The sequence below is a fragment of the Protomyctophum parallelum genome (assembly GCF_964188405.1).
Source record: "Protomyctophum parallelum genome assembly, chromosome: 14".
Classification (NCBI taxonomy): domain Eukaryota; kingdom Metazoa; phylum Chordata; class Actinopteri; order Myctophiformes; family Myctophidae; genus Protomyctophum; species Protomyctophum parallelum.
In genome coordinates this window covers 42,738,252-42,861,439 of record NC_139709.1, presented here as the reverse complement: position 1 = coordinate 42,861,439, position 123,188 = coordinate 42,738,252, and the positions used below count along the sequence as shown (strand labels likewise).

The 123,188-nt window shown below is 41.3% G+C and overlaps 2 protein-coding genes across 3 annotated transcripts; one reads left to right on the top strand and one right to left on the bottom strand.

Annotated features, from left to right (window-relative positions):
* Positions 1-1,775: 1,775 nt before the first annotated feature.
* On the top strand, positions 1,776-32,061 carry pigk (phosphatidylinositol glycan anchor biosynthesis, class K). Its single transcript, XM_083783079.1, has 11 exons — positions 1,776-1,903; positions 2,138-2,191; positions 4,157-4,248; positions 4,668-4,803; positions 6,168-6,279; positions 6,961-7,057; positions 7,946-8,063; positions 10,243-10,353; positions 14,606-14,778; positions 18,344-18,419; positions 31,833-32,061. The coding sequence occupies exons 1-11, from the start codon at positions 1,838-1,840 to the stop codon at positions 31,947-31,949; spliced, it is 1,152 nt and encodes a 383-aa protein (XP_083639205.1). The 5' UTR covers positions 1,776-1,837; the 3' UTR covers positions 31,950-32,061.
* A 5,671-nt stretch (positions 32,062-37,732) lies between these two features.
* st6galnac5a (ST6 (alpha-N-acetyl-neuraminyl-2,3-beta-galactosyl-1,3)-N-acetylgalactosaminide alpha-2,6-sialyltransferase 5a) lies at positions 37,733-86,338 on the bottom strand. 2 transcript variants are annotated; one of them, XM_083781104.1, is made up of 5 exons: positions 86,198-86,338; positions 83,350-83,559; positions 62,290-62,702; positions 43,836-43,943; positions 37,733-38,950 (listed from the first exon to the last, which is right to left on the bottom strand). In XM_083781104.1, the coding sequence occupies exons 1-5, from the start codon at positions 86,210-86,212 to the stop codon at positions 38,695-38,697; spliced, it is 1,002 nt and encodes a 333-aa protein (XP_083637230.1). In that variant the 5' UTR covers positions 86,213-86,338; the 3' UTR covers positions 37,733-38,694. The 2 variants fall into 2 exon arrangements, with proteins under 2 accessions (XP_083637230.1, XP_083637231.1); XM_083781105.1 differs by lacking the exons at positions 83,350-83,559; positions 86,198-86,338 and adding an exon at positions 64,593-65,150.
* Between the last annotated feature and the right edge of the window lie 36,850 nt (positions 86,339-123,188).

Sequence of the window (123,188 nt, the reverse complement as noted above, 5' to 3'; positions counted from 1 at the left end):
ACAACAGACCCGAAAAATTAAGGCTCTGCCCTATAGCCTATATGGGCCCTCATTCCCATACACTCAAGACACTGCCCCCGCTGCAACCCTTAGATCTCCATATACTGTATAGAGCTGACCTGTTCTGACATTCCATATGTTGATCTGACCTCATCAAATCCTGTACACAATCTACAATCTCTATGTAGGCTACTAAGACTTTTTTTAAACCAAGAATTCCAGAAATTTGACAGTACAAATTTGACAGATCAACTTTTAATCTTTTCCAACTTCACTAGTAGTTTGAGTAATATTTGAACAGGAATATCTATTGTTAAATGCACGGCTCAATGTTTGCAACAAAGGAGAGAGTCCAATGTTTATTAACCAAAGTCAAAGAATGACTGAAAATGTATACGTGTCAGTAATAGTGTATGCAATGTATGCATTGTGAAGTGATGGATGCAAAAACAAAGCAAAACAAACAAATCAAATGCCATGCATGTGGCTGCATGCATGGTGGCTGGGGACTCAACATGATGGGCCCCAAAATGGACACTTCTAGGCTGGGAAACAGAGGCATTAGCAATTAGAGTCTATCTATTCTAGACAATCAGAACTATAGAGAGACAGTGTAGAGTGTATTGTACAGTGCATAGACTGTAGGGCCACTTGTATTGCATAGGGTACCAGGATGTTAGACACAGGTTGGTCATATGTGATTAAGTGGTGGTGATTACATGCAACGTGACTGGGATTTGATTCATTGAAGTGAACCAGTAAAGACTACTAGTACAAGGCAGCCAGCTGCTCCGGTGTGTTTAATACTTAAATGTGAATATACAACACTACATTTGGCGACGAGGAAAATATCCTGCTCGTTGTGGACTTTTGAACAAGAAAGTGGATTAGTCTACAAGAGTTTTGCGAAAAGCAAGAAAGTTAAACTCGTGAGAAACAATGTCTCTGATACAACACTACAGACAGTAGCCTATACACACACTGTACACAGTATACACAAAGTACTTACTTGTGTCCACCATTGCACATAACCTTACAAATTAATGGCAGGTATAGTGGTGTTAGATAAGGCTAGCCTATGATGAGAAGTTGTCAAATGCATGTCACTTGATAGGCCTGTAACTTTGTTTTTTCTTTCATATTTTTTCCACATTATTTCTGCCAACATAAGAATCCTGCTGCTGAATCAGACAATTAACCTATAGGCCTACTGTACCTTCTCTGTTTCCATGGTGGACATTTCTGGTCTCTCATACCTATCCTGCCTTTGTACTACCACACAAAGAACAGAGTGAAATGCAATATGTTTTTGCTGCCTACTCAGCCTCAAGGCAAAATACACACCTTAATTAAAAGTTACAAATGTAGGCCTATTCCTATATACATTATCAGGATTTGTGTATGTGAAGAAGATATAGTAGCCTCCTCTTGTGATTTTCAAAATATAGCAACATTGAGAGCTGCTATAGTTATACTAATGAATAGGCCTACATTGTTGACAATTTCTTAATTGTGAAAAGTTTTACTTAAATTTGGGATGACAATTTTAGCATACCGCTACTTATATTAGTAGTAGTAGAGTAGTAGTAGTATAGATATCATTTGTAAATAAATAAGGAGAAATATATAATTTACTTAATTTACTTTAGGCATAATTCATTTTTTACTAGGCCTAACCCACTATGTGCATTTTATATAGAGCACTGTAATTTTAAATTCGGGAGGTGTTATTTTATTTTGAAACGTACGGACCAGGAACTCGAAGTGTGTGTGTCCGGCACTGGGCGGGGCCAGCTAATATTTTACTTCCTCGATCAGTGCAAGGAGGTTCTGCACAATGAAATTACTTAGTTTATTGTGCTTATTTTCTGTCTACTTGGTAGTATGGAGCAATAACATAGAGGTGAGTACATGTCATCATAATACGCACCTCCGTTTGTGACTTTGTGCTGAAACTGTATAAAGTCATGTTGCATTTTACACTAGCAACATTGTTATCATGTAGCGAGCTTGGCTAACCTGTGTTGCCTCACTTGCCTGTGCATCTTACATGAGTTTGTTAATGGAGAGTCGTTTTGTAAATATAAACGTACACTGCTGCGTCATTCATTTCTTTCCCTCTTCCTCTGATACGAAGACTAAAGCAGGACAGTTCTTCAGCAGTGGCCATACTAACAACTGGGCAGTGCTGGTGAGTATTCAAAGCGAATATACAGTACATCTTATCTTCAGTATATCTTGTCTAAAACTACATGGAGTTTTTCAAACTGATTATTGTGACTGTCATCCTGGTCACAATCAGCAATCACTGTCACATTGATTGTGACAATGAAAAAGGAAGGGATGTTCGTCGATGTTCGTACACTAATTGTAGCGCACAGGAAAATTCTTGTTACAACGTTTCGACCAGGGTCTTCGTCAGGTATGAGTACACAACATCAAGAGGCGTATTATAATTATACAACAGCATATGGGCAGGTCAACAAGGAACAAGCTCTGTTGCAATGATGAAAATCAAGCTAGACACGCCCACCGCATCTAAAAGGATGAGGCTGCAATCAGCATGTAGGCATTGTAGGGCATGTCAAGCTAAGGACTATATATAAATATATTGAATAGTGGCTCTAAGGCCAACTCTTTAGAACCCAAAAGGTAAAAAAGTATAAAGGTGCAGACATAGTTAAAAGTAAGCTGCAAACCAATAAAAACATTGCAAAGGATAAAAAATAGTGCCTACAGGATGAGACCAAAATATAATAGCTAAATATATAGTAGGGTACTGTAATTACAGTACAAAATAATGAGGACATAGGGATGAGGCATAGGGACAAAACATTGATTGTGACAACCAGGTTGTCACAATCAATGTTTTGTCCCTATGCCTCATCCCTATGTCCTCATTATTTTGTATAGGGATTATGGACCCCTTTTGCGTCAGGTGCGGATTTGAGTCAAGACAGAAGGTCTTGAAATATAGGCACATAGCATTGGCAGTATTTCAATGGGGCGTCAAGCTTACCTAAATTACAGTTGTTGATGTGAAGTTTGCACCACACAGCGGCAGTGGCTCAGGGGTTGGGGCTCAGGGTTAGAGTGACCGGATGGGAACCGCAAGGTTGCCAGTTCAAACCTGGGCTCCCTCAGAGTTGGGTCACATTGCCACCTAATACTTCGGTAGACTGGATGCGTATGGGACGGAGAAATTGGGATTCTTGCATATTTAATTTGCTGCGGTTTGCCTTCACACTGTCATCCGCAGCAATTGGAAACGCAGCAGGGGGGACCTTTATCAATGTGTTACATTCATAAACTAGCCTACACAGTGAAATATATGGTGATAAAATGATACTCATAACGTGCATGTGTCGTGCCGTCTGGGACTGGACCCCCCCTCTCTCTCGCTCTCTCACTATACGCATGCAGCCACGCACTGTTGTTTTGGGCATGGAGGCACAGCGCTGAGCGCACTGATATAACAGACAGCAGCGCTAAATGTTTATCGAGATGAAAGTCCCTACTCCCCAGTCCCCACACAGTGACAGCAAGTGACAGCGTAATCAAGTGCGAAATCCCCGTTTTTGCTCGGAGTAGAATGAGGTTCTTTGATACGCATTAGGATTCGAATGAGCCTTCACACCTGCCAAACGAAGTGCACTTTCTGAAAATGCGCAGCAGGATTAGTTTTAATCGCAGCAAAGCTCTCTGGTGTGACCTTAGTGTCGAAGTGTCCTTGAGCAAGACTCTGAACCCATAATTGCTCCTGTGCAGTATGAATGTGTGTGTGAATGGGTGAATGTGTGTAAAGCGTCTTGGATAAAGGCGCTATATAAATGCACCATTTACAGCTGTATTATCTAGGAAAATAAATATTGAATTGGGACTACTGGCAGATACGCTTAAATTTGATCGGTCTGCTACAATCCTCTATTACTAGTAAACTTGCGTGAGGGAATGAAGCAGAGAACCATTTGGACTGTTGAATTGTAGGTGTCTGACAAGAACATTTGCACTTAGTCAGTGTAAAAACTAGCCAGCAATTGTGGAACATCCATCCATCCTTCCATCCACCCACATATAACAGAAAAGATCAATATTAAACATGTGTTGCCTTTTATGTTAATAATGCATTTTCGTTGGTTTTCTCTGTATTCCATAGGTATGCACATCCAGATTTTGGTTCAACTATCGCCATGTGGCCAATACGCTGTCTGTGTACAGAAGTGTCAAGAGGCTGGGCATTCCTGACAGGTTAGTCACATAAAACTGTGACTAACCTTGCAGCAATTTTTTTTATTCACATTTGTAGATAAGTTTGAGGCTGATAGTGATGTCTTGAGTTGACCTTTGAGGTACTGATGTCCTCTGACTCCTCATAAAGAGGATCCTCATTATTGTGTAAATGTATCAGGTAGAAGAGTCCAGATTATAACAATTATTTTAAATATTTGCCGCGATTATGATGAATGAAAAAACATTGAGAAAATAGCAGATCTACAATGTCGCAACATGTCACATTGCAATGTATTGTGAGCTTGAATATCAGCTATTTTCATTATTATTTGTTTTACTCAACTATACAAGTCTGTACATAACTCATATTTGAACGCCTTTCCTTAACATTCATTAAGTTTCAATCAATAACACCCCAATCCATTTTGTGTTCACAGTCACATAGTTCTGATGTTGGCAGATGACATGGCCTGTAACCATAGAAACCCCAAGCCTGCCACAGTGTTTAGCCACAAGAACATGGAGCTGAACGTGTATGGTGATGACGTGGAGGTGGATTACCGTGGATACGAGGTTAGCCCATGTTGTCGTGGAACACAGACAATCACACGCACAATGACATCCCACTGAGAGGCAGCAGGGCGTGTGTGGGTAATCGAGGTTGGGTGTGTGGTGTGTCTGCGGGTGGGGTGTGGGGGTATAGCGGCACCGATTGTTCAGTATTTACCAATCCTGTTTATCAGGAAATTACTTCATATTATTCATACATCTTGAGATAGAGGAGCAACCCTGTCCTTTATTTCGAATGGAGAAAAAAAACCTGTCTTTTTGTTCTTTATCACAGTTTGTTTTACAGTATTTTGGTTACAATAAGAATACAGAATTTAGTAATGCATGATAAATCTTTAGATGATGCAGACAAAACATTTGGAAATATTATGAAGTTATAGGGCCAGATTCGGCAAGCAATTCTCGCTCATATTTTGAGCGTGCCGACATTTCCGACCATTTCTACGTTACGTGTGGAATTCATCTTCTTTTTTTGGCTGTGACTTTAAGCGTATTCTGTGACCATTTTCAAGTCAAGTGACAAGCTGATTTATCAGGATCGCGATCAAAGCGTAAATGCATTTAACACGCTTTAGTCTTCATGCTGAATCAATTAATAGTCAGTCACAAACTTCAAATAAAATATGTTGGCTAATGGCTATGTGCCCAACTTTGGTCAACACATAAAAAAATTATGCATTTTGCATATAGCGTCGGAATCAATATTGCACAGCTTGCGCTTGTGTGCCTATGCATATTCTATGGTACACATGAGAGACAGACCGACAGGCACTAGGGCTAATTATATACAACAATAGAAGTCCACATTATTGAATGGCATCGGCGTGTTTGTAAGTTGGCCAGTCAAAGCTTTAAGCCAGCTCACCAGTACTCTCCTCCAAACGTAAGATCATGCCTTAATGTCGCTGCCGGCTGCCTCGCTGGGCACAGAATGATGTGCCACATTTCTTCGTGGTATTAATTATAATAGGCTACTATATTGAACTCGTCATGAACGACATGCCTCAGCACCAAACTTCCATCATGCCAAGTGGCAACTAACGCCAAATGTCCTGCGAATCATTTTAACCCATTTAGGATCTACAAGCTCACAACGCGTCGCAAGCTTGTATATTTTCAGCAAGTGTAAAATCAGCCATAAAATGAGCCATCAAGGCTTTAGTCGACTAAATCAACTGTAGATTTAGTCGTCTAAAATCGCATGACATTTGGTCGACTAACATTCCAGGTGACTAAAATAAAATATGACTAAATGAAGTTTCATTTCACCGACTATGACTAAAACTAAAATAGAATTTTGTTGCCAAAAACAACACTGGGTTCAAGTTGTTAAAATTTTGCCACTTTGAATTGTATCTGTGTTTCAGGTGACAGTGGAGAACTTCCTGCGAGTTCTGACTGGCAGGATGCCACCAAGCACCCCACGCTCCAAACGCCTTCTCTCTGATGACCGCAGCAACATCCTTATATATCTTACTGGTACCTCACCTCCTCTTGTCTATACTTTAAAAAAAGCCCTAGTTTGTTGTTCCACCAACGACTGGATGTAAAATGGCTGCAAACGAACACCATAGTATATAGAGGGCTCCATAAAATAGCAGTCTAGTCCTGTAGCTATTTTAGACCAGGACACTCGTCTAATAAAGTCCAGAAGGTTGACATAAAATGTGCAGTCAAGCGTCATTTCAGATTAGTTGTTCTTGGGGATTGTTCAGTTTTACTGTAGCGTGTGAGGGCGACTTCGACTTACTGGTAGATGGATATACGTATATTCAAAGATTTGCACAAATGTTCAAGATTTTTAAAAAATAGCAGATCTACAAGCTTGTGCTATGAGCTTGTAGATCTGCTATTTTTCAACAGCTAAAGTTTAAAATAATGGTTAAAGTGGTTAAACGCTATGGAAAAACTAACATTCATACTTAGACTACAAGAGAAAAGTGGGATCTCTTCTTCCAGCCTATCGATAATGTATGAGCAATTCAATTAATGTATCCTGTTTTTTTCTTTTCTTTTGTTTCGTACACCAAATCTCTGCCGAAGTAGCTGATCAACAAACTGACAATGAATCAACATTGTGACCTGTTGTGAGCTTGTGCTTGGTTCATGTAATCACATGATTTATGGTTTGATGTGTTTTATTCACGATTGTGTTGACAGGACATGGTGGGAACGGTTTCCTGAAATTCCAGGATTCTGAGGAGATCAGCAACGTAGAGCTGGCTGATGCCTTTGAGCAGATGTGGCAGAAAAGACGGTATGATAATTTTGTTTTAACAACTACAAATCTGGCACGCGCTATCATCACTTGATATAAGACTAGACCAGAAAGGGAACTTACAGCACCAAATTAGGCGAACACATGCACACACAAACAACACCTTTTACTGAGAGAGACAGACAGAAACTCTCCCTGATTGTCAATGGATTATTATGTTTCATGCGGTGACTCGGAACATTGCTGAGCTGAAGACCTTGATGCTGAATATGAGGTTGTGTAGAGCAGTGATGCACTGTATATAGGTTTTTAATTTAATGGGTCCTGGGACCCAGGGGTGGTCTTTTAGATGGGTCCCAGGGACATGAGTCCCACTTCAACGGCGCTAGGAGTCATATTTTGTATAGGCTACACACACACACACACACACACACACACACACACACACACACACACACACACACACACACACATTGCAGTATTTAACTCCTATTTAATTATTTTTCTTATAATGTGTAGAAAAAGTATCTGAAAGAAATAAACACAATTGCCAAGATTGCCAAGAAGTAAATTAAATGGCACCAAAATGAATAAAATAAAACAGTAAGTAAATGAAATACTTTGTGGTACACTCAGTGAGTAAAATAAAGTCTATGGTGCATTTATGCACAGCTCAATTGAAGTCTCTCATAATTATCTCTATGTCATGTGCATGTATTTTGAGAACCAGTGTTTTAGTGTATAGTGGGGCATAATTAGTGTAGAGTGGGGCATAATGTTGTCTTTTGACCACCATGGCAACGGTAGTTTGAAGGGACTGGAGTGATTTCAAAGGTTAGAACTAAGGTTACTCTATAATCAGAGGGATGTGTATTATGGCAGCTGTGAGAAATGAGAATTGTGTGTGGTGTGTGGTGTGTGTGACAGGTACAATGAACTACTCTTCATCATTGACACCTGCCAAGGAGCATCCATGTACGAGAGGTTCTATTCTCCTAATCTCATGGCACTGGCCAGCAGCCAAGTCGGAGAGGACTCGCTGTCTGTGAGTCACCTGACGTTTTCCTGCACTATAAATACATAAAGGGTTGTTCGCTTATAAGCACAAAACACAGAAGCTCGACATCAAATTACTACTGCTGCATACTGCAAGTACGCACGGCTAATTAACGGAGAGTTAACTTAAGCTTTGAGTTTACAAAGTTACTGTAATTGAACACTCCGGATGGTAATGTGCACTGCAGGCACCAAAGGTCAGAAGGATGCAGTTGTGTTTGTCAGAGAGATACATTTCTGACAGCCTCCTAAATGATCTACTGTATACTGTTGTGCAGGATGCTAGACATGAAATGAAGTGACAAAAAACACATTTTCTTTTTATATAGTTTTAATTTCAAATAAAATTCCACCTGTAAATACTGAATTAATTAGTTATTTGTTGCGCTAGACTGGCATAAATCATGAAAATCGTTATAATAATAATAATTTAATATAAACAATGCGACATTTGCAGTGTCCAGGAAGTGACCTTCAGGTATAGAATCGAGAAATAAACAAGTCTTGTTTTAGATATTCAGTAAGGTTTCTGTTTTAAATTGCCATCGAGTTTGACACTATTGGCTGAACGTGGTACAGGCAGTGTGTCTTACAGCTAATGTTTGACATTTAAATAAATGGATTGAAGGTAAAACTGTGAGCCCATAGGCTTAAAAAAATGGGAAAACAATAAATAGTTATTCAATTGTTCCTGGCCAACCAAAATGTGTATAATCAATCATCATTAGGTATTGACTTGGGGATGGAGTTCAATCTGAAGTAAATTCAAACTCTTTCAAAGCTACAATAAATCATAATAAACACTTTTTTTCATAGAATTACCTTTGTATTCAGGGCTGCTCTGTCTGGATTTATTCAAGCGGTACAATTACTTATGTTTACCTTTTTTTCTCTTTCAGTATTTCACAATGACTACCCACAGTAGTAGCCTGTTACTAAAGGCTCTAATAGAAAGTTAGGCTACTTGTTCACATCAAAGGTGAATTTGAAGTGCTGAACCTTTATAGTACTATAGTAGCTAATTTGCTGTCCTATAGAAGAGGATACTACATTTTAAAGGAGCTTCTCCTAATCATATATGTGACTTTCTAGAGCCCTAACATCACCAGCTAGTACGTGCAAATAAAGTAAATGCAAATAGTAAAACTTGTGAAGCTTTGTTTCTCAATAGTGAATTTTCACTTCTACACTGAGTGTAGAAGTGAAATCACTACATAGTACATAACATACTGTACACACTGTAATACAAGTTTGAAGTCGGCAAAGCCTTGATGACATTCTGGCTCTCATTCATCAATCTTACATAGAAACCAGTGCAGAACTGACCACAGAAATCATCTCGGGGTCACCTGAGATTTATGATGATAATAATGGATACAGTCCTTTGGTAAATATTTTGACATAGGCGTCTAAACATATGTATTCCCCTAAAAATATATATAATCTGTCAGATTCTCTGACTATTATGCTGCCTGCCCTGCACCGCAAGTCTACACTGACAGACATTTGCATACATGAGCTGAGACTTGACGTGAGCTTTGATTGTCTGCTACATTCTCATCAAATTGATGGCAGATTGATAAAGGCCAAGCATTGCATTAGAATGCGCGTACACCCACCCACATTTTGGTTGCACGCAAGTTCGATAAATGAGGGTGCCATTGTTTTCTGGTGGTTTTCTGGTTTGTGATGCTTGTCGATAGAACAGAGCTCTGAATTTGAAAGACGCATGAACCGGTTTGACACGCCCACTCGATGCCTACGGTTTGTCTACAGCCGCTGAAAGCAATGTGTGTGTTGACACGAGTGTCGGTATCTGTCAAAGCCTTTATACTGTGTCCACTAATTGGTGAGAAAGTCGTCTTCAGCCTGAGGACGTGATTTCACTGCAAATTGTTTTTTGTCAAACAGTGATGACTCGGGGAAGAATGTGTCTCCTGTATTCATTTGGCATTTGGCAAAGCAGCAATTTAGCCTAATGTCCTTCCAAAGGAAGCAGAATTTCAGCCCCAGAGTTACTAATTAGTGTTTTAATTAGTAACTAGTAGTACAATTAGTGTGATGAAGTATCAACTTGATTTGAAAACCTTTTTAATGTGACAAGATCCTGTATTAAAAGATGACCGAACTGCACCAATGATAAAGTAATTGTTTTTGTTCATCTCCAGCACCAGCCAGATCTGGCTATAGGTGTTCACCTGATGGACCGCTACACCTTTTATCTGCTGGAGTTCCTGGAAGACATCCATCCTGCCAGCACTGCCAACATGAATGACCTGGTGAGGGGCTTAGTGTGCATGTGTGTGTGTGTGTGTGTGTGTGTGTGTGTGTGTTTTAGGGTTTACTGCAGTGGTGTATCCAGAGTTTCTCAAATTCCTTTCATGTCGAGGACCCTCAAAATGGAATACACCATACTTTGTTAGATGTAGTCTCACTCTGAGATGATTGTTGTTTTGATTATGGATCTCTTTTTGCCCTATTGGGCTATTCTTCCAAGAGTCCATAGCATACAAACCCCGAGCATACAAATCCTGCCCTTTGCCATTCTATTTGAGCCCTCTAGATCAGAGGTTCCCAACCACTGGTACTAGTACCACTGGTGGTACTTGAGCCCCCCTCTGGTGGTACACAGAAAAGTCGCCCAATTGGTTCAAATAGGCTGAAATGAAATGAGCACGACGGCACACCTAGCCGTTAATCGAAGATTTGAGAGAGGATTAATCACATTAGAAATATCATCAGTTGTGCTGATTAGTGATTAGACAGAGTTTTGTCAGATCAGCAGCATTATTGGCTTAGGAATGGAACAAAAAGGGCAGGTCTACGCTCCTGTATTTTAACATCCGTTATTTATTATGGTGGTACATGGAGAACCAAATAGTTTCCGAGGTGGTACTTCAGTATGAAAAGGTCGGGAACCAATGCTCTAGATTGCCTGTGCCAGCTTTAAAATTTAACTATAGTGACTGTGAACAGAAAGAGGACCTGTTGGTCCACTTTTAGGAAGACTGGGTTAGGTTTATTTAAAAAGGACTATACTGTATGTTGAAAATACATTTTCAAAATTTGTTGCCATATATTATAAAATGTAGTCACGCTTGTACATGTGCACCCACGTGCATGCATAGGAGGGGATGTGCTGCGTGGGGATACAAGGGGGGCCTTGGGGTAAATGAATTGACAGTATGCTGAGCTATGCTCTTTACTTCATACTAGACTACACCAGTGTCTGGTTTACTGCAAGTAGTGATTCATCCTCATCTAACCCATGAGAAGCAGTGGTGTGAGTTTCTTGGACAAAGTTTCCTATGTGGATCCAGACTGATTTATGCTTTGGCAACAAAGTGCCCTTGTTGAGCTTGACTGTAATAATGCAGGACCTGTTTGGGTGACTTAATGGATGTAAACAATGGGGAAGTGACTTGGGGAAAAGGACTTTGTGACTCTTGCTACTCAAATAATGAGGCAGACTATGTTTCTCTTTTTAACGTCCGTCTCTCCCTTGCTCTCGGTCTCTTTCATTATCAAAATTTCTATAAACAGGCTTTGGCAGTAAAAGAACGGGCTCGGATGAAAGCGTCAGGGGCTGCCAGCCAGTCCTCAAGCTGTGCAGTAGCTAATCTAAGGTGTGTGTGTGTGTAAAAACAATGCTCTGGTGACCTGGCCTGCTGCCCGGCTGTTGCCGATAAACTGCCACCTCAGGCCACCCCCCCCCCTCCCACACACACACACACACACACACACACACACACACACATATTTGGGGAGACTTCAAACCTAGACTTGGTTGCCTTTGTGCCTTGATTCGATCAATACACTCCGACTAATGCATATTATTCTTTTTCAATTTACCTGTTTGTTCTTGGCTTTTTTCGTTCTTTTTTGCAGCATTAAGGATCAATACCACCAACTTCCCTGTTGGTGCCAAAATGTTGTTTAGTTTTTTGTTAAATCCCCATCCCATCCCATTTAGACTTGTGCTCTGATGTTGTCGATATAATCCACTGTCCCACTGTTTTCAAGTGGTTGACGATCATTGCCAGTGGGGTGCATTTCTATGACGTGCAACCAGTGAGTGTGCCAACCTGCTTATTGGGAGCATTTATGGTTTGATTGACTTGCTCAAAGAGTAAAGACACATCAATATAAAGCCAGGAGGAGACATGGATCAAACCGGGGAACTCGGGAACCTATATTAATGCACCATTTCATATTTTATTTTACCAAATATTTACCAAGTTTTACGCATTGGCATATGCTGCAAGAGCAAGCAACTGACGAAGCTTAGTGAGCTATTGATCCTGTAGTCCCAAGTCTGCATATAGTTGAGGCATAGTTATCGGTGGGTATGTACTGATAAATTATACTTTGTCAACTTTGTAATGAATCAATCACAGTTACAGTTACAGTATGTGTTGCTCTAATCTCTCAAGCCTAAACTATACTATCATCATCATCGACCGAACGATGTCTGTCAGTCAGTCTGTACACTTCCTTAGCACAGAGCAAGACAGCTGCTCGCTTAGAGCGCCTCCTCACAACGCTACGACGCACGGACAGCCTCAAGGAACCTAGCGCCGCACAGCCCAATCCTCCAGCCTCAATGTGCCCTGCATTACACACACCAACCGTTATGACAGTCATCTTCTTAATTAAATTAATTTGTGTCAAAAACAACTCCTCTCCCCACAAATCACGTATCACTAGTGTCACCAGTGAAATGCATGTTGGGAGGGACACAGATTAATAATGGAACACAGTTTTCCGCGCAACATTCCCCTTGCATTCTCCAACGCACCTCCCCCTTTTCACACAGCCCCCTGGCAGGCATCAGACCTATGCATCAGACCCACACGGGGAAATCAACTTTAATGCATACTACAGCTATTCGACACCTTCGGAATGTTCGCACGTCAGTCACCACAACTTACCAGACGTGGCCAACGCGGGGGTTGCGTGGCAGACAGGCACCTGAAAGCCAGCACTGACAGTTGGACGGGGGCATGTTAACGTGAACACATGCGCTGTTTTGAGACCACACTGTCCGCCCCCTCCTCAACCACCTCCTTCGCCGTGCCATACAAATGGATATAATGAACAGCATGATCACAACGGAATGATTATCTTTCGGGGTGGCCAAATGGAGACACTTTCTTAACCGCCTACCGTTAGCATGCAAATACAACAGGGTTTAAGTCTGCCCGGCGGGGAATTAGCAACAGTTACATTACACTGTTACATCACACATCAATGGTGTACTTATGATTGTACTACAGCATTTACTTGTGAAAGAAAAGTTTAATTTATATAGGTCTACATTTATTAGTGAATACATTTTTCCCATTGACTTGACTAGGAAAATCTAAAACTCCATTTCAGGTACTTTTCTCTCGGAATTTGTATACAGTCCACTAGGACAAATTTACATGACCCATGGAAGAGGGATGAGGCAGACAGCCTTGAACTTCCGTTGTACTACAGACTTTATTGGCTCTCGAGTGTTGCTCTGCCTCTGATATACTAGCTTTGATGCTGAAGATGAGTTGTGCAGACGTGATCTTTGCCACACGACTGGAGAGGAAGAGGCTTCTCCGATCACAACTGAAAATGATCTGTCTGTTAGATAAGAGCGGGAAAAAAATTGGGCTGCGCTCTCAACGGCAACATTAAGTAGCATATAAGGGGTCAAACAAGGGTTATTTCATGATTCTGAATCCATTGCAAGCATTTGATTTGCACGAAAATGTCCATAGCTGTCATCACAAATGTGATGAGGTCATCACAAATGTGATTGAGGTCATGACATTTGGAAATGGCTATGGACGTTTTTAGCCCAAGGAGTGCCACATCATCGAGTCATGACAGCTTATTAGCCACTACATGTTTTGTGGTCTTTAAAGAGCCATGCACAGTTGTGATGGATGTTTCCTAAGTGCATTGCAGTACCACGGGGTGCATGCTTTTATTCTACCATTGGTCCCAATGGGAACAGGACTACAAGTACAGTTGAGCCATACCAGACCACTTAAACCAGTGGTTCGCAACCTGTGGGCCATGAGGATATTGTAACTAATATAATTGGCAAAACAATCAAATTGTATATATCATTATTATATTAATGTAAAATAATGCAATGGTATTTCGTCTTTAAAACCCTTGAAAATGTGTTTTCATGTGATACCGATAAATGTGAACTTTGTCAACTATGTTGTTTGATCATTAAAATAAACATCCTCTGAAAAGGCATGGCTGGCGTGTTAAGTAGTCAGATGGGTGGGCTTGGATCCAGAAAAAACACAAAATAGACATAAGCTAGCATATCTGATGTGTGCTGTTCTAACCACTACAGCTACATGTATACAAAGCCACCAGAGCTACTGAGATGTTAGTTTCTACTTTCTAGCATATCTTATGCTTTGGTGTCCATCATGTAACGTACAGTATGGCTCAAACCATTCAACTGAAAAAAAAAATCATTGACGTATCATTCATGTGTGCTGAATATCTGATGTTAATCGATTCTTCTTCTAGTTCAAGGTATGCCCTAAGAGCCAGTGTGTGTCCACTCCGGGTCACCGCACTGACCTGTTCCTGAGAGACCCGGGGAGTGTCCTCATCACCGACTTCTTCGGTAGTGTCCGCAAAGTGGAGCTCACCACGGGAACCATCAACTTGACCATTACTGAAGAGCCTGTAAAGGAGCGGTAAGCCCATGTCTATTCTTAGCATGAATGTGTCCCTTGTCCCGCAGTTACCTGCATAACTTAAAAGTGATATTGTTGAAATCACAATGTTGCAATAATGATTCTACAGCCGAATAATGTGCTGCAGCACATTGAGATGAGTTGATTGCAAAATAAAAAAGCTCCATACATTATATAGACCCTTTTTGCGGTGGTTCTGGTCACCAGACCTACACGACACCGGACACTGCACCCCCTCTTGTGGGGTGAAACGCGTGTGTCGAATTTGAAGTCGTTGAGGCGAACGGTTCTCGCCTCAGACGTAAATACACACACACACAGACTTGGTGCATTTATAGTTAGATTACAGAACCATACTTGACTGACTAGAGCCTTATTATTGTCAAACCCAATCTTTGGCAAGGCCGTTTTCTGAATCGGGACCAAAAGAAGTTTGTCCTCTTTCAAGCTTGATGGGGTAAAAAACAAACAAACACGAAACACAGATTGAGCTCATTTTGCCTTAGTCTTCTTTTGGCAGTGCCACATGGGACAAATTTGTTGATTTTGTTTAGTTACAGACACAATACGCCGGCTTTGATAGGAACTACCATCATTATTTATATTGATTCCTGTCTTTATGAGCTGCTCTAACTGTGGGTGATGGAAGACTTTATATGATTGATCCCTGCATGTCATGCAGACACTGTATTATTTAAAAAAGAACAACTAACACATTAGTTTTTTTTTGTGTACCTGTAAATATGACAGTTCTCGCTTCATGTGAATGTCAATGCACTGCATTATTCCCCTACATACACAGTACATACAAACTAGGTGTGATGATTGGCCTGACCACTAGATGGGGGTAGAGAGCTGTCAGTCCCCACCAAAGCGATCATTGTTGATTTTCTGCATAACCTCATTGTGTTTGGGTAAACATCGTCTGCTTACTCATATTGGCCATTCCCCAAATACTATAATCCCTTAATAAGGACACTCATTTAGAGCGTCAGTAAACCCATAGCTAATGTACCAAAATGTAATCAATCAATCACACATGGGCTCATTAGGCCTCACGTTTGCAAAAAAATGCTACCCTCTACAAACCGATACGAAGGAAATGAAAACGTAGGTTCCCACTTTTTATTCATTTCATCAAGCAGGCCTGTTAATTGAGCCACTGTGTGGTTATAGCAAAATAAAAAAATTCTAATGCCAATTCACAATTAGAGCTAATTGGCACACATTGAGTTCAGTTATCGGCTGTCCAGTTAGCTGCTTTTGCCTTGGGCTAGTTAGTCATTACTGCATCAACCTTTCCCACATTACTTTGCTATTGATTGGCAACAAATACGGCTGGTTGAACTAGCCTCCAGCTAGCACACACAAAAAATGTGATCAGTGTAATTGAACAGAACAGACATTTGCCCTAATTCTAGAGACGTTGTCACCTAATATGATGTAAGAAAGTGGCAATATCCCTTTCATTTGATCTTTTTTTAATGGGGCATGGTTTGCTGATGCACTGAATTGGCTCATATCTTACACATTTTATTAAGGACAAAAGACTGCTTCAAAGCTCCAGTGAAACCTTGGTGCTACCATTGCGCATGTTATGATGTGACATGTTTTCATCTATGAGACTTGGGGATTGTGGCTGTTTTGAAGAAATCACCCTAGTGTCCCTAATTATTCTGCAGACTGCCAACAGGCGATCATTCAGCAAAAACAGCGGATCTTCAGGCTCACAATGCATCTCAGTGTGACGCATTGTGAGCTTGTAGATCGGTTATTTCCAGTGAATATATTTTGTGTTGAGGGAATCAATAAAGTATATATATATACCTGTAGGGTTTTAATTCACTTTTGCAAGCTCTCAGCCAGCCATTCAGACAAGTGGAGGTGGATATTTAGTGACACTGTGTGTGTACACGTCACTTGTCCTGTGTGTCTCTCTCTTTCTTTCTCAATGTTCCCTGGTCTCTCTCTGTCTTCCTTGCATCTCCAATGCCTTCCTCACTCATTACTAAACAGCTGTTTTCCTGGAGGAGTCACAGGGCCTTCCATTAAGTGGATTACCCTGGACGCACAAGCTACTTAAATGGACCTCCCTGGTCTCCTTCATGACCTGTAGACCTTATGCTGCAATGAGTTGGTTCCCTTCGAGCCATTGCTTACTGTTTGCCCAAAATACATAATCCTACAGGGCATGCCGCAGCACCCGAAATAATTGGAATAGAGGTGAAGCTATCAAATTAGAAGTGAATTTCATACCTCATTGCATCAAAGAGTAAACGTAATTAAATAATGCAACACATGTGGCCATACTGCGGTACTGGAGAGAGATTGCATGAAGAAAGGAGAAAAAAAAATTCTTGGGTCGATGTGGAATTAAACGGACCATTAGCTGAACAGGTGTTCAGATGAATTCTTAGTTTGACCTTGAGATGGCTGGAGTCACGGGCACCACTAGTATTGGTTCTAGAAGTGGTGTAGATTTATTTTGAACCAAGTAAGTCGATTGACAAATGCTCACAGCAAATCCTGAGAGAGGGAGAGATTGTGTGCAGAGGCAATGCATCTCTTGTTCACACTCGCCTGCCACTCAATAGGCCTATCTAACAGTATCTTAGAGTATGTCGAAAGGTTCTGCGGGATACTGTCTTCCTGACTGTCAGGTCTGTTTTCCTGTCTTCTTCCCCCCTATCAGGCAAAGAAACTTGGTGTTCTAGTGCGTGCACACAAACAGCGGACAGAGAGATGGAAGAAAAGACAGGGACTTGCCAACATATAAACTTGCAGGGGGTAGTAAAGAAAAAGAAGGGTCTGACAGAGGGAAGATGAGAGAGAAAGAGAATGCTTCACTCAGTAAGGGGTAGATGGAGGTGGGTTGCAGTGGTGAACTGTCGGAACTGACAGCTAATCAGTGAAGGTTCTCTTCAGCCAAAGAGCCAAATACTCCTCCTCCCTGACTCCGAGGCTGAGATGTTTGCTGTTCAGCAGCAACAACGCAACGCAGAGAATGAATTCCCCACTTCTGGTCAGATGAAGGAAAAGCCAGGCCATTTCAATTTGTACCAATATAGTATAAAATTATCTATACAAAAATGGCCTGTCGCAAAGATGCAAAATGATGTTATACTATATATCCAATTGACATTTTTATACCACTAAAATGGTATAAAAGATCGGTTTCTCAGATCGAGTCATTTGGAGTGAATATTGTCCGATCACTGATCGGTGGCCGATTGATCAGAGGATCTCTAGCTGCAATCTATAATTTATTGTTAATAATTAATCATATTAAAGTTAACTCTGGTGTAGATTCCTCTCCCTGACAGCTTCTTTCTTCACCACGGCATAATGGTGTCCCTCATAAAAAAGTGTAGCCAAGGCAAAATTCACTTATTTGCCTTTTCCACCAAAATGAGTGACATATGCAGGTTTATTAATCTTGCAAAAATAGGCAATTGACCCCCACCCGCTTTTTATTTTCAATAATTCAGAGGATTCAGCCTACAGTAACTATGTATTAAAAATGTCTTACTAGTATAGATTTAATAGGCATTTTCTTTCTCAACAGGCCTATGCATGGAGATTTGCAGAAGGAAAGGCAGTCTTACATTGACCAGCTCCCGGTGTCTGAGATCATTCATCAGGTATGTATCACACACATACATTCACAAAGGGATCAGTCCAGGACATTACCCATTCACCACGTAGCTCAGAACACATCCATCACCTTAGGCGCGTACACACACACGCACACACACACACACACACACACACACACACACACACACACACACACACACAAACAGGTCAGTGGAGGACATTGCTTATTCATAGAACAGTTCTGTTCAAATTAGTCTCTAATTAGTATATCATCATGACATGTCCACTGAGACATATTTTCCCTGATAATTGCTTCTGTGTGTATGTGTGTGCGCGTACATAAGATGCATCATACACCACCTCCAATTCTGTCATCAGAGACGTGTCCGTGTCGGCCTTAACCCATTCTGACCGGGCACCCATTTTGGTGTCGGCATCATGTTATGCTTTAGCTATTTAAAAATAGCAGATCTACAAGCTCATATCGCGCCACCGAGTGGCGCGATACGAGCTTGTAGGTCTGCTATTTTTGAAAAATCAAAGACACTTTTAGAATCTGATCTCGGGTCGGAATGGGTTAATAATGAAACTGTCGGGATGTAATAGACATTTTTAGAATCTGATCTCGGGTCAGAATGGGTTAATTTCAAGACGGAGCAGAAAGTTGCGCGTGGCATCCACGAACAGATGTGTTTGTGCTGTTTCTATAGCAACAGTCGAGAGTGAAATGCAAGCACGTACCGGCCGCTGTGCGGAAAGGCCACCATGAAATCCAACAGAATGGAGTGGCTATGCGGAGGAATTGTGTTTCCCGCAGCCTCTGAACGCAATGGATGCTTTGTGTCAGAATGACCTTCAGTAAAAGAATGTCCATCACCTTTTCACTTCTGAAACTCATGTTTTTTTCAACCCATAAAAGTTACATTTGTGCTATAGAAGCATAAAGACTTTCCACAACACTTTCATTTTATATCAGGGTCAGTGGAAATATTGGTCTATTAATGTTTGGGCTTGTGTGACTGACTGTGGCACTAAAGCTGTCAATGTTCCTATTGTGTGTAGCTGTGAGTAGTCAGTGTGTATTTCAATGTGTGTGTATAGTTCAATGTGTAGCAAGAGACATTGCTATAGGACATTCACTGTATCTCAGCTGGCATTACAGTCCCACTGGGCCGACCCATGCTAAAATGAAAGTAAAGATTCCATGTAATGTAAGTAAGGCACTGTCGATAAAAGCTTCCACCAAATTGTTGTTTTATTACATGTTTTTTTTTGGACCAAACTCCTTTGCACTGTTGTGAAGCTGGCTTCATGTAAATCTGCAATTTATCTTCCATGAAAAGCTAAGCCTTGGTCTCTCTGGAGACCTGAAGTGTAACCTTGAATATGGCAAAGACAATATTTTTAAATTAACCAATCAAAATAGGATGGAATGAAATGCCTTGGTGCCTCATGCCATCTCCCAGGGGAACCCGTGTCAAACTAGGAACAAGGGATGTGAGTCATCACCATGAGCCTTTATAGTAAACAAGATTTTTCTGGTGTTGGGTTATGTTCTCTCCGCTGTCAGAGTTGTTATTGATCAAGCTGTTGAGAATTTCCCCTTGTTGTGACCTTACACTGGGAACGATTTGCATAATGTTGCAAATTGCATTTCCAGTTTAGTTAGTTAGAGCTGATTACAGCTACAGATGTGCCCGAGTGAAGAAAAAAGTAAATCTTGTCATTGGAACTGTGCTTTACTCACGCGACAGGAGCACTGAGAACTAACTGGCTACTAGGCTTAGTAGGCTAGCAGGTTAGGCTAGTCACTGATAGATTTGTGTTCGTACTGGCTAAATATGGCATTAGAAATTACTAATTGCTAGTTGCTGTGTTTTAGTTTTTAGGGTAACTGTTGCATAATCGCTATATCTCACACTAGCTCCTCCGGCCCCTGCACTTCTCCCGGTAATCTTCCCGGCTTGAGGTGCCTTGTCCCCATCCAGAATTTAGGCTCAGCCCCTAGAGCCTCTGCAAGCTCACAACGATCTATGAGCTCACAATCCATCACGTTATATTATGACTCACCAGAATAGGGTTGCTAGGGTTCAAGTGGTTAAAACTTCAATCCGTATATTTTATGTCCACTGTCTCGCTCTCCTGACGGAGCAACAATATCTGTTCTGAATCTGAACTACAATATACAGGTAGATGCTGGCACATAAAGAATCCAATCCAGTCTGCTTCAAATAGCTACTAACCTGACACTGCGAGTTGAGCCAGAAGGCAAAGCTCTCTGTCTACCAAGCAATCTTCATTCCTACTCTCACCTATGGTCATGAAATGTGAGTCATGATCGAAAGAATAAGGTCGCGAATATAAGCAGCCGAAATGAGGTTTATTTGACGACTGGCATCTCCCTTAGAGATGGGGTGAGAAGTTCAGTCACACGAGAGAAACTCTGAGTAGAGTCGCTGCTTCTTTGCCTGGAAAAGAGCCAGCTTAGGTGGTTTGGACATCTGGTTAGGATGCCTCTCGGGCAGTTTTTGTCAAATAGATTTCTCTTTATGGTAGCTTTGCTGTAGTTCAATTTCTTCCAGTGTGAATTAATTTGTAGCTTGCAAAACTACTATGCTTCCCAACCCATTCACTGCCCTTAATTTGCTATTGATGCTGTACAAGCATCCAAAATATTGCAAGCCTACAAGAACAAGTATATTGTTGTGCCCTAGGCTGGTCAAATGCTGCTGTTTTCTGGCTCCAGCCAGTTAGACCCAGAGAGCAGTGGTTGAACATAGCCCTGATCCCTGCTGAGAAATGTGACAGGAACATGGCCAAGTCTCTGCATCCAGAAGCACTCTGGGAAATCAACAGAAGCCCTGCCTCCAGGTCCAATACAGGCTCATTTCAGATTCACTGAACACTGTGTGCTAGATTGCCGTGCGTACCGTGGCCATAATCTTTAATGCACAGGAGTGTTCGTTCGCACTTGAGGACAGACTCATGTACCGGGTATATGCACCCACACACATTTTATGCAGAGTCCTAAGCCTGATGCTTGACACGATGTCTCGATTAGTTCCCGCCTCCCTCTCACCTCTTCCTTTACTCTTCCTTTCTCTTTTCTCTGTTTTTCTTTCCCCTTTCTTTCTCCCAATGTAGTCGTTATGCCAATTCCCAATTTCCAAAATAACGGTAGTGGGTCGCACACACCAAGACTTCAGTTCAAATAGTTTATTTCATATACGGACAAACGTTTCGGCTATCCTGCCTTCAGTTTGTCCGTATTTGTCCGTATTTGTGTGCGACCCACTACCGTTATTTTGATATGTTTTGAACGGGTAGCGCACCTATAGTCAGAGCGCGGTGGTCATATGAAGAGTAATTCCCAATTTCCCCCACACAGTCCCTATCACTGCTAACACCTTCAACTGGCACCCAAACCTTTCAAATCGGCCTGAGTTGGCGTCATGTTATGCCTTACCTTTTGAACCGTAGGTCACACAATCAAAATATTTGTTTGTATTTCTTGAATCATGAAGCAACTCTACACAGGACTCCAGCCATTTAGGCTAGAATACATTTTCAGCTATTTTGTGTTTTCTTCAAAACACACTTTTTGCTACTACTCCAACAACTTTTGTCCAAAACTCGCACAACATACAGTATACAGTATTATCTCTGGAGACATGTGATCCAGATGTATCAGACAGATGTCGCAGGTTCCATTCCAATTGGCTATGACTACCTTCCAAACTCTACAGGCCCTGGGTGGGCAACCTGTCCTCACAGGGACGCATGCTCAGAGGAGCGCACTGATTTTTCTAGTTGAATATTCACTGTGTACTACCGTTTGCTGTGTGCAACATGTAGGCACTACTGCCCTTGCAGTTCTCTCTGCATGGTCTTGCCTCCGTTCATACATTAAGTTAAGGTCTGGTGTTATTAATGCGGACGGAGCATTTATCCTGCCGGGGGCAAAATATCCCTTCCGCCTCTCCCTGCATTCTCCTTCCTGCTCCAAAAATAGAGCATAAATGGCCTTTTACTCTACTCTGCGGTGGTTGGCAGGAACCTTTCCCCTGTGCCACGCAGACTTCTCTCTCTCTCTCTCTCTCGCTCGCGCTCTCTCGCTCGCGCTCTCTCTCGCGCTCTCTCTCGCGCTCTCTCTCTCTCACTGTCCCTGTCTCTTTCTGTCTCGGATACATTCTAAACCTACGGGCAGTTCAGATACAGTACATGCACATACGGTACATGTGTGTCATCAACCTGGAGGACCACTGGCAGAGATTTTGATTATCGCCTCATGGTCCTGCTGGGTTGAACATGGGTTGGGTGTGTAACCTTTTGTCGCCCTCTGCGGTCCATCTTCATGGCAGGAGAGCAGAATGGTCAGTGTCCACCAGGCCTGTTGTCACATGCTGTGCTTGTTGTCATATTAGTGCAGCACTCAATACGAGTGCAACTCCAAGACGTCTTTGTGTTGCTGTAGCACGGCTCCTTTTCTCTCAGCAGCCATTGATCAAATGGGTTGATTTAGAGAGGTAGATGCTATCAAAACCCATAAGTTCTGACTTGTATACTCACTGTTCCCTCCCATGTTTTCTCTCTTTCTCGTTCCCTCTCTTTGGATATCAGACTAGTCAACTACAGTATACGTACAGAGACTTGGTGCATTTATAGTTACTAGAGCGGTGCCCGTTGGAGCCTCTACAGTGGTGCCCCGTTGGGCACTGTCCTACTTGGAACGATGCAAGTTGGAAATTAATGCCCCACCCAGATATTATGTCTGTCAGTGTGTCCCATTTATGCCCATATATGGAGTTATTTGGCAGGCATGCCCAAATATGGAGTCTATGCCGATGTCGGAATGATGTCGGAACAGGCCAGCTCCATATATGGACACTTTGCAGTAGTGATGCCACAGGCCGGCCCGTTGCCCGCAGGGGCGGGCGGACGTGTCAAGGTTTTCAGCGCAATTATAGCACCCAAAAAAGGAGGAAAAAAAGCATTCCGGTACCTGCTCTCCTGTCTCTGATCCTCCTGCTGAATTCATCAGCTTGTTCTGTTGTTCATCTTATGCTTATGAAAGGGGACTTTAGCCCCTGCCTTTTTGACCGTCGGAGAAACTGTCCTCTCCATCCTGAACTGGAATGTAGCATTTTGTTGAAAAGATTCCCCTCATGCCCCTCTGAGGCTCTGAACCTGGCCGTCATGAGCGCATCTGCATTAAATCTTTCTTAATTGAGCGCAGTGCCGTGTAGGCATGGGAAGCGCACACAACATTATAGCAGATCTACAAGCTCAAGGTTCAAGGTTCTGTGCACATGTGAGCCTGTACCAGAAAAGTGAGTGTGTGCTTGTTGCACAATCGGGGAGTTGATTAATGTCCTGTCAATCTTTGGCAGCTGTCTCAGAGGTGGAGATGGAGGGGGAGTCCCCTTCATCATGCGACAGTTCTCATCCTCCCAACTCCAGTCACACATCGCATCACCATGCCAATGCCTGATCATAGTACGTTCTGTTCCGGAGATGAGAGACTGGAGCTCTTTTATTAGTTTCTTGCCCCCCTATCTTTTCTTTTGTATTTTGTTTGCGTTCCTTGACGGGTCGTTTCCTGGTCTCTGGCGTAAAATTATTTTTTCTTTTACCAGCTTGACACCACACATTATGGCTCTGGAGAACTGAAAATGGAAACGGCAGAAAGTAATGTTCCCCTCTGCAACCCATCCCCCCCCAGCCCCCACCCCAGTGCTACACTCTTCTCTCCTCCTCCTTGCAGCTGCAATGTCGGGGAGGATGTGCCCGTTCACAGGCCAAATCAACCTCCAGCAAAATGCAACCCTTTTTTTTTTTTTTTTTTTGCTTGTGTAAATGTCAATTACATTTTGCTTTGGCGCATTGCCTACGCTTATTCATTATTACTGACAACCGTTGGGTGAAGAAAGCAGAAGGACATTAGTACCTTGACTATTACCTTGCTGAGGGCTTAAAAGGCGACGTCTGCCTAGTGGTCCTTGCTTTGCACAATGACGACTACTCTATCATCTGGCTCTCTGGAACAATTTGCTGTGGTGTTTGACCTTGGAGTGGTTGTGTTTGGCAGGGCTCCCCTAACGACCATTAGTACCCTGTGTGGCACTGTTAATTAGCTCCAATCAATCAGATGGGTGGCCGTAAATTGATTTTGCCTGGGAAATTAATATGCAACAGAAAGAACATGTAAAGCTAGGGAAGGGACTTTTGTGCCAAGGCCCCTGTCCTTGGCAATGTAATGTGAATATCTATTGTTGGGAAAGGTCAGTGAGCAATCTCTTTCTTACAGCATCTTTCTTCTCTTTCTCTTCTCTGTATTACTTTGCCAGTGTCCTTTCTTTACCCCATGTCTCTCTCACCACTGTATTTTTCTCAAGGAAATATGCATGTGTGTGTGTGTGTGTGAGACAGTGTGTTTGTTTGTGCATGTTTTTTATATATATATATTTTGGAACATCCTATTATTTCGGACACAAGTGTCATTTCTTTATTTTTATGCATTACTTGACATACAGTAGGGCTAGGCCTTCAATTGTTTGTTTTTAGAACTGCAGTGCAATACAATAATCTAGCCTACTGTAGGATTCTCAACCACTTACACTAATTATTTCATGCACTTGGGTTCCCGCCCAAAATGGATTAATGAACTTTAGCGAAGTACTAGAGCACATTTGTTTGAGGAAATTGCACCATTATGTCAGACTTGGAACAGTCTTGGATTCGTCAAATCCTCATTGTCCCAATTTTGTTTACTAACGGGGTTTATATTAAAAGATGTCATCAATAATAATTGGTGCTTTTGATATTTTGTTATAACTTTATTTCTATTTTATTGTAGACAAAAAAGGGATACATAGTTATTATATAGCGGACATTGTACGAGCACATTACCGTTAATACTTGAAAATGTTTTATGTATTTGGAATACACCTCCGAAGATTCTTAAATCAGTCCTTCATGCACTGTTTGGGAAATCCTACCACAATGGAGGGGGCATACTGAAGATGAGTATGCTGATAGCATCTTATCGGTTAATAAAAAGTGCTTGGATCACAGGGTCCCCAGAAAAATATATAGACCGTGACGGCACCATTGAAGAAGTGCTTATGCTGCGAGATGTTTCTTTTGCGTCGGAACAAGGACAATAGAGTGCTCATTATGCACTTAACATCATTAACAGCAAAAGTCTTTAGAACAGCGTACACACCATTACTGACTTTAAACCTCGCAATACAAGCAGTGTGAAGGTCTCCTCTCCTCCTCCAGACAAGTTGTTTAACTTGTCTGTGGCATTTGAAAGGTCCTGCGGGTCTTCCACAGATCATACCACTGAGAGCATCATGACTGGCTGCATCACTGCCTGGTATGTGAATTGTACGGACCTCAATGGCAAAGCAATGCAGAGGGTCATGTGGTCAGCTGAAGGCTTATCTATAATGTCAATCCAGTACACATGCCATTGCATTGTTTCAGCAGAGCTCCTATCCATCCCAACCAAGGACAAGTGTCAAGTGGCTCCGTAGCCACAGAACCATGAGCCCCCCCCCCCCCCCTTCCCTCAAAATAATGCCAAGGACACAGAAAGATGGTAATAACTATTATCAACTGCTGCTGTAGTGTGGTGTTGGCACAGTTCTGCAGAATAAGTCACACCAGCATTGTGTTGCTTGTTAGTGATAAAACCCTTCTTGATCTTTTTCTTGATTCTATAACTTAGGAGAAGAACCTTGGTTTGCACACAGCACCTTCAAGCACATTACTGTATGTGCTCGGTCCAATGTTCAGTTTTATTAATGCTGCGATTATTACGATTAACACTTTCACAATTCAATCGGCAAAAAAATGCATGGAAAACCTGTCTCCCTCGTGCATAAACCCCTGTCGTTGACCTCGACCTCACTGTCTCCTCATGCTGCAACTCTACCTCTCCGCGTGTGTGTCCTCTAAACTACTGACATATCCTCTCCTGTGTGCTCGCTGTGCTGACGTGGTCCAGTCAGTGACAGTGTCGCAATCGATCCCGCGCTGCTACCCTTCTTTACCCAGGGGGTGGTTCTCAGTCACACACACGCATAACAGCCACACACCAGCCAATGTGCACCTCTACCTCTGTTGTCAACCCTCTCCAAGAGCCACACGGCTGCCATTCCACTCCTATCGGCACCCTCCTGGCCTGTTGTCATCTCAGTGGTACCCAGTACTATCTTAGGTACAGCTACAGTACATCCTCAATCCCTTTTCGCCAGGCACCATCTGCCCGGCTACCAGCCACCAATTCATTATCACAAACCCTCATTGACATACACTTAGAGCACAAGCCCCGGGCTGCATGGCCACGGCTATAGTGATAACGCTAAAATGTTTTGCCAGACGTCCAGATAAAGATTACTAGTCCCTGACCGACCCAGGAAACAGGATTGTATGTACTTTTTATCCCCACCCCTGGATTTCACAGTCTGCGGCTTCATTACGTTCCAGCTGTGACGTGACCACTGGAGCTGATCGCAGCCGCTCTAGACAATGCTTGTGATTCCCCCAGACACATTTTGAGAAGCGGCCCAGAAGTGGCTTTCTGCTCCGCTAAGCTCACCGAAAGCGGTGAAATAGACAGTGAAAAATTATCATTTTGATATTATAACAGCATTATTTAAATAACCGGTTCCTGTTGATTCAATTGGTGCCATTTTGAAGATCCGTTTTACAATGGGGTAATACAGAAATTGCGATCGCTCTGCGCACAATGGTATTATGAAAGGCATATCGGCCCGTGTTGAACGCACACACATATGGCATACGGCGTTCCTGAATATTTTAGCATTGTGGGAGTGTCCATATGTTAATTATTTTCGCTTTGCGCAATTTGCTATTAAGCCCCTTGACCTAAAGACACTCAGCGCATAACGATTAGACGTGGGTCTGACCACCTCATAAACGCAACAAGCACTGTTTGATTTTACACTTGAGCGGCTCTGGGAGGCTGCTAGAGTGTTGCCATGTCTGTTTATTATAAGCGGCTTCTTTTTCTGTAAAGTTGCTTGTAAATATTGGTAGTTGTACTATTTTGTGGTTGCTTTTCTTGTTTCTAAAGTGGTTATTTGGGCTTTTCTCCTAATGTTGTTTAAACCAGTGATCCTCACACAGCACATTCCCATGTCAAGGATCCCCAGATGAATGCATTTGCCCAACTAAGGGCGGCTAATCCAAAAATTAAATTAAAATTTTCCAAGCTCACAATGCATCACATTCATTCATTAAAACTATGAACTCTGACTGCAGGGGGATATATATAATGATCATTATAACAATGTGCTAGAACATATTTAAAAATAAGGAAGAACTTTATATTTGTGCAATCAAAGTATGTTTTTTTATTTTAATGTGGTGTCATTAAAATTAATCTGGATATGGCAGACTCACTATCTAGAAAATAAAAACATGGCACTTATTTTTATAGACCTATTTACTTGTTTCTATGAGACATGGCAACAGCCTTTTTTTGCGTCTTTTTTTTGTAAAATGTTGAGATTAGAAACGGCCATAATTTCATTTCTCAACCTTCAAAATAAATAAAAACATCTCCATAATCCTTGGGAAGTTTGCTTTCATATGCTGTATCACACCCGATTCAAGTCTTCTTCAATAAAATGCTACGCGCGAAGACCATATACCATCGGGGCCACAGGCACAGCATTAAGCAGCAGCATTCAACTCATTCCTTCATCATGACTTGAATGACATAAAATATAATAAACGTTATTTTACTGGTGTTTTTCAATAGAAACAAATTATTTTGAGGCATAAAGGTGACAGCATGCAGTGCAATAGGAATAATTAACCCAAATGTGACAAAGTCATGTCATGTCTTCTATGGTGCCAGCCTGAAGAAATGTAATACCACGATCCCCAAAGTGCGCATTCCGTATGTGACATCAGCTGACTGGTAAAGAGAATAGTACGGACATGTTGATTGGGTACGTCTCAAACACGCCTTAAACACACCCATGACTAATTCAAGGCCGTTTTGCGCAATCCACGGGGTGTCGAAAGCGCTTCTTAACATGCCCAAAATTGCAATATGACATACAACACGCCCCCAGCTCATAAAACTGTAATATGATTAGTAATATTATTTGAAGTCCTTAATGGCACCCAATGTCTCAACAGAATGGTCTATGCCACAATGAAAACAAGTGTCCGCAAAAAGGCTTTGGCTGAATGTTCTTTCAGCCTTGAATATGAGCATGGAGTAAAATATTAATCTGGACATAGTTGGCAAGTACTGTATTTTATTTGCAAAGATTCTTGTTGAATCTTGTTGTGAAGGCGAGGGCACCAGAGAGGGGGAGTTGATCACATGTCTAACTAGTAAACCATTGCACCCATCCTTGGTGTTAAGTACCCAGGATTGTACAGTAAATGTCTCCCTCTGGTCCTTTGCCCCAATGAGGTATGTTTCCTTCATTTAATTGAAGGATATTCTCTGACATCCATGTTTTATGTCTGTGATACAGTTGACTAGGCTGTCCTTTGGGGATATGGATGGATATTGAGTGTCATCAGCATGGCTATGATGGTTTATTTTGTGTTTTCTGATAACTGAGACAAGTGGCAGTGTTGTTTTTAGCAGCAAATTTCTATTTTAGTTTAGTCATAGTCTTTGGAATGAAACTTAATTTAGTTTTAGTCACATTTTAGTCACGTGGAATGTTTTAATGTTAGTCTAGTTTTAGTCGACTAAATGTCATGCGATTTTAGTCGAGTAAATCTATAGTTTATTTAGTCGACTAAAATGTAATTTGGCGAGCCTTGATGGCGTCATAATGGCTGATTTTACACTAGCTGATCTACAAGCTGATCTGCCATCTACAACGCATCACGCTGCGACACATTGTGAGCTTGTAGATCAGCTATTTTCAGCATGCAAGTGTAAAATTACTTACTGGATCTCTTGTCCACTAGTCCCTTCCTAACATTTTAGTCTAGTTTTTATTTGTTGACGAAATTGTATATATTTAGTCTTGGTTTTAGTCATCATAGTTTAGTTTTAATTTACATTTAGATTTCGTCAGTGAAAAAAGGTAGTCGGCGAACATTTTTCGTCTTAGTTTTAGTCGACGAAATCAACACTGCCAGGTGGTAGCATGTATACTGTAAGTTAAAGAGAATGGGGACCAAGATGGAGCCTTGAGGGACATCACATATCAGCTCAACTCTGTCAGAGGTCACCAAATGCCAGCCACAGCTCACTGTCTGTCAGCTTTAGCATTCTGGATGGCTGGGGCTCAATATTGATTTGGCTTGATTGAGCTGTTAAATACATTTGGAGTCGGGCATAATCCAATTTTAGAGCTGGCCTCAGTTTTTCTGCATTCAAAATTCAAAATTAGCTGTGTTCTCACATTACCTGGATTTTGGACATAATCGATGCGGGTAGACATCTCTCATGTACACCACGCACCTTCATCTGTACTATAATTCATGGGATCTGTCTGTGTGTCACACAGAATTTGTCCCTGGCATAACTCTGACAGCGTCCGACAGTCTGGTCTCAAATTTGACGTGTGTGTCTCATATAACCCAGAGGTGTGAGGAGCCAAATGTCAAATCAGATGAACGGTTTCTGAGAACCGAAAAATCACGAATATCTGTGGGCCCGCAGGTCTGAGAAAGAGGCAGACATCAAAGTGTTTTCTGGAAATTGTATGCGGAACACATGACTGGCCAACCCAAACCGCCGGCTTCACATGGATTGGTTGGAGAGTCACGTTTTTGCTGCCAAGCCAGTCCCTGATTGGCTGACCCGAGCCCTCGGCTTAACTGACTGGCCGAGCTTCGCCTAACTCTTGTGCCGCATACAGTAGCAGTATAAATGGAATGGAACAACTTGCATCGTTCCCAAAATGCATGGCCCCCAATGGGCCTAGTGTCTTTACAAGAGATAATTCCATGTAACATGCCCTTTTCAGAAAGGAGCTAAAGGACATGAGCACTGTTTATGACTTTATTATACAGTAGTACAAATAGAATGGCCATTCCTCATCACGATAATGACACCGTGGCATTGAACCAGCTACAGCAATGGCAAAGCCTAATAACATAAGGCAGAAATTGCTGCTCCATCCCCTGTATGATCCTGCAGCATCGTCCTCTATTGGCAGCAGTGAGATGGTGTTTGTGTTTGCCAGTAATGACTCGGGGCTGGCTTTCACACCAGGCTGCTGCTCCTCAGGGAGCTGCCAATCTGCTGTCAGCCTGCCTCTTCTCTCATACGTGTGCGTATGTGTCTCTCCGTGTATGCGAGTGTGTATGGCATACGTACGTGTATTTCTCTCTCTCTCTGCACGTGCGAGTGTGCATGGCTGGGGACTGGGGAGCACTGGCTCTGTTTCAACAATGACCCAGAATTATTGATCCATGCTTGTCATGACCCAACCCAATGTAGTATTTATTAATGATGATTAATTGGCAATTAAATGTCTGCCTGCAGACGACAGCCACGTTTGTATTAATTAATAGCCGGAAAAGGAAATGACTCTGTTAGTCTAAACATACAACTTGGTTAACACCTCAGCGGATATGTGATGTCCTGGCTGGATAATGGCAGCTTGTATAATGAGAGATAACACAAATCTCTTAAGTGTATCCTCAGAGGCTTTCTGTGGCATTGTCGCCTGCGGAGGAGTTATGAAGTTTTTTTTTTCATTTTTTTTTAGAGGTTAAAACTCATCTCTCCCTGGAATATTCCGGTTACATTAGCATATAAATGCACTCCTTGTGAGATGCATGTTTAATACCGCTGAGATTTAAAAGTCTAATCATACATAAAGTGATGATGTGGCAGTGAGTTGGGCAAACGCAGGACAGGGGGAGTATACTGATGAGCTTCAGTGCACTTGCTGTGAGAGTCTGTGCACGCGTTTGTGTCCTCACGCGGGCACTGTGTGTGTGTGTGTGTGTGTGTGTGTGTGTGTGTGTGTGTGTGTGTGTGAGAGAGAGAGAGAGAGAAAGAAAGAGACGGTAGCTATTATGTGTGTAAGCAAGATATAAAGTCTAGATAAGAATATGTGCACAGTAGAATATTGAAGATATATTGAGTGTACAGCACGTGAAATGCTGCAGCCGCCTGATTGGCCGAGTGACATCTGTAGAGCAACAGAAATGTACTCACTATTATGAACACCCTCCCCTCCCCCGCACGCGCGCGCGCGCGCACACACACACACACACACACACACACACACACACACACACACACACACACACACACACACACACACACACACACACACACACACACACACACACACACCTTTTCCTCCCACACATTATTTTCTTCCCCTCTTTCTTCTCTGCACTCTCTCCTAACTCTCATTTGTCTTTGAACCGAACCTCATCTTCCTCTCCTCTTGTTCCTCCACCCTCTCCTTATTTCTCTCAAGAAACCCAAGCAGAAGGACTGGCACCCTCCAGATGGCTTCATCCTGGGCCTTTGGACCCTCATCATCCTCGTGTTCTTCAAGACTTATGGCATCAAGCACCTCAAACACATCTTCTGAACACGTTGCACGGCCACGCTCACCCACCAGAAGAATCAGAAGGACTAGTAATAAAGGCCCCGGTCAGTGCTGCAGACCAGAATGTGTTTTAATTACTCAAAGGAAGCGCAGAATGAGGAATGACATTTTTATTTGCTGGGTATTTCACTTATCCATGATGAAGAAAGGCACACTGGTCTGTAGCTCCCAGTAGAACATGTATTACTTATTTTATACATTTTGTTACCTAAATACATTTTCTACTGGGATTTCTTCATCATTGTACTGTAGTTGTACTGTACGTATGCTTGTTCAGCACCGTGGTTGTTAGTCCTCATCGCTGTCTCACTGGTACCATTTTGTGAAAGCAAAACACTGTAAACCCAAATGGACAGGCAGCGCTAAACGAACTGACAATGTTTTGGTGTACTGCTCTAACTGACGTTGTCTTTTGTGTATGTATTTAATTTATACATGTTTTCTTGGTTTTTTCTTTTCTTGGTGAATGAATGCATGTCAGTGAATGGCTGAATCTTGACGAGGACAGATGCAGTATTTGGAATATGTATTTTAGACCTGAAGCTACTTTCCTGGGTCCTTTCGTCAGTGACTTTGTCGAGCTGTATTTATTTTATTTCTCTTTCTTCGGCCTGCACTATAATTGAGTTGATTTGTCTGAAAATGCACTGAACTGCAGACAGCAGATAAGAATTACATTTATTTCTGAGTGCAAGCAGCTCTACATATTTCAGCACTTATGTTTTTCCTTTTTTCTTTCTGTTTAAGTGCTACTCGTCAAAATGGAAGTGTGGGCACAACGACGTGCGATGCGTCATGAGAGTGTTGTGGCACGTTAACGACCCTCTCACCTCCATATACATGATTACACCACACGACCCTCATGTACAGTCCGGACTTTTGATGGGCAACAATCACACATAATTTCTGAACATGATCTTGCTAAAATTCCACTCGCTAAATCACCCTCCCCCACGGCACCGGCCATTATCTCTCAAGACCAGCACTCTTGCCATTGTATCCCACATGATGGACAGCAATTTTCCTTTGGTGCCTTTGATGAGTGACACCAAAAGCTGTCTCAAATGAGTCACTCGTGCAATGGGACTACCTCCTTCCCGGAGCTTTCTTCCTAACGACCTCAATAATAACCTCAAAACGGTAAACACGCTCGTCGGGTAGAAAGCTCAGAGAAAGGGGGAAGTCTCCTCGTGCAATGCGTCGGATGTATTTTCCTTCCTTGTTCATGCTCTTTCTTCTCTCTCCTCATGGCACCTATTCTGAGAGTTAGCCTCGTTACTGTGAGGGAGGGAGTGAATGATGGTCGACGCATCCGTATCGAGGCTGTGGTAGTTTATCTTTGCTGCGTTTAGTATGTGTCGACACCCATCAGGGCTCCATTGCCACTCTGCCTGGCACCGACCGAAGGTGCAAAATGCATGGAGTCAGGCAATGAAGCCATACTGGGAAAGCTGGTGCTGTGTCAGCCTCCATGTGTGCTTTGCTTATACATTATTTATGCAGCTTTTATTATAGAGCCTCTTGTTTTTCTGTATTGTATTCCACACCTGGCAGTGCTAATTGCCTGAGCTGGTAGGAATTATACATGAAGTAAAAGTACAACTCTGCAAAAGCTTCCCTTACAACAAAACATGTTTGTTTGGTCAAATTTATTTCCATTAAATTCATGTACTGAATAACTAGTATGTGATGCCCTCAGTAAACAATGGAATTGGAAGAAATAGTCAAATGACTTAATAAACATGTTATAATCTATTTCTGCTGATGGATCTTCCTGTATTTCTCCTTTGTATTCCTCTCGCTATTTTCTATCTTTCTCCACTCAAATTTCCTTGCAACAACCATTGCTGTGCAGCAGCTATATAATCATTTCTGGGGGGGAAAAAATGTATTACTTTATAGTTTGTTTAATTGATAGAGCTTCAGATGCCCTTATTCAAGATCAAAGTTTGGATCTAAGATGTATTTTCTGACTCCTGAACTCTATGATTTTCGTCTCTTATGATATTTCACAGAGCATTAATTACTTATCTGACTGCTTTTTGAAGATGGAACAACTTTTACAAGGCCAACCTTTTGAAGGTGCTGTACGTCTGGCAACGCTGATGAAGAGCCTGCTTCTGAACAGACGGACACAAGGCTACTGGGCTACATTTATGCTTATGCTTCTCAGTAACATCAGTCTAATGAGATTTCAATTCAATTCACTGGTTTATCTGTTACTGCTGTATATATGTTGTATGTCGCTGCTGTCTGGAAGAAACCATGTAATTCCAAAATGTTCATTTTTCAGAAAATGAAAAAACACATCCAGCAAGTTGGATGTGTTGACTTGAATACTTTCCATTGGTTCCATTTTTATTTAACACAGACATGAAGGTTGTTCAATCGCATTGATTTATGCAAAAAAACCCCTAAAAGATGGAGTTAGGTGGTTTCTTCCGGACAGCAACGATAATTATTAACCAATGCAGCATCTTATCGCCTTTGCAAGTTGCAACTATACAGTCTCATAGCATTTCCTCCCTCTGTGCACGTACAGCATACCTGACAGCAGATTTACTAAATTGAAAACGGCATGGGGAGAGAGTATGTTTTGCACTCCGTCCGTCCGTCCGTCTGTCTGTGTACAGCTAATCTCCGCCAATTTACGTGAAATCTTTCACAGACTTTCCTACTTGGCCTGTTATAGCGCCACCAACTGGTGGATTTTTGCAAAACACATTTTTGGAACAAAATGCCTCAAATCATCCAATTGCCATCCAAGGCATGAGAAGAAATGGCACGCTTTTCACATTGGTCTATTATAGCGCCACCAGGAGGCCACAACCTGACCTGCCCTGGTGGAGACCTTTGCCCAGAGGGGAACTTTATCTAGTTTGTTCTAAAACCCTCTTCAGAATTGACTCCCATCTCCTCTATGCTTCTCATTCCTGCTTCAACGTGCACAGACAGAATTGAATTGGAACTGGGTCCTTGCCTAGATTGCCCGACCATGGAGCCGGCCTAGAATTATTAATGTCCCTTACCGACTGATCAACACTGTATTTGTTTATTTGAAAAGGATGCATATTACTTTTTACCTGACGCACAGAAATAATTGGTCAGTTTGCGCTGATATGGGGTGGCAAAGATATTTGGTGTAGATGAAAACAGGAGTATGGAGATCTTTGTCATATAGGGTTTAAGTGGTTAATAATACATCTGTATTCTGTACGTCATTTTGATGTGGTGGAAAAAAAGAAAACAAGGAGCCAATTTGTGATTTATGTGGGCATTATATTGAACTCTCCCCCTATAGAATAGAAAATGTGTCCATCGCTGCTTTCACTATTACCACAAATTATGTACATATTCTTCAGGTGATGAGAGGCGCTCCCAATGCAGCCTCTGCAGAGCTCAAAGGGTGCAACAAGACTCATTCAATTGTAAGACCCATAGGAGGTCTATTTTTAGCTTGGGGTTGATGAGAAGCCCTGGCCCCTCTTTCATTATTATTTCAGTGAGGCACCATGCTGTTACATCCAGACAGGCAGAGAGATGTTCCGAAAGGAAATGTCAAGAGGTGCGGCCATCAATTGAAGGTGAGGGTGAGTCAGTGGCCTCCTATTTTCACTAAAGCTGGATGTACCATATCAATCTGTATTACCTTGCCCACAGCTCTGTGCGTGTGTGTGTGTGACCCGGAGGAAAATCAATTATCCAATTTTGGGTCTCAAAGGCCAATGTCAAAAATGAGGATAAGGTGAAAATTGGCAAAGGATTGGGGGGCTTTTCACGAAACTAGGTGTTAATGTTCCGTAGGCTGCACACAAAGTTATGGGTCACTGGCAGGAATAGGAGATGAAACAATTATGTTGGTGTGGGGCTGTGGGCAGGGTTTGCACCCACAGCTGCATTTATTAAAATCTTTATTTTCTAATGGATTGTATGGATTGACGCCTCAGTGGCTATAGGCATCTAGAAGAGCGTTTGTGTATCTATGTACTTCCACAGCTCCATATTTGGGATAGACTGGTGTCATCAACATGATGTCAGAGATCCACAGGGAAGCCATGCCGTTATTAGTCCCCATCTTGTTTTCTGAAACCAGTGTAGGCCCTGTAGACTGTAGCAATGAACCGCTGCAATCCTTTGGTTCAAGAATGTTAAATTATTTAGTCTGTTGACATAGTTTCCTAAAGTGTTCAGAATACAAGATGGGGGAGGAGGATTAACTGAATTAACAAGTGTAGGTAGAAACCTTGAATGCTCATGTGCTATTTCACTTTGCCAAGCAACCTTTATGTTTAATAATGATCAAGTGCTTCTCTTTGCCGATATAAATCATTGCATACCTTTTGTGTTTATGAAAGAGATAACATCTTTACTGAACCAAAGCACATCTTTGTGTTGGGTAGAGCTAAAGTACGAGACTCCCAAGCAAGGCTGCATTCTCCCACAGTTCTTATGAGATCTTATGAGTTACATTAAGTCCTAAACCTTGTTTAGGTTTAGGACTTAATGTAGAGAAGAAAGGAAAGGAAGCGGCTAGGAGACATTTCCTTCAAAGGACAATCCCCTTTGTGCTTTGGAAAGTGGATTTATCTCGCATGAGCAACCTCCCACCCTAAATGTTTCATAATGTAATGAATTGAGAGGCCGAGCTTGGCTCTGAAATATGGTGCTGCTGTGAAGCGTGGGATCACAACGTAAATCATGTTCCCTGTGTGTAAACACAGACACAGTGTGACCCGAAGCACCTCACCTCGTGTTACTCACATTACAGAGATGAGAGTAAAATCAATGGGGCCCGAGCACCGGGAAATATCATTAAGATAACGATGCTTCTCAACCCTTTTCCTGACTGACACTTGATTCTTATTCCGTGAGAGAGAGGGTGGAAAAAAGGGGGTGTTGGGGCAAGGTAGAGCTAGAAGACGACACATCCACAGAGAGTGAGAAAAAGGGAGAGAGATGGAGAAAATGGAGAGAGAGGGCAGACGGATAGCGTTCTCATCATCTGACGAGATACGAGGAACAAATGAAAGGGACGGGTGAGGAGGGTGCACAGATCCTGTAATCGTCATCAATCTAAGCGTGTATAAAAACAGAAGAAAGAAACACACAATTTTCTCCCGCAATAACATGTGTGCCATACCGAGAAGCACGGCAGTGGCAGCAGCGTTTGAATTTAGTTGGATAAATGCCCCTGTGGCGTCCGCACTCTCAATCTTAATCTCCTGCTTGTCTTGTGTGACATGGCGTTGCATTTCCACGACAATCCAGCTCGTAGCTATATAAATTTCCCCATTAACTGTTGACAGGATCTGACAATAGCCTCACGGCACATACATCTGGCTTCTGTAGGTGCAGATAGGATGACACTGTCTCACACACACGCACACGCACGCACGTGTGTGACATTTCCCAGTATTGTGATACAAGTGCTCTCTTGCAGAGTTTGTCTCGTGATATGAAACGTGTTGAGCATACCGTGTGCGTGTTTGACAGGCAGCTAGAGAGATGGCTAAATGATTCATGTCTCCGTCATTGACAGGTGTGAACCAGTGTGTCACTACACCAGGGTCCATGGACTCAACAGGCCTTTCACCTTCTCCTTCAAGCCCTCCGGCCAACATAATGTATGAGGATGGATAATTCATACATTCTCAATGAGAGGATGTCAAATAAGACCATGTTTGAATTAAATGACAGTGTACTGCAGCATGGCAATGCATTTATTTATTAATGTCTTTGTAGGTACGTGTCCCGAATCCTTTTGTGTCACAGGCTTTGTGATGAGCCCAAACTAAACGTTTGTTCACTCTGTGGTATCTCTGGTAACTGTACAGTACATGACACATACTGTACATGAGCACACGGTACTGTACTTGTATGTGTAGGCACACAAACAACCTTGAAGATTTCCACAGTGTAACATGCATTTAGTAGTGTGGAAGGTACAGTACAATGTTTTTATGTAGCTTGTACAGTACGTACAGTATCACTCACAGTCTTACAACACACCAGATCAGGACAGTCCAAACAGTCCAAAACGGGGACATTTCACTTCGAACCAGTTCTGGCTCAACAGAACAAAACAAGAGTTAGCTCAAGGCTCCCATCATCCATATGATGATGATGTCAGCGGCGTCATTTGGGTTCCCAGGGGATGGCCATTGTCACCCCTAATGTGTTCGCATTTAACTTCAAATCCAGTTATTTTATGCATTGCATATGTTTGCACATGATTCTCGTATTAGATTGGCACTGAGTGCATCTCAATCCACACCATGTCCATCTACATGTGCCATGTGACACATAGCATGTGAGACAGGTTTTCTTGTCTGTACACATACATTCATTAGCCACGTCCCATTTTGGCCATGCATTATAGGCGAACATTTTGAAAAAACAAAAAATAGCAGATCTACAAGCTGTGTTGCATCGTGACACGCTTGCACATCTGCTATTTTAGCAGTTTTCTTTTCAGTGGCTTTTTGCCACCCTCAATTTTTTTTCTGAAATGACGCCTCTGACATCATCCAGGTCCACAGTTTCACACAAACCAGTCTTTTCAGCATCGAATGCCATCGCACGTCCCGCCCTAGTATTCACTGTACGTACACAGGATCGGCTCTGAACACAAGAGCACCAGCATGGTCTTTCCATCCCCAAACAATCCTCAGACCCTTCCGATGAAGAACCTCTTCCGCGTTCCGTTCACCGTGGTGCCTCCTGTCGGTCACGTCTGCCGGGGTGCCAGGGGGGATGCTGCCTCCTCCGGGGAGGTGGTGTTGGTAGGGAGGGGCGAGGGGCTCCAGTCGGGTTGGTAGAAGTGGATGTCAAACGTCCGTGCCCAGTTGGCGAAGACCCGCTTCTCTGTGATGAAGCGGTGATGGCTGCCACGCCGGCCACGCTCGTGGGAGATGTACATGGCGCACTCGTCCGGCCCGCGGGGCTCGTAGTAGTGGTACGGGACAGAGTGGTGCTGGGGCTCTCTGGGGGAGGCCGGGACAGAAGGAAGGACCACAAGAATAGAGACGGGAAGAAGAATGTGTATGGGGGGGGGGGGGGGAGGAGGACAGACAGACAGACAGATAGAGAAAGCAAGACAAGAACGAGAAAGAAGAGAATGAGCACTTGTATTGTTTAGAAACAGTTTTGAACGGCTTCTTATTTTTGAGGGGCGTTAGGCTAGCGCCCCTCAAAAACAGCACCACTCATGACATGTGGCAGCCAAGTCTATGGACTTTTTATGTTTGCTTAAAAACAGGACACCAGCTGTTTGCGTTAAGCAGTGACGTCATGTGGCAGCCACAGTGGGCGCCCCTTCACAGCAAGTGTGATTGTTTTATAACTGATGCTGTAGCAGTGATATATTTACTAGTACTGACTATAGCTAAGCTCATTAGTTGTAAATGTCTACATTGTTATAGTAGGCTATACCTCAGACTGTGGTCTGTTTTGTTATGCCTGCTAATATTTCTGTGTGTTGTAGTTATCTCAGTCATACAGTACCCAATAACAGTGTCCAATAACAATTATACACTCAGCTTATTATGAGAACTTTCACTAATGATTTTATTCAGGAGGAATAAACTGGTATTCCTTCTTGATAATGATCACGCACGCTTGAATTATTGCCTGCCTGAACAATTAATAATAAACTTTATTTGTATAGCACCTTTCATACATAAATGCAGCTCAAAGTGCTTCACAGGGCAGGACACAAAAATAAAATACAATAAAACACAAGTAGTTAAAATGAAAGAACAAAATAGGCAGAGAACAAAATTGAATATAAGAACATAAAATAAATAAAAACTAATAAAAACACTACATGCAGCAAATCAGTCAGGGCAGGGTAGGAACGTGCAGAAACTCAACTAAAAGCAAGGGTGAAGAGGTGAGTCTTGAGTTGAGATTTAAAAATGTCTACAGAGGGTGCGTGTCTGAGCTCGAATGGAAGTTTATTCCAGGTTGTTGGGCCGTAGAAGCAAAAAGCTGCCTCACCATATTTTTTTGTGCACATTCTTTTAGGCACTTCAAGTAGGCCAGCATTGGAGGACCTGAGGGGGCGGTTAGGGACATATCTAGATAGGCAGTCACGGAGGTGCGAGACCATTGAGAGCTTTATAGACAAGTAACAGAATTTTAAAATCAATCCTAAAAACAACCGGAAGCCAGTGCAGTGATGCCAAAACTGGAGTAATATGTTCTCTCATCTTAGTTCTAGTTAAAACTCTAGCTGCTGCATTTTGGACAAGTTGTAATCTGTCAGTCGTTTTCTTAGGCAGTACTGAAAAGAGTGCATTGCAGTAGTCAAGCCGAGAAAAAACAAAGGCGTGGATTAGCGTTTTTGCATCGTCCAAGGACAAATAGGCTCTGATTCGTGCAATATTTCTAAGGTGAAAAAAGGCAATCTTGGTAACATGATTAATGTGTGAATTAAAATTCAATTCAGAATCAATAATAACCCCCAGGTTCTTTACTGTACTGTTACTTTCTACAGTCAGGTTGCCAAGTCTGCTAATTATTGATTATTTTTGCTCGCTAGAACTGATTATGAGAACTTCTGTCTTATCCTCATTTAGCTTGAGAAAGTTCTCACTCATCCAACATTTGATGCTAGACAGACAGGTCAACAGCGGGTCTAAAGCACAGGGATCATCTGGGGCCACAGAAAGATATAGTTGGGTATCATCAGCATAGAAATGAAAATTGACTCCGTGATTGGTAATGAGTTCACCCAATGGCAGAATGTACAAGGAGGACCAAGAATCGAGCCCTGTGGAATACCAGAACTGATGTTGTGTTTGTCTGAGTCAAACTCGGCTAGATTGACAAAGTAACTTCTGTTTGAAAGGTAGGAGGAGAACCAGGACAGGGCCGTACCAGACAGGCCTATCCAGTGCTCCAGACGCTGTATTAAAATTGAATGATCAATCGTGTCAAATGCAGCCGTTAAATCTAGAAGTAAGAGAACGGATACATGTTTCTTGTCAGCAGACACCCTAAGATCATTCATTACTTTTACAAGTGCTGTTTCTGTGCTGTGACTTTTCCTAAAGCCAGATTGGAATTTGTTGTGCACATTATTGTTCTGTAGAAATACATCCAATTGATGAGAGACGCATTTTTCTAAAACCTTGCCCAGAAAGGGTAGATTTGAAATGGGTCGATAGTTACCCAAAACAGAGGGATCAAGATTGTGTTTCTTGAATGTGAAATAATACTCTCAATTATGGCCTGCAACAAAGCTGTATCGATGTATTTTTACATTATGTACCGTATGTGAGTTCACATTATGGAAAATACTGTATTAAGAGTTTCCTTTATGAGTGTTGGCTGAGTTGGAACAGGCTGTGGTACATTCGGTAAAACTCTACTAATGAGGCTGGCTGATTTAGCTGCTAGGAGCAAAGTACAAGAAAATGTCAATTATGCCTAACCCACAATTCTTTGCATTTACAGAAGGCATACACTACATCATGTACTGTAGATGTGGGACTATACAGTCTGAGGGAAAATAAGAACTTTGCTCAGAAAGTTAGGAATTGATTAGCCTGACAGATATGTCAGCATTAGGGGAGTAACGATATAGTAACTATCAAAATATCGATTTTAATTTTAATTAAAAAAATCAAAGTATATCGATATGTAAACAGCAAATATCGTATCGTTTGACTTTGTATTGTATCGTTTTGCAATGGAAATAATCGGTATCGAATCATTTTGCAATGTAAAATGCGAGTCTCTCCACACAAAGGGACTTCTCCTTTTGATGTACTGTATGTTCTAATAATCTTTTCTAAATGTTATTTACTGTATTTTATATCATTGCAGTCGCAATTGAAAAACATAACATAATGTAGTATTTAATATGAGAGTTATGAACATTTGAATTATACAAGCACGAGTTTTGATCTGACATGTTGGATATGTATATCGAAAGCTTATTTCATAGCAAAGTTGAGTTGGCAGTTTGTTATTTCTCCATCCCTCTCTGGAGGTAGGATGAGACTGGCCCATATGCATTATGACCAGATCCTACACTTTTGGTTGAAGGTTAAAATCATACTGCATCCAAAGAATTCTCGCTCGCTCGCTCGCTCGGAATTTTTGCTGTTGGACTCCTGCCGAGTCTGTGTGACCTATAAGCTACTAAGTAATTCTGCCCTCTAGAGTGATAGATTGATTTATGTGCAGAGCGAATTAAATTGAATCGCGGAACCAAGACAACCTCACCTGGCGGTGCTACAAACCAGTGGTTAATGTTTTCATGTCAAGGACCCCTAAATATAATGTATTGGCAACAGGTCAGCTTGGCATTATATACGTATAATCTACTGTATCAAGTTTTCCTTTTTCCTGGCTGTCTGGAATAGCTTTTTGTTGCTATTAAGTTTTGAGGGGTGCTAGCCCTCCGATTCCCAGCTTTCCGGGTTTGTGTAAACACAAACATTGAAGACAAAGAAAGACAAAAAAAAGACGGAAAAGTGAGGACGCAAATTGTTATTGGCCAGAATGAGACGATCAATAATCACAATCAAATAAAAAGTTCTGCCTTAGATTTATAAACATTCCTTATATAGCCCTTTGTCTCCTAGCCTGATAAACCATCCTTGGTGCATATTATCATGTGACTTCTGCAGACCTGTCTGGCCCCAAGCGCTGGGTGGTCGAAGAAATATAGTGCAATAGCCAATCAGCCTCTGTCAATCATGGGCCTGAGCGCAGACACTGATTGGCTCTTCCACTTTTTGTTTTTCTGCAAAATACTCATGAGCGCTTGGGGCCAGATCGGTCTGCAGAAGACACATGATGAATGATTACCAGGATACTTTTCTCTCATCAGTTTCAGATTCCATATTCACTACTATTTTATATTCTGCTCATTGCATTGACCTTGAAAAGGCTATGTGGGTTTTATAGATGTGTAGGCATCTCATCAATGGTCATGGTTGCACTGGCTTTTCTATTCATCCAGATTGATTAGAGACTAATCAATCTGAATGAATAGAAAAGCCAGTGCAACAGTCTAATCATTAGATTATCCATGCTAAATTGATTTAGATTAACTGACATTATTTGTAAAAAGTCTCAGCTGAAAGTCTTTTTATACTTTTGTGCATGTTTGCTGAGTAAACTTGTGAAGGTGTTCCATAGGTCACTGCTAAGAATCTATACATCACACCAAGCTAGAGTCACACAGAAAGGTCAGGCAATCGTATTGGACTCCTAGCACCCTTTACAAAGCCAGTTTAATTTGTTCCCCTCAGGATGGAGATCTAGATAACCTAGAATCACCTAATTTTAAAGGTTCCATGACATTCAATTTAATTGATTTTTTCTTTTTGAGTGGTGCAACCACCGCAAGGAACAGCAATGTCCGTGTTGGTTAACCTACCTATGTGTTCACCTATGTGGCCATGAGTACCAGTAGGGGCACTGTTGTGCCAGAAACAGAAACAGAGAGAGAGAGATAGTATTAGTGCTGCACTGTTGCCTGCTAATGAGAGAGAGAGAGAGAGAGAGAGAGAGAGGAGAGTTGCACCACTCAGTTCACACGGGTGTGATTTTTTCTTTTAGGTTTTATGACCTCAATTTCACCCAGTGTTTTTGTATAGTACAGTATATTATTTCTATATAATATACTATTTGTATCATCCTTTGGCTCCAGGACTATAGTATATTATTTGAATAATACTTTTTGAATGTGTGGTCATGAGTGAAGTTTGTCCTGTGCATTCACCCATTCCTACTATTAGGAGCAGTGGGCTCTATAATACAGCACATGTTAAGTTTTGTTAGTCTGTTTAGTCTGTGTCTATTCATACAAGTTACATTTTTAACATTACGTTGCTGGTGATGACATCATACCTGCAGAAGTCGGGGGCGACCATGCCATAGACGTTGATTCTATCGCACAGCTCCAGGGCTATGGTCATGGTGAACCAGCCTGTACTCAACCATGAGTTGGAGACCCGCCTGCACATAAAGGAGAGACAGAGAGGATTGTTTAGACAGGGGTGAGATGTGGAAAGAGGAGGTACAGTACAGTACAGTACAGTATGAAGCGAAGACAGCAAGGAGGACAGCGTGGGGAAAGAGGCAAAGAGGAGTAGAGTAGAGGAGAAGGAGAGAAATGATTGGAATGCAGAGAGAAAAGGTGGGAAGAAAGCCAGAAGGGTGAAAGAAAGAAAAGACATACGGAAGGAATGAAAAAGAGTACTTCAGGGTCCAGCTATAGAAGGAGAAACCTGAGATGCCACATTTGTCATAATTGCCATTTCTTGCATAATTCTGATACATTTTGATGAAAAATCATCAAATCCCTTGTCAGATTAATATGGGCAGAATAACGCTTTATTTAAATCCAGAGGTCGATTTTTCCAGACTGCAAGATCATTCAAGTTCCCCCCACGGCTTCATTAAAATACAAATCCATCCCACATATCGACGGATACAAATGAACCCTGTCAAATGATCAAAGTCTTAATCAGAGAGAAGTCATGCTCTGCATACAGTGCAGATAGCTGGCAAATGACTTGGATTCAGCGCTTCAATGATCTATTATAAGGCTGACCGATTCTTGGGGTTTGCCAGCGAGAAGTAATGAAAGTTGGCAGAAAACGTGTAATATTGAAAAGGGAATGGAAGGTTAAGATGGGTAAAAAGCCACTCACTAACAGGGGTTTGAAAACGAATTTACTGCTTTAGATCTATCTATCTCTTTTTCTTTTCTTCTCTTGTGGTGCAACCTCTACAATCTACATTGAGGAGCTATGTGTGTCCCTGGCTGGCTGGCTGGCTGTGTCTGTCCGAGCATAGCGTTTGGTTATTTTTCACCACCAAGTTTCACTGTTGCGCTGTTTTTTTGTGTTTACACACACCACACACACACACACACACACACACACACACACACACACACACACACACACACACAGAGAGCACAGTGCTGTAGTAACTCTGGATAATTAAGCTCTTTAGTCTTTATATACATGACATAGTATAGCCTATGACCCTCTTTAGAATACAGCAGTGTATGCTGTATGTTTGCATACAAACTGCATGCTAAGTGTACAGTAAGTGAACCGTTTACAAGACTAAAACATAGGCTATTCAAATATATAAACACATTATATTTCTTAGATATATATATATATATATATATATATATATACATATTTACATCTCATTTAGATGTCCCACAAACATACAGTAAAACCCTTATTGTCAACAGATAGTGATGTAATATCCGTGGCTTTATTAAATGCAAAAAGACAGCCTGGCTGCTGAACCGGTTCAAAGTCCTGCACTACATTCCAATCAAAATCACTTCTTTCATAATGTGTCAGCTTTATGTCTGACATAATAAAGGCAATATGTCAACGGATTTCGAAAAGCTGAAAGTTGCCTTTGACGGCAACAACCGTACATTTTATGAAATTCTACCATCTCATACTGAACTGGTTCCATGGGCCCTGGTGCAATAATAAATGCCCTGTCTTTCCGAAGCCCTGTCTAAACCTTCAAATGAAATCAAGCTTATAAATAAATAAATAGGAATATCATCAACAGCAATTTCCGCAACAGCAGCAATAACGTAATATCATAACTCCAGTGGATTGGTCTATTGTTGTCTATAATCACTACAAGTCATAGCCAAAGATTTTAGCCGCTGGTGCCCAAAGAGAAGCTGGCTCTCTGGAGCCAGTAACACACTCGCAGTTGAGTTGTAGAGAAACTTGATTGAGCCCACCCATTGACTTCTCATGAAGCATTCATGTGCAGTATATATTTATATCAACATCAACATGATGATGACGACATATAGTCTGAAAACGAACACTGCACACTTTGTTTTAGCGGTATGTATACCAGGGCTGATATGCACATTGTGTGTTGTGTGATAGTGTGATCATCAGATTAAGTGTTTTCAGAAGCAGTACAGTGAGGTAATTTGTGGATGATTGTCATATCAACAATATGGAACAGCCTTGATCCCCCTGCGGTTGTTAGAGACATTACATCAAGTAGTGTTCATGCCTTCAAGAGGCTGAACAAACATCTCTTCAGTATGTGACTGTAATCCCACAAAGCTCTTACTTAAAGGACTTTTAATCATCCAACATTCAGTTTATATATACCCCTGTCTGAGTAGCTGCAGATAAGTGAGTATTATTCGCATAGCCTGTATCTGCCAAAGCTTAAAGAAAGAAGCTATAATCAGTCTGGATTGATTTCTGTATTTCGCTAACCAATTACAATGTAGACCACATCAGTGTTCTCCGATCTTGTTTGAAAAAAAAAAAAAAAAGCCTAATGTTGTTGTTACTGGTAGGGTTTCTGAAGTGTCCACATTCCTCTTACACAGACCGAGTAGATTATTTCTTTCTTTCTTTTTTACCTTTGATGAGGACCAATTATATGAAGTTAGGTTGGTGAATGTTAGTAGTGGTGAAGTCGTCCTTTAACAAACTTCATTATTTTTGAGCGTGTACACAAACTTTGAAACATTAAATTACCATTGACAATGAATGGAAAATTTTACATCATAGTGTAAACACAAACATTGCGTAACACAAACATTGATGACGAAGATGAGTACGCAAATTGTGATTGGACGGAATGAGATGATGTATGATGATGTACAATGATAAGAGCGCCCCTCACTCACTTCACACAGGTGTGATTTATTTTATAATATTAATGAGCCAGTCATAGTATCAGCCAAAGATTTGATTTAATCTACAAAATAGAATCTTATTATAGCTGATAAAAATATATAATACTGCTGTCAATGTTTGAATTATGTTTATTTTAAGTACTTTTTCATATACTGCTATGGTAACACTGCAGGCAGTAATGAATAGTACAGTATACACATGAACAGCGCTGATTAAACGTATGTATTATATTATAGCCTGTACATATCTGGGGGCGGCATACAGCTAATAAGAGTCATGTAATTAGATAATTTTTACCAGTGTGGAAAAAATAATAATAAATACAGCAAGAACAGCAAAATAGTTATAAAACAATAGTCATAACACTGAAAATACAGCAGTGCTTTTTATCAAAAGTTATCACATTTATCACACAAATCTACAGCTGTGTTTTTGCCCCAGTAAAGCAGAGGAGAACAGCACTCAGGCAGGTAGCAAAGCCTACCTCGACAAGAGCAACCAAGCATTCACCTTGAAGCACTGCTCAGTTCTGCTTGATGGGATGACCAATTCAGAGAAGGATTTATCTTAAAAAGCATTTTCTCCCTCATCTTCTGTTTTCTTTCTTTCTTTCTTTTCTTTTGTGTCTGCAAACAGTCATCATTTGCATTTTTGTAATACATATTCTCCACAGAATACAGAAGCATCGCCACTGCCCGCCTGAGGAGAGCCTGCCTGTGTCAGAGAGCGTAACGGGTTCCTGTACACATGGAGCAAATGGGAGGGCATGCTGTGTCATTTAAGGTTAGCTATTGGTAAGTAAATTTACTTAATATTCTAAATGTACTGTTTGAATACTTTGAATATTTTTTTTTTAAAGAAGGTACTCCAGTATATTAACTCAAGTACAAATTTGACAGAGCAACAGAGTATCTACTTTGACTCAAGTATGGAGTTGAGTACTACACCACTGGTGATATTTGCCCAGGGGCTTTCATTTCTACATAGTTGCCACACATAATCACTGTCACTCCTGTTGTGGGGAACAAAGGAGCAAACATTGCTACAGTATTTTTAAACACAGAATCAGTCAAGTCCCCAGTCAGTCTGATAAATAATGACAATGTGTGAGACTCTGTCATGTGTCAACCCAATCTGATCCCATCACTGCCGGGAACTAGAATTGTTAGTTGTTGTTTAATTAAAAATAATTAAAAAGACATTATGCAAACAAAATGACAAAATATGTAAATTAGAAAAGTTTCAAAGAAACAACATTTCACATCAAGCAATCTGAGAAGCTGGACATGGGGATCTTTTCATCTTAAAGCGTGAATAATTGCACTTATGAACCCTTACTTGTTTAAATATTTATGGACATGCTCATGAATAATGTGATGTGAAATGTCAGACTCTTGTATCTATGGCCTTCTCCCCTAGGCTAGTATAATAACTATGGCTGTGAAGGTGAATCATTCATGTGTCCCTGATTTGTAGCTTTTCAGACAGGGGCTATTCACAGCGTTTTCATCTAAATTCACCCCACTCTGTTTGTCATCTGTGTTTAAGTTTTAACAGGATATCTCAAAATGTGTGGATGTGAATGGGTGAAACTTTGTCGAAAGGTTTTTCATGGGGCAAGGAGGAACAGATTAACTTTCAAATTCTTACACAAGAACTCATTTGTTCACTTATAATCACTTTTCAGGGATCTTAACCAGAACTGACAACTTAAAAAAGGGGGCACGGCAGCGGCAATGGCCTCCATGGTATTATTCTGTAAGGAATATGATATACAGCTATCTTTAATAATAATAATAATAATAAAACTTTATTTGTATAGCACCTTTCATGACATGAAATGCAGCTCAAAGTGCTTTACAGAACAATGGAGAATAAAAGAAAAGCAAGGCAACGACAAAAAACAAGCAGTAATGCAATACAGTGAGGACATGAGTAACAAAAAAAATTAAAAATAAAAGATCAATTAAAAGCAATGTTGTAGAAGTGGGTCTTGAGCTGAGCTTTAAAAATGTCTACAGAGGCTGCCTGACGAAGGTACAGTGGGAGCTTGTTCCATGCCGACGGCCCGTAGAACAATACTAAGTCGTCTGAACTAGCAGTTTTTTTTAATTTATTTAACTAATTCTTCACAAAATTCACATGCAGAAAATGTACGAATGCCATTTAGTTCTTTGATCGCAAAATGTGATGAGACTGAATCAAACTGTGAGCCACAGTACACAAAATGCTCATTAAAACAATTTCAACATTGTAGATGAGATAGAGCCAGTGCCAGTGTCTGTGGAGAATGCAAGGAGGTAACTCATTATATTTTCTACCGGCAGAATAAATATTTGATGGCTTTCCAGCATTTCCTTGGATTGTTTAAATTGTCCGTGGTAACTGAAAGATAATACTATTTTGAGCTTTTGATGTGCAGGAATTTGATAATAGCCTAAAAATGTTTTGTTGTCTCCACCAGGCCGAATTTTTGCTAAACACATTATTGGAACAAAATGCCTCAAATCATCCAATTGCCATCCAAGGCGTAAGAATAAATGGCACCCTTTTCACATTGTCCTATTATAGCGCCACCAGGAAGCCACAACCTGACCTGCCTTGGTGGAGACCTGTGCCCCGAGGGGCACTTTATCTAGTTTCTCATGTAGTAGTCTACTAAGTCTAGGAAAGTGGTTCTCAAACTTTTTTGGCTTCAGTACCCCCTATCCCAGATTTCTGAATCCAAGTAGCCTACTCCCTTTTTTTAATGTTTTTTTTATGGGGGGGTTTTCCGGCTTTCGCCCTTTTATTAATTACTTGCGCAAGCAGAGCGCGCAAGTAATGTGTTCGCCCTGTCTCATTTGTCGTGACAGCTGTTCCGCCATTTCAGGACCCCCCCAGAAAAACATCAAATCTGTGTCCGTATTGCTGGACCAATGATGACGAAATGACCATATTTCTTACGTCATCATTTAGAGCTAGTCATACACGTATTTCTTACGTCATCATTTAGAGCTAGTCATACACATATGTGTATGACTAGCTCTAAATGATGACGTAAGAAATATGGTCATTTCGTCATCATTGGTCCAGCAATACGGGCACAGATTTGATGTTTTTCTGGGGGGGTCCTGAAATGGCGGAACAGCTGTCACGGTTTTTGGACCAAAGTGACCACAGAATACCGCTAATCAACTTACAACTACACACTTTATACAGTATAGAATATAGAGTATATATGTATACATATATAGTATATGCCTATATACTATATATATACTATATATATTTCTTACGTCATCATTTAGAGCTAGTCAAACGTATACTATATACATAATCAATAAAAAATAAAATACCAAATTGTGCCTGATCTGCTGGGACCAGAGTACGTGGTGTGTATGTAAGAAATATGGTCATTTCGTCATCATTGGTCCAGCAATACGGGCACAGATTTGATGTATGACTAGCTCTAAATGATGACGTAAGAAATACGTGTATGACTAGCTCTAAATGATGACGTAAGAAATATGGTCATTTCGTCATCATTGGTCCAGCAATACGGGCACAGATTTGATGTTTTTCTGGGGGGGTCCTGAAATGGCGGAACAGCTGTCACGGTTTTTGGACCAAAGTGACCACAGAATACCGCTAATCAACTTACAACTACACACTTTATACAGTATAGAGTATAGAGTATATATGTATACATATATAGTATATGCCTATATACTATATATATACTATATATATTTCTTACGTCATCATTTAGAGCTAGTCATACGTATACTATATACATAATCAATAAAAAATAAAATACCAAATTGTGCCTGATCTGCTGGGACCAGAGTACGTGGTGTGTATGTAAGAAATATGGTCATTTCGTCATCATTGGTCCAGCAATACGGGCACAGATTTGATGTATGACTAGCTCTAAATGATGACGTAAGAAATACGTGTATGACTAGCTCTAAATGATGACGTAAGAAATATGGTCATTTCGTCATCATTGGTCCAGCAATACGGGCACAGATTTGATGTTTTTCTGCGTAAGCCTCAAATGGCGGAACAGCTGTCACGGTTTTTGGACCAAAGTGACCACAGAATACCGCTAATCAACTTACAACTACACACTTTATACAGTATAGAGTATAGAGTATATATGTATACATATATAGTATGCCTATATACTATATATATTTCTTACGTCATCATTTAGAGCTAGTCATACACATACACACCACATACTCTGGTCCCAGCAGATCAGGCACAATTTGGTATTTTATTTTTACTGATTATGTATATAGTATGATGACGTAAGAAATATGGTCATTTCGTCATCATTGGTCCAGCAATACGGGCACAGATTTGATGTTTTTCTGGGGGGGTCCTGAAATGGCGGAACAGCTGTCACGGTTTTTGGACCAAAGTGACCACAGAATACCGCTAATCAACTTACAACTACACACTTTATACAGTATAGAGTATAGAGTATATATGTATACATATATAGTATATGCCTATATACTATATATATACTATATATATTTCTTACGTCATCATTTAGAGCTAGTCATACGTATACTAAATGTTTACATGTATAGTAGGTAGCAAATAATTACATCTAAACATTAATCATTTCAAACGTTCCTTCACAGAGATACTGAGATTTGGCAGTTTACAGCGGGCGAAAACATTACATGCGCGCTCTGCTTGCGCACTAGTTGGCCATTTATGGCCTACTAGTGTGCAACAAGCAAGTATGCACTCGACAGAGTGCAGTTCTAGTTTATTTTTATAGAGGGACAGACAGTAGGCTGACAGGAAATGGCTTGCCTATAGAGATAATGTGTATCGATTTGCGTGATGTTTGGACAAAATATATCAAACTAGACCACTCTACCTGCTCAGCTCTATCCCACCAAAACACTACAACTATTATAACATCCTATATAAAAAAGTACTGTTTAACCATAAGAACAGTTGCATAGCAACAAGGTGGGCCTGTTGGCAATTGACCATTTCCAGTCTAATCTAACACAATAAAGAAGAAGAAAAATATGAACTTAAATCAAATTGTAGTTTGTTCTAAAAGACCACCGGAGGCTCATTCAACTGGATGATATTTTCCACACACTTATTACTGTTACTGAAACACACTTGATAATGGGCCACTATACATAATTACAGTGCTGTAGTGCTCATCGCTGATAGCATGTAGTCTTTATTACCATGCAGGGTCTTCTCACACTGTACCTCCTTCCAAATCTCCAAAGTAAGTGTATTGTGTAAGTAAGTACTTAATGGATCTAAGTTTCAGTGGGATCACGTTGCTCGCAATTTTGCATAGCGGTGTGTTAAAGGCCAAACTATAAGACCTCAAGGAGGCTCTACACAGCCCACTGACAGCTCCCAGTCATTACAGCAGGTCCTACCTTATTTCTACGGTTCAATTATAAACACGCTGAAATACTGTCTGTTTTAGATTATAGAATAGATCAACTTCCACCACAGTAATGTTTCACCGTTATGATCTCCAATTTTCTGCAAAATCCGACCTCCATTGACTTCCTGTATGGAAGTTTTAAACCATTATGTGAGAAATCTGGGATTGACTTCCTTTGCCTATACTGGCAGCGTGCACAACAAATTTGTCACTGAGCGGTTTATGAGATTAGCCTGACACACACACACACACACACACACACACACACACAGACCCTAGCATGGCCACGTACAGTGCCACACCGTAAATGAAAACCTGCCCACGAGGGCAGACTGGCAACGGTTGAAACATAGCTCAATCTGATAGCACTGCTATATAATGAAACTAGAAAACAAAATTCATAAATATACTTTTTGCTGCAGTAGGGCCTACAACTACAACTGTGACTGGTGATGAGATACACTGACAAGAGGAGGTTGTGCACATCACTGAAGCACAGTCCTTGCTTTGTTATAAACAACAGCTGATCACAGGCTCGCCTCTCACCTATGGTCATGAAGTGTGTGGGTCATGACCGAAAGAATAAGGTCGCGAATACAAGCGGCCGAGTTGAGTTTTCTCCGACGGGTGGCTGGCATCTCCCTTAGAGATAGGGTGAGAAGTTCAGTCACGCGGGAGAGACTCGGAGTAGAGCCTCTGCTCCTTCGCCTGGAAAGGAGCCAGCTTAGGTGCTTCGGGCATCTGATTAGGATGCCTCTCGGGTGTCTCCCTAGGGAGGTCCTCGGTGCACGTCCCACTGGGAGGAGACCCCGGGGCAGACCAAGGCGCAGATGGAGGGATTACATCGACTCACTGGCCTTGGAACGTCCCGGGATCCCCCAGGAGGAAGTCACTAATGTTGCTCTGGAGAGGGAATTTTGGAGCTCTCTGATAGAGATGTTGCCATCGCGACCCGTCTACGGATAAGCGGTTGAAGATAGATGGATGGATGGATAATCACAGGCTGAGATTCTGCAGGATGCATGTCGAAGTTATTCGCCAAATCCTCTCCCCAGTAATTTCCCCTGTGATGTCCGTCTTTAGCTGGAGTCAAATTCAATCTTCACGAACATCTCTGAGTGAAGACTCTGACATGTTAGTAGTGTATTAATTAAGCATTAATGGCCACTAGGGTGAGAACTTGACTTTCTAAATTACAAGTACAAGTACAACCTCTCATAACTCAACAAGAAACTGATTATTTATTTATTTGTTTGTTAGTTTATTGTGAAACAGAGACAGATTATTGACAATGAAATTCTTCTGGTAGAAATGTAATGTAATAAAAGTGCCCATACCCTGTGGCCATCATCTATCTAAACTAGACAGCAAACTCTGTATTACCATAGCGTGATATATTGAAAGAGCCAAAGGGTTGCCATGTGAATATGGAATATGGCCACTGCAGCACTCTTCTCATCTTAACCACTTGAACGCTCTAGACTAAAACGAACCTGAGTTGGCTATCTTCTTGGACTGCTTTTTTTTCTGTCTATACCAAATGTTTTTGCCATCCTGTAATGAAACATGGATGAAACATCACAACTGTGGGCTTGAACTTTAAATGTCTGCAATTGGCCAATTCCACAGTTTCCACTACATTCCATGAGTTGGAGGTTAGTGGGACACTTACTCCCTATTCTGCAGGGATGATTGCTGTGTGATTATCATTTCACAAAATTGACGTGACCTGTCCTTTGAAAAATATTTAGGAATTCAGTTCCTTGGCCTGCTGGCAGCGCATACAAGAAATATGATACTGATCGGCCAAGTATAGTTATAAGATTAGATGTCGACAGACAATTGACACACACACACGCACACACACGCGCGCACACACACACACACACACACACACACACACTAACACTGTATTTCTCCGCTCCTAACTGTACCTATCTTGTGTTTCATGGTAACTGCTGTCGCTGCTATGACACCTGGATCTCTCCACATGGATCAATGAAGTTTTATCTATGCGCACGCACACACACACACACACACACACACACACACACACACACACACACACACACACACACACACACACACACAGAGGTGAGATAACCAGAGGGGTTATGAGTGGGTGAGGAAACATGACCCTAATCACTGTCATCAGTGGGCATGAAATCACCTGCCTGAACCAAAGCTTATGAATAAACTACCTCCTCACAGACACATTGTGATGCCTGAATATCAGAATAATTTTATTCACCAAGCACAATATATATGCAGGAATCTGACTCGCGGGCCTATTCCTGTATGTACATTCGTTGCACATAGAAATCAATACATTCGCCAACTACAGTATAAGAGAATGCACACGGGCACACCGCGGGGACAGTGTACCGTATATTTATTGTCCTCAGACAGTGGTGGACAGTAACAGCGTACATTTATTTGAGTACTTAACCCACTTAACCCATTCTGAACGGGCACCCATTTTGGTGTTGGCATCATGTTATGCTTTAGCTATTGAAAAATAGCAGATCTACAAGCTCATATCGCGCCACCGAGTGGCGCGATACGAGCTTGTAGGTCTGCTATTTTTGAAAAAATCGAAGAACGACTGACATTTTTAGAATCTGATCTCAGGTCAGAATGGGTTAATCAGACCAGTGTGTGTCCAGTGGAAAACCCAGGTGGAGCGAAATGCCTTCACGACTGACGACCTATGTCGCGACGTATATTTTTCCGTCGCAACGTATATTCGAGTACGTCCTGGCGTAAATATCAATTCGTCCCGGCAGAACGGACTCGTCGCGGCTATATCTACCCGTTTGCGACCTAGTAGTTTGACTATTCTTTTACGTCGCGACAGAACGGGACACGTCACGGCTATATCTACCCTTCTCGACGTAAAAGGTAATTCGTTGTGGCGTGTGTGGACTCGTCGCAACAGAACGGAACTCGTCGCGGCTATATCTACCCTTCTCGACGTAAAAGGTCATTCGTTGTGGCGTGTGTGGACTCGTCGCAACAGAACGGAACCCGTTGTGGCGTGAGCTGGCCTCGTCGCGACAGAACGTGACTCGTCGCGGCTATATCTACCCGTTTGCGACGTAATGGTTGACTTTGTTATATGCCCGGTGCGCGGTGCCCTGCGCGGTGCCCTGCGCTGCCCTACGCCCACCGCGTGCACCTTGCCGGTCCGCCCTGCGCCCTGTGGCCTGGCACGTGTGCACGTGTGCCAGGCCACCGCGTGCACCTTGCCGGTCCGTGGAGCCCTTCGCCGTCCCCAGGCGACCCTGCGTTCCAGAGCTGTCACATGCCCACCGAAAATAGCAGATCTACCAGCTCCTCTCCTACATACGGGATGGCCCGACCCGCGTCTGTGGACCCCTGGGGGGGTGTGTGTGTGAGCGTCTGAGCTCCTATCTGTGTGCCTCCCCCCCCCCCCCCCCACCCCATGTGGACCCTTGCAGGGGGGGGGTCGGGGGGTCCCCCTATGCACTTTGTGTAGATGCTGCGTATCGCCTCATACTGAAAAAATTACTATTTTACGCACAGCGCAAGGCAATATGTGATTACGATCGTCCTTCTGGGGGGGGGGGGGGGGGGGGGGGCTGGCCTACACAATAGATAACCTACCCTGGCCAACACAATAGATAACCTACAAGGACATATGAATTTAATTTATATACACGGCTATATTAATTTAGCCGATCATCAAAGCTCACCGCGCTCGTATAGCGCATTGACTGTCTGTCTGTCTGTCTGTCTGTCTGTCTGTCTGTCTGTCTGTCTGTCTGTCTGTCTGTCTGTCTGTCTGTCTGTCTGTCTGTGTCTCAATGACTTGCCTTAGGCGGATAATATAGACTACAAGTACTTTATTAAAGTAAAGTAAAAGAGTGAGTTCTCATTGCGTTCTCTGCGTCGTAGCACATGCAGATAGGCAGATAGGGGGGGGGGGGGGCAGTTCTATAGGCAAGGGCAGAAGGTTCCTATAACGACAGTGGGTGCGTGCCCACCTTAGAGTAGCCTATATATTTTAAGGCACCCGCCCCGCAACTTATTATTATTGGCTTATTATTTTGCCACCAGCGGAGTTGACGGTTGACGCCGTTGTCTAGTATAGACTATAGGCCTGTGCCAGGATGATTTTAAATAAATATGTCTCTGTCTCTGCGTCTCTAGAGCTATAACATATATACTGTAGCACACATCATGTGTGACACATGTGCACACACACACACACACACACACACACACACACACACACACACACACACACACACACACACACACACACACACACACACACACACACACACACACACACACCGAGTACTAAGTATAAGTAGCATATAGGGTACGGCTCTAAAAACATTAAATACTGCGGGAGCATTACACTAAACAAAGTTGGATTTGTACATTGCAGAAACGTAACATAACGTAAGTGTTCTTATTATTGTCCGTCTGGGTTTTATAATGCAGTGTGAGTCCGCTCCGCGATAGCCGATCTGCAAGCTCACAACGCGTTGCGCTGATTGACAGTGCACGTGCAGCAGCTACTGTATAAAATTATATTTAAGTAGGCTACTTTTTTGTGTGACGTCTGTGTGTTATTGACTTCTTGTTCCTTAATGTGCAGGTTTATCAGAGCGATATAGTGCAGCTGTGAGTGAGTAGGCCTATAGCTGCTGCTGCTGCGTCCGTGCACCAATAGAGCGACCGCGGCAGCGGCACGTATGAAATATTAAATAAAAATATGTTGGGCTTCCGGGCGTCCGTTTCTGGACTGTACCAACGGGCTTAGGGCCGGACGGTCCCTTAACTCCACGGGCCCCTATATTTTAGGCCCGTGCAGGGCTCTAGTGTGTGTGTGTGTGTGTGTGTGTGTGTGTGTGTGTGTGTGTGTGTGTGTGTGTGTGTGTGTGTGTTAAATGTGGTCATTTAAATGTAGGCCTATTATATACACGCACCATACAAGCACCTATATATAATGTGTTATACAAATGGGCAATCAACATATAGCAGCACCCCCCACCAGCAGATGTATATAAACATGGAATTGCGCTATGATATTAAAATGGACTGAGCTGTGATTGTGCCGTACTGCGCCGGCCGGTGGCCACTGGCCTATTCTGCCATGCAGTATAAATGCATTATCATGCCTGTTGGTGAAATATAAACATCTAAAATGGTTCAGTAATAATTAGCATAAGTTATTATTAACGAAAAACATCTAATACTATTTTAAATTGGTCTAATAAAGTTAGTAACTAATCAGAAGCAGCAACCATTTTGTTTCAAACAACTATAGACCAATAAAATAGTAGGCTAGTATTTATGTTTTTCGTTAATAATAATACATGCTAATTATTATTGAACGGTAAGTACGCTGGTATGTACGCTAAGGTACACTATAAGCTTGTAGATCTGTTTATTTTAGTCAGAATCTCGTGTGTGTATGTGTGTGTGTGTGTGTGTGTGTGTGTGTGTGTGTGTGTGTGTGTGTGTGTGTGTGTGTGTGTGTGTGTGTGTGTGTGTGTGTGTGTGTGTGTGTGTGTGTGTGTGTGTGTGTGTGTGCGCGCGCACACACATCACATGTGCACACATGTGTGCTATATGTTATAGCTCTAGAGACGCAGAGACAGACATATTTATTTAAAATCATCCTGTCTCGCACGGCATATAGAGCCAATGAACGGAGCATACCCCCCCCCCCCCCTCTCTCTCTCTCTCTCTCTCTCTCAGCACACGCTGTGCTGTGATATCAATCAGACGCAAATGATCATTGAGTAACGTTAGCTCTGACTCGCACATTATGTGAGATCACATAAAAGGCCTTTAATATAGCCACAGATCATATAGGAATAGGCTTGGGCACTACCCTACCATCTCTCTATAGTGGGGCACCGACGATCTGCAAGCTCACAACGCGCTGCATGTGGACGCAACACTTGGAGCTTGTAGATGCGCACCACAGATCATACAGGGCGTGTGTTCCAGCTAACCCTATAGCATAACACACACACAAGCAACAGTATAGACATCTATTCATCATTATTTATTTCAAATCAAAATACAATGTAATGCTGCACCACTGTCATGAAGTTCGCACGCACACGCACACGCGACACACACACACACACACACACACACACACACACACACACACACACACACACACACACACACACACACACACACACACACGTTTGCTTTCATTCGCTGTATGATACATTAGGCGATATAGACCCGCTGCGGCCCAGCGATAATCAACCGCTGTCCGCTGCGATGCGTGAGCTTGTAGATCAGATGCCGACAGACAGACAGACAGACAGACAGACAGACAGACAGACAGACAGACAGACAGACAGACAGACAGACAGACAGACAGACAGACAGACAGACAGACATGAAATGAAATGGTTCAATAATAACACACACGAGATTCTGACAGAATGCGGCGGCATGCTTAAAATAAACAGATCTACAAGCTTATAGTGTATACCATAGCGTATACATACCAGCGTACTTACCGTTCAATAATAATTAGCATGCATTATTATTAACGAAAAACATAAATACTAGCCTACTATTTTATTGGTCTAGTTCAGTTGATTGAAACAAAAGTCATGGAATTCAATTGCCTACATTCAGTATAGGCCTGGTTTTGATATAATGATGCAGGGAGATTTTCTGAGCCAGTCCGTGCCATGTCATTTTTTCAGATTAATATTTAAATCTTTAGTTGGAAGAATGCAATAGCATATCATAAGTGTTGACCATAATGGGACGGTTGGAACCAAATGAACCCCCGACGGCCGGCGCTATTCAGCTATAAGGCCTATAAACGATATGGCCATACAAATATGGTTATGTGGTGGTCTGTGACATGTCTGCGTGCGTGCGTGCGTGAAAGAAAGACAGAATACGACGCAATGACATGTCAAATTGTCAATTGTAGATCAGCTGCTTGTTATTTAAGTAGGCTAATATGAAGGCAGCGTCTCCGCAAACGTGGACACCCGTGGCCCCCCTTGATCCCCAAGGGTCCACGGTGACCCGTACCGCCCGGGGGTCCCCGGACCCGTTTGGGCGGCCCGTCAGGTGGTTTTCGAGCTTGTGGATTTGTATTTTTAATATTGCTTGTCAAACGTTTAAGGCATATAGCCTATTTAATCTGATTGGTATAGCTCTGCATGGTTGCTGCTTCTGATAGCCTACTAACTTTACGCACGCATGCGACACACACACACACACACACACACACACACACACACACACACACACACACACACACACACACACACACACACACACACACACACACACACACACACACACACACTAGAGCCCTGCACGGGCCTAAAATATAGGGGCCCGTGGAGTTAAGGGACCGTCCGGCCCTAAGCCCGTTGGTACAGTCCAGAAACGGACGCCCGGAAGCCCAACATATTTTTATTTAATATTTCAAGCATACGTGCCGCTGCCGCGGTCGCTCTATTGGTGCACGGACGCAGCAGCAGCAGCTATAGGCCTACTCACTCACAGCTGCACTATATCGCTCTGATAAACCTGCACATTAAGGAACAAGAAGTCAATAACACACAGACGTCACACAAAAAAGTAGCCTACTTAAATATAATTCTATACAGTAGCTGCTGCACGTGCACTGTCAATCAGCGCAACGCGTTGTGAGCTTGCAGATCGGCTATCGCGGAGCGGACTCACACTGCATTATAAAACCCAGACGGACAATAATAAGAACACTTACGTTATGTTACGTTTCTGCAATGTACAAATCCAACTTTGTTTAGTGTAATGCTCCCGCAGTATTTAATGTTTTTAGAGCCGTACCCTATATGCTACTTATACTTAGTACTCGGTGTGTGTGTGTGTGTGTGTGTGTGTGTGTGTGTGTGTGTGTGTGTGTGTGTGTGTGTGTGTGTGTGTGTGTGTGTGTGTGTGTGTGTGTGTGTGTGTGTGTGTGTGTGTGTGTGCACATGTGTCACACATGATGTGTGCTACAGTATATATGTTATAGCTCTAGAGACGCAGAGACAGAGACATATTTATTTAAAATCATCCTGGCACAGGCCTATAGTCTATACTAGACAACGGCGTCAACCGTCAACTCCGCTGGTGGCAAAATAATAAGCCAATAATAATAAGTTGCGGGGCGGGTGCCTTAAAATATATAGGCTACTCTAAGGTGGGCACGCACCCACTGTCGTTATAGGAACCTTCTGCCCTTGCCTATAGAACTGCCCCCCCCCCCCCCTATCTGCCTATCTGCATGCGCTACGACGCAGAGAACGCAATGAGAACTCACTCTTTTACTTTACTTTAATAAAGTACTTGTAGTCTATATTATCCGCCTAAGGCAAGTCATTGAGACACAGACAGACAGACAGACAGACAGACAGACAGACAGACAGACAGACAGACAGACAGACAGTCAATGCGCTATACGAGCGCGGTGAGCTTTGATGATCGGCTAAATTAATATAGCCGTGTATATAAATTAAATTCATATGTCCTTGTAGGTTATCTATTGTGTTGGCCAGGGTAGGTTATCTATTGTGTAGGCCAGCCCCCCCCCACCCCCCCCCCCCAGAAGGACGATCGTAATCACATATTGCCTTGCGCTGTGCGTAAAATAGTAATTTTTTCAGTATGAGGCGATACGCAGCATCTACACAAAGTGCATAGGGGGACCCCCCGACCCCCCCCCTGCAAGGGTCCACATGGGGTGGGGGGGGGGGGGGGGGAGGCACACAGATAGGAGCTCAGACGCTCACACACACACCCCCCCAGGGGTCCACAGACGCGGGTCGGGCCATCCCGTATGTAGGAGAGGAGCTGGTAGATCTGCTATTTTCGGTGGGCATGTGACAGCTCTGGAACGCAGGGTCGCCTGGGGACGGCGAAGGGCTCCACGGACCGGCAAGGTGCACGCGGTGGCCTGGCACACGTGCACACGTGCCAGGCCACAGGGCGCAGGGCGGACCGGCAAGGTGCACGCGGTGGGCGTAGGGCAGCGCAGGGCACCGCGCAGGGCACCGCGCACCGGGCATATAACAAAGTCAACCATTACGTCGCAAACGGGTAGATATAGCCGCGACGAGTCACGTTCTGTTGCGACAAGTCCACACACGCCACAACGAATTACCTTTTACGTCGAGAAGGGTAGATATAGCCGTGACGTGTCCCGTTCTGTCGCGACGTAAAAGAATAGTCAAACTACTAGGTCGCAAACGGGTAGATATAGCCGCGACGAGTCCGTTCTGCCGGGACGAATTGATATTTACGCCAGGACGTACTCGAATATACGTTGCGACGGAAAAATATACGTCGCGACATAGGTCGTCAGTCGTGAAGGCATTTCGCTGTCTCTCGGAAAACCTCGTATGAATCTGATCTCAGGTCAGAATGGGTTAAGTCAATCTTTTGATGTATCTATACTTTACTTTATCTATACTTCAATTTTCTTCCCCAATTACACGCATCGCTGTGTGTTCTGTGTTGTCACTGCTGTTGTATCGTACTGACTCACCTGCCAGTGCAGGAGCCTACATCTGAAAATGTCTTGAGCCAGTGAACCTCATAAAAGTTTGGTATTTTTTCCACAAATTTCATTTTTTCTTTTTAAATATTAGTCTAAAGTATAATTGCTTGTCCTATTCCTCCCACCCAACACTCTCTGCTGACAGGTGCCACCCCAGGCCGTAGGAATAGTGACAAACCACCCGGCTGGATGCCCTAAGCATTTTCAAAAGTACAAATTTGACAGAGCAACTTTCACTTGTAGTTGAGTCATATTTGACCAGTGTTCCCCAGGTTCTATGTTCCCCAGGTTCTATTTCCCCCAGGTTCTATGTTCTCCAGGTTCTATGTTCCCTGGGTTCTATATTCCCCAGGTTCTATGTTCCCCGGGTTCTATGTTCCCCACTTACCTTAGGGTTTAGGGTTTGGGTTTAGGTTAGGTTTATTGTTGTACGCGGGGAACACAGAACCTTTTTTGCGCGGGTAAGTGGGGAACATAGAACCTGGAGAACATAGGTATACGGTCCCCATCTAATACTATCTAATACTTATCTAATAGTATCTAATACTTTGACCCAAGTGCTAGAGTTGAGTACTTTGTCTGCCACTGTCCATGGAGCGTGATCTATTGATAATGTACCACAGAGGATCCATTGCCCCATTATCCCTCTCCCTGACTCACCTGTCCTTGCCCGTCTCCTTCTTGAAGAGGTCGTCAAACTGCAACATCTTCTGCCAGGAGATGATGTACACCTTGAGCTTGGGCAGCACCTGGTTCATCAGTCGCAGGTTGTTGTAGACCAGGCCTTTGCCATCGCGCCTCATGTAGCTGCTCGGCCCCCAGAAGACGAACACGGTGTCCTGGCTGGCGTTGAGCAGCTCGTGGCGGCTCCGCAGCACCCGCTGCATGCTGGAGTGGGCGATGACCCGCAGCGTGGTGCGCTGGCCTGCGTCTCGGCCGTAGCCGCGGGCCGTCGGTGCGTCGTTCATGCGGATGACGCACTCGGCCCGGTCGATGTCGGCCCCGCGCCCGCCACCGATGAGGTGGCCCGAGCTGGTCACCAGGGCACACGTCTGACAATGCATCTTCAGGGGCTGAGAGGCAGAGATGGGATGGTTGTATGGAAACACAGATGGACCATGGACGGACAGACAGACACATAGAGAGGGATAATCGTGTGAGTAGGAAATGGAAATTAAAAAGAGACAAAGAGAGGCCAGGAAACAGAAAAAGTTTAGAGCAGAGACAAACAAAAGAAGAGAAAAGCTAGAACTTTTTGGCACAAAAAAGTATTGTCTGTAAATAAATATTAAATATATTCATAAATAATTGGTTTCCTGACTTTCCTCATACCCAATGGATACAGCTTTTCATGTTCGTTTTACACTAGGTCTATATTTTCTTCGGAAGTCGCAAATGTGTTTTGAAAAAAATATATTATTCCATTAATTTATTTGCAGCACTCGTTCCGAAAATTCTATTTTGTCCTTGGTTTTATTCAACAATATGCAGAGCAGACAGAATGCACACCTTTGGGAGTGGGAATGGGAATGCATCACACTGTGTGTAAAGAGGAAAATGCTTTGTTGATAAATGTGCTGCGATGCTATGGCTCTCAGGTTTATGTGGGTTGTCATATTCCCTTACTGGTGGGAGATATTCCTTTTGGGTCTTACTGAGGATTTGCCTCAGAAACTCTCACATTATACAGTACACCCAGTCATGCCTGTACTGTATGTTCACACACATTGCAATGAATTATTCCACACATGTACCATGCCCATTGTAATTCATAGAGTTAATGTAAGACCAAGAAAGATAAAGACTGTGTGTGTGTGTGTGTGTGTGTGTGTTTGTGTGTGTGTGTGTGTGTGTGTGTGTGTGTGTGTGTGTGTGTACAAGTATTCATGTGAGTGTGTACTGTGCTTATGCGGCACTGTGCGTGCGTGTGTGTGTTCCTGCTGTTTGTGAGTGTTTATGTGTGTTCGGGTCTTCCCTCTGGAGGTGCCCTATTTCCAGCACATCTCTCCAAGACAGCACTTAAAGTCAATGACATGCAAGCCAAGCCCAGCGAGCCCAATAATGTGGATCTGAAATATTGCCCAAGACACAATAGTTATTTATATGCTCATAACATCAACGAGTATTTACCTCACTACGCCTATAACATTATGGAGCAATGATGGAGTCTAAGCTTTAGCATACATGTCCTGACTTTGACATAGTGCAGGTTTAACAATGAGACTGGTTTGTATGTCGGGGTGGAAACCTTGTACTGCATGTCCAAAACCGTTTAACTTTTAAGGAAATGGGGAAAAATTGCCTGTGTTCTAGTGGGTCCAATGTAGTTATTATTTAGTCACAAGCTCTTGTTTAATACCTTTTATTGGTTAAATATTTATAAAACCCACAGACAGACTTAACCACTTTCAACCTGGCATACCTATATTTCCAAAACTTTTCAGAAATAGGGAAAATAACTGATCTACAAGCTCACCTAAATCTTTATTAGAAAACAAAAAAAAGATTAAATGTGGAGATACAAGGTTTCTGCCTGACTGTGGCGGTTAGACAGACAGACGGACAGACACAGAATGGTGAGAAAGAGAGAAGAGAGCAGAGTTGAGAGAGGGAAACAAGAGAGGAAAGGTTACGACGTGACAGGGCAAAGAGATGAGACAGATATAGGGAGAGATGGTCTTGAATTGAAAGACGGAAAAAGGAAGGGGTGTGTGTGTGTGTGTGTGTGTGTGTGTGTGTGTGTGTGTGTGTGTGTGTGTGTGTGTGTGTGCGCGTGCGTATATAATGTAATAGTATACATGTACGTGTGCGTGCAGTGCACCCACGGTGCTTGATGAAGTGCTATTATAATGAGGTCCTAGTGGTGTGAAGTTGTGAACGACCACCAACAGAATGCATCCATTCATTCTCTTCTCCTATGCTTTCCTCTCATTTCTCTCAAGCCGCAGCCTCCCCTTCCTTACCAGGGTCTGACAGCAGCCCAGCGGCAGGAACACACAGCACCCACTGGAGCAGGTCAAAAATCTCATTTTCACCCATGGGGACTTTTTAAGTGGATCCACAGGCACTGTTCTCTGTCTCCCTCTCCTTCACGTCTACCCTGAAAGTTTAAGTGGGCCGTGCTGGCCAGATTGTCCTCTTCAAGGTGTCTGGTCAGACTATTACTGAGAAATAGCCTGGATGGTTTGGTCAATGCTCTCTATTTCAACCGCAATTATGTGGCCCTCCAAATATGGTGGTTGAGAGAATGGACTCTCTGCTGACACAGCCGCACAGGGGTGGGAGTGGGAGTTAATTTGCTGAGATTCTGAATTGGCCTGCAAAACCAATTTAGGAGATTCTTAACTCATTCGAGAGATTCTGAACTCCTGCAAAACTTGCTGAAGTCATTCGAAAGATTCCAAACTCCTTCCAAACATGCTGAACTCGTGCAAAAGATTCCAAACTTCTTCCAAACACCCTGAACTCATTCTAAAAGATTTTGAACTCATTCACGAGATTCTAAGGATCATTCCAAACATGCTGAGGTGATTCTAAAATGAATGGAGATTCTGGAAATGAATGTTTCTTTCAATTGATAATTCTCAACAAACGCCCCCGCGCCCCTCAGAGCGGACACAGGCGATGTTTGTAGATCTATGGCTTTCGGCTTAAAACAGCGATAGCGCCCGAATGGTGGCACATCCAAAGGTGCCCAGCTCAAGTCTGTTTTCATATTTATGTAATTTGTTCTTGTTGTAGTATTAAGTGGTATGGATCTCAATACAATTGCATTGAAGTGTGTGAAATCCCCAAAACGCTGTTCCAATTGCGAAGGTCTTCTGCTTGCCCTTTAAGAAAAAAAGAGGAGAGGTACAGTAACCTCGTTCCACTTGTGGCAGAGCTGTCCTGGTTTCATTAAGGCCATCCATTCAGGGCGCCCCAATAAAAGACAAATGAGCTGTGCTGATAGAGATGAGTCACCACCTTCATCCTCATCCACTGGAGTGAAAAGGCTAGATAATGAAACCGCTCTCCTCTTTTATCTCAAAGGACTATTGCAAATGGGCCCCAAATAATTACAGATTGTTTCTTAAAAAAAAGAAAATTCGTTTTCATTGTGATACTGCATACCGGTAGTATACTACGTTCACCATTGATCCAACCCATAACAAAAGTGGTCAGATGGGTGGGCCGCAATTCGCAAATGCTTTTGAGATTTGCAAGTGGGCCATGATCCAGAAATGGTTGTTCTTTTTTTTTTTTAAGATATTTTTTTTTTGCGGCTTACGCCTTTTATTGATTTTTGGAGGGACAGACAGTAGGCTGACAGGAAACGGGAGAGAGATGGGGGGATGACATGCAGTAAAGGCCGTGTCGGGTCCGGGAGTCGAACCCGCGGCACACTGCGACTGGATTACCAGTCCGGTGCCCAGACCGTTACGCTACGGCCTGGGCCGAAATGGTTGTTCTATTCAACATTCAGTCAGCATCTGAGCCCTCGTCATCATCGGTTCGTTCAGCAGTTTGTATGACACATCACAGCCTAGCCACCCAAGTTCACCCAGCCAGAGCCCAACCCATGCGCAGCCGGGGCAAAAGATTTTCATGGCCATGAGAGAGCTGCAGGTATTAACCTGGAAGAGAGAGATCGGTAAAGGAAGGATAACACTGAGGACGGCTAAGTACCTGTTCCAGCCAGACCACCCGGGACAGGATGTTTCCTTGAGAACAGAGTGAGGCAATAGTGTTAATGGAGTTGGATCAAACAGAAAGGGGGGTTGTAACTTGTTATTAGACGGCACATTCGTGCTACTTTAAAATGCTGAATACGCATTAAGTCCATTTGTTTCATCTGAAGACTTTTGTACCAATGTCTTTTTTCTTTTTCTTTTTTTTTGCCATTTGCCCACATAGTTACTTAATTATGTGGTATATAACGCTTTTAAGTGAGTTCCAGACAAGAGTTCATGTGTTCCAATGTTGTTGAGAGGCCCACCCCACCGCTGCTGAAAGAATCGCGCAGACTTAGAATAATAAATATTATATGATGGATGGATTTATGCAGATTAGCTGGACTGATTTGTTCAGAGGAGTCCATTGCCTCCCACAGGCAATAACCAACATTAAAAACTTGCATGTTTGTTACGGGGAGTAGGAACATGAAATCAGATATATGTTTCTTCTTTTATCCGCCAAGCTCGGGCCGCCTGGGAAGAAGCAAACTATCCATTATGGCTGACCATGGCCCTCTTTTAGCACAGAAATAGCTTTCAATTGTGGTTATTGATTTTATGTGGGTGAATCTAGTGGGGAGTGCAATTGAGTAGGGGGGGGGGCTTAGTGAGAAGTCTGGGTCTTCTAGAATGCTGGGATGAGGACGAAATGGAGGATATGGTGGATAAATGTGAGCACTGAGAGGCTGCAATCATCCAGCCCAGCATGATGCTGTCTGTCTGTCTCTCTGTCTGTGCTACATGGGGACATGACAAATTATAGTAAATACAGCCCTCTTGCCTTTAGCCTCTTAAGATGCCTTTTATTTCCACACAATGGCCCGGACATATTCCAGAGAAGAATCGCTGCTGTGATACTCAAAAGCATGCCATGTTCTTTTATATTAAATAAGTAAATCATAAATCATCATTCATAAATCGGAAGAGGCGTTAACCAGAGAGCTAGAATTATATGTAATTGCAACAGTTTGCAACAGTTGGAGGCAATGGCCAAGAGAAAGGGGAATTCAGCTGCAGTTTTAAAAGGAACCATTTAGAGAAATCTTCCAATTCTACTATACAGTATTTGCTGGCTGGCTGGCAGGCAGGCAGACAGACAGACAGACAAGCGCTGCAGGGCAGCGAGTATAAGGAGCTAGAGATTAGATCCTATAGAGTAGACTAGAGGGATGTGATGGAGGCACCGGAATGGCAGGGAGCCTGGGGGCTTTCAATGATTACAGTCATTTGAACTATTATTACATGTGGCTTCTATTTGCATACTATTACTACAGGCCTATTACTGTAGCCCTGGATATACTAATTCTGCAAAACACACAATCTTACAATCGGTGTCTCGTGGCCATTTAAAGTACAAAAATAAATATGAATGTCAGGTAGACGGTTTTGTCAACACTTTACCTGCAGACAGCTCCATGCTGGTTACAACTCCTGGTACTGAGATGAGACTATGTTGGCAAAACCATAAACCTCATTCTCTTGTACCCGTGAAACACATAAGGATAAGGATATGTGCACAGAAAGCAATCTTTGCCTAGCCTCGCATATCCACCCTAAGTCTCTCAAGCTCAGTTTTCCACTTCAAGATATTATTCCATAAAACATCCATTGAGAGTAGACTGAGCCCAGCACCAGAAAACGATGGCGTCTAGCGTTGATGCTGCTGTAGGCCTATAATTAGTTCAAATTTTAAATATGTCCCCTTTAGGGTTCAAGTATAACTTCCAGGCTTTAATTGGCTGTGCTTGTTGTACTTTCGATGCAATATTAACTTCGACTGACAACACTCACAACCAAAGCCGATGCCATTTCAGTCGTGCCAGACCACAGTGTGTGAAGCGTCATTTGTGGGCATGGCTTCGCCTTGCCATCATTATCATCATTCTCGCCTCACACGACTGATATTAGGTCCTTGCTAGCTAGCATTTAACCTTTCCCATGTTGTTTAGATGTGCCGTGTGCGAGCACTGAGCAGCCACTTGCGAGTCATAGTGGTTAATTCAATCCACCCTGCATGGACATCTCATCTTCACATACTGTTTTTCATTTTGCTACATTTTTTCACTTTCTACATTGCGTGGCTTGGCTTTGGGTCAGATCGCCGCCCCATACAGACGTGCCATTACAGAGAACTCAGACAGACATGCACCGCTGGGAGCTAATGAACAAAGGAAGAGAGTGTACGGAGAGGAAGAGGGAAGGACAAGGTGCATCGATATGAACCATGGCCAGTCAAGAAGTCAAGCCCCCCTGCACGCACAAAGATGACAGCTCCTGCCGCGGCAATGCGGTGGTCTTAATTAGGACAGAATTTCCTGCCAGCCCCCCTGGAAAGAAAAGACAACTTTGATGGAGGGCAATGAATAACAATACCCATAGGTCACAATTAAAATACCCTGACTGAAGTTTGAATGGGACAAGAATGGGAATGGGCAAGAGATGAGTGACAAGCACTGCTGGGGATCTTGTTAGGAAGCAGTGTGTGTGTGTGTGTGTGTGTGTGTGTGTGTGTGTGTGTGTGTGTGTGTGTGTGTGACGGCTGAGTCGCGTGAAGTGAGGTGAAAAAGGACTGAGGATTTTACGGCGGTCTATGTGTGTGGGAGTGTGTCTGTGGATGTCTGTGTTTATGTTATGCATGTGCAGATGGTTGGATGTGTGTGTGTGTATGCGTGCGTACTGTACGTGAATGTGTTTGTGGTCGTGCATGCTGCATGCGTATGGATCCACATCTGTGATCCTGTACAACTGACGTACATTATCTTTGTGTGTGTGTGTGTGTGTGTGTGTGTGTGTGTGTGTGTGTGTGTGTGCACGCATGTGTGTGCGTGCGTTCATTCATTCATTTGTTGATTTTTTTGGTTTGTTTGTGTACAGTACATTGTGGCTTGTAGTTCATTGAGGGGCGACTGTTCAAATGTTGTCTAACCCAGTATGGAGAAGGGCACTTCTTGTCTTCCTCAGCCTTCACTCGCCAGCCCCGCTGCGAACAGAACACTAAAATAACAGCTCATGTGTGCTCCAACATTGTCCTGAAGGTGGGAGACCAAATCATTAATCTATAGATTTCCTCGTCTCCTGGACAAGGGGCAAAGAACAGAAAAAGATACGGTCAGCTCCTACTTCTCCCTCTCTCCTAACCTTGTCCAGCGGGGTTGACCCCAACAATAGATCAAACACGTCCGCTCTGTGTCTGTGAGCTCTCGCCTGTATGTGCTGCTGGAAACGCGTACAGACAGGCACCCCACTGTGTCAGGCCCATGTACAGTAAGTGCAGATGCATTCAGGTTGCACCTTGTTACTGTTACTGCACACACTACTCTCCCTAATTGGCTACATGTCAGCTCGCTTGTTGCCAGCACAGGTCACCATATTATACATCATACACTATACTTGCCTCCATCCCCAAACCCCCGCTCATGACAGCGGGTGAAAAAAGTGAAATATATAAAGGAAAACAATGAGACAAAGACAGATGAAGGGAAATGGATAGAGAGCTGGCTTATTTATGCCTAACAACCGCGTTATACGGCAGAAAGGTGTTTGTAGTGTAAATTCGCCTTAACCACATTAAAGTTTGTATCATTATTTTGGGCATGTCGTGGTACTATAATTCACATGCAAAGGAAAGAGAGAGAGATACAGACAAGCTTAAGTGTGGGAGAATTCGAACAAAATGAGGAAAGTTCAGACCAGGCCGAGAGACCCCCACAAACACATTTACCCGCTGGGATGATTGCTGGAGCAGGAATACAAAAAGATGAGACGCAATTTAGCTGCTAGGGGGGGAAACATCTCCCCCAGCTTCTGTCTGACGCTGCATCAGGAGACATGCCGCCAAGAAGACAGTGGAAGGAACTCAAGGGAAGGGTATGATTCTGAAAGAGTGTTATTAGAGAAAGCCATAGCTAGAGAGTGAGGGAGGCAGGAGAACAAGATGGGAGAATGGAGAGCAAAGAGAAGCAGTCAGAAAGAAAGGCGGAAGAGGGAGCGTGGAGAACAAGGGAGACTAAAAAAGAGAGAAGTATGGGAGAATGAGACAGTGGAGAGAACAAAAGAGAACATGTTTGACAGAAAGAGAGAATTCCTGAGGGTGGTGACGAGTAACGTGGGCGAGGGAGGTGAAGATAAATGTATGTTATATCTGATAGATGAAACAGAGGAGCAAGGAAGAGAAGTGGCTGTCAGAGGAAATGCTTTGGAGGCCAAGGAATGTAGGGCAGTGTGTTTGGAGAGACACATCATGAGGGGGGGGGGGGGGGGGGGGTCAGTGGCATTCTTCCATAAGGTATCATGTGGTATATTGTAAAGGTTAATGCTTTAAGATTTGAGCATGCGCTTGTGTGTAGCTGAATACAGATTATACAACATTGTTGTTTTGAGGAAGCAATCTGATTGGTTGAAACAGCTTTCTAGCCGTTGAAATAACCACGTTATTTCAACGGCTAATCAAAACAAACAATTCAGCCGTGCTTTTCTCTTAGAGCGCAGCAGACTCAGTGGCTAGGCTAGCTAGTTTCTTGGGACATTTGTGGTCGTTTTTTTTTTTTTACATTTTTCAGCAATTCTCTAAGTTTTAAGGCTGTTGTATAATTGTAATATTACACTCGAGGGTGTTCTTAAATGTCATTAATGCACTTCTGCGATACCTTTTGTAACTCGCCCTGTGGGCGAGTTCCTACGGCACCGCAGGCGTGCATTAATTACGTTAAGGGTTGATGATAGAGCAAATTTCAGATAACCTGTTTGCAGGTAATCTAGCCGCACTGTTTAGCGGTTACACGTTTGATGATGCATGTGTTTGTTACTTTATTCTTATAATTCTCTCATTGTGTCAATGCTTTTGAAAGACTACTCTGCTACGACTGAATCAATAACAATGAGATAATGACTTGGAGAAGCAACATTTCTTAATTTTCATATCAACCCAGTGCTCAGGAAAAGCCCCCTCCACCCTTTTTTGTTACACAAGATGCAGGGAGTTGAGAAAGAAACAGAAAGATAAAACTCCCCTTCAGATAAAATCATGAAAAAAGTTGTAAAATAGCTGATATCCTAATCATAAACACAAAGCAAGCCACACAACATGAAGGCCATAGAAAATAGAAAACCGGTTACCAGTCACGATAGAATAGACATTACTGTCGGGTATTTATTAATGAATTCTCTGCATTTGAAAAAATTTAAACAGATGGAGGCGGCCATCTTAATTCCGGTTAATATCGTTTTTACTCGATCGCCTAACAACCGAGAGGCATTATGTTGCTAAGAACGCAATCTAACATAATCAATAAAAACCCTTAATTGACCGAATATTTCGCTGAAGGTAGACAACGGGTGGATTTGAATTGACGGAAATATCGGTCAATGGCAGGGAATTTGTCCTAAATTACATTTACATTGACTTGCAAATGTTTCAGCACCACCATGGACGGACAGCGACAGACCATGACTGTGTGCTGAGACCCAGCACCTGCATGCCTTTTTTAATATAAAATATCCGAGAGCGCAAAAGCAGCATACAAAGCCACCACCTGACTGTCTCCACAGAGGCAGTACATTTGTAGCCATTGGCACCACTAGCCTACAGATTCAGCGATAGATGTGAAGTAATAGAACACACAAATCAAATTATGTACTGCAACCATGGAATGACATGCTATGTTGCGATTGCCACATTTTTCACGCTGGGAAAGACAACTTTGTATTTGGCAAGAATCTCATAATTTGAAAGTGGCACCTTTTTTTTTCTCCTAGACCGTGGGATTGTTTCCGAATGTGAGATTAACAAACCATGTCAGGACAAAACCCCAAGGAGAAATGACTGTGCTGTGTTTTGGCAATAAGACAACAAGCCCCAGAATATGAACATAAGACATTAATAAAACACAGCGGCTTCTATGCTGTCATAAATTATATAGTTCACCACCTCAAAACATCTTCCCCACTAAGCATTCTGTTCTGGTTAGGGAACAGTCCATTATCTGCTTGTGGAACAGACGATAATGAGAGATAGTTTTAAAAAAAGCATGCGTGCGTGCGTGCTGCGTGTGTGTGTCTGGGGGGAGTGATATGGAGTTCTGTGTGTGTGTCTGGGGGGAGTGATAGGGAGTTCTGTGTGTGTGTGTGTGTGTGTGTGTGTGTGTGTGTGTGTGTGTGTGTGTGTGTGTGTGTGTGTGTGTGTGTGTGTGTGTGTGTGTGTGTGTGTGTGTGTGTGTGTGTGTGTGTGTGTGTGTGTGTGTGTGTGTGTGTGTGTGTGTGTGTGGGGGGGGGGAGGCTCTAAAGCACCAGCTGCCAGTGACAACAGTCGTTAAGCCATGGTACGATCTCATGGGGAAGAGACAGATTTCATACTGTCATGCTTTGCATGTGTATGGGCATCTTGCATCTGTGTGTCCATGATCTGCATGGGTGCGTGCGTGCCTGCCTGTGTTGCGTGGGTGTGTGTGTGTGCCTGCCTGCCTGCGTTGCGTTTATTGTGTGCATTGTGCAACTGGAACGTGCTGCAAGGGAGGCTGCATTTTTGTCCAGTCTGTGCCTATGCATTCTTTTAAAAGGGGAAATTCTAATGAAATTGTGCAAGACTAATGTTTATTGCCTATTCATGTGTTAACACTCCTAATATGTGATAATCTACTGATGAAAGATGACATGCCCTCCCCTCACCTCACATTATCTGCATGTTTCCAGCGACTCACAGACATGCATGCTGCATACAGTACAGAAATACACACGCACACGCGCACACATAGACTGCCCTAAAATCCTCAGTCCTTTTTCACCTCACTTCACACAACTCAGCCGTCTGCTGTGCGTTTGGTCTTTGCGGTTGTGACAACAGGAGCAGTTGCCATCGGGCCTCCCACAGTCCACCCTGTTGTTCCCTCCTGGTTATTAGCTCTGCATGTGCATGGCATGCTCATCAAGGCCCCGTCTGCTGCATTATTAATTAGATGATGATGGAAGATGGCATTAGCACTCTCTGTGATAACGAGCCAGGGGAAATGGAGTCTGCTTCGCCTCATAAACACCAGCAACTTCTTTTTTATTTTTTTCAGGGAACCATCTGCAACTTTTAGCTTTATTAACCATATCCCCACCCACGTACCCACCCAGCCACGTACAATCCTATTAGCTTTTCAACAAAATATCTGTTAGTTAGTCAAGATCTGTTAGTATGTGGTCCAAACAGAAATACGCTTTACTCTTATGTACCTGTACACAAGATGTAACAATAAACTTGAACCTTGTCTTAGAATTGTACATTTTGAGTGAGAAGTGAGACCTATGTTCCATTACCTGTGTCATGTAATGTAAGGTACACTGTACATCCCACCAATAGCTTGAAGATGCAGTACCAAATCATGAAAATTCTCAAAGTAAAAATGATTTGGGTTGCATTGGAAAAAAGAAGTCAAATTGCCCAAATGACTAGATTAGATTTTCACAAGATGGAATGACTTGCTAAGATGGACGCTCTTTATGGTCTAGTGATAGACCAGAGACTATATGTATCCCATGGTGGAAAGCTTTGCTGTTGTGTGGCCTCACTGTTATCCATGAGGCTTAGCCAGCCTTTCATTTAAAAACTAATCTAGGATATGACTCAACTATCCGTGCATGCTTCCTGCCTGAGGGGCTGCAAGTAGATAGCGCCAAACACTACATGAAATAATGTGCTGTTTTACACTACAGAGGCTTGAGGTCCCATGGCAGATTCCTGCTGTTGATCTTTGAGTAAGAGACTCTGTTTAACCTGAATTGATATGGATTCCCCCAGGGTGGGAGATGGGAGAGCGCTAGGGAGGGGGATGGTGAAGGGGGGGTGCGCACATTCAATAAAACTCTTACTTTACAGCACCTTGCAGAAGCATAATCAGTAGTTGCGTCGAGGGGAGCAGGAGACCAAAGAACAGTTGATGATCAACCGTGACACTGTCTGCTCAACAGGGACAGATGGGGGGATATACATCAAAGTCTTCCCTGTATTTGAGACCGGTCGACTTTTCTATTCTTTGCTTACCACAGCGTTTTCTTCAACAACTTTTTCTTCTGAAATATAAGTTGTAAAATACAGGTTTAGCAGCCAGGCAGTCTTTGGATTAGTGACCAAGCAGGTAGAGATTTAGTTATTCGCTCAAAGGCACTTCTGCCATATAGGTTGCTGTTTGGTATGATCAAACCTGTGACCTGTTTGATTGCATGACAGCCTCCCCTCACTGTATACAACAGTTTTTCACGTTTATATCTCTTAAACATGGTTCATATAAAGCTTCACCGGTTTTAGCCCTTTTTTACACTCTCAATTTGTGGACTAGAAACACAATAATTTGGCAAATTGTAAGTCCTAAACAATTAATTAAAAACCCTGACATCTGCTGTGTCACTAATCTGATAGTGGAGGAAATAGAGCATGCACCTCCACTCTAGCCCAGGTGCTAGACAAAAGGCAGTACAATAGAAAAAATAGAGTCTGCAACGCTGGTATGAAAAACTCAGCTCCACTGGTTTATTTGATTCAACGTTTCGAAGATCCTAATGGATCGAAACGTTGAATCAAATAAACCAGTGGAGCTGAGTTTTTCATACCAGTATTGCAGACTCTATTTTTACTAATCTGATAGTGCCCCTCTCTCACATTATAAAGAGGGAGGTTACGCCAAAGCACTAATAGTCTGATTAGTTCTTTCTCTCCATGAAGCACATGCTGAATAATTGCAAACCGAGCCCTGAGTGCCTCCAGAGACAGTCGATAGAAGAACCAGAGAGATGTCCTTCCCAAAAGGCAGGGAAGGACATAATTGGAACGTTTACTTGTCTGTGCTCTTACTGGTGTCTACTGTCTAAACAGCCGGCCATTAATCTATTTATTGATGTCTCGCAAAAAGGTATATCATCCATTTATCATACCGGTAGTTTAACCTTTTCCTCATCCTTCACAGCTCTGTCGGAGGCGGCGTAAAAAGGGTACCCAACAAGCTTCAGCTTACCAAACGCCAAAGGTTAAAACACAGAAAAGCGTGAAATCAGCCATTCAGCTCACGATGCTGGCTGCGGGGAAATGTCTTTCTTTGTGTGGGGAATGTATGAGTTCACCAACGATTCCCCCTAACCAGAGAATGCCAAAACGCAATGGGTGTGAGATTACTCCATCGAGGGGATGCTTATCGAGAGGGAACGTCCCCCTTCACCCATAATTGCTTTTCAGACTTGCATTGGAGGACGCCTGAAGCTGTTATGTTTGGCGGGAAGGGATTGCATTGGAGATAAGTTGAGATCTCAGAACTTTTGTCCAAATTGGGATCACCGGGGCATAGCGAAATGCCAGTTCTCCCCATGTCAGCCAAACTGGAGGCCTCAGAGTAACTGGCAGCATTAGTCTTTAGTGTTTGTTACTGTCTATACTTTTTATGTTTTAGTGCTTTTTCATTAGTGTTTTTACTCGCTTAATTCGGATTCTCTGGCAACAAAGATGTACTCATGTGCTATACTGCATGTCACATATATCACAATCATGACCACACTCACATATTGTGCAACAACTAGATTCAGTAAAGCGATCCAATTACCGTGGCTATAAAAGCCCTAATTGGGGAGTTTTCCGTCTCACCCTCCAGCTGTTTGATTGCATAGTGAAAACCTAATGAAGGGTGAAAAATGATTCTGTTGCTCACAAAACCCATGCAAGATGTGGCTGTCTGTCTGAGATGAAGAATTAACCATCTCACTTTTCCAGCTGCTACCAGAGCCGGGTATAGCTGCATGGGGAGAGAAATGCCTCGTCATGTCTCCTTGACACAGATGGCTTCATTCTCCTTGGACTTATTATCAGCCACAGTGTACCCAGGTCTTATCAAAGTCACCCTCCTAGCCAGCCAAGTCCGTCCTTCTAGCTGAGATGTGGCTAAAAAAAGGGACAAATCTCTTATGTAGATCTTTTGTTGGTTGTCAGTGTCTCACTGGTCCTCAATTTGGTGTACTATGTGCACTACAAGGGTAGCTGCCATTTTTATGTTCTGAATATTATGGCTAGTGTAAGTTAGTTACTTCTAAGCAGTGTTGTCAAGTACTAAAGGAATATATTACTTTCCGTAATATTGTTACTTTTTTCCAGTAACTAGTAATCTAACTAGTTACTTTCACATTTTGAGTAATATTACAAAAGTAACCTGTTACTATTTTCACGAGCCTTGGCGGAACTGTGGGTTTGAGTGTTTATTTATAATGGTAGACTGGGTTGGGGTTGAGTTGCTTAATTGCTTTGCAGGCTGCTGATAGATCTAGACTCTAGGCCTAGTAGGGCGGATATGGAAACGATGTGCACTTGTCTGTACGTGTGAAGTATCGGATGCAGAAGGGCGGGCCTTAAACCGACCGGAACGCGGAAAAACAAACTAGTGTGTGACTCGTGTTGTTAACCTGCAAGAGAAGTAAACAAACTAAACATGGAGGAGGTGGAGGAGACACCGGCCCCACAAAGCGTTTTATTCACTACTTGGAAGTATTCGCATTATTTTGAGTATGTAAAGACGAGATGAACATTATTGTCTGATGCAAGTTTTGCATAATGGAAGAAGGTGTGTTGGTACAGTACACAGTTAAATAAACACTGCAGAATAGGGGAGGCTGCTAATGTTGAAAATGCAAAGTTTTGGGGACAAAAGATGCAATTACTGGGGGAAAGAAAAAAAGTAATACGTAACAATAGTTACTTTTGACAGGGAGTAATAAGTAGTGTAACAATTTTTTGAGTAGTGCAACCACTCCTGACTTATTAATACCAGTAGGGGGCGCCAGAAACAGAGAGAGGGGTATGCTGTGCCTGCTGCCTGCTAATGAGAGAGAGAGAGAGAGAGAGAGAGAGAGAGAGAGAGAGGAGGGGGGGAGAGAGGGGAGTTGCACCACTCGTTTAAGTAATAAGTAATAAATTACTGTTTAAGAGTAACTTTGACAAGACTACTTCTAAATCTGCTACTGTATACCTTATGGGTATTTTTCTCTTTTTTGGTTTGAGCAGTAACTGCTCTCTAGGGCAATATAGCTACGAGTAGAAACACGTTTTTTAACAATAAGCCATCAGTGTGATCCTCACGAGCAAAACCTTCAGATGCCTTGTTTGACGGCAAGTCAGCATAAGACCCCTTCCAACCTGACAGCAATTGCACTTGATAAGTCGCCTTGTGCTCTGTGTTACAGCTTCCATTAGTCCTTAGACACCTGCTCGCCCCTGTTGTGTCAGCTGTGTGTCTAAAACGCAACCTGAGAGAGGTGGCTGGTGCTGCCTCTGTCTCAGGGTTCTCTTTCCCCCAAAAAGCTCATGTGTCGCAATGTGATTACTTTTTACTTTTTGGGGGGTGTTTGAAAATGTTGAAAATACAGTACAGATAAAATAAAATACATTATTATATATAGTAAGGATGCCAGGTTGAAAGAGTTTAAACTGGCACAATTATCGTATATGAATGATTTATTTCTTATCATTTTCCTCTCTTTTCCAATTGGCCTTCCTGGCATCCCTTGACAGTCTTCAAAAACCTGTGCCCCATATCTCCCATGTCCACGGAGAGACAGAAATAAGTGGTTTCCAGCCCCCTTTAAACAGGAGGATGGTGTGTGTGGGAAAGAGGAAGTCCCTTGGGATATTATACATTTGTTCCCATTCCATTATGTTTCTCTCTCCCTTCTTTTGCCTCTTCTCTCAGTCTCTCTATCTGTAACGCTTCCTTTGTCTGGCCTCATCTTGTTCCTTATACCCTTCCCTGGTTCCACTTTCCTTTCTCATTCGCTCCCTGATAATAACTGATCACTAGTTGTATTTTTCTTCTTTGTTCCAAACAGTCTCAGTCCAACCCACATTCCATGTTCTTATGTCCTCGGCACACTTTGTGAGTTTCCCTCACTCCTCGTCTCATCTCTAGCTGACTGGCCTCCAAGCCAATTAACATTGTTAGCCCTCAATTCAATTCAATTCAATCTAAGCCCTCAGTTCAGTCAAAGTCAAGTTGACATCATAGAAAATACTTTTCCTCAGAGTAAATGGTCTGTATTTCTATAGCACCTTTAACCAAAGCGACGTTTTACACGCACGCATGCACACATGCAAGGCACCTGCACATAGGGAGCATTTAGGGATCTGTGTCTTGCTCAGGGACATTAAGCCATGAGGAGCCAGGGATTGAACTAGGAACCTGTCAGATCTCAAATGGCTGCTCTACCAAATTGCCACTGCCACCCAACTGAGTGGTAGGACAAGTTGTGTGGAATATTCCGTAGTTATTATTATTTTTAGCCGCGAATAATGTCTACTGTATGTGACAGTCTAATGACAGTGTGGCCTCCCTGTCACATTTTTTGCCATCGATATTAAGTTACAATGTGCAGTTGTGTGCATGTCCTAGTGTGGTGATGCCTCATTTGGTTAAATTGAAATAATAACCTTATACATGATAGTAAATCGCAACCAAGGACTGTTTCAGATGCTCACTTGGCAAGTGGCATCATAGATACAAAGCCACTGGCAGTGGCAGTAGGCTGTGAAATAGCTACTTCCCCCAGACAATCGGGTTTGTGAATGACCAGACAAGGAATAACTATTAACAAGCTTCAGAAATGCAAATAACCCCTCCCCTCCAACTGGCTGTCTGCCTGTGAGAGGGAGCTCTGTGTCACAAAAATCCTGCATAACCCCCCTCAATCATCTGCCTCAATATTTAAACACATATCATGCACACTGGCACATGATATTTTACATATCAAGACTGCACACCATGCAGATGTACATAAACATAGAGATACATGTAAATAGATATTTATGCACATGCTGTGCAGTGCGCACATATATATATGGTTAATATTTAGAACTAAGAACCATTGTACACAGCACCTTCAAACACCTCAATCTGTGCTCTGACTTAATGTAAATACTTTTCAATTTATTTTTGCTTTTCTTTATTATTTCTTTGTTATTGTTTTTTTTGCTACTACGATGTTGGGGTACCAATCAAAACCAAATCGTTTTACTCTATAGGGTACTCGTACTGTATATAAGATGTGAATCTTGATAAGTATAGTAAGGTCAGATTCTCACCTAATACTTCGGTAGACTCAGATCCGTATGGGCGGGGAAATTGGGATTCTTGCATATTTAATTGGCTGCGGTTTGCCTTCACACTGTCATTCGCAGCAATTGGAAACGCAGCAGGGGGGACCTTTATCAATGTGTTCCATTCATAAACTATAGCCTACACAGTGAAATCTATGGTGCTAAAATTACACTCATAACGTGCATGTGTCGTGCCGTCTGGGACCCCTCCCCCCCCCCCTCTCTCTCTCTACGCACGCAGCCGCCACACACTGTTCTTTTGGGCATGCAGCACAGCGCTGCATGAGCGCACTGATATAACTCCCCAGTCCCACACAGTGACAGCACTCCATGTTTACGGCACGCACAGACAGACAGACAGACAGAATATTATGTAGGCCATAATACACTGCAGTTTTTTATGTGTTTTCTTAAGCAATTGATTCATGTAGGCTACACGTCCTCATTTCGATCAGGGCTTCAGTCTCCTTATTCGACCACGTCTATCCACAGTAACGGGACATCTTTGCGCTGCGTAAAATATGCCTTCTCCGTCTCCAACTGTGTTCACCTCCTCACCCGCCACATTATGTTTGCTTCATTTCCTTTATTTACTGCGGATTGCATTCACACCTGCACCGAATCGTAGTCAAGTGCAATTCGAAGCGAAGCGAAACCCACGTTTTTGGGCGGAGTAAAATGCGGTTATTTGCTGCGCATTAGGATTCGAATGAGCCTTCACACCTGCCAAACGAAGCGCACTTTCTGACAATGCGCAGCAGGATTCGTTTTAATCGCAGCAAAGCTCTCTGGTATGAATGTGACCTAAGTCACCAAAAATGTTGGTGTAATGTTTTTTTACAACTATGATCCAAATTTAAAGGCCTTCTTAAGTTTGCTTATGCAGTCGTTGCACTTGCACTTTTACTTCATCAGGCACCTAAAGCTGCAGCATACCTTGCTGAAACAAGGCAAGATAACAAAATGTCATCGTTGCAGGGCAAACTAACACACACATTGTCTTGCCTTTCTTGCAGTTCTTTTAACCCATTCTGACCTGAGATCAGATTCTAAAAATTTCTGTTTGAAAATGACAGTTTTCTGAAAAAGCGATGCTTCTATGTCAGTGGTTCTTCGATTTTTCAAAAATAGCAGACCTACAAGCTCATATCGCGCCACCGAGTGTCGCGATATGAGCTTGTAGATCTGCTATTTTTCAATAGCTAAAGCATAACATGATGCTGACACCAAAATGGGTGCCTGTTCAGAATGGGTTAAACAGTTCTCGTACCTCCAAGATTGTCTAAACAACTGAATATCATGCGTGATTGATGCCAAATCAAGGCATTCATGTTTTATATTGTTTCATTTCCACAATCTGCCGGCAACATACAGTATCATGGACAGTTTTGAAGTTAGGTCTGAAGAGGTTAGGCGGTACAATATAATAAAGGTGACTGATAGTACATGCACATCCACTCTAGCCCAGGTGCTGGACAAACTTCAGTACAGGAGGAAGAAATAGTCTGCAACGCTTGTAAGGAAAACTAAGCTCCACTGGTTTATTGTTTCGATCATTGGGATCTTCTTCATTCCTTACCAGTGTTGCAGACTCTATTTCTTCCTACACAAACCTATACAATCCCTCTCTGAAGGGAATACAAGCACAACCAGATGGAAGATAGTTAATGGAGAGAAATAGTACACAGCATTCTTTCCATTTGTGTTTGTCACCAGACAGACATCGAGTATAAAACATTTTCAACCACAGAGAACGTGTTCACTTTCGGCAAGCCAAAAAAAAAACGTTTTGACTTAATTAGAAGTATGCTGCCAGCTTTAGACACACAAGTTCCACTTTCTCCTCAAAATCATACCATACAGACCAACCCTGTTCTAAACAGCTTGACAGCCTACAGCCAAAATATCATAAATGTTACCTTTTTTTAACACCTGTGTGGTATTACTGTATGTATGTCATCACTAGACATCCTCAGATACTAGAGAAGCTCCACATAATTTTTTGACAAATTTGAGAGAATTACGGAATCACTGCAATGTGCATGCTAGGCAACAATGCCTTGGAAAGGTCGATATAAGTGAAAGGTCAAACAGGCCATGTATGACTGTGTGAACTGAAATAAATATAACCCAGATCCAACAAACATTTAGGCAAAAAAGAAACATCATCTTCCTTGGCCTGCTGGCAGAATGCAAAAGCAATTTTGAAACGATTGGTCCAGTGGTTTGCGAGATTATAGGCCCATAACAAACAGACAGACAGACCCTCTCCTACAGTAGATGGCTTGCCTGCTATCATAAAAATGAATTGGATAAACAACCTTGTCGTTTAAAAAGCTACTACTGAAATACTTAATATAAGATGACAGACAATTTACCATAAGTGTGATATTATTCTATTAGAAAAGACACGATAACTTTTACAAGTTAATGCCAATGAAGCACTAGGACAGTAAAAGCATCATAAATACAGAGTACAGAGAATGCTGTTCTGACAAGATGTACTGTAGAGGCTTTGAAGAAGTATAAGGAATGTTCAGTAGAGCCCTAACCGTCATTACCCAAAAGTTTACTGCCAACAGAAAAAGAAAACCTAATGCAGAATAAATTGGGGCCTTGCTTTTTGTCGCCTCGCTGCCCTTGTCAGTGGGGAAAATCAATTCTTATCCATAGCTGAGTTTTACTGGCACGTTACAGCTGAATACTCATCAAATCAAAATGTGTGCGGTCACTGAATATTGACATTTCAGGCAGCGAGGAATAAAAATGGCTTCTGCCTTGCCTTGTCAACTGGATTAAAATATGACCGACTCATTTCATATTTACTTGTGTGCCACTCAATTGCTGTGTGAACGGCATTCGTAAACAGTGCACTAATTCAGATTTGCTCACAAGAGCTGCAAGCCAAACAGTTTATGCAGTTTGGTCCACACTTCTGAACAAATAATACAGACTGAATTTCAATTAGCCTTTTATATACTTCATAATCCGCCCCAGTCCATATTCCACATGCCATAAATAAACTGTAATAGAGATGACAGAAGTACTTTGTTAAACATCAGTTTCAGTTCCTCCTGAATGCACAGACACAGAATGTAGAAATCTAAGCCTACTGTATATAAAATATAAATGTAAAAAGATGGTATACTGTGTCTCACATGCAGCATGAAAAGATCATTCATTATTCTGTCACATTGCCTCAAATCCTCCAGTATGCGCATTGATTGTTCTCTCCTGGCTTGGCAAATACATGGAAGTCAATATACCCCTTGCAATGACGTCAGGGTTCACCGCCTTCAGATGCAAGTAAGTCTCCTGGGCTTATCAATTAAGAAAGTGAGAACCGGCCAGCCAAGGATTTCATTTGTACTCTAAGCTATTATTAGTAACGACAGGTGGGTATTGAGTGTGCCGTAACACCAGGCTTGAGAGAATTGTGATGAATCACAGCAGAGGAGCTCTCTATTAGGAGTCAAACAGATGATTGCTGTTGTTAATTAGAATGAAAGAAAAAAGAAAGATCCCTGTGTAGTGTGTATGTATCCATCTGCGTACCTATCTGTCCATCTGTCAGTTATACACATAAATACATAAACATGCATCTACATGTACATGTTGACCTAACAATTAATGTGAAATACAGTATATGGCCAGAAGAAAAGTGCAGCTCACTAGTAAAACCTCATATATCCACTTTTCAAATGTTTTATGTTTTTTCATAAATTTACTTAATTAACAACACAAGTAGTGAAAATAGCAGATCTACAAGTTCACTATAGGTTTTTTCACATTTTTAAACGTTTTTTAAAGTAACAATAAAAAACGAACGGACATGAGGTTTCTAGCCAACAGCAACGAAATTCCAAACCAGATCCACCGTCTATCCGTTTAGCCATGGATGTTCACCTTATGGTCGATGATCCCGCTGTATCCCTGGAGGACGGGTGGGTGAGGCTTCGGTACCACGACACAGGCTTTAGTAGGCTCTCGTAGCTGCTCATGCTGTCGGATACGAGTGTCGTTCGCCTCTCTTGAAGTATTGTTGAAGCTGCCATTATACATAAGGAACAAGCTGGCACACAGAGTTATCACGAGAAACACAGCTACCCCATGGCGCTGAAACAAACAAAAGAGAGACAGTTGTTGGCCAATTAGTCATATGACTTTGACTAATGATACAAGAGACATTATTACGAAACCAGTACATCAGCACACATTACTCCCAATGTATTATGTATTTATGTAGTAGCCTAGTTACATCTTTCCAGGGGCGTTTCTAGCTTCGTTTGAGCGGCATTCCCCCAGAAGAAGACTTTCTGCATTTCATGCATGAATCTGAAGAACTCTGAGAGTCACTATCGCGTTCAGTGAATGCATTTTTAAGGCACTTTAAAGGCAATAAGAGGCAACGGTATCATCCCAAAGTCATAAGAATGTCATGTTTGTTTAACTTTGATCGACAGAAGACTTAAGAAGAACAATATGTCTCTGTATTTCTTTACATCTAAAATGTAATATTGTGCCAAACCTTGTGGCATACAACAATGAGTTGTATGCCTACAGTGTCGCCTACTCTCAAAGCAATGAACAGTAGGCTAGCTAGGAAAAGTGACGAATACCTTTAACTATATTAAATAACCGTGCATGTAGAAAGAAATCATGAATAACCCGTAAGCCTATATTTGAACAGTACGGAGCCCCTGAATGGCCATGCATTCAAAATAACAATAACAAATAATTGACCAAACATGTTCGATCAATTAGGTTAGTAAAATCATTAAACTAAGAACGGTAGTGTCTATATTTTAGGACCAGTATAAGACGCCTGAGGGCGAGAAGCAACCTCGCCCTAAAGGGCGAACTCTAGTTTTCACTGGCTGCACAAATAACTTTGGGGCAGGCCCATATAGAGTTTAAATGGACAGGTATCAGTCAAAAGGGAGACATTGAAGAGGAAGGATGGATGGGGAAGGATCAACATATGGAATGTCAGAACAGGTTCTGACATATCCATATAGCCTACTAATATTGATGACATCAGGGATCTCCATGTATGGGCTTAATTGCGACAGCAGGTCGCATTTACTATCATATGATCTTTGATTTACTATCATCCCTGATGATGTCATATGTCACGAGACCTATCCCACTGAGCATTTTGTTAGACGTCTAATATTCGTCTAAAGGGCCGTCTAAAAATGGGATAAACGGCTAAAAATGAAAGTTTTTTGGACGTCTATTCTTCGATTAGACGTCTATATATAGATGTCTAATAAACCGCTAATCAAACCTAAGGAAAAAAACTTTTTTATCCCATTTTTAGACGCACGTCTAATAGCCGGATATTGCTCAGTGGGATGTCATAGTGATGTCACGAGACCTGGGCATATATGGGGGCTTTCCCCATGAATGGGGCTTGTGAGTGACGTGAGTGATGTGACGTGACGTGACGTGAGTGACGTGATGTGACGTGGCAAAAAACGCATGGTTTCAATAAGGTCGCAATAATGTTATTCCCTGCAGTTCCTGCCATATTCTTGTTAAACAGCAAGTTTGTTGGTGTGAAATTAATTAACAGGTATTGGTGGAAAGTATAACTACCAGTATAAGTACAATTACTCAAGTACTGTGCATTGGGAGACGGACAAGAAGAGGTTTATGGATGTGGTGAGAGAGGCAACATGCATGTTGGAGTGACAGAGGAAGACACAGAACAGAAGCAGATGGAAACAGCTGATCCGCTAAGAAGAAGACTGTACTTATGTACTGTATGTAGGCTATATGCCTACTTTTACTTTATACAAGTATTTTTTATTTTTTATATAGGCCTACTTTATAGCCTATATATTCTACTCCACTATACAGACAATGTTAGTTTTTACTCCACATTTTTCCTCCCACATCTTTAGTTACTACTCCATATTTTGATTATTAATATAATAACCACTTAAGACCCATTTATACATATTAGTTATGAAAAGTCCTGGAGTTGCTGCTGCGTTTGATGGATCACTGAATTTAAACATTGCTAACGAGGGCGAGACAATATAGCCTAGGCTACTGTAGGCGCATGAGCCTGCCCTGTTGTGCTCTTAATTGTCTTCAAACTAATTACCACATAACCCATAATATCACTAATGAACATGCAATCTCACAGGGATACATTTAAGATGATTTTATTGTTTAAGGTAAAGTAACGGATGATGGGCTTTGCGCAATGGTTTAAGACCTTCAAACCCATGTGCACACCATCCCGACGCCACTCCCCGTTTAATGAATTTGGAACTGTGAAGTTGGTCGATTTTCCGAAGTTATGATGATTCGGACTAAAATTTAAAATTAAGTTACAGGTGGACAAGAGGTCGAAACACTTTTCAATTGTGCAGAAACAGAAAACACCAGAAAAGCAATCACATAAACTGGCATAAACTGTCTAGATTTTTATTATAATGAGAAATATAATATGTCCCATAAGAAATAAAACTGAGCGCGATATTTTTATCTGTTTTCAACAGTTGGTAAAATATTCAATTGCATTTCACATTTTAGACGAAGCTGTTTTCATTGTGAAATAGTCGACTGACACAGAGGCGCGGCACAGCTGGATATATGATCTATTGTTGAGATAATCTTTTGATCCGACATGGCTATAGCCTGCACAGTAGGCTATAATGGGATTGAAGCGCAAAAGAGAGCAATGTGAACAGAATAACAGTTGTCTAATGTGGATTATGCCATGAATGATATACTTTACCATAGGTGTCTTCATTTTGCGATCCTATACGCTGCTTTATTCCTGCGGGTCTGTTGCACGTGTGTTTCCACTTTTTCTCATGGTAGCCTCATCCGTTCTCATCCCGGGTCCGCCTCAAGCCAGAGGCGCGGCATGCATGCATCCAGCACTGTGCTGCCAGCCAAGTGTCTTACGAGAAGTCCAGCAGCAGATCACTACAGCGGAGAGACCAGGGCGACAGTCGACAGATGTTGACTGTATCCCTCTGTGTGGTCATAAAGCCCCCCGTGTTTGAAGTCTGAAGTGCTATAGTGACTGCATGCATGTGCAGCCAGACAGCCGGCGAGGAGCAGTTTTTAATTAAACGACTATATGCGACTATACCTGGCTCCAAGCGGGTGATAAGAGCGTTTTGTTCAATCTTTGCCTTTCCCATAGCATGTGATCAAGATCTAGTATGACCGGCTGGCCCAACAATATCATAAAAACCCACTCCTAATCATATCATTTACATGTAGGATATCACAAAAGTATGAGTTACAGTAGGCCTACAGTATGTATGTAGCCTATAACTCATGTGTAGGAGAGAGTAGAGGACCGTTATTTAGCAGGGGACCTTCACTTACTCAGTTACTCTGTGATGTCTGACGAGGGTGTCCCCCCATGCCCTAGCGTGGGGGGACCCACTCCAAGCGGGGGGGGGGGGGACCTGCGTGTAGCGTGTTTACAGTCTAGGCGTCTGGTCTGAATACAAAGCGACGGTCTGCGCATGCGCGACCATGCAGACTCAATGGGGGGGGGACGACGACGACACTGTCATGACTCATTTCAATAAACAGGCACACAGTGTGTGTGTGTGTGTGTGTGTGTGTGTGTGTGTGTGTGTGTGTGTGTGTGTGTGTGTGTGAGTGACGTGTGTGTGTGTGTGTGTGTGTGTGTGTGTGTGTGTGTGTGTGCATGCATGCGTGAGCACCTGTGCGCATCAGAGGTGTTTTTAGACTGACATGATAATCCAGATAATCTCCTCACCCCCTAAACCAGCTGTATCACTGCCAGTCTCCACACACATCCGTCCATCATGTCAATCTGCTACACAATAGACACTACAGAATTCACTTAGTGCATTTAGCCCCAGACAGACAGACAGACAGACAGACTGTTGAATGTTTCACCCCATGGCCGGTGATTGTGCACACTATAATCTTCTTATATGGAATGAATGGGCCCTCCTCTCCTGAGGGAGAGGCACAATACCTTGTGGAGGAACTAATGCGCTGAAATATAGTTGATCTACAAGCTCACCAGTCACCACGGGTCGGATGGCTACGCGTTGTAAGCTCATAGATCATCTATTTTCACAGACACTGTCGTACGGAAAACGTATAAACCAGGCCCTAATCCACAGTCACTATCACAGTCACCAGAGGTAGCAATGGGAGACTGCGCAACATAGGCTATGGGGCGGCAGTGGCTCAGGGCAGGGTGGAGGAATACGAGACGGATCGCCCCTTTGCCAACTCGCCCCAAACGGCGAAGATCGGTCGCCCCAACGGGAAGATCGGTCTTCTTTTAAACAGAGAGAGAGAGAGAGGGGAGGTAAAGTGTCTAGTTATAGTGAGAGTGGAGTGGGCCCAATGGGGGTCATCAGCCTCTTTAGCTTGAGTGTGCTGGGTGGTTACTACAACAAGAACAACAACAACAGATCAACTGTAGGAATGTAACCATTTATTTGAGTGAAATAATGGTCAAGTTAATATATATAAAGATGCCACTTAAAAAAATAGTTGAACAAAAAATATATATACAACGCTTCTTCAATACTAGAAGAAAATGAGTTGAACAAAAATATATACAACGCTATACTTCAATCCTAGCAGCAGCTATAGGGCTACAGGGAGCCAGACTGAGCAAGGCCACTAAAGAACTGTCAGAGGAAGCAGAGAAAGCAATTAGTCACTGGCTCTGGCTGAGACGACGAGACAAGTCTTGGGGGGGAACATCAAAATAAGTTGCGCTGCAGGGGGTGTCAGGCAGACGTCCCTGTTCACTGCCCCGCCACCAGGAGATGTTCTGGATAAGGGGCGAAACATCCACATGGTGGTCCCCAGCTGATGACCCTGCAGCAAAACTTACCTTTCTGGTATGCGGTCAGGCTTAGGCTCGGCTCAGGGAAGACGACGCCCCTGCCATGCATAGTAACGGGTATAAATCTTCATGATTTGAGTCATTTTCAAAATTCCACCTATTGGTGGCGCTGTAACTGGCAATGCATGCATAATTTTCATTTGACAAACAACAACAAACTGGTTCTAAATGTTCTCCTTTGACAAACAACATTGATTCTAAATGTTCTAATATGAGAAATAAGGTCAAATAAACATGAAATAAACATGGGGCGAGATATCCGTGCTTTGGGGCGAGATATCCACACTGTGGGGCGAGATATCCACGCTTTGGGGGCGAGCTATCCACGGCTTGGGGCGAGTGGCGAGCCACTTTTCGAAATTCCGGGGCGAGCCGACTTCACTTTTCGCAGGGGTGAGTTGGCAATGGGGTGAGATGACCTGTTACCGTGGAGGGTAGCTGGTATAGTGGTTGGATCGGCACCACAAAGTTCCCTGTTCGATCCCGGGTTCCCCCAGAGAAGAGTTAGTGTCGAAGTGTCCTTGAGCCCCTAATAGTTTCCTCCGCCATCAAGTGTGTGAATGGGTGAATGTAATGCACAATCTAAAGCTCTTTGTATAAAGTGCACCATGTATGTAGACATTAAAGCACAAGAGCAGCAGCAGTACAACCACACATCATATCAAAGTGTACGCGCGCACACACACACGTGCACTCCTTCCAGCACAGAAATATGGATACAGGAGTGTCAGGGAGCGGGAACAAGCTGCCTTTATTAACATGGACAGTGGGACCTATTGTAGCCTACAGTACAAAAGAGTTAGTGAGGCCGTATTTTCCATCTGTACACAGTCAAGTCCTTGTACACAATGAGTTTTAACACCCAGGATTTCATTGTGTACTCCTTGGTACAGGTGCTGTTATAATGTGTAATATATTCCTGTGTTGCTCTGTTTTTACCTCAGTGTTTGTGTGAATGAGTCAGGACTCAGGAGTGACTGATAGAGGATCAGCTGGGGGTGAAAGTGATTGAGTGAGTGGTTACCAGCTTGTGTGAGTAGACGGAGTGGTGTATCAATGTGAGTGGCCAGGTGGACCTTACTGATTGGCTCCTGTAACCAGGCTCATCTATAAAGCTGCCTGTCTTCAGTCATTCTGATGTATTCCTTCTAGCCAAGTTCTGAGTACCAGCACTTTGTCAGTTTTTTGCTTTGTAATAATATAATGCCATGGGTATGTAGGGGTGATTTCCTTTGTTATAGGAGTTATGTTTTGTGTTTCGGTTCCCACCCTGAGGTATAATTCATGTGTTTTATCGTGAATCAATCCTAAAGTCTTATCCTAAGTCCATTTTGTTGTTGCGACTTAGGTTCCCATCGGTCGGGTCGTAATAGGTGCAAAGCACAATCCTTGATTTGAGCAGCATGGGGGCAGGGTGACCCAGTGGTTATAGAGTATGTGTATGTTTCCATATAGTATTAGCATGGTCGGTTCCATCTAAGTGGCCTGATTGTGCTATGTTCTGTGACAGCGGGCAGCTGCATTAACTCCCAACAGACAAGTCAAGTCATTTTCAACTCCCTGAACAGGTTCAAAGGACACAATCCCGCAGGTGTAATATAGTGGTGCATTCGAATGGAGATGAGGTCTAGTTGTAGTTGTCCCATCCTCTTACTGTGGCATCCCAGCAGCACATACTGTACACTGATGCTTATTAGAAAAGGTAAGTTGCTTGCACAATTATATTAATGGACATTTCCACCCATTTTTTACTAGTTTTGTCCAACTTTGGTAGTGATTATAAATTCATCACTTACTTAAGTGTCTGATCCGGGCATGCTGGGACTCATTCAATCTCATGGGACATATTCAAGGAAAATACATGAGTAAGTGGAAAGATATAGAACTAGAACTGCACTCTGTCGAGTGCATACTTGCTTGTTGCACACTAGTAGGCCATAAATGGCCTACTAGTGCGCAAGCAGAGCACGCAAGTACTTTCGACCGCTACAAACTGTCAAATCTCAGTAATGACTACTTGTGCCTGATACGGCAGTGTTGCCAGAATGTTTTTATACACTTCAGAAACATAATGTTGTAATGAATACGTAAGTGACGACTTTGGATGGTGACGTATATGTCAATCAGTGCCTCCCAAGACTAAAACATATCGTCATTACTTCACCATCGAAAACCAATTACACTCTGGCATTGGGTCCTTTAATCCACATATTTCTTACGTCATCATTGAGAGCTATACATATATACTATATATATATATGTATATGTAATTTGTAAGTTGATAAGCGGTATACTGTGGTTACTTTGCGCCGTACGCACGTCCCAGCCAACCCGCCACTTTTGATGCGTATGCACCGTCCCAGCAAACTGTGCCTGATACGGCAGTGGTGCCAGATTACATACTGTACATGTATACACAGGAGCATTACCTTTAATCCTCCCAACACTAAAACATATCGTCATTACGTCACCATCGAAAACCAATTACACTCTGGCATTGGGTCCTTTAATCCACATATTTCTTACGTCATCATTGAGAGCTAGTTATACATATACACACACCATGTAATCTGGTCCCAGCAAATCAGGCACAATTTGCTGGGACGGTGCATACGCATCAAAAGTGGCGGGTTGGCTGGGACGGTGCATACGAGCCGGGCGAAACTATTACTTGCGTGCTCTGCTTGCGCAAGTAATAATATAAATATACAGTACCAGATGCAACTGCTTTGCAATTAAAATGCTATGCTATGTGGCATGTAAGCCTATAACAATACTGAGCAGGCCCAGTTGACCTCGCTTTTGGATCAAGATGACAGGAGAAAAACATCCACCTCAAGTCACTATTAGCTTCAGACACAGACTGCTTAATGTTTTCAATAGGAACAGAGACTTAAATCATCTGCATTTCGATCTATGGGAAAGAAATCAGTAAATATATAGGGCCTGTGATTCTTGCACATTAGTGCGATATGCATGTAAGCGAGCAACTCTTCCTCAGGTGACAGAATGTCAATACAGGATGTGATAAGACTGTGTCAGCAAGAACAGTGTATTGACAAGCACATAGAGTAGGATATTATAGTCGTCGCACTGCATAAACCAGCCATTATACAAAGACAAATGCACATTTGAGAGCTCAGTGGGGCAAAAACCACTGGTCTAAATGTAACAGTATTATATAATTACACAAAATATGACACAAATAAGTGCTTCTACCTGACTTAATTCTCCATGGTTCATGTGTATAGGAATACATAGTGCATTAGAGGTCACAGCCCCTTTAAGTCTCCCCCTTTTGCCCCCTGTATAAATGTCCTGCAACACCTCCACCTCTTCCTTCTTTACTTCCGTCTTGGAACGAGGTGGGTGTCTTTGTTGACTTCTCTGTATAACATAATAAGAATTGTACTTGCAAATCGATTTATACAGTGTTTGTTTCACTCTGTTTAGAGAGCCATTGCACTACTAAGAACTAACGTGGAGACGTGTGTGTTGTTATTCCTTGTCAGGTATGTTACGTTATATTATTTGTTGTGTTACTGTCGCTCTTTGCTTCTTTACTTCCGTCTTGGAACGAGAGAGCCATTGCACTACTAAGAACTAACGTGGAGACGTGTCTGTTGTTATTTCCAAAGACACTTCTGGGTCCGTCCGTCAACACAACGCAGAGAGAGACAGATTACACCGGTTACATACATACAGGTAAAGGTGAAAAAAGTGAAATGGACAGATTAGTTATTCTTCACCATTATTGTCCATAGGTGGGCGTACACCAAGAGAACAGTACAGTAGGCCCGAATGCTTGACCCCTTCAGTGAGGGGGTCCGTTCCAGTGACTCCGTTATGCTGTGGGGGGGCATTTTCCTGACATGGTTTGGGTCCACTTGTCCTCTCAGGGGAAATGGTCAGTGCAAATCAATACAAAGTTATTCTGACTCATCACCTTTGTCCTATGATGAAACACTTCTATCCTGATGGTCTCTTCCAGGATTTCAAAGCCCCCATCAACAGGGAACGAGGGATCACCGGATGGTTTGAAAAGGATGTGAATTATATGCTATGCACGAAGAAGGTATAGTGCACGCTCAACCGTGGTGCAAGACAAACAAAAATATCAAAAAGAAGAATTGAATCTGAACACTGGTGATGCTGTAAAAGCTCCTATTGCTCGTCAACATTTCGATCTTATTCGATCTTCATCAGGACATATACAATTATTTGCTATGGCCTTTGCAGTCACCAGCTCCCAAACCAATTTAACACCTACAGTATGCAAGATTTACCTTATGTTGGTTCCCCTGACGTTGATCCCAAAGCACACAAATGCAAGTGCGGTGTGCAGCCGGCTTTGTCAAGTGTCTATATGAACACACGTGTTCGGGGGATGGATGATATTTGTCACAACGGCGGGAGGAGTAGTACAAAGGCTCTTCGTCCTCCCGGTGGGGGCTCCTCACTGGCAGGTGAGTCAGATACAGCAGCAGTGACAACACACAGCAATGTGTGCAGGGAGGAATCAATTGGCATAACAACTAAAATGGGGAGAAAATGGGGGTAAAAAAAGCAAAAAAGAAAATAGGCTCTTTACAGGTCAGAACCATGGAGAGCGTCAAGCAGCTGCTATACCTGGCAGAAGGAGAAACTTCAGCACCTAGGACAGCGACCATTCCTTGCCAGGAGGCAGCTTGAGGTAATCTACAGAAAACCCAGTGCACTTGCTTAATCAAAGTAATTGAACATACCTGCTTCCCATCATTTGGTGACCTACTTACCTCCCAGTAAAAAGCTGACGTCCCTCGGCAACATTAGGGATCGTGTTATTAATCGTTTCTTATCCATCATTCCTTAATCATCAATGTATTAATCATTATTAATCAGCACAGCCACAGACAAATTTAAAGCAAGCAACCACACGTTTGCCAATGAATGCCTATGCATGATGACAGTATAGTATGATGTATCTAAGATAACTGTATATATATAGTATACTATATATAAACAAACACACTGAATGTCCATGTAAGTACACACACTGAACAACAACAACAACAAACGTTTTCCCCCCTCCAACAGTATTTCAAGCTTCAGTGCAGAATCCGACACCAAGACAACCATTACCTTTTCTATGCCTTTTTGTTTTTATGTGAAGGCTCCCTAATGCCCAAAAGCCAAAACATAAAAAACAGCTCTCATATTTCCATAATGTCACTCGTAAACACTTTACCTCTGTGGCTGTCTACAGCATGGGGTGGTCCAGGCTTTTGAGAGTTCTGTCCTGCAGCACAATTTAAAAACTGCAATCACTGGGCAAGTGACCTCACGCCTGCAAAACGGCAGTTGCATGTTGATCAATGTTAATGATCCTCGTAACACAGAGATTATGGCCCTCACAGGGAGGCCTGTGAATTCCCTGGATGATAGGCTGAACTATAGCCACAGTTGCTACAGCTCCTGCTATCAGGTGGATAGTAGCAGAATGTTGATCACGTCTGTGTTTACGACGCCTCTAACACAAATGAGGATTGGGAGTTGCTTATTGCCTGTTGTTGGCCACAGCATGGTTGATTGTCTAGGGCCCATGCAGGCCCATATTTCTGCTTTTATGTTCTTCCTAATCTGCTGCAGATCTATACCCCCGTCCTGATTTACGAGTGACTGCCACTTCCCGTGGCACTGCTGCAAGGAGACCTTGGCGACAGAATCAGGCTGGCTTTTTGTCCTTTCCATAATTAGAGAGTACATCCAATTCACCCTGTTCATTACCCCTGGGCCTGATGACAAACGGCTGTTTTAATGCAGGTTCACTTAGTGTGTGGTGAGTCACCAGCAGATATCACATGCACGCAGGTGGATGGCACCAGCATTTAGGTCAGGATAAAGATGATTGGGAATTTGTGCATTTGTTTCTCTTCTTTTCTTTTTTTGACTGTATACTTGTTGTTAGACAAGTATGTTTCACCACAGTTGTCAGAAACAAGGGGGAACTATGTTTAGTAACCTGATCAAGGTAATTTTAGATAAATACATCTAAATACAGTATGAAACCAAATGTCTTTTTCCTTTGGTAGGCAATGTTAACATGTGATAATAACACATGACAGGTCATTAGGGAGAATGAATGGATCGTATTAAAACGGGATGCAAAAACGAAGCCCTTTCAGGTTGGACTGAAGATAAATTAGAAAATAGAATTTCCCATAATGGATTCCATTATCCTGTGTCAATCACTGAGACATTCTCATTGACATAACTAGATGCCCAAATAAGGTTCAAACAGACAATTATAGCATTTAACGTTGCCTCTTGTGATTATGGAACAATCTGCTCTGTTGTGTGTGTACTGTGTATACATAGTTATTGTAACGGGGCCAGGACGTGGTCTGCCAAGGGGATTGTGCTCAATATTCATTGCCTGGAGAGGCATCTGCTACAGGGCTGTACTGTAGCTCTCTTACTGTATGCTCCAAGTTGGACTTAAATTAAATTGTTCGCTCAGGCATGATAGAAGAGGGAATGTGGTTTCAGGGGTGACTGGTACAGAGAGAGATCTGGTAGTCTGTGGAAAGACTGACTTTTGTTGTGTGTTTCTGCTGGAGGAGAGACAAGCACTCGACCCCTGACTTTACCAAATGTGATAGCAGCCCTGTGGCAATGCATCACTGGCTTGGACCCCCGATGCTGTCAACCAGCTAGAAGTTAATACTGTATGTAGATATCTTTTTACTGCATTTCTGTCCCATTCGCTACATTATGTTGCCTAAAACAAACCAAGAGGCAATTTGTTGCTTATCAGTCTGAGATTAATAAGTAAAGAGGTCTGGGATTCGGAAGGTTGCCCGTTCGCCCACCCAGTCTATTATGCTGAAGTGTCCCTGAGCAAAACACAGTAACTCCCTGGGTGCGTTTTACGGTGAGAAGCAGTTGAGGGGTGAAAACACCCACGTGCACGTATTACGGTAATGGCATCCACTGCTCCTGATGGTTATAACTAGACTACAGCAACTCCTAGATTATGTATGACCTTTTGATTTATTGAGATTGAGCTTTTATTTTGTATTCAGCAATATCATTTTAATGGCTTTTTAAACCTGTGATCATGCTGGAAGCTGAATACACAAAGCAGCTTTGTTCACAGAGCTCCACTTAAAGATGAAGTGCTGTGATTTTTGTATATTGACAGCATTTCATTAGACCCCTTGGTGTGGATGTTATGTGCAATGATGTCTTCCCTTATAGGGTTTTGTCCTGGAGGCTGAAACCTTGACAGTCAAACGTTAACATGCCAATGAAAAAACAGTGATATAGTGACATCACAATATAATTCCCTACCTTAACCCTTAATCATACAACAACAACAACTGTGGGTTTAGGTGGATCACCACCTACAGTATCACCACCCATGAGGCAAACCAGCTAGGCATACTTAATAAACTGGTGCTCGTGTCCACATAAAAACTACATTTTAACAAATATTGTACACTTTTTTGAAAAAAATCTTCCTCCTTATATAATAACAAGTAGGACACCCTGAGGGCGAGAAGCGTGCACGCATCTGCCTGGGTGACGGCAGACTGCTGGGCGAGCGCTGGCAATTTGACATGGGGGATCAGATCAACATATGGAATAAATTCTGTACTGCCCATGCGTAATATATGGAGCGTGTCTTGAGTGTACAGGGATTTATAGGTCAGATCAACATAATGGAATGTCAGAACAGGTCAGCTCCATATAAGGGTGGCAGCGGGGGCAGTGTCTTGAGTGTACAGGGTTTGATGATGGCCCCGGCAGGGCCAGGCCTTAATTTTCGGGCCTGTTAAGAACTAGTCCTTGCCGGCTACCGGGCACGGCAACCATGTATGGAGGCGTGACGGATCGACGGACAGACTGACATGTTTTGCAGGTTTTCAGTAATACCTAATGATCATGTTTTAGGGTGGAAAGAATTGTGGCACACCATCTTTTGGTGTTGTACACCAAAAATCAGACCAGTCTGAAGTGAGTGGTACAACAGCGCCCCCTGTTGATACTCTAAACATAGGGATGGACATAGGAACATTGCTGTTCCTTGGAGTGGTTGCACCACTCAAAAATCTATAATCTCTATGAACTCACAATCTAGATCTGATCTTTTTTGATGCTCTCTTTCTGTTTACCTTCCATTTAAGTCTTTATTGAGGTTGAAGCCAAAGCAACGTCACTCTGTAGCCTATATGCCCTTATGAGGATGATTACGGTTTTGTCCATGGTAATTTCAGTGCTGAGTGAGTTTCTTTCTACTTCAGTTTCCCCATGAGCAAGGCAGCCTCGTTTCTGGAATCAGCCAAGAGATTGGAGCCCGAGACTTCTATCAATAAATCTTTCTTTCTTTCCTTCTCAGCCAAGAGGCCTGCTGTCACCCTGCCTGGCAGACACGCTATTTGACTGAATGACTAATGGTTAATTAACATACTGACAATTGTTTGTCTGACTTCATGATCTGATTTCATGCCAGTTTGCTAGCCTGCCCGTCGTGACTGTCCAACAGTAATGTTGGCATCTGCAGGTCTAAGCATAAGGCCAGCAGATGCCTCTGAGATGGCATATTTCAGGATGTCTTCTATCAATTGAAATGATGAGTAAGCATCTATGACAAAGGGCCATGAAAATATGACCTTTTAAAAAAAGGCTCAATTTGCCCCAGGTGAGGGGTAAGTCGCGGGGCAAGTCGAACCACATGATATTTTAATGTTAAAAGCTTAAACTTGAACAGATAATTCACTTATCAATAATAATATAATAACAGTTTCCCCTTTTGCAAATAGTCTTATTTATTTGTTTATTTATTATTTAAACAATATTAAGACAATTATAAAGTTTGTTATTCAGAACCTTATATTTGCAATATTGTATTGTAATATTGTAACTTCTCTTAAATGAGTATGTACATACAAATGAAATGTCCTATCTATCTATCTATCTATCTATCTATCTATCTATCTATCTATCTATCTATCTATCTATCTATCTATCTATCTATCTATCTATCTATCTATCTATCTATCTATCTATCTATCTATCTATCTATCTATCTATCTATCTATCTATCTATCTATCCATCCATCTATCTATCTATCTATCTACTTTAGCATGTTATCTATTCATCCATCCATGAAAAAAATGAAGTAGGCCTATACCTTAATTAGAACGATTGTTTTATTATATCTATCCATCCATCTATACCAGTGGTTTTCAGGTGGTCCCCACTCCCAGCTAAATGATGGGAGTTATTATTAAGAGCTTTAAGGTGGCCTCCGCCGGGAGGCGAACCCGGGTTCCCCGTTCCTAAGGCACAGTACGTTACCAGTCGACTAAAGACCATGGGCTGTATTTTGCGTGTCTTAAGTACCAGGTCTTATTACTTAACTTAAAACCTGGAGGCGTGGTCAATGCTCTTTGGCCACTCAGAATAGCCAAATGGCATTGATCACACCTCCAGGTCTTAAGTTAAGTAATAAGACCTGGTACTTAAGACACGCAAAATACAGCCCCATGGTTCTATCCAGTCAGCCGCTCTTCCGAGAGGCACCCAGCTTCAGCCTCGCAGACGAGACGTGCTCCGTGAGCGGGCCGTGCTCCGTGAGGGCGGTGATCCGTGAGGGACCGGAAGTGCTTTTTTTTTTCACCCTGCACAAGCGCACATGCACGCACGCGCACGACACGCGCTTGCTGGTGCACGCTTAAATGCCGGGTGTACCAGCTGTGCATAATTACGTGCTCGGTTTGGAAAAGTTTGATGTAGTTTGTTTGTAGGTAATAGTTTCAATTGAAAGCTTATTAGTTGGTAAGTGTGCATATTTGAAGAAATGCAAATCTAACAATAACATTGTGCCCCTTAGCCCAGTTGAATGCAGAAATACTAGATTGATATATTTCTGAAATGATACTGACTATATCCCTAGGTGGTACGCCAAGCTACACCCTTAGAGTATATATGAATAGAGAAGACACCCGAGTTCTCCTTCCATCCACTTTAAGTTGCTCAAAAGCGCATGAGGCGATTTCACTCCTCCTTCCTGGTAGGAACAGAGTGCATTCTGGGACGGATTGCAATGGTGAGTGGCCCCAAACACATGAATGCGCTGCCGTTGAACGCGCATGAGCGTTGTCCGTCGTGAACGTGTACAATGATAGTCAACGGACAGCGCGTTCATGTGTTTGGGGCCAGGCTGCAATACCTTCATTCGGCCACTATGTCCATTTCGCCTCAGGGTTTCCTCTGGGTGCCTTCTCTATTCATATATACTCTAAGGCTACACCAGGCAATTTTGCGCGCGTGCGTATGTGTTTACTGCGCGTGTTTACTGCGCGCGTACAGTGCGTTTGGATAGGACCAATATATGTCAATGATACCAGCTACACCAGACGCACGGATACCGCGGGCCATCCTACGCGTGCTCTAAAAATAGGATCGGTTCTAAAAAAATTACGTGCGTATGCCCCCATGCGCGCATATCTATATATCCTCCCGGAAGGTCCCGCACAAACCTGCCGCGTGTCTGACATCGATGTAGCCAGGGCATTTGGCTTACGCACGCACGGTCCGCGCGTTTAGAGTAAACGCGCAAGAAAAGCCTGGTGTAGCTTGGCGTTAGTCTTTTGTGTGTGTGTGTGTGTGTGTGTATTAGGGCTGTCTCAAATAACAGTTAATTTATTTGTGAAATTAATTAGATTAAGATTTATAACACAATTAATGCATGCTTGAATGACCCTTGAATGACACTTGTACAGTAACATTAATAATTCTAGTTAGGGAACCCTCAATGGCTTCCTTTCTGAAAAATAACGTCATTGTAAAAAGATTCACGCGTTGCTAGTATTTACAATGAGAAGCGGACGGGAGTTGGTGCGGACTAGGACCCGGACGTAACGTAGTAGGACTACAAATGACTACAACCCTTATATACATATATACTCTAAGGCTACAACCTCTCGTGGGAAAAACTCGTGGGCGGAGCTTCACACCGGAAGGAAGTGATGCCCCCATCAAATAAAGGGCAGACCATAGAGTATTAAAAGGATAGAGACTAAACTGGCGCGAAGCTCCGCCCCCTCCACTATTCATGTCAGTGGAAGTTGCTCAGTGGCGTTTTGAAGCACCCGGAAGGCTGCCGGAAGTACCGTCTATTTCCGCATTTTTTCGCTGATTCAGCATTTGGACACCAAATTTTGGTGTCCAAATGCGGAAGTGCAGCTGGGCTTTAACATTGAGCGCTCGGTTGCACGGGGTTTCCTCGTCAAGAATCCACGGGTCCGCCTGCAGTCCTTCAACATTGGAGTGCCTAGCTGGCCCCTTGGGGCAGACCAAGGGGCCAGCTAGGCACTCCAATGTTGAAGCGCTGGGCCCTAGTGGTAAGAGGAAGGACTGCAGGCGGACCCGTGGATTCTTGACGAGGAAACCCGTGCAACCGAGCGCTCAATGTTAAAGGCCAGCTGCACTTCCGCATTTGGGAACCAAAATTTGGTGCCCAAATGCTGAATCAGCGAAAAAATGCGGAAATAGACGGTACTTCCGGCAGCCTTCCGGGTGCTTCACAAGGAAGCTCTTAGAAGGAAGTGAAGTGGTCACGTGACTGGGCTGCGCCATGACACTTTCATGGGAGCCAAACTCACACCAGTAGTGCAATGAATACATGGCAGTGAATGGAGCCGGCTGGACCAGTTCATAACAAACATTATACATGAACGATTGCGAGCTTTGTCATATAATTGGTTCAGGAATATGAAAGAAGTCATAAGTGATATCACATGTTTTTTCCGAGTGGTTGTTTTCGACTTAATAACTATTTATTTTTATTGAGGTATTTATAGAAGAGCACATAGTAAGTTTTCTGCCTGGGCTGCTCTCTGCTCTTTGAAAAAATAAATCACATTAAGTAGTATGCACATCAAAAAATAAGACAGCCTAAAATAACGTGTTATATATATTATTTTATTTTCCAGAAGCGATCACTTTACAAAAGGTCTCAGTCATTCATAAATAATGTTTGTTCATGAGCTGGTCACTGAGCTCTCATTAACTCCAGTGCATTCTGCCGAACTTCAGGGTGTAGTTTGGCTCCCGTGAAAGTGTCCATGAAAGTGTCATGGCGCAGCCCAGTCACGTGACCACTTCACTTCCTTCTAAGGCCCAATCCCAATCCACTCCCTTGCTGACTCAATGAGCCCTCACTGACTTAGCTGCGCGTTCATGTGAAGTCTGCGAGGGCTTGAGGGATGTCCCATTTGAAATTGGTAAGTCAGTGAGGGCTCAGCCCCGCCCCTTTATGTGCCCTTTGCCAAAGTCAGCGTCGATGCTGACTTTGGCAAAGAAATTACCCACAGTTCATAGCGTTACCAGTGGAATGAGGGGGATCCTCCGAACGTCAATCATTTAGGTATGCAAATTAGTTATGTATCCTGATTAGAATGTCAACAATAGTGCTTTGTCACTGTTCTCAAAAGGAGACGGAATGGATATTTAATAACAATAATAATAAGGGAAACATGATGAGAAATGACTAATGAGCAAAGTAAAATAATATGGAAATGAAATGTATAATGAATATTATTATATATGAATATTACAACTCATATCACACAGGAAAGTGTATTTATTAAACTAATAATAAAACGATCAGCTTAAATACTAAAATAGACATGATAGACATGTATAAATAGGCCAAGCATGTAGGTAGGCACTGGCTGTGAATGAGGACAGTTTGTATAAAATTATGCAAAGCGTCATGAATGGCGGAATCATCTTCAAAGTGCTGTCCCATTTCTTTCACAACAATTTGGAGCCCTTGCAGCCTCTCACCCTCAAGCACTTACAGCTGACGTCATTAAAGTCAACGAGGGTCCAGGGCTCAGGGCTTGAGGGAGGCAATTGGGATGGGGCCTCTGAGCCAAGAAAGCTGGGTGCTTCAAAACGCCACTGAGCAACTTCCACTGACATGAATAGCGGAGGGGGCGGAGCTTCGCTCCAGTTTAGTCTATCCTTTTAATACTCTATGGGGCAGACGCATTGATGCGGGTTTGATCACAGTTTGTTGAGAGTGCCTCGTCACGCATCGTCTGCAGGTAAATCATTCATGTTACTAATACTTAACGCTGTTTTTGTTGTTACTTGTTATGTTGTTTATATATATTGTGTATCTATACACCATCTACACACATCTATCTGCAAAAGAAACAGACCAAAAAGGTGTAGGCTGAAGCCTAAGCTTATAGTGCCTACCCTTCTAACAGATAAATGGCTTTCATAGGTAAAACAAAGCAACAAAGCAAACAGAAGGGGGGAAAAAAACAAGCAAACAAGAAAACAAAACAAAAACAAACAAACAACATAAAACAAAAACAAAGACAGACAGGACAATACAGTTAACAAGACAAGACAAAAAAGAACCAAAACAAAACACAAAACGAGAAAACAAAACATCATATCAATGTTCTATATGTATCTACTATTTTTGATCTATACATTTATTTTTTATTTTTTTTATTGTACTACAGTTTTTTAGTTCATCATCCAATCCATTCCACAGCTTGACCCCTCTGACCGATATGCACCTCTCTTTGATGTTTATTCTAGCATTTGTTTGTTTGAATATCTAAGTGCCTCTTAGGTTGTAGCGGCTCTCTTATTTTTGTGCTTTTGTGTTTCTCTTCTTTATATATTACTTTACTGTTGAAATGTAAAATTTACATTTCAACGAAAGGACCTGTAAATGACAACACAAAAACTAAGGCACTGGTGTCGTACTTCTGGTTTACCGGAACGGGGTTCAACTCCCTGCAGTGCCCTGCTCAATTTGTTGTATTTACATGGTTCATTGGTCCATGGTCTCAGAGGTCATTGAGCGGCGCGCTATAGTGCACGATTCTTCATCATTGTTGAGGATTTAAAAAAAGGTGAAAATCGTGGAAAAGCTAAAGGCTATAGTCCATGGTCACGGACCGCATACTGGTCAAGGTCATTTATACTGCTGAAGGTCATTTATACTGGTCAAGGTCATTTATACTGGTCAAGGTCATTTATACTTTTCAAGGTCATTTATATTGGTCACGGTCATTTACTAGTCTTATGAAGGTAATTAACATACTTACACTTACACTTAAAAAAAAAAAAAAAAATGTAACGTATGTTTTTCATCATTTTTGAACATGGGCTACAGCCCATACCGTACGGCATACTATAGCACGCCGGATTTGAAAAAAATTAAAAAAACAAAAAAACATGGGTTATAACTTATAGCCAAGGGGCCAGCTAGGCACTCCAATGTTGAAGCGCTGGGCCCTAGTGGTAAGAGGAAGGACTGCAGGCGGACCCGTGGATTCATGACGAGGAAACCCTGTGCAACCGAGCGCTCAATTTAAAACATGGGTTATAGCCCATCATTTTTTTTTTTTATTAAAAAAATATTAAACTCGTTTTTCATCATTTTTGAACATGGGCTATAGCCCATACCATACGACATACTATAGCACGCCGTTTTTCATCATTTTTGAGCACCATTGTAAATTTGAAAGCACTATATTTCTAAAACTATGAAACATTTCAAAGATTCCTTTTTAGGCAAACATGTCCACCGTAAGATGAACCTAAGTAGGCTAGAATGGGGTTGCTAGGTGTAAGTATGTAGGACTAGTAGCATGCCAAAGTTTGTGCTATTGCCATAGAGAATGTATTGGGCGTTTAAGTTAAATAACTCATAAACTACAAAACATAAAAATAAAAAAAAGTTCCAGCATGTGTCTCCACAGTAAGCTGAATAATAAAAAGTGTGAATGGAGTTTCTAGGTGAAAGTGACTTTTGACGTGCCTATAGAGCTGCCATTGAGCCCCATGTTAAATGTCTCAAATTTGAAAGCACTATATTTCTAAAACTATGAAACATTTCAAAGATTCCTTTTTAGGCAAACATGTCCACCGTAAGATGAACCTAAGTAGGCTAGAATGGGGTTGCTAGGTGTAAGTATGTAGGACTAGTAGCATGCCAAAGTTTGTGCTATTGCCATAGAGAATGCATTGGGCGTTTAAGTTAAATAACTCATAAACTACAAAACATAAAAATAAAAAAAAGTTCCAGCATGTGTCTCCACAGTAAGCTGAATAATAAAAAGTGTGAATGGAGTTTCTAGGTGAAAGTGACTTTTGACGTGCCTATAGAGCTGCCATTGAGCCCCATGTTAAATGTCTCAAATTTGAAAGCACTATATTTCTAAAACTATGAAACATTTCAAAGATTCCTTTTTAGACAAACATGTCCACCGTAAGATGAACCTAAGTAGGCTAGAATGGGGTTGCTAGGTGTAAGTATGTAGGACTAGTAGCATGCCAAAGTTTGTGCTATTGCCATAGAGAATGCATTGGGCGTTTAAGTTAAATAACTCATAAACTACAAAACATAAAAAAAAAAAAAAGTTCCAGCATGTGTCTCCACAGTAAGCTGAATAATAAAAAGTGTGAATGGAGTTTCTAGGTGAAAGTGACTTTTGACGTGCCTATAGAGCTGCCATTGAGCCCCATGTTAAATGTCTCAAATTTGAAAGCACTATATTTCTAAAACTATGAAACATTTCAAAGATTCCTTTTTAGGCAAACATGTCCACCGTAAGATGAACCTAAGTAGGCTAGAATGGGGTTGCTAGGTGTAAGTATGTAGGACTAGTAGCATGCCAAAGTTTGTGCTATTGCCATAGAGAATGCATTGGGCGTTTAAGTTAAATAACTCATAAACTACAAAACATAAAAATAAAAAAAAGTTCCAGCATGTGTCTCCACAGTAAGCTGAATAATAAAAAGTGTGAATGGAGTTTCTAGATGAAAGTGACTTTTGACGTGCCTATAGAGCTGCCATTGAGCCCCATGTTAAATGTCTCAAATTTGAAAGCACTATATTTCTAAAACTATGAAACATTTCAAAGATTCCTTTTTAGGCAAACATGTCCACCGTAAGATGAACCTAAGTAGGCTAGAATGGGGTTGCTAGGTGTAAGTATGTAGGACTAGTAGCATGCCAAAGTTTGTGCTATTGCCATAGAGAATGCATTGGGCGTTTAAGTTAAATAACTCATAAACTACAAAACATAAAAATAAAAAAAAGTTCCAGCATGTGTCTCCACAGTAAGCTGAATAATAAAAAGTGTGAATGGAGTTTCTAGGTGAAAGTGACTTTTGACGTGCCTATAGAGCTGCCATTGAGCCCCATGTTAAATGTCTCAAATTTGAAAGCACTATATTTCTAAAACTATGAAACATTTCAAAGATTCCTTTTTAGGCAAACATGTCCACCGTAAGATGAACCTAAGTAGGCTAGAATGGGGTTGCTAGGTGTAAGTATGTAGGACTAGTAGCATGCCAAAGTTTGTGCTATTGCCATAGAGAATGCATTGGGCGTTTAAGTTAAATAACTCATAAACTACAAAACATAAAAATAAAAAAAAGTTCCAGCATGTGTCTCCACAGTAAGCTGAATAATAAAAAGTGTGAATGGAGTTTCTAGGTGAAAGTGACTTTTGACGTGCCTATAGAGCTGCCATTGAGCCCCATGTTAAATGTCTCAAATTTGAAAGCACTATATTTCTAAAACTATGAAACATTTCAAAGATTCCTTTTTAGGCAAACATGTCCACCGTAAGATGAACCTAAGTAGGCTAGAATGGGGTTGCTAGGTGTAAGTATGTAGGACTAGTAGCATGCCAAAGTTTGTGCTATTGCCATAGAGAATGCATTGGGCGTTTAAGTTAAATAACTCATAAACTACAAAACATAAAAATAAAAAAAAGTTCCAGCATGTGTCTCCACAGTAAGCTGAATAATAAAAAGTGTGAATGGAGTTTCTAGGTGAAAGTGACTTTTGACGTGCCTATAGAGCTGCCATTGAGCCCCATGTTAAATGTCTCAAATTTGAAAGCACTATATTTCTAAAACTATGAAACATTTCAAAGATTCCTTTTTAGGCAAACATGTCCACCGTAAGATGAACCTAAGTAGGCTAGAATGGGGTTGCTAGGTGTAAGTATGTAGGACTAGTAGCATGCCAAAGTTTGTGCTATTGCCATAGAGAATGCATTGGGCGTTTAAGTTAAATAACTCATAAACTACAAAACATAAAAATAAAAAAAAGTTCCAGCATGTGTCTCCACAGTAAGCTGAATAATAAAAAGTGTGAATGGAGTTTCTAGGTGAAAGTGACTTTTGACGTGCCTATAGAGCTGCCATTGAGCCCCATGTTAAATGTCTCAAATTTGAAAGCACTATATTTCTAAAACTATGAAACATTTCAAAGATTCCTTTTTAGGCAAACATGTCCACCGTAAGATGAACCTAAGTAGGCTAGAATGGGGTTGCTAGGTGTAAGTATGTAGGACTAGTAGCATGCCAAAGTTTGTGCTATTGCCATAGAGAATGCATTGGGCGTTTAAGTTAAATAACTCATAAACTACAAAACATAAAAATAAAAAAAAGTTCCAGCATGTGTCTCCACAGTAAGCTGAATAATAAAAAGTGTGAATGGAGTTTCTAGGTGAAAGTGACTTTTGACGTGCCTATAGAGCTGCCATTGAGCCCCATGTTAAATGTCTCAAATTTGAAAGCACTATATTTCTAAAACTATGAAACATTTCAAAGATTCCTTTTTAGGCAAACATGTCCACCGTAAGATGAACCTAAGTAGGCTAGAATGGGGTTGCTAGGTGTAAGTATGTAGGACTAGTAGCATGCCAAAGTTTGTGCTATTGCCATAGAGAATGCATTGGGCGTTTAAGTTAAATAACTCATAAACTACAAAACATAAAAATAAAAAAAAGTTCCAGCATGTGTCTCCACAGTAAGCTGAATAATAAAAAGTGTGAATGGAGTTTCTAGGTGAAAGTGACTTTTGACGTGCCTATAGAGCTGCCATTGAGCCCCATGTTAAATGTCTCAAATTTGAAAGCACTATATTTCTAAAACTATGAAACATTTCAAAGATTCCTTTTTAGGCAAACATGTCCACCGTAAGATGAACCTAAGTAGGCTAGAATGGGGTTGCTAGGTGTAAGTATGTAGGACTAGTAGCATGCCAAAGTTTGTGCTATTGCCATAGAGAATGCATTGGGCGTTTAAGTTAAATAACTCATAAACTACAAAACATAAAAATAAAAAAAAGTTCCAGCATGTGTCTCCACAGTAAGCTGAATAATAAAAAGTGTGAATGGAGTTTCTAGGTGAAAGTGACTTTTGACGTGCCTATAGAGCTGCCATTGAGCCCCATGTTAAATGTCTCAAATTTGAAAGCACTATATTTCTAAAACTATGAAACATTTCAAAGATTCCTTTTTAGGCAAACATGTCCACCGTAAGATGAACCTAAGTAGGCTAGAATGGGGTTGCTAGGTGTAAGTATGTAGGACTAGTAGCATGCCAAAGTTTGTGCTATTGCCATAGAGAATGCATTGGGCGTTTAAGTTAAATAACTCATAAACTACAAAACATAAAAATAAAAAAAAGTTCCAGCATGTGTCTCCACAGTAAGCTGAATAATAAAAAGTGTGAATGGAGTTTCTAGGTGAAAGTGACTTTTGACGTGCCTATAGAGCTGCCATTGAGCCCCATGTTAAATGTCTCAAATTTGAAAGCACTATATTTCTAAAACTATGAAACATTTCAAAGATTCCTTTTTAGGCAAACATGTCCACCGTAAGATGAACCTAAGTAGGCTAGAATGGGGTTGCTAGGTGTAAGTATGTAGGACTAGTAGCATGCCAAAGTTTGTGCTATTGCCATAGAGAATGCATTGGGCGTTTAAGTTAAATAACTCATAAACTACAAAACATAAAAATAAAAAAAAGTTCCAGCATGTGTCTCCACAGTAAGCTGAATAATAAAAAGTGTGAATGGAGTTTCTAGGTGAAAGTGACTTTTGACGTGCCTATAGAGCTGCCATTGAGCCCCATGTTAAATGTCTCAAATTTGAAAGCACTATATTTCTAAAACTATGAAACATTTCAAAGATTCCTTTTTAGGCAAACATGTCCACCGTAAGATGAACCTAAGTAGGCTAGAATGGGGTTGCTAGGTGTAAGTATGTAGGACTAGTAGCATGCCAAAGTTTGTGCTATTGCCATAGAGAATGCATTGGGCGTTTAAGTTAAATAACTCATAAACTACAAAACATAAAAATAAAAAAAAGTTCCAGCATGTGTCTCCACAGTAAGCTGAATAATAAAAAGTGTGAATGGAGTTTCTAGGTGAAAGTGACTTTTGACGTGCCTATAGAGCTGCCATTGAGCCCCATGTTAAATGTCTCAAATTTGAAAGCACTATATTTCTAAAACTATGAAACATTTCAAAGATTCCTTTTTAGGCAAACATGTCCACCGTAAGATGAACCTAAGTAGGCTAGAATGGGGTTGCTAGGTGTAAGTATGTAGGACTAGTAGCATGCCAAAGTTTGTGCTATTGCCATAGAGAATGCATTGGGCGTTTAAGTTAAATAACTCATAAACTAAAAAACATAAAAAAAAAAAAAAGTTCCAGCATGTGTCTCCACAGTAAGCTGAATAATAAAAAGTGTGAATGGAGTTTCTAGGTGAAAGTGACTTTTGACGTGCCTATAGAGCTGCCATTGAGCCCCATGTTAAATGTCTCAAATTTGAAAGCACTATATTTCTAAAACTATGAAACATTTCAAAGATTCCTTTTTAGGCAAACATGTCCACCGTAAGATGAACCTAAGTAGGCTAGAATGGGGTTGCTAGGTATAAGTATGTAGGACTAGTAGCATGCCAAAGTTTGTGCTATTGCCATAGAGAATGCATTGGGCGTTTAAGTTAAATAACTCATAAACTACAAAACATAAAAATAAAAAAAAGTTCCAGCATGTGTCTCCACAGTAAGCTGAATAATAAAAAGTGTGAATGGAGTTTCTAGGTGAAAGTGACTTTTGACGTGCCTATAGAGCTGCCATTGAGCCCCATGTTAAATGTCTCAAATTTGAAAGCACTATATTTCTAAAACTATGAAACATTTCAAAGATTCCTTTTTAGGCAAACATGTCCACCGTAAGATGAACCTAAGTAGGCTAGAATGGGGTTGCTAGGTGTAAGTATGTAGGACTAGTAGCATGCCAAAGTTTGTGCTATTGCCATAGAGAATGCATTGGGCGTTTAAGTTAAATAACTCATAAACTACAAAACATTAAAAAAAAAAAAAGTTCCAGCATGTGTCTCCACAGTAAGCTGAATAATAAAAAGTGTGAATGGAGTTTCTAGGTGAAAGTGACTTTTGACGTGCCTATAGAGCTGCCATTGAGCCCCATGTTAAATGTCTCAAATTTGAAAGCACTATATTTCTAAAACTATGAAACATTTCAAAGATTCCTTTTTAGGCAAACATGTCCACCGTAAGATGAACCTAAGTAGGCTAGAATGGGGTTTCTAGGTGTAAGTATGTAGGACTAGTAGCATGCCAAAGTTTGTGCTATTGCCATAGAGAATGCATTGGGCGTTTAAGTTAAATAACTCATAAACTACAAAACATAAAAATAAAAAAAAGTTCCAGCATGTGTCTCCACAGTAAGCTGAATAATAAAAAGTGTGAATGGAGTTTCTAGGTGAAAGTGACTTTTGACGTGCCTATAGAGCTGCCATTGAGCCCCATGTTAAATGTCTCAAATTTGAAAGCACTATATTTCTAAAACTATGAAACATTTCAAAGATTCCTTTTTAGGCAAACATGTCCACCGTAAGATGAACCTAAGTAGGCTAGAATGGGGTTGCTAGGTGTAAGTATGTAGGACTAGTAGCATGCCAAAGTTTGTGCTATTGCCATAGAGAATGCATTGGGCGTTTAAGTTAAATAACTCATAAACTACAAAACATTAAAAAAAAAAAAAGTTCCAGCATGTGTCTCCACAGTAAGCTGAATAATAAAAAGTGTGAATGGAGTTTCTAGGTGAAAGTGACTTTTGACGTGCCTATAGAGCTGCCATTGAGCCCCATGTTAAATGTCTCAAATTTGAAAGCACTATATTTCTAAAACTATGAAACATTTCAAAGATTCCTTTTTAGGCAAACATGTCCACCGTAAGATGAACCTAAGTAGGCTAGAATGGGGTTGCTAGGTGTAAGTATGTAGGACTAGTAGCATGCCAAAGTTTGTGCTATTGCCATAGAGAATGCATTGGGCGTTTAAGTTAAATAACTCATAAACTACAAAACATAAAAATAAAAAAATGTTCCAGCATGTGTCTCCACAGTAAGCTGAATAATAAAAAGTGTGAATGGAGTTTCTAGGTGAAAGTGGCTTTTGACGTGCCTATAGAGCTGCCATTGAGCCCCATGTTAAATGTCTCAAATTTGAAAGCACTATATTTCTAAAACTATGAAACATTTCAAAGATTCCTTTTTAGGCAAACATGTCCACCGTAAGATGAACCTAAGTAGGCTAGAATGGGGTTGCTAGGTGTAAGTATGTAGGACTAGTAGCATGCCAAAGTTTGTGCTATTGCCATAGAGAATGCATTGGGCGTTTAAGTTAAATAACTCATAAACTATAAAAAAAAGTTCCAGCATGTGTCTCCACAGTAAGCTGAATAATAAAAAGTGTGAATGGAGTTTCTAGGTGAAAGTGACTTTTGACGTGCCTATAGAGCTGCCATTGAGCCCCATGTTAAATGTCTCAAATTTGAAAGCACTATATTTCTAAAACTATGAAACATTTCAAAGATTCCTTTTCAGGCAAACATGTCCACCGTAAGATGAACCTAAGTAGGCTAGAATGGGGTTGCTAGGTGTAAGTATGTAGGCCTAGTAGCATGCCAAAGTTTGTGCTATTGCCATAGAGAATGCATTGGGCGTTTAAGTTAAATAACTCATAAACTACAAAACATTAAAAAAAAAAAAAGTTCCAGCATGTGTCTCCACAGTAAGCTGAATAATAAAAAGTGTGAATGGAGTTTCTAGGTGAAAGTGACTTTTGACGTGCCTATAGAGCTGCCATTGAGCCCCATGTTAAATGTCTCAAATTTGAAAGCACTATATTTCTAAAACTATGAAACATTTCAAAGATTCCTTTTTAGGCAAACATGTCCACCGTAAGATGAACCTAAGTAGGCTAGAATGGGGTTGCTAGGTGTAAGTATGTAGGACTAGTAGCATGCCAAAGTTTGTGCTATTGCCATAGAGAATGCATTGGGCGTTTAAGTTAAATAACTCATAAACTACAAAACATAAAAATAAAAAAATGTTCCAGCATGTGTCTCCACAGTAAGCTGAATAATAAAAAGTGTGAATGGAGTTTCTAGGTGAAAGTGACTTTTGACGTGCCTATAGAGCTGCCATTGAGCCCCATGTTAAATGTCTCAAATTTGAAAGCACTATATTTCTAAAACTATGAAACATTTCAAAGATTCCTTTTTAGGCAAACATGTCCACCGTAAGATGAACCTAAGTAGGCTAGAATGGGGTTGCTAGGTGTAAGTATGTAGGACTAGTAGCATGCCAAAGTTTGTGCTATTGCCATAGAGAATGCATTGGGCGTTTAAGTTAAATAACTCATAAACTATAAAAAGAAGTTCCAGCATGTGTCTCCACAGTAAGCTGAATAATAAAAAGTGTGAATGGAGTTTCTAGGTGAAAGTGACTTTTGACGTGCCTATAGAGCTGCCATTGAGCCCCATGTTAAATGTCTCAAATTTGAAAGCACTATATTTCTAAAACTATGAAACATTTCAAAGATTCCTTTTCAGGCAAACATGTCCACCGTAAGATGAACCTAAGTAGGCTAGAATGGGGTTGCTAGGTGTAAGTATGTAGGCCTAGTAGCATGCCAAAGTTTGTGCTATTGCCATAGAGAATGCATTGGGGTGTATGAGAATGGGTGTTGCGGAGGATGAGAGGAATCTCTCATCCTCCGCAACACCCATACCGTACGGCATACTATAGCACGCCGTTTTTCATCATTTTTGAGGATTTGAGAAAAATGCAAAAAAAAAAAAACATGGGTTATAGCCCATCGTTTTTTTAATTTTTGAAAAAAATATTAACTCGTTTTTCATCATTTTTGAACATGGGCTATAGCCCATACCGTACGGCATACTAAATAGCACGCAGTTTTTCATCATTTTTGAGGATTTGAGAAAAAAAAAAAAAAAAAAAAACATGGGTTATAGCCCATCGTTTTTAAAAATTTTGAAAAAAATATTAACCTCGTTTTTCATCATTTTTGAACATGGGCTATAGCCCATACCGTACGGCATACTATAGCACGCCGTTTTTCATCATTTTTGAGGATTTGAGAAAAATGAAAAAAAAAAAACATGGGTTATAGCCCATCGTTTTTTTTATTTTTGAAAAAAGAATGTAACCTCGTTTTTCATCATTTTTGAACATGGGCTATAGCCCATACCGTACGGCATACTATAGCACGCCGTTTTTCATCATTTTTGAGGATTTGAGAAAAATGAAAAAAAAAAAACATGGGTTATAGCCCATCGTTTTTTTAATTTTTGAAAAAAGAATGTAACCTCGTTTTTCATCATTTTTGAACATGGGCTATAGCCCATACCGTACGGCATACTATAGCACGCCGTTTTTCTACATTTTTGTGGATTTGAGAAAAATGAAAAAAAAAAAACATGGGTTATAGCCCATCGTTTTTAAAATTTTTGAAAAAAATATTAACCTCGTTTTTCATCATTTTTGAACATGGGCTATAGCCCATACCGTACGACATACTATAGCACGCCGTTTTTCATCATTTTTGAGGATTTGAAAAAAATGAAAAAAAAAAAAAACATGGGTTATAGCCCATCATTTCTTTTTTTTATAAAAAAAAAATTAACCTCGTTTTTCATCATTTTTGAACATGGGCTATAGCCCATACCGTACGACATACTATAGCACGCCGTTTTTCATCATTTTTGAGGATTTGAAATAAGTGCAAAAAAAAAACAACATGGGTTATAGCCCATCGTTTTTTAAATTTTTGAAAAAAATATTAACCTCGTTTTTCATCATTTTTGAACATGGGCTATAGCCCATACCGTACGGCATACTATAGCACGCCGTTTTTCATCATTTTTGAGGATTTGAGAAAAATGAAAAAAAGAAAAACATGGGTTATAGCCCATCGTTTTTAAATTTTTTGAAAAAAATATTAACCTCGTTTTTCATCATTTTTGAACATGGGCTATGGCCCATACCGTACGGCATACTATAGCACGCCGTTTTTCATCATTTTTGAGGATTTGAGAAAAATGCAAAAAAAAAACATGGGTTATAGCCCATCGTTTTTTTAATTTTTGAAAAAAGAATGTTTCCTTTTTAGGCAAACATGTCCACCGTAAGATGAACCTAAGTAGGCTAGAATGGGGTTGCTAGGTGTAAGTATGTAGGACTAGTAGCATGCCAAAGTTTGTGCTATTGCCATAGAGAATGCATTGGGCGTTTAAGTTAAATAACTCATAAACTACAAAACATAAAAATAAAAAAAAGTTCCAGCATGTGTCTCCACAGTAAGCTGAATAATAAAAAGTGTGAATGGAGTTTCTAGGTGAAAGTGACTTTTGACGTGCCTATAGAGCTGCCATTGAGCCCCATGTTAAATGTCTCAAATTTGAAAGCACTATATTTCTAAAACTATGAAACATTTCAAAGATTCCTTTTTAGGCAAACATGTCCACCGTAAGATGAACCTAAGTAGGCTAGAATGGGGTTGCTAGGTGTAAGTATGTAGGACTAGTAGCATGCCAAAGTTTGTGCTATTGCCATAGAGAATGCATTGGGCGTTTAAGTTAAATAACTCATAAACTACAAAACATAAAAATAAAAAAAAGTTCCAGCATGTGTCTCCACAGTAAGCTGAATAATAAAAAGTGTGAATGGAGTTTCTAGGTGAAAGTGACTTTTGACGTGCCTATAGAGCTGCCATTGAGCCCCATGTTAAATGTCTCAAATTTGAAAGCACTATATTTCTAAAACTATGAAACATTTCAAAGATTCCTTTTTAGGCAAACATGTCCACCGTAAGATGAACCTAAGTAGGCTAGAATGGGGTTGCTAGGTGTAAGTATGTAGGACTAGTAGCATGCCAAAGTTTGTGCTATTGCCATAGAGAATGCATTGGGCGTTTAAGTTAAATAACTCATAAACTACAAAACATAAAAATAAAAAAAAGTTCCAGCATGTGTCTCCACAGTAAGCTGAATAATAAAAAGTGTGAATGGAGTTTCTAGGTGAAAGTGACTTTTGACGTGCCTATAGAGCTGCCATTGAGCCCCATGTTAAATGTCTCAAATTTGAAAGCACTATATTTCTAAAACTATGAAACATTTCAAAGATTCCTTTTTAGGCAAACATGTCCACCGTAAGATGAACCTAAGTAGGCTAGAATGGGGTTGCTAGGTGTAAGTATGTAGGACTAGTAGCATGCCAAAGTTTGTGCTATTGCCATAGAGAATGCATTGGGCGTTTAAGTTAAATAACTCATAAACTACAAAACATAAAAATAAAAAAAAGTTCCAGCATGTGTCTCCACAGTAAGCTGAATAATAAAAAGTGTGAATGGAGTTTCTAGGTGAAAGTGACTTTTGACGTGCCTATAGAGCTGCCATTGAGCCCCATGTTAAATGTCTCAAATTTGAAAGCACTATATTTCTAAAACTATGAAACATTTCAAAGATTCCTTTTTAGGCAAACATGTCCACCGTAAGATGAACCTAAGTAGGCTAGAATGGGGTTGCTAGGTGTAAGTATGTAGGACTAGTAGCATGCCAAAGTTTGTGCTATTGCCATAGAGAATGCATTGGGCGTTTAAGTTAAATAACTCATAAACTACAAAACATAAAAATAAAAAAAAGTTCCAGCATGTGTCTCCACAGTAAGCTGAATAATAAAAAGTGTGAACTGAGTTTCTAGGTGAAAGTGCCTTTTGACGTGCCTATAGAGCTGCCATTGAGCCCCATGTTAAATGTCTCAAATTTGAAAGCACTATATTTCTAAAACTATGAAACATTTCAAAGATTCCTTTTCAGGCAAACATGTCCACCGTAAGATGAACCTAAGTAGGCTAGAATGGGGTTGCTAGGTGTAAGTATGTAGGCCTAGTAGCATGCCAAAGTTTGTGCTATTGCCATAGAGAATGCATTGGGGTGTATGAGAATGGGTGTTGCGGAGGATGAGAGGAATCTCTCATCCTCCGCAATACCCATACCGTACGGCATACTATAGCACGCCGTTTTTCATCATTTTTGAGGATTTGAGAAAAATGCAAAAAAAAAAAAACATGGGTTATAGCCCATCGTTTTTTTAATTTTTGAAAAAAATATTAACCTCGTTTTTCATCATTTTTGAACATGGGCTATAGCCCATACCGTACGGCATACTATATAGCACGCCGTTTTTCATCATTTTTGAGGATTTGAAAAAAATGCAAAAAAAAAAACATGGGTTATAGCCCATCGTTTTTTTAATTCTTGAAAAAAGAATGTAACCTTGTTTTTTATCATTTTTGAACATGGGCTATAGCCCATACCGTACGGCATACTATAGCACGCCGTTTTTCATCATTTTTGAGGATTTGAGAAAAAAAAAAAACAAAAAAAACATGGGTTATAGCCCATCGTTTTTTAAATCTTTGAAAAAAATATTAACCTCGTTTTTCATCATTTTTGAACATGGGCTATAGCCCATACCGTACGGCATACTATAGCACGCCGTTTTTCATCATTTTTGAGGATTTGAGAAAAATGAAAAAAAAAAAAACATGGGTTATAGCCCATCGTTTTTTTAATTTTTGAAAAAAATATTAACTCGTTTTTCATCATTTTTGAACATGGGCTATAGCCCATACCGTACGGCATACTAAATAGCACGCCGTTTTTCATCATTTTTGAGGATTTGAGAAAAAAAAACAAAAAAAAAAACATGGGTTATAGCCCATCGTTTTTTAAATTTTTGAAAAAAATATTAACCTCGTTTTTCATCATTTTTGAACATGGGCTATAGCCCATACCGTACGGCATACTATAGCACGCCGTTTTTCATCATTTTTGAGGATTTAAAAAAAAAAAAAAAAAAAAAAAAAACATGGGTTATAGCCCATCGTTTTTTTAATTTTTGAAAAAAGAATGTAACCCCGTTTTTCATCATTTTTGAACATGGGCTATAGCCCATACCGTACGGCATACTATAGCACGCCGTTTTTCATCATTTTTGAGGATTTGAGAAAAATGAAAAAAAAAAAACATGGGTTATAGCCCATCGTTTTTTTAATTTTTGAAAAAAGAATGTAACCTCGTTTTTCATCATTTTTGAACATGGGATATAGCCCATACCGTACGGCATACTATAGCACGCCGTTTTTCATCATTTTTGAGGATTTGAGAAAAAAAAAAAAAAAAAAAACATGGGTTATAGCCCATCGTTTTTTTAATTTTTGAAAAAAGAATGTAACCTCGTTTTTCATCATTTTTGAACATGGGCTATAGCCCATACCGTACGGCATACTATAGCACGCCGTTTTTCTACATTTTTGTGGATTTGAGAAAAATGAAGAAAAAAAAACATGGGTTATAGCCCATCGTTTTTAAAATTTTTGAAAAAAATATTAACCTCGTTTTTCATCATTTTTGAACATGGGCTATAGCCCATACCGTACGACATACTATAGCACGCCGTTTTTCATCATTTTTGAGGATTTGAAAAAAATGAAAAAAAAAACAAAACATGGGTTATAGCCCATCATTTCTTTTTTTTATTAAAAAAAAATTAACCTCGTTTTTCATCATTTTTGAACATGGGCTATAGCCCATACCGTACGACATACTATAGCACGCCGTTTTTCATCATTTTTGAGGATTTGAAAAAAGTGCAAAAAAAAAAAACATGGGTTATAGCCCATCGTTTTTTAAATTTTTGAAAAAAATATTAACCTCGTTTTTCATCATTTTTGAACATGGGCTATAGCCCATACCGTACGGCATACTATAGCACGCCGTTTTTCATCATTTTTGAGGATTTGAGAAAAATGAAAAAAAAAAAAACATGGGTTATAGCCCATCGTTTTTTAATTTTTTGAAAAAAAATTTAACCTCGTTTTTCATCATTTTTGAACATGGGCTATGGCCCATACCGTACGGCATACTATAGCACGCCGTTTTTGATCATTTTTGAGGATTTGAAAAAAATGCAAAAAAAAAAAAAAAAAAGGGTTATAGCCCATCGTTTTTTAAATTTTTAAGAAATATATTAACCTCGTTTTTCATCATTTTTGAACATGGGCTATGGCCCATACCGTACGGCATACTATAGCACGCCGTTTTTCATCATTTTTGAGGATTTGAGAAAAATGCAAAAAAATAACATGGGTTATAGCCCATCGTTTTTTTTATTTTTGAAAAAAGAATGTTTCCTTTTTAGGCAAACATGTCCACCGTAAGATGAACCTAAGTAGGCTAGAATGGGCTTGCTAGGTGTAAGTATGTAGGACTAGTAGCATGCCAAAGTTTGTGCTATTGCCATAGAGAATGCATTGGGCGTTTAAGTTAAATAACTCATAAACTACAAAACATAAAAATAAAAAAAAGTTCCAGCATGTGTCTCCACAGTAAGCTGAATAATAAAAAGTGTGAATGGAGTTTCTAGGTGAAAGTGACTTTTGACGTGCCTATAGAGCTGCCATTGAGCCCCATGTTAAATGTCTCAAATTTGAAAGCACTATATTTCTAAAACTATGAAACATTTCAAAGATTCCTTTTTAGGCAAACATGTCCACCGTAAGATGAACCTAAGTAGGCTAGAATGGGGTTGCTAGGTGTAAGTATGTAGGACTAGTAGCATGCCAAAGTTTGTGCTATTGCCATAGAGAATGCATTGGGCGTTTAAGTTAAATAACTCATAAACTACAAAACATAAAAATAAAAAAAAGTTCCAGCATGTGTCTCCACAGTAAGCTGAATAATAAAAAGTGTGAATGGAGTTTCTAGGTGAAAGTGACTTTTGACGTGCCTATAGAGCTGCCATTGAGCCCCATGTTAAATGTCTCAAATTTGAAAGCACTATATTTCTAAAACTATGAAACATTTCAAAGATTCCTTTTTAGGCAAACATGTCCACCGTAAGATGAACCTAAGTAGGCTAGAATGGGGTTGCTAGGTGTAAGTATGTAGGACTAGTAGCATGCCAAAGTTTGTGCTATTGCCATAGAGAATGCATTGGGCGTTTAAGTTAAATAACTCATAAACTACAAAACATAAAAATAAAAAAAAGTTCCAGCATGTGTCTCCACAGTAAGCTGAATAATAAAAAGTGTGAATGGAGTTTCTAGGTGAAAGTGACTTTTGACGTGCCTATAGAGCTGCCATTGAGCCCCATGTTAAATGTCTCAAATTTGAAAGCACTATATTTCTAAAACTATGAAACATTTCAAAGATTCCTTTTTAGGCAAACATGTCCACCGTAAGATGAACCTAAGTAGGCTAGAATGGGGTTGCTAGGTGTAAGTATGTAGGACTAGTAGCATGCCAAAGTTTGTGCTATTGCCATAGAGAATGCATTGGGCGTTTAAGTTAAATAACTCATAAACTACAAAACATAAAAATAAAAAAAAGTTCCAGCATGTGTCTCCACAGTAAGCTGAATAATAAAAAGTGTGAATGGAGTTTCTAGGTGAAAGTGACTTTTGACGTGCCTATAGAGCTGCCATTGAGCCCCATGTTAAATGTCTCAAATTTGAAAGCACTATATTTCTAAAACTATGAAACATTTCAAAGATTCCTTTTCAGGCAAACATGTCCACCGTAAGATGAACCTAAGTAGGCTAGAATGGGGTTGCTAGGTGTAAGTATGTAGGCCTAGTAGCATGCCAAAGTTTGTGCTATTGCCATAGAGAATGCATTGGGGTGTATGAGAATGGGTGTTGCGGAGGATGAGAGGAATCTCTCATCCTCCGCAACACCCATACCGTACGGCATACTATAGCACGCCGTTTTTCATCATTTTTGAGGATTTGAGAAAAATGCAAAAAAAAAAACATGGGTTATAGCCCATCGTTTTTTTAATTTTTGAAAAAAGAATGTAACCTCGTTTTTCATCATTTTTGAACATGGGCTATAGCCCATACCGTACGGCATACTATAGCACGCCGTTTTTCATCATTTTTGAGGATTTGAGAAAAATGAAAAAAAACAAACATGGGTTATAGCCCATCGTTTTTTTAATTTTTGAAAAAAGAATGTAACCTCGTTTTTCATCATTTTTGAACATGGGCTATAGCCCATACCGTACGGCATACTATAGCACGCCGTTTTTCTACATTTTTGTGGATTTGAGAAAAATGAAAAAAAAAAAACATGGGTTATAGCCCATCGTTTTTAAAATTTTTGAAAAAAATATTAACCTCGTTTTTCATCATTTTTGAACATGGGCTATATAGCCCATACCGTACGACATACTATAGCACGCCGTTTTTCATCATTTTTGAGGATTTGAAAAAAATGAAAAAAAAAAAAAACATGGGTTATAGCCCATCATTTATTTTTTTAATTAAAAAGAAATTAACCTCGTTTTTCATCATTTTTGAACATGGGCTATAGCCCATACCGTACGACATACTATAGCACGCCGTTTTTCATCATTTTTGAGGATTTGAAAAAAGTGCAAAAAAAAACAAACATGGGTTATAGCCCATCGTTTTTTTAATTTTTGAAAAAAATATTAACCTCGTTTTTCATCATTTTTGAACATGGGCTATAGCCCATACCGTACGGCATACTATAGCACGCCGTTTTTCATCATTTTTGAGGATTTGAGAAAAATGAAAAAAAAAAAAACATGGGTTATAGCCCATCGTTTTTTAATTTTTTGAAAAAAATATTAACCTCGTTTTTCATCATTTTTGAACATGGGCTATGGCCCATACCGTACGGCATACTATAGCACGCCGTTTTTGATCATTTTTGAGGATTTGAAAAAAATGCAAAAAAAAAAAAAAAAAAAGGGTTATAGCCCATCGTTTTTTAGATTTTTAAGAAATATATTAACCTCGTTTTTCATCATTTTTGAACATGGGCTATGGCCCATACCGTACGGCATACTATAGCACGCCGTTTTTCATCATTTTTGAGGATTTGAGAAAAATGCAAAAAAAAAACATGGGTTATAGCCCATCGTTTTTTAAATTTTTGAAAAAAGAATGTTTCCTTTTTAGGCAAACATGTCCACCGTAAGATGAACCTAAGTAGGCTAGAATGGGGTTGCTAGGTGTAAGTATGTAGGACTAGTAGCATGCCAAAGTTTGTGCTATTGCCATAGAGAATGCATTGGGCGTTTAAGTTAAATAACTCATAAACTACAAAACATAAAAATAAAAAAAAGTTCCAGCATGTGTCTCCACAGTAAGCTGAATAATAAAAAGTGTGAATGGAGTTTCTAGGTGAAAGTGACTTTTGACGTGCCTATAGAGCTGCCATTGAGCCCCATGTTAAATGTCTCAAATTTGAAAGCACTATATTTCTAAAACTATGAAACATTTCAAAGATTCCTTTTTAGGCAAACATGTCCACCGTAAGATGAACCTAAGTAGGCTAGAATGGGGTTGCTAGGTGTAAGTATGTAGGACTAGTAGCATGCCAAAGTTTGTGCTATTGCCATAGAGAATGCATTGGGCGTTTAAGTTAAATAACTCATAAACTACAAAACATAAAAATAAAAAAAAGTTCCAGCATGTGTCTCCACAGTAAGCTGAATAATAAAAAGTGTGAATGGAGTTTCTAGGTGAAAGTGACTTTTGACGTGCCTATAGAGCTGCCATTGAGCCCCATGTTAAATGTCTCAAATTTGAAAGCACTATATTTCTAAAACTATGAAACATTTCAAAGATTCCTTTTTAGGCAAACATGTCCACCGTAAGATGAACCTAAGTAGGCTAGAATGGGGTTGCTAGGTGTAAGTATGTAGGACTAGTAGCATGCCAAAGTTTGTGCTATTGCCATAGAGAATGCATTGGGCGTTTAAGTTAAATAACTCATAAACTACAAAACATAAAAATAAAAAAAAGTTCCAGCATGTATCTCCACAGTAAGCTGAATAATAAAAAGTGTGAATGGAGTTTCTAGGTGAAAGTGACTTTTGACGTGCCTATAGAGCTGCCATTGAGCCCCATGTTAAATGTCTCAAATTTGAAAGCACTATATTTCTAAAACTATGAAACATTTCAAAGATTCCTTTTTAGGCAAACATGTCCACCGTAAGATGAACCTAAGTAGGCTAGAATGGGGTTGCTAGGTGTAAGTATGTAGGTCTAGTAGCATGCCAAAGTTTGTGCTATTGCCATAGAGAATGCATTGGGCGTTTAAGTTAAATAACTCATAAACTACAAAACATAAAAATAAAAAAAAGTTCCAGCATGTGTCTCCACAGTAAGCTGAATAATAAAAAGTGTGAATGGAGTTTCTAGGTGAAAGTGACTTTTGACGTGCCTATAGAGCTGCCATTGAGCCCCATGTTAAATGTCTCAAATTTGAAAGCACTATATTTCTAAAACTATGAAACATTTCAAAGATTCCTTTTCAGGCAAACATGTCCACCGTAAGATGAACCTAAGTAGGCTAGAATGGGGTTGCTAGGTGTAAGTATGTAGGCCTAGTAGCATGCCAAAGTTTGTGCTATTGCCATAGAGAATGCATTGGGGTGTATGAGAATGGGTGTTGCGGAGGATGAGAGGAATCTCTCATCCTCCGCAACACCCATACCGTACGGCATACTATAGCACGCCGTTTTTCATCATTTTTGAGGATTTGAGAAAAATGCAAAAAAAAAGAAAACATGGGTTATAGCCCATCGTTTTTTTAATTTTTGAAAAAAATATTAACCTCGTTTTTCATCATTTTTGAACATGGGCTATAGCCCATACCGTACGGCATACTATATAGCACGCCGTTTTTCATCATTTTTGAGGATTTGAAAAAAATGCAAAAAAAAAAACATGGGTTATAGCCCATCGTTTTTTTAATTCTTGAAAAAAGAATGTAACCTTGTTTTTTATCATTTTTGAACATGGGCTATAGCCCATACCGTACGGCATACTATAGCACGCCGTTTTTCATCATTTTTGAGGATTTGAGAAAAATGAAAAAAAAAAAAACATGGGTTATAGCCCATCGTTTTTTTAATTTTTGAAAAAAATATTAACTAGTTTTTCATCATTTTTGAACATGGGCTATAGCCCATACCGTACGGCATACTAAATAGCACGCAGTTTTTCATCATTTTTGAGGATTTGAGAAAAAAAAACAAAAAAAAAAACATGGGTTATAGCCCATCGTTTTTTAAATTTTTGAAAAAAATATTAACCTCGTTTTTCATCATTTTTGAACATGGGCTATAGCCCATACCGTACGGCATACTATAGCACGCCGTTTTTCATCATTTTTGAGGATTTAAAAAAAATGCAAAAAAAACAAAAAAAACATGGGTTATAGCCCATCGTTTTTTTAATTTTTGAAAAAAGAATGTAACCTCGTTTTTCATCATTTTTGAACATGGGCTATAGCCCATACCGTACGGCATACTATAGCACGCCGTTTTTCATCATTTTTGAGGATTTGAGAAAAATGAAAAAAAAAAAACATGGGTTATAGCCCATCGTTTTTTAAATTTTTGAAAAAAGAATGTAACCTCGTTTTTCATCATTTTTGAACATGGGCTATAGCCCATACCGTACGGCATACTATAGCACGCCGTTTTTCATCATTTTTGAGGATTTGAGAAAAATGAAAAAAAAAAAACATGGGTTATAGCCCATCGTTTTTTTAATTTTTGAAAAAAGAATGTAACCTCGTTTTTCATCATTTTTGAACATGGGCTATAGCCCATACCGTACGGCATACTATAGCACGCCGTTTTTCTACATTTTTGTGGATTTGAGAAAAATGAAAAAAAAAAAACATGGGTTATAGCCCATCGTTTTTAAAATTTTTGAAACAAATATTAACCTCGTTTTTCATCATTTTTGAACATGGGCTATAGCCCATACCGTACGACATACTATAGCACGCCGTTTTTCATCATTTTTGAGGATTTGAAAAAAATGAAAAAGAAAAAAAACATGGGTTATAGCCCATCATTTCTTTTTTTTATAAAAAAAAAATTAACCTCGTTTTTCATCATTTTTGAACATGGGCTATAGCCCATACCGTACGACATACTATAGCACGCCGTTTTTCATCATTTTTGAGGATTTGAAAAAAGTGCAAAAAAAAAACAACATGGGTTATAGCCCATCGTTTTTTAAATTTTTGAAAAAAATATTAACCTCGTTTTTCATCATTTTTGAACATGGGCTATAGCCCATACCGTACGGCATACTATAGCACGCCGTTTTTCATCATTTTTGAGGATTTGAGAAAAATGAAAAAAAGAAAAACATGGGTTATTGCCCATCGTTTTTAAATTTTTTGAAAAAAATATTAACCTCGTTTTTCATCATTTTTGAACATGGGCTATGGCCCATACCGTACGGCATACTATAGCACGCCGTTTTTGATCATTTTTGAGGATTTGAAAAAAATGCAAAAAAAAAAAAAAAAAGGGTTATAGCCCATCGTTTTTTAAATTTTTAAGAAATATATTAACCTCGTTTTTCATCATTTTTGAACATGGGCTATGGCCCATACCGTACGGCATACTATAGCACGCCGTTTTTCATCATTTTTGAGGATTTGAGAAAAATGCAAAAAAAAAACATGGGTTATAGCCCATCGTTTTTTTAATTTTTGAAAAAAGAATGTTTCCTTTTTAGGCAAACATGTCCACCGTAAGATGAACCTAAGTAGGCTAGAATGGGGTTGCTAGGTGTAAGTAT

Coding starts and splice junctions, on each gene's coding strand:
- pigk (XM_083783079.1), top strand. CDS start 1,838: ATGAAATTACTTAGTTTATTGTGCTTATTTTCTGTCTACTTGGTAGTA. Junction 7,058..7,945: donor CAGATGTGGCAGAAAAGACG/GTATGATAATTT, acceptor TGTGTGTGACAG/GTACAATGAACTACTCTTCA. Junction 14,779..18,343: donor GAAGAGCCTGTAAAGGAGCG/GTAAGCCCATGT, acceptor CTTTCTCAACAG/GCCTATGCATGGAGATTTGC.
- st6galnac5a (XM_083781104.1), bottom strand. Junction 43,944..62,289: donor AAGGAGACGGGCAAGGACAG/GTGAGTCAGGGA, acceptor CTTTATGTGCAG/GCGGGTCTCCAACTCATGGT. Junction 38,951..43,835: donor GTCGCCCCCGACTTCTGCAG/GTATGATGTCAT, acceptor GGCCTCCCCCAG/AGAGCCCCAGCACCACTCTG.